Below are 143368 nucleotides of genomic sequence, written 5' to 3'. Positions count from 1 at the left end.
ATGCTTTGCTGCATTGTCATTTTTATTGTTCTTTAGGATCCTGTGTTTGGCCCTCTTTGTTACTTGTAGACAACTCCAAGCCTGTATGCATAGCCGAGGTGGTCACATATGGTATTACCAGTGGTTGTGCATGGCACAGTTCTGGGGGCTATCGTCATAAAGTATCTACACAGCAGCCCTGCTCAACATACACTTGTTTTTGGATCTGTAAATCCAAGCTTCCTCATGTCAGTCACATAGGGCCCAAGTGTACATAACCCACACTGAACTCACCATCCTGTCACACTTTATTCCTCCTGGAGTCTTTGCCTTGTCACTCATCAAAAGTGAAATCAGAAACCTGAGCCTTTTTTTTTTTTTCCAGAGCTGAGGACTGAACTCAGGGCCTTGCATTTGCCAGGCTAGTGCTCTTCCACTAAGCTAAATAACCAACCCAAAGTCTTCATTTTTACAATCCATTTTTGCCCTCATATTCAGAGGCTATGCTGCTTCATTCACTCAAAACATTGTAGTTTGGGTTTTGGTTGAGACAGAGTCTTTCTATGCATCCCAGGTTGTTTTATAACTCACTGTGTAGCTCAAACAGCCTTCAAACTCCCAGCCTCAGCCCCCTCAATCCCCTTCCCAAATATTGGGATTATAGGCATGTACTACCACACTCAGGTCACTCAGAACTTTGTGGGGGGAAAAATACTAGGTACATGGTATAGTTACTTATCTTTAAATATGTTAAAGATTTTAAATTTACAGATAACTGATTTATGTTTTAATGGTATATGCCTGTAATTCCAGAACTGGGAAGCTTGAAGCAGGAGGATCTCAAGTTCAGAGCCAATCTTGGTTACATAGTTGAGACTTGTATCTCAAAATAACAACTGCTAGGCATTGTGGCTCACGCCTATAATCCTAGCTACTCAGGTTGCTGAGATCTGAGGATCATGGTTCAAAGCCAGCCTGGGCAGGAAAGTCTGTGAGACCCTTACCTTCAGTTAACCACTAGCAAATTGGAAGTACAGCTGTAGCTCAAAGTGGTAGAGAACTAGCCTCACTCAAGGACAGTATCCAGGCCTTGAGTTCAAGCCCCACAACCAACCAAAAAAAAAAAAAAGGCATATTTACCTACAGACCTTGTAGAATTGAGTGTGGGAAATGTGTTGGGGTTTTTTTGTTTTTTGTTTTGTTTTGTCAGTCCTAGGGACTTGAACTCTGGGCTTGGACACTGTACCTATGCTCTTCAGCTCAAGGTGAGCCCTCTACCGCTTGAGCTACAGCGCCACTTCCAGTTTTCTAGTGGTTTATTGGAGATAAGAGTCTCATGGACTTTCCTGCCCCAGCTGGCTTTGAGCCGTGATCCTCAGATTTCAGCCTCCTGAGTAGCTAGGATTACAAGTGTGAGCCACCAGTGCCCAGCTATGTGCTCATATTTTAATTGACCATTTTCAGAACATTTTATATCTGCTTCCCATGCAACCTCTCATAGCCCCAGTTGGGGAAAAAAGGAAAATAAAATATCAGTCAGCAGAGCATTTTTATTTATTTTTGTTTTTATCCATGTGTTTTTACCCATAACTTCAAGGAAGACAATTGCAAAGAGCAATATATAAGGCAGGATGGTACAATAGAAAATATCCTGGGCTCAATTCTATCTCTATGGCTTTCATTTACCAGCTGGCAGTTCTACACAAGCCAGACAACCTAGTAGACCCAGTTTTGTAATCCAAAATGCAAATACTTTTGTTTAGATTTGTCTATGCCTGCTATATGTCTGGTGTTTTGCTGCAGACTTTGAACTGAAATAGTTGCTGTGTCTTTTTCAAGGAGTTCCTGGGAAAGCCAGATGAAATACAAGTGAAAATGTACATTTTTGTTGTTGTTTTTTTAATATCAAGGGACACCTAGAATAGTCTCACTGTTCAGTCATCAAATACATTTCTTTTGGCAGAAAAACACACTGATTCATTTGTGGCAAAGTTTGAAACAAACATTTGGCCTAAACCTCAGTCAGCAGAAGAGTTCAAGTAGCCACATTGTCCTTTGCACAGCACTTCAGGTAATACAAGATTTTCTTTGTTGATAGGTGAAGTTATTACTGGTGTTCATTACTGTTGTTGCCTAACAAATCTTATTCCAGAGCTTATGGCCTTACCAACATTTATAATCTCACAACATCTGGATCAGGTTCCCTAGCTTTGCTGCCCACCTCTGGTGGGAGCTGTGATCTCATCTGAAGGATGGACTGGGGATATGACAGGGGGGGGTCTTTTTCCAAGCTCATTCACACAAGTCTCTTTCTGGTTTGACCTCTCCATAGCCCTTCCCCCACCACTACTCCCAGTGCTGGGGACCAAACCTAACGACTGCTTTTACAGACCAAATTGCATGTCCTCAAATTTGTATGTTGAAGCCCTAACTCCCAGTACCTCAGAATGTGACTCCATTTGGGAAGACACAGCTTTAAAAGAGGCAATTAAGTTAAAATGATTCTGTTAGGCTGGGCTCTAATCTAAGCTTTTATAAGCAGAGGAATATTGGACAGGCAGAAACACTGGGAATGTAGCACACAAAGAAAGGACCATGTGAGGTCTTGGTGAGGCACTCCCTGTCAAGAAGCTGGAGAGGTCACCTGCTAGCACCTTGACGTTGGTCTTGAGCCTCCAGAACTGTGAGAAAATATGTTTATCTTCTTCAAGCTCCTCTGGATGTGGTATTTTGTTATGGTGGTAGTCCTAAGCAAACTAATACAGCTGCCTTATGACATGGCAACTGGCCTCCCCTGGACAAGCAACCCATCAAACAGTGAAAAAGTACCCCGGGGAGAAGCCGTGGTCTTTTTATAACTTGGTCCCATAAGCAGTATCCCATAATTCTCTCTATATCTTCATCCTTGGAAGTAAGTCACAAGTTCGGTTCACAAGTTCGGATACCTAAATACAAGCATCACCAGGGGCCTGTCACGCGAGATTTTTTAAAATAAATTAAAATAGAGCATCAACAGGTAAACAGTTCAGAAATGTTTTCATGATGTAGTCAGCCTCACCACATAAACCCTGGTTAACTTAGCACCTTTTACCCTATAGATCATAGCACTGTTCCATGAAGCTAAGGTTGTTATGAGAGATAGGACAAGGTTCTCTGGGAGAAAAGAGCATTTTGTGGATTAAACAGAAGAGAATGAGTCCTTGTTGTAAGACTCATACAGTCAGGCGTCTTCCAGGAGGGTGTGAGGGGGAAAAGAGGAAGGGCAATGTCATAGATTAAAAAGCATATTCAAAAGTCAGGCACATGGCTCTTGCCTGTAATCCTAATTAAGGAGGATTGTGTTTGAGGCCAGTTCAGGCAAAAAGTTCTCAAGACTCCATCTCAACCAATAAAAAAATTAGCATAGAGGTACATATCAGTCATTCCAGCTATGCAAGAGGCATACAGGAGGACTGGTTGACTAGTCAAACTCCAATTATGTATGGAAAGTGAAAAGAAATGCGTAGCTTTCATAGTACAGTAATAAAACTGCAGAGAATCTTCTCAGCTGACAGGGTGCTGTCATTGTTCTTGTTAATGGACATACAGGGGAATAAAAGAATGGGGTAGACATGGACATCCCACATACTATGATATCCAGAGAGATGAGACAATTTAGAAACACCAGTAGATAGTAATTAAAATTATTAAAGAATTATGTAAATTTGTTTAGGTGATAAATATAAAATAGCTTACATACTCAGTAGCCTCTTGGTGAACTTCTGTGAAGAACCGTAGGATTGTGATAGTTGAACCCAAGCTTTAGTTCAAAGGATCCAGAGGACATCTGCTGTGTGTGAGCTGACATCTGACTCCCCAGCATGTCCACCGGGTTCCCCCGTGGCTAAGGCCTCTAAAATTAGTAGCACTGTCAGCTTCATGGTCTCCTGTTTGTCTAACCATCAGAGGCCAGGAGGTGCGCTCTCATCATTCCTAACCGAAGCCAAACTTCTTTCACCACCAACCCCTTTTTTTATTTCTTCGGTGATGCTGCTGTGAGGGAAGCTCTCCCTTTCCCTTTCAGAGCTCTGAGGAATAACATCTCTCAATATTAATTGCAATAATTTAGCTCCTGCCTCATTGGAACTCTGTCCTGGGTGGGCCTTTATTGTACAAGAGGAAGAAGCTGTTTCCTGTTATCCCCTGGTTGCATGATAACAAGATGACAGACTGATTCTAGGGTCCATTTTAGTTTTCCTACACCAAGTACAGTAAGCAGAGAAAGAAGGAAGGTTGGGAGGACTTCAACCTACAGTTTAAAAAAAGTTTGTATATTTCAGCTAGATGTTTTTGTGGATAAGGAATAATTTCTGAGTTACATTGTAAAATAAAAGATGTGAAAAAATGCTAGTGTAGATCATGCTCATATTTGTACAAAAAGGGAAGAGGAGCTTGTCTGAGAATGGCACACACACACACACACACACACACACACAAACACACACACACACACACACACATCAGTACCTGGCAGCTGCCTCGCTCTGAAATAAAGACCTCAGAGAGTAGAAGAGATACTTTATACCCTTTGGTATTTTTTTTTTTTTTTTTTTGGGTCCGGTAGTGGGGCCTGAACTCTGAGCCTGGGCGCTTTCCCTCAGCTCTTCAGCTCAAGGCTAGCGCTCTACCACTTGAGCCACAGCGCCACTTCCGGCTTTTTTCTTTTTGCTTATGTGGTGCTGAGGAATCGAACCCAGGGCCTCATGCTCGCAAGGCAAGCACTCTACCACTGAGCCATCTTCCCAGCCCCTGTTATTGTTTTTAAATTCATGCATTTTTAACAGTTTTTTTTTAATTTGTATTGTTTATAGTTATTATAAAGATGATGTACAGAGGGGTTACAGTTACTTAAGTCAAGTGATAAGTGCATTTCTTTTTGTTCGATGTCACCTGCATGGATCACTTCTAAACAACACAACTTTTATTTTTTGGTGGTACTGGGGACTTGAACTCAAGAGCTCATGCTTGGTAGGCAGAAGCTTGACCACTGAGCCATGCCTCCAGTGCAAATAGACTTTTTAAAGAAAAGGCCCTATAAGAAACAAAATTGAAGTTACGACATGTAACCTTTAAATTCATGCTCTAGCCGGGCACTGGTGGCTCACACCTGTAATCCTAGCCACTCAGGAGGCTGAGATCAGAGGATTGCAGTTCAAAGCTAGCCCAGGCAGGAAAGTCTCCGTGAGACTCTTATCTCTAATAAACCACTCAAAAACTGGAAGTGGCACTGTGGTTCAAGTGGTAGAGTGATAGCCTTGAGCACAGAGAAGCTCAGGGACAGCGCCCAGGCCCAGAGTTCAAGCCCACAACTAAAAATCATGCTCTATTCTCCCACCAAGTAGATCTGAGTTTTGCAGTCCTCTCTACTTTTGATCATTATAGTTTGCAAGAAAATTGGACCATCATGATAGTAATAGCTATTTATGAAACATATGTCCCAAGTGCTATAATTTTTATATAATTTTTACTTATTTCAATTTCTTCTGCCTTGTTTTAAAATAGTGAGTTCCAGTATTAATTTTCTACCACATGCCACCAGCACTTCACTCCAGAAAGGATTATAGAATGGCACTTTTCATGAGAGGTGCTTTGGATCATTTCTACCTTTGGGTTTTCCTCCTCTATTTGTGTGTGTTTTATCTCTGTTATTGTCTGTTATTCATTTTTCAGAACCTCAGCTTTTACCTTCACTGTAATGATCTTGACATCTAGGTTTCCATTGGTAAAATGTACATATTTGGTTTCAAGTAACTGAGCCCAACTCAAACATATAGGGAACGGATTTGAGTCACATTGCTAGAGGGGAGAACAAATCTTAGGATCCAAGAACCAAATCTTGCTCCATCCCCTCTGCCTTGTGTTCTTCCTCCCCATCTCACTTCCTCCCTCTTCATTTCTCAGCTGAGCTACATTGACCTCCCTATTTCCTGCTTTCTGTAGCTTCTTCCATGTGACACGATCATATGCAGGCTGAGTAGCTCCAGCCTTATTTTAATTTTTTGTTTTGTATCAGTCCTGGGGCTTAAGCTTGGGGGTTGTATGTTGTTCCTGAGCTTCTCTTTGCTCAAAGCTGGCACTCTACCACTTGATTAATAGCTTTATTTCCACCTTTTTTTGTTTTTGGTAGTTTATTGAAGATAAGAATCTCACAGATTACAAGTGTGAGCCACCAGCACCACGCTCCTCCCAGCATTTTGACAAAAAAGTAGAGAGCTTTTCTCTTTCTACTGTAGTAGAAAGAGTTCCTAAGAAAGTACCATGATTGGCTTGGCCTGGATAACAAGGTCACCTCTAAAAGCAATTGGTATGGTCAAGGACATACAGACTTTGCCAGGTCTGGATCTCTGGCCCACTTTTAGGATCAAAGAGGTATGGGACTAATATTTGCAGTCTGGCCATAATAACCTGTTTGGAATCCAGGCAAGGGAGGACAAAGTTTCCATAAGGAAGTTGTATGAGTTAACTTTTTGTGCCAGTAACCCAAGTACCTGACATAAACAAAGGAGTCAATATTTATTTCGCTCACAAGTTCAGAGGTATCCAGCCATGATGATGGGGGAGCTTTTGGTGTGGCAGAACAGTTCATGTCATGGCAGCCAGGAAGCAGCAGAAAAGGAAATGTAGGGAGGCCCAGGAATACCTACCCCCTCATTTACTTCCTCCAACTAGAACCCTCCCACCTTTCATCACCTCTCAATAAGGTCATCATAATATGAATCCATCAAATTATTAATCCATTCATTGGGTCCTCAGGATCTAGGAGCTCCTTAAACAATTAGGCACACCCATCTCCTGCCCAGAGGAGTGCTTTACTAATCACCTGGGTGTGGCTCCATCCTGTCAGGTTGACAGTGAAGATTAACCACCACAGAAGTCAAAGGGGCTGAAACCATAAGTAGCTAGAGTGATGAGGGATACAACAAATTCGTCTAGTACCCATTCTTCTTAGTTTATTGTTTACAAATATGGGGCAAGTAAGACAGTGCCCACCCTAAGCACTTCATAGGCTGTCTGGAGCCAGAGTGATAGGGCCCTACTTACCAGGAGTCAATATGTATTTTTTAATTGTAGGAAAATATATGTAGCAAAACTTGGCCATTTTACCTTTTTTTTAATCTTATTTTTTAATCTTATTTTAATTTTAAATTATTATAAAGGTGATATACAAAGGGATTACAGTTACATAAGTAAGGTAAAGGAGTATATTTCATTTTGGACAATGTCACCTCTCTCTCTTTTTTCCCCCCACCAGTTTTACCCTCTTTCCCTACCCACAGGTCGTATAGTTCCTTTTCAACATAGTGTCCAGTGAGTACCGTTGCTGCATTTGTTCACCCTTTGTCCCTCCACTTCTGTGCTCCCCTCACGCTCCCCATCTATGTGCATTAAACACATTCCTACTGTTATGTAGCCATCACTACCGTCCAGCCCCAGAACTCTCCATCTTGCAAAACTGCACCTCTGTACACACTAAATAATAATGTCCCACTCCTGTAATGACAGAATATCTGTTCAAGACCCTGCTTTAATTTTTTTTGGACAGGATATATTCATAGAATTGGAATTACTGGATCATGTAGTAATTCTCATTTTTTTCAGGACTGCTTACCATAGGGCTGCCACATTTTATACCCACCACCAGGGCACAAGGCTTCCATTTCCCCCACTTACAAAACTTGTCACCCTTATTTTTTTTTTTTTATGGTAGCTATCCTAATAGTGTGAGGTAGCTTTAAGTGCTCTTAAGTTGACCTCTGGTAGCTGAGATAAAACTAATGCTGCCAACAGAATCAGCCTTGTGGGTGAACAAGACAGACAGAGAGAGCCACCTTCTCATAAAGATAGCTGTTCGTGCTGTGAGAGGATAGCCCCTGCCAGGAGAGAGTGTGAGGAGGAGCAGGCAATCCCAGGACAAGGAGGAGCCCTGGGGAAGCCCAAGAGTGACCTCTGGATAGGAACCATTGATGAGCTCAAGTGCTGAAAAGGAAGACTTTGTGTGTGCCGGGGTATACCAGTCCTGGGGCTTCAACTCAGGGCCAGGGTTCTGTCCCTGAGCTTTTCCATTCAAGGCTAGCTCTCTACCACTTGAGCTACAGCTCTATTCTGGCTTTTTAGTGGTTGTAGATGAGCGTCTCATGGCCTTTTCTTCTTGGGCTGGCTTTGAACCACAATCCTCAGATCTCAGCCTCCTGAGCAGCTACGATAACAGACATGAGTCACTGGCACCAGGCTGAAAGATGACATTTTTTTACATTTTTTAATTATTATTATCTTTAAGTAGTTGTACAAAGAGGTTCCCATTGTACAAAATAGTATATGAATACAAGGTGTCTGACATTGTCACCCATCACTCCTAACGAAAGATGACTTTTTTTTTTTTTTTGGGTCCGGTCGTGGGGCCTGGACTCTGGGCCTGGGCTCTGTCCCTCAGCTCTTCAGCTCAAGGCTAGCGCTCTACCACTTGAGCCACAGCGCCACTTCCGGCTTTTTTCTTTATGTGGTGCTGAGGAATCGAACCCAGGGCCTCATGTATGCAAGGCAAGCGCTCTACCACTGAGCCACCTTCCCAGCCCTGAAAGATGACTTTTTAACTGTGAATAAAATACTATTTTTTTCATATGACTAATGCTCTGTAGTGCCCTTTATAATGTTCACAGTGCTTTTGTGCGGACCAGTTTACTTAACTCTTCCAGAAATGGAGTGAAATGAGTTACTTCCAAGTTACAAAGAAATGGGCTGGGAAGGTGGCTCAGTGGTAGAGCGCTTCCCTTGTATTCCTGAGGCCCTGGATTCGATTCCTCAGCACCACATAAACAAAAAGAAAAAAGCTGGAAGTGGTGCTGTGGCTCAAGTGGTAGAGCGCTAGCCTTGAGCTGAAGAGCTGAGGGACAGCGCCCAGGCCCAGGGTTCAGGCCCCACGACTAGACCCGCCCCCCCCCCCCCCAAAAAAAAAGCAAAGAGAAACTGCAGCCCTCTGAGGTCATTGTTAGCACCGCGTATGTAGCTTCTCATAGTAGTGAGTTTGGATGCTGATGGCCAAGTAGGTTCAGAGGTAGCCTTACATCTATCCCTTTAATATTTCTGGAACCTGTTAGCCCTGGCACATGCCATCTTACTCAGTAGCCTTTGGCGGTACAATCTACTGGCCCCTCTGAGCTAAGGGGAACTTGATGGCCTGCAAGCTTATGCTGTGATTTTTGAAACTGTAGATCGTGATCTGATCGTGGGTCATGGAGTGACTTTAGTGGGTCACGTGTAGACTCACTCGAGCCAGTGGTGCTTGTCCCCTCCCTGTGGTGTCTTCAGCAGCTTTGAGTTATTTGAACCTGCTTGTGGAAATCAGCCAACAACACAAAGTTGGAACTTTTGTTTGTTTTACCACTGACAGTTAAACATTTACTTAGCACACCTCAGGCCACAAACCATCAACTTCTTGCTCCCTCTCAGTGGAACCAAATAGAATAGAAAAAAAAAGAGTCCATATTTAATAATTAAGTTTGCAAGATTTCTGTTTAAGTAATGATATTTATATGTGGGTTAAATGACTACATAGGATGTCCTCTTTAACTATGCATTAACATACAAAAACAGTTCAAAAGTTAGTGGCCAAGCGGGGTGCTGGTGGCTCACACTTGTAATCCTAGCTACTCAAGAGGCTAAGATCTGGGGATTGTGGTTTAAAAGCCAACCCGGGCAGAAAAGTCCCTGTGAGAAAAGTCCCAATTAACCACCCAGAAAACCAGAAGTGGTGCTGTGGCTCAAAGTGATAAGAGCAAAAATGGCTCAGGGACAGTGCCCAGGCCCTGGGTTCAAGCTGTACAACCAACACACACACAAAAAGTCACTGGCCAAAAGGCCTTTCATTTACTTCTGACATCCTTCAGGCAATTGAAAGGACTTTTCTGATATTCAGGCCTAGAATAGGTGCCCAGCATCCTCCATTCACATCATATCTTGTAAAGGAGAATGGAACCTCCTGTAGTTGAACTACAGGAGTTTCTACCAGACTAACACTTGCTGCTTCAGAATTGATTAAATCTCTACCCACATCTGTCTAATCTTTTAAACTCAAAGCAAAACTCAGAAACCCCACCAAGGATTTTCTACAATAAGCAGAAAACAATTGTTAATATTATTATGGTCTAAAGATAAGTTGCTGGTATATAGCAAAAATTAGCTTAAGGCCATAGTGTACTCTAACACATTATCTGAGCATTCTCATAAACTCATTTGTGTGTGTGTGTTTGTGTGTGTACACATGTACGTGTACATGTACACATGCACTTATGGGTACGTGTTCCATCCCAGAGCTGGAACTCAGAGCCTAGGTGCCATCCCTTAGTGTTTTGCTCTTTGTTTGTTTGTTCACTCAGGGCTACAACTATACCACTTGAGCCATACCTCTACTTCCAAGTTTTTGGTAATTTATTGGAGATGAGTATCACAGACTTTCTTGCCCAGGTTGGCATTGAACTGTGATCCTCAGATCTCAGCCTCCTGAGTACCTAGGATTACAAGCATGAGTCACCAGTAGCTGGCCTAAGAAACTTTTTTTAAAAGAAAGAATTGTTTCATAAAATAAATCACTTACCCTATAATAATTTCTTTTGTAAATCTAGAGTTTATATCATATAGAAATGGAGCTCATATCCTTAGATAGATTGTGCTTCAAAAAGCATGGTGGTTAGACCACAGATTTAGATCCCAAAAACCTTTATTTAGATCAACCTTACAAACTTTAAATTTCCATGAAAATGTAATTATTGAATATTCTCATTGAACAACAAAAATGGTCTCCCCTTAAGAAACTACTTCTTCCAGGTACCTGAAACTCACGCATGTAATCCTAGCCACTAGAGAGACTGAAATCTAAGGATTGAAGTTCAAAGCAAGCCCAGATAGGAAAGTCCATGAGACTCTTATCTCCAGTTAATCACAAATTAAAAAAAAAAAAAAAAGAAGCGGAGCTGTGGTTGAAATGGTAGAGCACTAGCCTTGAGCACCATAGCTCAAGAGCAGCAGCTAGGTTCTGAGTTCAAGCCCCAGGCCTGGCGTGCGCACATGCATGCATGCACGCATACACACACACACACACAGATATTAGCAACTTACATGTAGCTACAAAAAAGAATACCTTTCACTGTGCAACATTTGAAAGTCATTCAATAATTTATCTCTCTCTCTCTGTTCCATGATATAATTTTATTATGTATGTTTACTGGTTTCTTATAACAAGAAAATGGGACACAGTAAGGGAACATGTTGTCCTCCATATCTTCAAAGATAAATTATATTCATTTTTCTTAGGAGAATTGGACTCAGTAAGGCATGATGAGGTACATGCCTATAACCCCAGGTAGAGGCTGGAGGATCTTGAGTTTGAGGCTAGCCTGGGATACATATGAAGACCCTGTCTCAAACAAAGGGAAAAATAACTACTTACAAAGCAGTAGCAATGGAATTCTTTCATTTTTTAATTAACATTATTCAAGACTCATTTGCAGATAGAAGGTAAATCTTCCCCTAGGTAGACACTTGACCTAATGTTGGTTTTTGACATCTGTGACTTGAACCAGGGGTTTGGGTTGTTCGTTAGGAATGACCACGGATGTCTGGGAGCACATGTAAGTTGGAGCTCCGGCTCTGCTGCCATGGCCAGCAGCCTGTGCTCCCGTCAGCTGCATGTCAGCTACCCCAGGGCTGCCTTTGCGCTGAACAAACCTGTTGCAGCTGTGCCTGGCGCCTTTATGTCACCCAGGCAGGGTTTCATGAAATGGATCTGCTGTTCTGGTGCCTGTGTTGTTCATTCCTCTGCTGGAGCAGTGCCCAGGAAGGTAAGGGGGCAGCAGGTTAGCCTTCACTCCCCAGCTGTCCCTTTCTACTAATGTCACCAGAGTATAAATAGATTGATTTGCACAGTATAGTTTCTATTGAACCTTTGCTGCTCATAGGGTAACACTGCTATTGGTCATTTTCCCCCATCTATCAGCAGACTATATACCAAGCAGCTCCCATGTAAATATTTACAAGCAAAAGGCCAGGTGCTTCAGGTCATGTGAATATTTGTAAGATGTAGTCTCTGCACTTAAAAGAGTATGGCAAAAGAAATGTGACAGATGAAAGACAGAATCTCTCCCTTTGTCCCCCCAAAAGTGAATGAAATGATAATTCAGATCATTTTGGAATGTCTGATCAGCATATCTCTCAGACACTCAGGCCTTCAGAGAGAGCATGAAACGTGACTCTGCTCTTCCCTCAGCAGCTCTCTATTGCCAGGAGATCATTGTAGTGCAGTTACCTTAGCAAAGGTTGGTAAGAATGTCTACAAATGCTGTCATCCCCTCCTGTGGCCCTAAACACAATCAGGTGCTTATAGAGCAGCAGATTAGAAGAAAAACTGGGTTTATGGGATTGTTGATGGTTGCCAAACCAGCATGATGTGTTTTATAGGTGCTTTAAGGTTTTAAAAAGTAATTCTGAATATATTTTTTATGTTGCTTATTGTCTTTAAAATTCTGAGTATTAATGATCTGAAATCTCAAAAATACATAGACTGGCAAGCTATAATTTAAAAAAAAAAGAAAGACAACCATCTGATGCCTCCAAGAAACTCACCTCACTGGTAAAGACAAATGCAGGCTTAAAGTAAACGATGGGGGGAAAAGGCAAGTGGTATCTGACAGCAGTTAGGAACAGCCATATCATATCTGACAAAGTCACTTAATATTGATTTAAAAAAAAGGAGGACAATCTACCAAAAGGATATACACAAATGTTAGCACACCCAATTTCATCCAACAGTGTCAGGTGATTTAATATCCCATTCTTGCCAAGAGATAGATGCATCCCCAAATCAGTAAGGAAACTTCATAATTAAACAATATATGGTAACAGACATCTACAGAATACTCTACTGAAAAACTCCAGAACATACATTCTTTCCAGCCTACAGAACTTTCTCCAAAACAGATATTTTAGGACACTAAGTCAGCCTTAACAAATGTCAGAAAAATGAAATGATTTTCTGTACATTATCAGAACACAGGGGAATCAATAGAAAAAAAGGTATACATAAGTGTTAACATATAAATTTTTAGATTGATTTTTATGTTTCCGTGAAAAATGACACCAAAAACCTCTTAGATTTGATGAACACTTTTGGAAAATAGCAAAGCTCAAAAATTAGTAGATTTTCTATATACTCATAATGGGAACAAAGTCAAGAAAACTGTTCTATCCATAGCCTCAAAAAATAATAAATACCTAAGAATAAATCTAAGGAGATGGAAAACCTAAAATTTGTACTTAAAATTATACTACAAGACCATAGTAATAAACAATTTTGGTGCTTACACATATAGATCCAGGTAAAGAATATATACTACCCTGGGGGGAACCCACAAGGCTTCAGCCATCTAATTTTTTTTACTAAGATGCCAAAAGCACAAATGGGGCAGAGACAACTGAAAATCCACATATAGCATATTCCTCTATCTAGTTCTGAACAAAAATCAGTTCAAAGTGGATCAAAAATCTTTTCTGTGTATATTTGTATGTGTTTGTTCATGCACATGTACCATAAACTAGGGTGGATTTAAGATCTTAATGCAAGACCTGATACCTCAGAACTAGTAGAGGAAACAGAGAAAATACTAGAAGATGCAGGCATAAGAAAATAAATACCCCCTAAGATATGTATTCAAATGTTTTTTTTTCTTTCATGCGATTGTTTCTAACACATTTATAAGATTATTTCTTTGTTGCTTTGTATGTCCCTCCCCTACGGTATAACCCCTGCTTTCACTGTATTTGATGTCAGTATAATTTGTGGAGGGGAAGGGAAAAAACAAATTGTTTAAATAGGGATACAGGTGGACCCATTACAACAATGAGATGGACAAGTAGTTATGTCGAAAAACGAACTTTACAACTTTGGTGGGCAGGGGGGAGGAAGAGTGGGGGGGGGGGGGAGATGGGAAGGGGAAACAAAGGAGGAGGCTACAATGCTTGATAAGAAATGTACTCATTAGCTGGGCGCTGGTGGCTCACGCCTGTAATCCTAGCTACTCAGGAGGCTGAGATCTGAGGATCGAGGTTCAAAGCCAGCCCGGGCAGGAGAGACCGTGAGACTCCTATCTCCAATAAACCACCAGAAAACCGGAAGTGGCAGAGCGCTCAAATGGTAGAGCGCTCACCTTGAGCTGAAGAGCTGAGGGACAGTGCCCAGGCCCAGAGTTCCCCACGACCAACAAAAAAAAAGAAAGAAATGTACTCATTATCTTGCCCGTTTTTTTTAATTAAAAAAAAAGAAAAGAAGCACCAAAAATAGCAAATGGGATTGCTCAAATGAAAATTTTCTGCATATCAGCTGGGCACCACTGGCTTACACCTGTAATCCTAGCTACTCAGGAGGCTGAAATCTGGTTTACACCTGTAAGACTAGCTACTCAGGAGGCTGAGATCTGAGGATTGCAGTTCAAAGCCAGACCAGACAGAAAAGTCGGAGAGACTCTTATCTCCAATAAACTATTCAGAAAAAGCCAGAAGTGTCTCTGTGGTTCAAGTGGTAGAGCGCTAGCCTTGAGCATAAAGAGGTTCAGGGATAGTGCCTAGGCCCTGAGTTCAAGCCCCAGGACCTACCAAAAAAAAACAAAAACACAAAACTTTCTGCATATCAAGGAAACAACTATTGGAATGAAGAAACAACTCACAGAATGGGAAAAAAATCTTTGCCAGCTATTCATAAGATAAAGGATTAAGAGCTGGGAAGGTTGCTCAGTGGTAGAGTGTTTGCCTTGCAAATGGGTTCCATTCCGGAGCACCACATGAGCAGAAAAAGCCTGAAGTGGTGCTGTAGCTCAGGTGGTAGAGCGCTAGCCTTGAGCTGAAGAGCTGAGGGACAGTGCCCAGGCCCAGAGTTCAGGCCCCATGACAAAAAAAAAGATAAAGGATTAATATTCAGAGTATATTAAAAATTCCAAAAATTAAAGACCCAAAGAAATAACCGTATTAATAAGTAGACAAACTTAAACAAAGCATTTTGAAAAAAAAAGTTCAAATGGCCCATAAATATATATATGATTCCATTTTTAGCCATAAGAGAAATAAAGTCAAAAATGACATTGGGATTCCATTTTTATCACAGTCAGAATGGGTGCCATCAAAAAGACCAACAATGACAAATGCTGATGAGGATTATACACTGTGTATATATACTTACACACTTAAACACTGTTAGGAGTGCCCATTAGTGTAGCCACTATTGGAATCGGTGTGGAGGTTCCTCGAGAAACTACAGTGAGAACTACCATATGTTCCTGACATGCCACTCCCAAGCATATATCCCAAGTTAGGTAAATTGGCACAAAATAGAGACATCTGCATACCCATATTTACTAGCAGCACTATACACCGTAGCACTGTACACTATGGGATCAATCCACCAACCCAAGTGCCCATCAAGTAATGAATGTTGTTCCTATTTTTTATGTGGTATATAGAGGTCATGATAGGCAGCAAGATAGCATCTGCCAACAGGGTCATTCAAGTAGTCAAGTCCAAATCCTCATTAATTAGGTTCCCTGAGAGAAGGCACAATCCTAAACTGCAGTGCATGAAACACTTTGAGATCACAGGGTCCCCATCTCACTCTTCTCTAGTCTCCATACATTCAAGCGAAGTAAACCAGTAAACCACCCAGATTTACTGCATCACACCCACCAGACCATGCGGAAGTATTAACACCATGACCTCAGACACACAATGAAACTTGTAGCTTGAGAAGAAACGGGATCTGCCCACACTGGACATACAGACCAATCATTATAACTGTTGTTTGCTATCAGACAAAAGAATTAGCTTTACAATAAAGGACTTCCAAAATGACAAGTAACAAATGTATATATAGTAAGCAGCCTTCATAAATATTCTGCAAAAAGAATATTAGCTTCTCCACAAGCTTACCTAACCTTATAGTGTACATTTTTAATGTTAGGCTATTAATTTATTCCTAATTATGAGGCATTACCAGTGATGAACTGTTGAAGCACAGGGTAACTTGTAAATTACTGTAGGTTTTCCATAATTTCACTTTTCTTTCTGTTTCTGTTGGATCTGGAAGGAATCCATAGGCAGAATTATTACTTTATGAAGGTGATTTTCTTGAAATTAGATTAGGACCAGTGAAATAGTATCTCCATTATATGTTCTTGAGCCCAGGAGTTCAGGACCAGCCTGAAGAACTCAATGAGGCCCTGTCTCTTGAAAGTAATAAACTAAAATAAATCCTTTTCTCCCAGAAAAAGAAGAAAATGTCCAAAAAGCAATGGCAGAAAATGAATGTTTCAGGAAGGTTTCCAACAAAATTGGTTTAAATTGAGCGATGTTCTTCAAGGGGAACGTCGCTGACGTCCCTATAAAGGAATAGAAGCCACCCTCTTCTCTCAGTCAGTGGTTGCTGTTCTTTTTTTCAGATCCCACTCACACTGACAGATGAACCACAGACACCGGAAGAACCCATTCGCTGCTCCTGGGTGCGAGATTGCGGGCAAAGCATCCACCAGCATGGCAGGGGTCCATGGTATTATTTTGCGGCCTCAGAGTCCCCAAGGCCCTCAAGCAGAAGTGGCAGTAGATGGTTGCCATCAGCCAAGCCAGACTTGTACTGAAACAACAGGAAAGCACATCCTCTGAGCTTGGATGGAACTTGGCAGTGGGGACGCCGAGCTGCTGCACTCACCCACATCAGCACATACTTATTTTACCTCCCCTCACCCCCCCGCCCCAACCTGCTTAGGTCTTTGTACCTTTCCTGCTGCTGCACAGAGATGATATAAAAGAGGCTCTTTGGCTATTTGCATTTTGCTTCCTCTTCTTTTCCAGATTGCACTATTAAGTTTCATTTTCTATGTACAAGCTTAAAGTCTCCATATCATTATTTATCAGAGCTGTTCTTCCCTTTTCAGAGGGCCGGGGGGAGGGGAGGCACACACCACAAGTTCCCCAGCGCATGGAGACAGGGTGGCATGCTGCTGGTGTGAGCCACGCTACAGGCAACCCTGTGGAATTACTGATTTCTAAGATTAATAAAGTAATTCGATTTTTATTTTCTTTTTTTTCCATTTACTAATTTCCTAACAATCATTCACAAACAAGACTAAAACGGGACCAAATGGCCTTTTTATTTCATTGCCAATTTTTTAAACTTCATTTTAGAAATGTGCACTATCCAGAGATTTTGTTTCAGCAGATGGTCTGTCCTCCCTCCAGAGGGAGGCTCCCGCATCCCGGAAGTGGGAGTGTGCAGCCGAATCTCCCCAGTCTGCCCTCCAGCAGCAGGCACACCAGTGTGGTCCTGCATGGCATGTGACCGTGTCACTGCGGCACACACTGCCTCCCACGCAGTGCATCCAGATAGTGCAGCATGGCCCCAACCCCTGTCCCCTGCCCCTGCTCACTCACTTCCACTCCTTTCCTAGAGAAAGGTTGGAGCCCACTGAACAGGATGTTCTTGAAAACAAGCCATGGTCAGACTGCTACAGCAGGTCCTAAAGACTCAGCACTGGAATCCAAAGAGAGAAATGACACCCGAGAAGACAGAAAGAAAAAGGATTTTATTGCCTTCTTAGTGAATGAAAACAAAGATTTGAGCACATGGAAGCATCTTGTTTGCTTAGGAAGGACAAGGACTCAGAATTACAGGAGAGGGGAAATGTATCGTATCTTCCCAGAGTCTTCTGGGTAATAGTTGGAGGACCACCTTAACTCACTTGTTTTGAGTTGGATAGAATACAAATTGAGATCCTTCCTATTTCCCTATTGCTATGTAGAATTAAGAGATTTGGAGGATCTCACCAGTGAATCTTGGGTAAAGGCATACAAAGGTATGATTTAGAGCAACTACAGTGCATGGAGTTGACCTGCGTGGCCAGTCAGTTAAAGCTGACCCACAGGTGCTAGGAACAGACTCCAGGTCTTCCCTACCAAAGCACTTTCAAGGCATTCTTACTGGTACTAGACTTGAACTGGCAATGAACCAGATGAATCATTGGAGCCTTTTTCCAGCAGTGTCATTCCCAGTGTCACTGCCCTCAAAACAAGTATGTCTTTTTGAAGAGATCAAAATTCAAGTGTCCACAGTGCCCACCAGTGGTACATGGAAAGGGGAGGCTGGGTTCCAGACCTCCTTCCATATTTGGATCTGCTGGTTAACATGAAGGGTAGCGCTTGAACATGAAAGAACATTTGGAATCACGGTCTTTGGGACATTTCAGGAAGTACCTCAGTTGCGTTGGTTCATTAGGGTGAACGACAGACCAACCTTTTAGCCTTGTCCTGTGAGGCTGGATGTAAAAGGAGATTTAGTCTCAGGCCACTTCCTTATTGATGTTCTAAGTAAGCACCAATGTTGAATGCAAGGCACTACTCTCAAGGGAATTTTCAGCTGGCCTGGACCCTACCCCAGCATACAGATGATTCTAACACTGCAGCCAAAACACATAATCCTCTGCTAAAATCTTAGAACTGCCACAAGTGAACAGACTGACACTTGGAAAAACAGCAACCATGGCTGGCATGCTGGCCTGCAGCACATACCCCTTTCTCAACCCACTGGCTCCTGGGATAAGACAGCACATTCCCACAGCCAGAATTTTCAGGCAGGGGCATATAAACCCTTAAAGGACAATAGAAGTAAATGGGTGCCTCAGAGACAAAGTCAGAGAAGCCTTAGAACTGTCTGGACATGGACAAAACAGGGGGAAAAAAGTCTTGGAGACCTCAGAAGGAACAAAGTATGCACACACCTAAACACATACAGGCATGCGCATAAGTACAACCTCCATCCTGTGGAGTATAGCTTCAGATGGACTTTGTACCAGTGTTAATGTGAGCTTGCTGGAGGCAGGTGGTTTGGGAGAGAGGGGGTCCCTTGCTCTGCTCACTCCCTGTGGAAGGCTGCTTCAAATGGCCGATAATTTCCAAGAGCAGATGTACACCAGTGAGCCACAGCACAATTGTGTAGAGGCCTGGGCGCTGTGGTTGGAATTGCGCTTTTCTTGCCCTCTCCCATTTCCAAACCACAAGCGAGAGGCCCAGAGTCTGAAAAGTGTTTCCAGGTTGGCTCCTTTAGGTGTAACTCAATGACAGGATTTGCCTCTGGGTCTATTTGCCTGAGACAGTTTCTCTAATGTTCAAATCATTTGAAAGCTGAGATGAGATTTCCAAAAATGATGATGTGGATTGTTAGAATACACAAGCCACATTTCCATATGTAAAAGTTCACACCTCAGAGTTATCTGGAAGTTAACTTGGTGCAAATCTGAGCCAGTATCTCTGTGTGTCTAAAAATATGTTCCATGAGAGGGAAGGGTGCACAGACAATAGTGCCCTCCTCCCAATGGCAGAGGCAGCTCTGTGCGGCCACCTTCTAGCACGCTCACACCAAGCAGTGAAGTGACCTTTGCAATTATCTGCCTAGGTTCCAGTTATGTCTGAACAGTAGATGCAGGCATGGAGTTAATAAGAGGGTAAGAAGGCTACTTACGGAGTCAGACATTCATCTTAGAAAAGGTTTTTACTGTTCTAGAGACAATCTCCCAGAAGATGAAATCATCCACAATTCCCCCCCAAAATATTTATTTATACAAAAGTTTTTAGAGTAATAATTTGTATTTGTTTTTATATCTCAGGCTATGCGTCTGGGGCCAAGTCACTCACTGTGTGGTTCATGTGGAGCTCCCCAATGCCTGACATAGCACCTGCTTCCAGGAACATCAAAGGAACACAGGGTCGTAGAGGGCAGGAGAAGAGGAATCCCTGATGCCCAGGCTGCATGGACCCAGAATCCAGATTCTTTCACCCTGACCTGGAAGGTGTCTAGCCAAATGTCCCAGGGGAAGTGTGATCAAAGGAGAAGCTGGGAGGAGGGGCCCAGAGGGCAGACAGGAAAGTTAATTCCCACCCTTTCTTCGGAATTGAGCATCTCCATGGATCCAATAGAGTTGCTTGGCCCAGGAACTCACTGTAGTACCTGTAATAAGCCAAGATGCTGACTGATGGAGAGAAGACAGTTTGAAAATTAAAAACAAAAAGAGTTGTCTTTAATCCCAGGTAATGCAAGATACAATTCTGGGACTTTGTCTTGGTAACCTGTCTAAAAAAAAAAAAATCTTGCCTCCTATAACATCATCAGAGTCCCCAAAGCAGATATGGCACACCAGTAACCCAAACTACAGATCCAAAGTGTCTTCCAGTTTGGCCACCTTCTGCCCCACCTCCTCCCCAGGGTAGCCCAAATCCCATTGCCACTTGCCATCCCTCTTCCTCTACCCCAACACCTCTGTGTCCACTTGCCCTCCCTCTTCTCTACCCCAACACCTCTGTCTGCACCACAAAAGTACTGTGTTCTAAAAGAGTTCACTTCCCCTAACCAATCCACACTTTCTTTACCACAGTGATTCTCAGAGCCAACAAGAAAGAGAAATGTTCCAGAAGGAAGCCTCCATTTCAGCTGTTCACCAGGAGCCAAGGGTTGTAGGCTCCAGGCCTCTAGGTGAGGTCTGTTGCTTCGGTTTCCCAAGGAACGGGGCCGTCAGCAGTGGCAGTTCTCCCTTCTCTGTTGCAGGCTGGGCCTCAACTGCACTTACAGGACTTCACCACCATGTTGGAGAGCTGTTCTACCTTGGGGGTCCTCCCCACGTAATACAGAATGGTCAGGGGCTCCAAGTCCTGGGGCACGCAACAGGGTGAGGCAGATGCTTCAGGGTTCAGGGTGTTGTACAGCCCCAGCACCTGGAGGTGGAGACCATAATATTTAGAGGTGAGAGAGAGAGAGAGAGAGAGAGATTGCAAGCCCTCAGTCCAGGAACTCTACTCAGAGGGTGGCTCCGAGATGAGCAACTGGTAGAATGGCCCCTGCTGCTATTGAAGAACAATTATGGGACCACAGTTCAGTGAGAGACAACTTGTGTTCACCCACTGGAGCAAAATGCAGAACACATGCACTTGTCTGAATTACTAGTTTAAACAGGTGGCAGTTATTGGAGGACTTCTGTTTGATAAGGAAGTGCTTTGCGAGTAAGAAAACAACTCCTTTGCCCTTCCTTGCTGTAACTAATCACATTAGTGAAAAGGTTTTCACTAACTAGTGTCGTGGGCCATTTAGTAAGTGCCCAGACAGTATGCAGCCCTGACTGTCTATAAGTAAATGTGACTGACAAACAAACCACTGCCCTTTTCTATTCCCCTTGGGGAAAGGCAAGTTTCAGAGGTTGAGCTCGCTTTCTCTCTCTCTCTCTCTCTCTCTCTCTCTCTCTCTCTCTCTCTCTCTCTCTCTCTCTCTCTCTCTCACTCTCTCTCCCTCCCTCCCACCCCCCTCCTCTCTCTCCTCACTGTCTTTCAGAATACTTTTGTACATGGTACACGAGTGCATGCTGGCACTGAGGCTTGAACTCAGGGCCTGGGCCCTGTCCCTGAGTTTTTTTGCTCAAGGCTAGTGCTCTACCACTTGAATCACAGCTCTACTTCTAGATTTTTGCTGGTTAACTGGAGATAAGACTGATGGCCTTTCCTGCCTAGGCTGGCTCCAAACCTCAATCTTTAGATCTCAGCCTCCTTAGTAGCTAGCATTACAGGCTCAAGGCCTGTAATGGAATGTTTCTGCCACATTACAGGCTCAGGCCTTACATTCCTTGCCAACCAGGTCATATGATGGTCAACTTCCATAGTTCAAAATATTTAGTCAAAGCCAATAAAAAAATTAGTCAAAACTTTTTTAAGGGATTCTGGGGATTGAACGTAGGGCCTCAAACATGCTAAGGATAAGCTCTACCACTGAGCTACACCCTCAGCCTCTATGATAGGAATTTTAAAGGCTTGGTGGGATGTTCGTATTGCGCTGGGATGCCAAGATCAGCACATTTATTAGAGGGATTTTACTCACCCAGCTTATCATTCACTTATTCAACATTCAACCCTTTATTCGTGCTTTTTAACAAATGGCCTAGTTGGCTGACCCTCAGGATTCTGATAGCATGCACCCTGCTCCGTACCGTGCTGTGGGTTGTGTCTGTGCTGCGGAGGTATGGGCAAGGGCCTGAGCAAAAGTTTGCATAGTAGCCCTTAGGTTCGTGGACCCATTTCCAGCCCAGATCCTGTCGGAAGTCAATGTAGAGGGGGCGCACACAGCAGTTCTCCTCCAAGTTGCTACAATGAAAAACATTTACAGGAAATCAGGTTTAAATGCATGGGCTGAAGAGACCCAAAGGCATTTTCCTATGTTGAAAACCAGGATCTCAAAGTTGTAATAGGAGATAGAATACTGCACAAGGGACAGTAAAGAGGTGGAAGTCTTGTCCCCTTATATACCACAAATCAGAATGTATATAACATGCTCCATATACAAGCAAGTCCAAGAGGTTATTAGTCAAATCAACTTTGTTGAGATTGGTTTAGTGATATCTTCTGCATAACTAGAAATAAACTCTAAGCTCATGCAGCTTGCATACTACCATATAGTGTGCGTTTTAGACTACCTTTAGCCAAAACAAGGCCTCTCCTTCTAGCAGAACCACGATCTACAGGTTACCAAGTTGCCAGACCTCGATCCTGTTTGCAAGAGCTCACTTGGCAGTGCTGCTTGCTAAGTGGGCAACTAGCCTCTGCTTTCAGTGCATTTCAGCTGAGACCTGAAATGTGCCACTTGCAAAGACAATGACTGGCCAAAGTCTGACTCGTAGGAACCATAGCAGACTCTAGAGTTGTTCTGAAGTTTCCATTCCTAACCCTTTTCTCTCATGCCACCTCACATGACAGTCTGCAACACTACTCATTTTTCTGGCCATTGCAGGCAGAGGTGGTGATATGACCTAACAATGGCCAATCAGACATAGGAGAAGGAGGCAGGGGATGAAGTCAAGGTTTTGCAAAGTTTGTTTCTTTTTTGTGGCTTGAACTCAGGACCTGAGCATTGCCCTTTGGCTTGTTCACTCAAGTCTGGCACTCTACCATTTGAGCCACAGCTGCATTTCTGGCTTTTTGCTAGTTAATTAGAAATGATCTTATGGACTTTTCTACCTGGGCTGGCTTTGAACTAGGATCCTCAGATCTCAGCCCACTGAGTAACAAGAATTACAGATGTGAACCACTGGTGCCCTACGGGCCAAGAATTTTTTATTTATAAAAACCTGACTGGGGATGTCACTCAGTGATACAGAGTTTGCCTGACATGTGCAAGGCCCTGGGTTTGAGCCCAGCACCATAGGAGTGGGGAGAGAATGGAGATTAGTTATAAAAGCAACAGAGGGAAGAGAATACTGCTAGCTCATTCCCCGCTCTTGTCTCAAACATGGACCAGCTCCTCCCTCACATTACTGTGACACGGATGAGAGGATGCAGAGCCAACATACCAATCACACCAGGCTGGAAAATGGGAAAGCCTGCGTCCTCAATGGCACAGTTATGCAGCCAGAACAAACCCAAAGCTGCTACCACAGACCTCTTGTGAATAGAACTTCTGTGGCTGAATTCATTGTTGCTTGAAGCCAAAAGCAATCATGTCTCACTGATGAAGACACACAGAACACTTCTACATGCCAGCCTGCAGACAGATGGCAGCAACCACAGAGCCTCTTCCAGACCTTTCTGCTCTCCAGGTGTGAGATCCCTCACTGATTCAGTAGATCATCGCAGATACAGTTCCAGATCACAGAGATTTCCCAAGTCATTCCCCTGGCTGCTTCAGGCAGCTTGTGCAGCCAGATCCTGTGCTACCTCTGCCCTTACCCCCAGGGCTTTCTGCCTCCCCCATCCCTACATCCCCAAGCCTCCCCCATCTTCCAAAGCACTAAAACCCCACCCTTGCTGAAGCCTGTCCTGTATCTGTGCTGGAACCCCTGACTCCCTCTGTGCAAAGGACTTCACCCTGACCTTCAGGTACACAGACAAAACATCCCTCCTGTGTATGTGAGCACTTCATCTGCTCCAAGGAAAGGGACGAAGCTGGGTCTTCTCCATCTACATCATTGAGTAACAAAGGTTACTCGAGAATTTCTGAATTCATTTAATTTCTCTAGCTCAGACTTTCCATATAAAAAGAGGCTACCCTACATTTCTCCCCTACCCAGTGGCATCCTTGCTTCCTCTATTAGAGCAAGCGGGGCTGGGAAGTTGGCTCAGTGGTAGAGCGCTTGCCTTGCATGCATGAGGCCCTGGGTTCGATTCCTCAGCACCACATAAACAAAAAGAAAAAAGCCGGAAGTGGCGCTATGGCTCAAGTGGTAAAAGTGCTAGCCTTGAGCTGAAAAGCTGAGGGACAGCGCCCAGGCCCAGAGTTCAGGCCCCATGACCAGACCCCAAAAAAAAAATAGAGCAGAGCAAGCATTTCCTGCAAACTCCTGCAGTGATTTCTTCCCACACAAGCATGCCCCAAAAGGACTGAAAATACAGAAACCACCAGGAGGCTTCAGGCAAGCATCCACCATCCAGACTATTTTCCCAGTACACTCCGCTCACACTTTCCCTCATTGCTCCAGCCAGGCCCTGATGAAGTTGAGGTGCAGGAAAACTGGAAGCTTTGCAAAAGGTTTCCAATCAGTTCTGTGCAGTGCAGTATCTGGCTCCGTGTGGGTTACGTCTGAGGCCTGCACCCCAGGAGACCCAGGGTACGTCGTGGCCCCCATGGGGCCCAGGCTCACCGGAAGCAGTAGTTGGTGTCTAGGGCCCGCTTTTTCCTCTGACCCCCCTGGCCTGGGCTGTCGAGCCGGTGTGGAGGAATCATCATAAGGATCAGATGGGGGTTGTGGTGGTCCTTCTGCTTCTTGAGGCGTCCCAAGTCTCCACGGCCATGGTCGTCCTCATTATCCACCCCTGCAGAAGGGCAGGAAGAAGACAAGCTCCAATCTATGAAAAGCAGAGTTGTTAGAGGCTGTCTCCTCACCCTGGCCCATTGCTGCCAAGGGGAGTCAGTGCATCCATGAGAGGGCAGGGGTGGGTGGGTGAGCTGCACCTCAGGATCTCCTGTAGGAAAGCTGAGCTGAGCAATCATTACCAAAAGAACTCAACAATCACGACAACCGTGCTCAGATCTCCCCACAAATCCTGCACAGAATGTTCCAGAGGACAGAAAGCCCTTCCTGAGATGCTTCCTGGAAATCACTGTGAAGCCATGACGCATCTCTATCATCCAGTGGACAGCTAACACTTGCCTTTGGGTTATTGGTTTCATTCTGGGACAAGAATCCAGCAGGGTGAGTGTAAGGTATCCCAATTTAAGATAGCTTGAATGGGGATGGGGCAAAGAAACAAGACTGAATGACAGCAAATATTTACATTGTACTTATTGTTTCAGACATGTATTCACTATAAAATTCAGGTGAGATAATAGAGTGTATGTTACATGGCTTAGCAAACTTTTTCTGAGAAAGGCCCTGAATCCATCTGAACCTTTTCTAACTGAAGAGGAAAAAACAAACAAGTCTGACTTAGAATCTCAACTAGCTGGAGATCTAGTGTGTGAAGGACAGAAGCCAACTACTCATCAAACTTTACCTGACAGGACATGAGCATTAGAATTTACATATTAACATGAAGGGGAGTTTCACCTTGGCCTGACCTCTAAATGAGGGCTCTGAATTTCTTTTTTTTTTTTTTGTCGGTCGTGGGGCTTGAACTCTGGGCCTGGGCGCTGTCCCTCAGCTCTTCAGCTCAAGGCGAGCGCTCTACCACTTGAGCTACAGCGCCACTTCCGGTTTTCTGGTGGTTTATTGGAGATAGGAGTCTCACGGTCTCTCCTGCCCGGGTTGGCTTTGAACCACCATCCTCAGATCTCAGCCTCCTGAGTAGCTAGGATTACAGGCGTGAGCCACCAGCGCCCGGCAGGGCTCTGAATTTCTGAGCTCTGTGATTAGGATGTGAAATCCTTGGCATTAAAATTGGAAAAAAAATATTCAAGAATTAAGGTTAAAAGAATGACAAGATGCAGGAGGCAAGAGCACATCTTTTTTCAAATGAGCTTCTGACGGCAGGCATTGCTCAGGTGACCAAAATGAGACAAGGAAAGGAAAAGATAGCTTCTCTGAACTCCAGAGACTGTCAAAGCTGAGGCCCTTGGGAAAATATTAGAAACCCATAAAGAACTCCCAGCTACTTCCATCTCTACACAAACACATGTGGTCAAATGCCTGAACCCTGAAATCATCATCAAGTCTCAGACAACCCCTGGGTAAGGACCAGGTAGGCCTGATAATTTTAGGAAAGCTCAGTGATACTCATGTTCAGGACACCATAGTTTACTAACTTTAGGGAGAAAGAAGACAGCTATAACTTGTTGAGTGTCCTTGGTGCTGCTTTACATGTTATATCATTTAACACTGTGAAAGAGATAACTGGTGACCTTGTTTCTTTGGGCTCTGAACAGCTAACCTACTTGATTTCACCTCTAGATCTGCATGTTCATTGTTCTTGGGAGAAAGCAGATTTACTGAAGTATATACTAGTTAGCTATCTCTTCTACGAAGAACATTGGTTTCATGGGGGTCTGGCTGGGTTCTCCTGTTCTGTCGTGTCCCATGAACTGCCCCACCATACTCTCTCACGCATCCATTACTGTTACCTTTGAATTTGATTTCCATCACCTCGTGGACATTTTCCAGGATGTCTCCGTTGGGTTGAAAGGTGTGACATGGACAGTGAATGCTGATTTCCAGACCTAAGTTGGACTCTGCAAAGTAAGATCCAGAGTCAGTGAGAAAAGCACTGTGTGTGATCAGGTGAAGGTGGGCCAGGAACTGAGTGGTACAGAGGGTCACAGGAGACAGAAAGAGCTTCCAAAGCTCAGAATGGGCCTTGGTACAACACAAGTTGCCATATTCCACGTACTTGTATTACATTATGAAAAGAACTGAAAGGGACCATTGTAGCCACCAGGAAAGGGAATGTAAATGGTCATCCATTTTCAAAGGACAGTATTAAGAGAAAATGTCACCACCTACAATGCACAGGGGAGAATATAGGAAGTGAGTACAAAGGAGGAAGGAGCCATGACTTCCCCCTGCAGTAAGGCAGCTAGAAGAAGGAGCTGGGGCAGTTTTAATGAGCCACCGAACACCATGTGTACTTCCTGCTCAAGGTGTCCGAGGAGGCCCAGGAGAGACCTTGAGTGGCCACGTTCTGATTGTTGGGTAAGAAAGCAGACAGATGTTTGTGTGGGGGAGAGTAAGTTCGTGTGGTCAGCATGACAGAGTGGCCTCACTTGGCCAATGGAAGACACAGAAATGACAGCAATAATCACCAACACTGTGGAGCATTGCTGCAGGCCAAACACTGCTCTATGGCTTGTCAGGCATTGAATCTCAGTAATCACCCCACTGGGCAATCACCGCATTATGCATATGAGGACAAATGGCTTACCCAAGATACAGTAGTTGGTAATTTTGGGATTCCTAGCCTATGAACTGTGGTGCCAGAAACCCAGATCCCACTGTTTTAAAAAAAAATAGTGTCTTTCTTGCCATGTAGCCCAAACTGGCCTCAAAATTACAAGCCTTCTGTCTCAGCCTCCCGAATGCTGGGAGTATAGGTCTATACGAGCATGCCTTGCTTAGATCCCACATTCTAAGTTGTTAGGAGACAAGGAAGGGCAAAGAGTAGACAACAGAGAAAGATACCCACATGTTTACTGAGATGCAAAATGGCTATGCTTTCTTAGTATATAGCCTGTCCTGAGCCATGAAGCTGCGGGGAGGCGGGGGAAAAGGGTCCCTGCCCAGCCTGGCTCTACATACTAAGAAGCTGCAGACCCTAAGAGTAATAGCACAAAGATGTGAGGATCCTTGATCCTGGACAGGGCTCCAGCCAGCTCTGGGACCTAGGGCACAGCTTGGGTATCTGGTGCACACAGGCTCTCAGATGCTTGCTAAGTGACTCCAAGACCTCTCAGATAATGCAGAGCCTCATCCATCCAGACCAACCATGGCTTTAATTTGGAGTCCATTTGCAGCCTGGCATGAGGCTGTGAACTTTGATGGGACTCTTGAGCTCTGTATAAGCAAAGGTCTAATGTTCCCGAAGAAAGGAAGGCAGAATTTGCCTAGGCGGGAACTTGACATTTGCAACGAAGAACCAACCTCAGAACTGGCAGCAGTTGGGATGGTGGGTTAGGAAGCAACAGGTTTTATTACAAAATTGTCTTTTCTAATGTCTCAAGGAGGATGGAAATGATTCTCTCTGTAGGCTTCTCATTGAGTTCTACAGCTGTGAAAATAAGAACTCCAAGTGCCCAGGGCTTCAAAGAAATCCAGGTGGAGCTGATCCGAATCAGACAGGGAAGCTAAGAGATTAATTTCCCCAGCCCCTCCTTTCTGTGGCCAGGCAGAGAACGTCTGAGTCAGAATTCCCAAACAGTGCTGCTGTTGGCCGAGCCTCATGGGTTCTCCCAACCTTTGGCTTTGCCCAGGACCAGGAAGGATCTCCAGGCCATCATCTGCCAACTCAGCCACCAAAGAGGCCCCTTAGATGAGGGTTTCCAAACTCAGTTTTCACACTTTGCCAGTACTGGTGTTTGAACTCAGGTCCTTGTTCTTGCTAGGTAAGTACTCTACCACTTGAGCCATGCCCCCATTCCAATAGAGGAAAACTCAGTGAGAGGGGAAAAGAACAGATAGGGCTACCATGCATAACCCTCACCAGTAAGGGACAGACATAACAGAGCACTGTCATGAGACACATGGAGAAGAGACTCAAGTTCTAGTCCAGCTGGATGACCTTGGACTTTAACTACTCTGGGCCTCAGCCCCTCTATCTGGTATGATGAAAGCTTTGTGTGTGTGTGTGCCAGTCCTGGGGGTTGAACTCAGGGCTGTCTGTGAGCTTTTTTTGCTCAAAGCTACCACTTGGGTCACAGCTCCACTTCTAGCTTTTTTTTGGGGGGGTACTTAATCTGGAGATAAGAGTCTCACGGACTTTCCTGCCCAGATGGGCTTCAAATCACAATCCTCAGATCTCAACCTCCTGAGTCGCTAGGATTCCAGATTGGTACCTGGCTGAAAGCTTATTCTTTTAAAAAATATTGTTATTATAAAGGTAATGTACAGAGGGGTTACAGTTACATAAGAAAGAGTACATTTCTTTTTGGGCAGTGTTACTCCTTCCCTCTGAAAGCTTATTCTTATAAAATATGTTGAAAGTTGGGCTGGGAAGGTGGCTTAGTGGTAGATTGCTTGTCTTGCATGCATGAGGCCCTGGGTTTGATTCCTCAGCACCACATAAGCGGGGGGGGGGGGGGGGGGGAGCTAGAAGTGGCGCTGTGGCTCAAGTGGTAGAGCGCTAGCCTTGAGCTGAAGAGCTGAGGGACAGCGCCCAGGTCCAGAGTTCAGACCCCACGACCAGACCCCCCCCCCCAAAAAAAATACGTTAAAAGTCTTGACATTTTCTAAATATCTTTGACCCTTAAAACACCTCTATGAGGCATGCTGCAAGGGTACCATTCTGTCATCTTCCAGGTGAGGGGCCACAGTGAGTGGGTAAGATATTCAGGACATGGAAAGTTTAACATACTTATTGTATAGTTCTATTTGGATGACCATTAGACTTTTTAAACTTAATTGCCAAAACAGAACTTGCCCCTCACCCTCTTTTTCCAGTCTTCTCTATATCCAAGATGCCACTACCTGCCTGCTATTCCAAAAATTTAGAAGTCAACCAAGATTGCTCTTGTGTATTCACAAACTGTTGGCTTTACCTCAAAAATATGGAACAAGCCAAACACTGGTGGCTCATGCCTTTAATCCTGGATATTCAGGAAGCTGAGATCCAGAGGACCATAGATCAAAGCCAGTGTAGGCAGGGAAAGCCACAAGATACCAAATCCAAAATAACCAGGGCTGGAGATGTGACTTGAGGGGTACAGCACCAGCCAAACAAGTAAGCTGAGCAAGTAAGTGCAAGGCCCTGAGTTCAAAGCATAATACAGTGTGTGGGGCGGGGAGTGAAGAATATGGAACAAATTCATAAATTTTTTTGGTCAGTCTTGGGGCCTGAACTCTGGGCCTGGGTGCTGTCCCTGAGCTCTTCAGCTCAAGGCTAGCACTCTTATCACTTGAGCCTGAAAGATACTAGGTCATTTCCTATGGTCCCAGCTCATTTTACCCCACTTGCTATAACAAATCAACTTGCTTTACAGATGAAGACTTGGGCCTTGAGGTTTCCTTTGCTTAAGACAGCCTTTACTTTACCTTCCACCTGACCTTCCAGGGCTGACTCCTGCTTATCAGCTGGATGTCAATGCAGGCTTCCCTTCCTCAGAGCATCTGATCTTGGTTCCACCCACTCATTATCACCTTATGCCTTTTTTATTTTGCATAACTACCCACATTTCTTTTTTTCTTTTTTTTGCCGGTCCTGGGACTTGAACTCGGGGCCCAGGCTCTGTCCCTGAGCCTCTCTGCGCTCAAGGCTAGCACTCTTATCACTTGAGCCACAACGCCACTTCTGGCTTTCTTCTGCTTATGTGGTACTGAGGAATCGAACCCAGAGCTTCATGCATGCTAGGCAAGCAATCTACAACTAAACCATATTCCCAGGCCCTACCCACAGTTCTTACTCATTAGTATGTTCACTTGTTTATTATGTGTATGTATCTGTCCCAACAAAATGAAATCCCATGAGCGCTGGGACCTCACCTGTGTATTCACTGCTAAATCCCCTGACTTCGACTTAGGCCTGACTTAGAACAACATTTCAGAAACACGGATTGAGTAAATGAAGGAAAAACAGAATCAGTGGCAAAGCTAAGCTTTGAACCCAGATCTGAAACACAAGTTTCTCTTCTTCTCTGTCACAATGAACAGCGGGTCCTGAAATGCTTGGCCTGGGGCCACCTACCTCTTCGTAACAGCCACTCACGCACTGTGTCAGTGACATCAAAAGACAGCCACTCGGCAGTGCCTCGAGTGGGCAGGTTCTTGCCACCAATGTAGCGCTGCTTGGCGATGTGCTCATCTGGCCGGAGTATCTACAGAGCAGAGAAAGGAATAACTACCCAAGGCCAGGATACTATACCAAAAAGAAGTAGGTCTCCAGGGAGGACAGGTGGACAAAGCAATGAGAAATCAATGTTTTCCAGATGCTTTTATACACCCCAAGTAACCCATCCCTCTTAATGACAAATCTGGAAACGGAGGCTCAGAGAAGCCAGGATTCAAATCTAGGTCTGCTGTGCCTAGGGAAGGTTGCCCAGGGTGGAGGAACTGGCTTTTGGGCCTAGGGATGGGTACCTGAAAGAGCTCAATCCTCTGCTCTGTGCGCTTGGAGCTGGGGTTGGGCACCCGCAAGACCCGGAACTCAGCCCGGAACAGATTGGTTCCATTTTTCTCCACTGAGGACACGTTGAAGCGAAAAACCTTGGAGGTAATTCCTTTGGGACAGACAGCCAGCTCATCTAGAAGACAAAGGAATGGAACACAATGTGAACCTCTCAGCAATAGCAAGCCACCAACAGACACGTGTTCAAGTGGCCAGAGTCCTGCCTGTCACCTCCCTAAATGCCGGAGACCTCAGACCTGATGGAGATAGGAGGAAGTTTCTTGGTGACCTGAGAGTCACACAGTCTTGAATGAGGAGCAGGGAGACCTCAGAGCCCCAGGACATAATAGTAAGACTGATGAGTGAAGGGTAATTACTCTCTCCTCCCACCACCTTGACATTCCAAACCCACTGAGCTCTCTAGCCTGATTTTCCTACTCTCCTACAAAATCAAAAATTCCCCCAAGTAGTGTAGTTATCTTAGAGATATTTGCTTCATCCAGGTTCATTTGGGCAGTCATTCACTTATTAAACATCTACAGAGTAAATACTATGCACCACTAGCATTAGCCGTGGGCAGGTAAAAGTGAATGGACACAGTCCCTGCCTTCCAGGGGAGAAATGTTAAGAGAAGTCATTAACACATAGACCCAGACTGCAGGGTCAGAGAGAAGAGTCCAGGAGTGGCTGCAGGAAACAAGAAGAGGAAGAGAGCAGGGCCCTTCATGGAAGAGAGGACTGGCTCAGAAGGAGGGGGAAGAAAGAAAGTTTACAGGGAAAGTGATTCAAAGAGGTAAAGGGAGAGGAAGAGGGACTCAAAGCCACAAACCTGCAGCCTGGTAAAGGAAGGTCTGGACAGCAGACTGGGGGCCACCTGCAGGGAGACCCTCATGTCATGCTGAGAAGCTGGATTCATCCTGTCCACCACAGAGAGCTATAGAAAGAATATGAGCAGCCGATGCCAGTGGCTCATGCCTGTAATCCTAGCTACTCAGGAGGCTGAGATCTGAGGATCATGGTTCAAAGCCAGCCTGGGCAGGAAAGCCCATGGACTCTTATCTCCAATGAACCACCAGAAAATTGTAAGTGGCTCTGTGGCTCAAGTGGTAGAGTGCTCACCTTGAGCTGAAGAGCTGAGGGACAGCACCCAGGCCCAGAATTCTAGCACCACGACCGACAAAAAAAAAAAAAGAAGGAAGGAAGGAAAGAAGGAAGGAAGGAAGGATGAATTTGAGCAGCACAGTGACAGACTCAACATCATGAGTCAATCTTGTATGAAGCAGGGTTCATACAGCAAGGAAGCCACATCTTGAACCTAAGAGAAACACAGATGAGTGAGTGACTGAGTGACTAAGTCGCTACCATTGGTCCTTTTAAGTCTGTGTCCTTGAGCTGGGTACTAGTGGCTTTCGCCTGTAATCCCAGGTACTCAGGAAGCTGATATCCCAGACTCTTATCTCTAGACAACCATCAAAAAGCCAGAAGTGGAGATGTAGCTCAAATGGTAGCAAACACATACACATTCTCTCTCTCTCTCTCTCTCTCTCTCTCTCTCACACACACACACACACACACACACACAGAGTCTGTGTCTCTGACAGCCTGTTATGCTGGCCTGTGTCCCCTACTTCCTGCAACTTTTTCCCCTGAGTACTAGACAGAAGGTAGCAGATTCTCCACTCACCCCTCCAAACCAATTAAAGAAGAAAGCAAGCCAGACCCTTCTCGGCTCCTGTGAATGCTACAACCTCAGGATCTGAGGAGTGTGAACACTCACAGAAACATTTCTACCCAAATGGTAACAGTAGCCAGAACTTGAAATTCAAGCTCACGGACCAAGATTCCACACATAATGGACATGGCTGAAATGAGCTCATAATCACCCCTAGGGTGGGTTAGGGAGTCATGGACAAGGCAGGACAGATCAGACACTAAGAAGGAGCAAATGTGCTACTGATCTTTAGGAAAGGATGAGTGTGTCTCTGGAAATTGCCATCTGGTGGGTCTGACATCTTAGGAAATTAATGGAACAGATGTTAGGAAAACAAATGTGTGAATGCAGTTAATGATGCCCTGATTAATAACTGGCCTTGAAAGAACAAATACAGAACAAGAGCAAGAAATCAGAACACAAGGCCTCGAGCATAGCAAGTACTTTAACCCTTGAGCTACACAATGTAATAAATAAGTTGACAAGTTTACAACTCTGGACATGGATAAGCTACTTAGACTCATGACCCTCCCAAGCTGACTTCAATCTGGTTTCAGTCATCCAAGCAGGGACAGTAACCATAAAGAGCAACTCAGGCCAGTACCCATGGCTTACACATGTAGTCTAGTCAGAAGGCTGAGATCCATTGGATCATAGTTAGAAGGCAGCTTCCAAAGTAACCAGTAAAAATCTGGGCTGGAGGCATGGCTCAAGTGGTAGAACACCAGCAGAGCAAGCAAGCTGAGCAAATATGTAAAGCCCAGAGCAAATATATCAAGGCATCAGGGCTTTTTTTTTTTTTTTTTTTTTTTTGCGGTTGTGGGGCCTGAACTCTGGGCCTGGGCGCTGTCCCTCAGCTCTTCAGCTCAAGGCGAGTGCTCTACCACTTGAGCTACAGGGCCACTTCCGGTTTTCTAGTGGTTTATTGGAGATAGGAGTCTCATGGTCTCTCTTGCCTGGGCTGGCTTTGAACCAAGATCCTCAGATCTCAGCCTCCTGAATAGCTAGGATTACAGGCGTGAGCCACCAGCGCCCGGCGGTATCAGGGCTTTTTAAAAAAAAAAAAAAAAGGATAAGTCAGGGTGACATGCACCTCTGCATAAAAAGGAGAAGGAAGAAGAAAAATGACACCTGCCACTGAGGAGAGTCAGACTGGGTTTAAGACATGGGAAGCCAGGGGCTGGGAAGTTGGCTCAGTGGTGGAGCGCTTGCCTTGCATGCCTGAGGCCCTGGGTTCGATTCCTCAGCACCACATAAGCAAAAAGAAAAAAGCCGGAAGTGGTGCTGTGGCTCAAGTGGCACAGCACTAGCCTTGAGCTAAGAGCTGAGGGACAGTGCCCAGGCCCAGAGTTCAGGCCCCACAACCGGACCAAAACAAAAAAAAAAAGACATAGGAAGCCAGGATAGGGAGAAAGCCATGTGCTAAGAGAGGTTAGTCTAGTGACCATCCCTCCTTGGTTTCTTCCAGTCTATCACTCCTACATCTGTGCCCCAAGATGAACTTCTCATAGAACTTTTAAGGCACTTGAAGAAAGAGGTAGGAAAGATCGTTTGCTGTCATGGAGGTCATCCTGAACATGAACTCTTCACACAAACACAGCCAAGACCAACCAGAAGGTTCTGGACAAGGTCACACAGGAATGAGCTGACACAGTAAATTAGCACTAGCAAAGCTCCACATAACCATCGTTATGTGGAAAGAAATATAAATATAATCTCCTGGTCAATGACAGCTGCCAAGTAATAATGATGTTTTAAATAATTGATGGAATGAGAATCAGAGTCAGAGTGTGAATGACAGAATGTAATAATGCTACCTTACATTTTCCACAACACTTATTAATTCATCTGCTTTTCTAACGATTCTTGCAAGTAAAGAGAATAGATAAAATTTGCTATTCTACAAATGAGAAAAATTAGTATCAGAAAAGTGCAATGCTTTTCCCAAGATCATTTAGATAGGAGGTGGGAGATATGGGATTGGAACCCAGGTCTTCTGACCACACTTCATATATTGAAGCAGAGACCCTGGGAAGTCATCCAGCAGAAAGATACTTTTGATTTTGCTCTGGAGAGGAAACAAAAAATAAGTACACAAAAACTAGGCAAATACAGAATTCATGTAAAAATTAGGAAATAGTAAACTGCTTCTAAAATGTTTTCAGACACCTGGCTGCTAGGTCTGCTTTCGGTGTAGACATCCTCTTTTGGCTTGTTCCAATGTAAAACCTGGATCTGTAGCACAACTACCTGGGACTCGTAAGGTCTTACTACAGACCCCAGTAGTGGGGTGGGTGGGTCTATAATTGCCTGCCTGCCTGCTTGCTTGCTTCTCTCTCTCTCTCTCTCTTTTCTTCTTTCTTTCTTTTTCTCTTCCTTCCTTCCTGTTTCTTTCCTTCCTTCATTTCATCCTTCCTTGTTTCCTTCCTTCCTTCCTTCGTTCTCCAGATGACTCTCATATACACACAGAGTTGAGAACCATTGTTTATAATCCACTACGTCAGAGGTTCTAGAAATTGGAGAACCACTGCCTTAAGGACTTTACACTTTACATAGATTAACTTTTAAGTGCATTAGATGTATCATTTGACCAGTGCATCATGTTTTAAATGTCTGGATTTGAAGCCCATAAACATTTTAAGTGTATGTGACAAGTTGGGAGATGTTGACAAAAAGACCCAGAATTTTCTGTTCTTTGGGGGAAATGACAAAATGTTGTCAAGTTGGTCCCACATTCCTGAAGGTAAACATCAGATGGAGCTAAGCAGAGTGACTTCCTCTTCCTACGGGTCTCAGGCCTCCCAGGTCCCCTCCTTCCCCCCTGCCACACACCTATGTTCTCCACGATCCCAAGTGCACAAGTGTCCCTGTGTCTTATCATGGTGCCTGGACCATGGCTTTTCTTCTAGACCTCCCTGCCTGTGTCTTTAGGTCCTTGCATTAGCCAGAGGCTTTCCCTCATTCCCTGCAGCTTACGCTTGCTGAAGACACAGGCTCTCTAGGACGCTACCTCCATCCCCAGAAGTTGTGATGGTGTCAGGAAGAAGCAGGGGCTGGGAATCCACACCCGCCGCCTCTGGGCCACCTTTGGAGAATCACTGCCATACTGTACATACAATATCAACCTCCAGGCTCATGAGTTCTTCCAACATGAGACATTTTAATTTTTAGCATGAACAACATCTATGGTTAGTAGCTAAAGGCTAAAATACCAAGTTTTCTTTTTTCTTTTTCTTTTTTGGTTCCGGTCATGGGGCCTGAACTCTGGGCCTGGGCACTGTCCCTCAGCTCTTCAGCTCAAGGCTAGTGCTCTACCACTTGAGCCACAGCACCACTTCCAGCTTTTTGCTTTTTTCTTATGTGGTGCTGAGGAATCGAACCCAGGGCCTCATGCATGCAAGGCAAGCGCTCTACCACTGAGCCACCTTCCCAGCCCCCAAGTTTTCTTTTTTTGCTCAGGAATTCTGGGTTTGTTGATTGTCTGCCTTTGGCTCAAAACAAGCGTTGCCCAGCAGACACAGGTAATTCTAGGACAGAAGCTAAATTGTCACCTACACTGATGATGCCTTTGGTGACAGAGGCACTGGAAAGGTGGCATCTTTCCCTACCATGTAGCTCATAGAAGGTGCCTACTCACTGCCCATGGCAAAATCCTAGAGAAGTGAAAGGTTGCAGAGTCTTGCCTGTACTCTCCAGCAGAGGTAAGTGAACCATCTGACTTGGTGATAAAATTCTTTCGAGAGAAAGGGAAGTTAGAGGTCCTTTCGGATGTTACAGGAGAGGAGACAGAGAAACAACTTTCACTTGCCTCCGGCAGCTTGACCTACTTGAGGCTTTTCATGAGATAAAGAAAATTCTTTCATTAAATTTGGGAGAACATTTGTAGCAATATTAATTACCTGGACAAACATCAACCAACCAACCAACCAACCACTACCAACAACAACAAAAACACCACCGAGAACTCTGAACAAAACTAGTAGTATCCCCAATCAATTTACCACCTGGGTTATTAAGGCAATTTATTGCATCTGTCCTCTCTTGCCAAGATCTACATGGAATTTAGCTGTGTCCTAAATCAAAGTTCTATGGAGCCTCAAGGTTAAAAAGTGAACTTTTAGAGCTTGCCACAGTAGCTCATGCCTGTAGTCCTAGCTGCTCAAGAGGCAGAGATTAAGGGGATTATAGTTTGACACTAGCCCCCAGATGAGAAAAGTTCAAAAGGCCTTATTTCAACCTAGAAAAGCTAGGTGTGGGGCATATGTCTGTTTGTCCTTGCTATGCAGGAAGTGTAAATAGGAGGATCATGGGCCAGGATGTCTCAGGCAAAATTAGAAAATTAGACTCTATTAGAAAAATAACTAAAAGGCAAAAATGGCTGGAGGAGTGACTCAAGTGGTAGAGCTTCAGCCTAGCAAGTACAAGGCCCTGAATTTAAATCACAGTACTGCAACACACACACACACACACACACACACACACACACACACACACACACAAATAATGCATTTTCCATGTATATTGGTACTTCATAGCACATATTCTGCACCTATCCTGTCTAGGTGAGAACCCTGCTCTTTTTGGACAAATTATTTAATGAAATGAGTTTGATCCCCTCTATACACTGAGTGACAAAAGAATGCACAACAAGGCAGAGCCACCGGATAGCCTGCCTTTCCACTCGCACCACCAGAAATTCTTTCTTTCTTCGTGTTCCTCCCCAAAGACCCTTACTTTCTCACTACAGCTCCTGTTGTCACCTCCTTCTGACTGTCCATCTCAGGTGGCTGAGAGTGCTAAATGTGAGAGAATGGCATCTCGTGACCCCTACTCTGGCACCAACACCCTGCTGGTGCCACATCACGGATCCAGAATCCCCGCACGCCCCCACTCCACCTGGCCTCAGGAATTAAGGACAGGTGTCCCTCTCCCACACCTCTGGGGACTGGCTCTCCACCGCTCAGCACCTGCTGGGCTTTTGTATTTCTTTTCTACTTAAGTGTGCTTTGTGAGTCTAGGGCAAACTCAGCACCTGGCCAGCTGCGGGGGGCGGGCCCAGGTCCACATCTGCTCAAGCTCCACGTCACCTCCTACAGCTGCAGGGACTGGGCCTGCTTCCTGTTGGCAGCTGAAGGTTCCAGTAAGCGTTGCCTGCATCCCACTGAGCACCCACACATCCTCACCACCCACAACAGCATTCTGCTGGCTGTGCAGAGTTGGTCCAGACCACACCACCATTCCACAACCCCATGGCTACCCCTACAGGCAGAAGCAGCTCAACACCCTTCGGGCCCTGCTCTGCCCTTGCCCTAGGCTGCCTCCCTTTGGGCCCAGAGTCTGCCCCACCTGTGTAGCCTTGTCTCCCAATCCCCTCTCCCTTAGGTTCCTCGTCCTCATTCAAGCCATGAAGGTCTGAGTGGTTCCCTGCCCCCCACCCCTCTTTACCCTTGTCTTTCCATAGACTTCTCCTGCTGGCCTCAGATGACTACTCTCCTCTGCTTTCATGAGTGACCACAGAGTTGAGGATTCAGCTATGTAGCTGCTAGGTGTCTGTGGGCACTGCATTGCCAGGCAGACCCAAGCCAGCACCACTCAGAACCCCTGGGCAGGGAGCTCTAACTCTTGCCTCACCTCCTCCAGCCTTAGCCCTGCATGGTAGCCACATCCTAAGGCAGAGCACTCCAGGCAGCCACAGGAAGCCGCAATGGGAACCCCTGGCCAGAAACCACAGGCTCCTCCACCCAGTATAGGCCAGCTCCCAATGGGGCAGTTTTCACCTTTATCTAGAGCTGGTCCACCCATTGGTAGCCACTGTTTCTTCTCTTGAGCCATCTTCCTGGTCAGCCCATGACCACCCTTACCCTACAAGCTCCACTTCAGCCTCCCACCCCTACTCAGGCACAGCTCACCTCCCAAGTGGGCCTGGACTGGGGTAACCAGGGCACGGAGGACACCTGCTGGTAGGAAAGCAAACAGAGCTACTCCCTGCGTCTGGCGCATGAGTGGCTCACATTCCTCTTTCCTGGGCTGTTGGTTTCTCAGCATCTGCCAAATTTCTCTCTTGTATTGAGGTTTTTTAAATCCCCATTCAGTAAACACACATGACTTCCACACGTGTACAAACACACACAGCCGTCTCACCCAGAAGCTTCCTAGCTCCTCAGCAGATGGGAGCCTCCTGGGAAGACACACTCCCACTCTCACACCCCTGCAGCCACCCGGCCCCCCTCCCCCCTGCGCTGCCACCAGGCCCACCACCCACTCTTCAAGACAGGCAGATGCAAAGAGCTCCCAAGCCCTCCTCTACACTCCCAGAGCCACGACCTGCTCTCCCATGCCCACTGCCGGGGGGGGGGGGGGCACATTTGCATATATGAAGCCATATGAGTCCCTATGACCTCCAAGTCTGGGTACATGTGAACGTGTGCATACCCCTCCCCCCCACTGCTCACGTGGGTCACGTGGGTGGGGTAGACCCAGGGACTCAGGCAGCCAGAAGCTGTCTTTTGCCTGGACTTCCAAAAAGCTTGACAGACATTAATTTGGGGGCAAGGTACTATGCTTCCCAAGAGTTGGAAAAACTGAACTGGAGACGTGTCACACGAAGCTGTGGAAACACCGAGAAGAAGAAGAGCAAAGTGTCCAGGCTCCAGGCAGCCCAGCCCTTGATGGTACCCATATGCTTACAGTTACCCATATGGTCACATGGGCAGGAACCCATCTGTTTCCCTGGACGGCACAATGTAATTCCAAATTAAAATCAGTCAGGGATATGATGTGAGTTCAGCATGCCGTTTGGCTCTGAGGCTCCTGGCCTCCCAGAAGTATCTGGCTCTTACCATTACTGCTCTTTCCTTCCCCACCCACCTACCACCCAGCACCAGAGCCTAGGTGCCAGTGAGCCCTGGGGCACTCTGCTGTGTTGCCCCCCCCCCCCACCAGCAGGCTCCTTCCATGCAGTTCCCTACTCCAGTTCATCCCCTTCAGAGCAGACACGCAGTGAGCATTCCGACTTACTGTGCTCCGCCAACCCCTGGATCATGTCGAATTTATGGATCTCTTTGGCATAGTATTCCGACTCGGTGTTTTCCTGAGTGCAGCCTTCTTCCCTCTCTCCCTGCATCTCCTCCAGCAGTTCTCGGGTGCTATTGTAAAGTGCCAGGACCTGATAGGGGACGTGGGTCATCACCGATGGCTCAGGGGGGCTGGTGAGCCTGAGCTTGCTCAAGATCTGTCCCCTAATGGCTTCCACCCTCTTTTTCTTGATGTGGCCGAAGTCCAAAGTGGTGCAAGTGGACAGGGAGAGGCTGACCGTGGCAAAGTCCAGCAGGGCCAGGACCACCAGAGCCCTTTGCAAGTACATCTTCATGTATGAGCCGGGGAGAGGGGCTGGGGGGGCAGTGAAGCCTGGCGAAGAGGAGCCCCCAGCAGACGTGCAGAAAGAGGGAGGAAAACCAGGCAGCCTCCCCAGATCCCAAACACTGAGGCTTGGCAAAAGGGTGCATGAACTCACTGCACTGCGAGAACTTCAAGACTTCCAGGAAGCGCTGGTTACCCTGAGGACGAAGAAACGGACTGTGTGTGCCGCGGAGCTCTGGGATTCTTGTCCATGTGTCTAAACAGGTTTTGCTGGGCTCTGATTCCCAGCAGGCCAGGTGGAGGGCAAGCAGAGGGCTGGGAGGGGTGGCAAGGCAGCTGGGAGTGGGAAGGGAGCTGGAGTTTTTCCTTAGGTAAAAATAAATAGAGCGGATATCTGATATTGCCAAACACCGCTTGGCGATGGGGAGAAAGTGGGTCTTTTAAAGAAGGCACAGAAGGACCAAGGGCTGGGACTCAAAATCAAATGGTTTGCCTTGTGCTGATGGAGAATAAGGGAAGGGGAGGGGGAAAAAGAGGGGGGGGGGATGGTTTAAAAAAAAAAAAACCAAAACGAAAAACAGCAACCACCAAAGAACCAAACAGTCAGATCACCAGTGAGTAGGTGTGGAAAGGCAGGGCCCAGTAGCCGCTGGCCCGGCTAAAGGTGGGGGCAGTGTAGAACACACTTGTCTCTCCATTCATGCTTTCCCTTTTGTTTACACTTCCTCGGGGGCTTTCTAAAATGACTTTGTTCACGCTGCCTCCCGTCTTCATTGGCTGGGATGCATGCGGGGTTATGTGCACTGGCAGGGAGGGAGGGCAGGCCTCTGGAGATCAGCCCCAGGAATCCACTTAGACGCCCGTCACCCGCATCGCAGCGTGTCTTCTCCCTCGGCCATCGCTTCTGTGTCCCTTTTGCTTCTCTTAAAAAAAAAAAATCAAACCAAAAAAGTCAGAAAGGAAAAGAAAACAGAAGGCAGTTCACTGCAGTCCACTCCGGAAAGCGCCTTATTCCTCCGTCCCCGGCTTCTTCCCCTGTCTCTGCCCTCTCTGGCTCATTCCCTTGAACTTGACGCTGAGCTCTCCTCTCTCTCTCTCTCTCTCTCTCTCTCCCTCACACACACGCACACACACTCACACGCGCACGCACACACACACACACACTGCTTTCTCTATTTCTCTCTGCTGTAATTTTATACCTCCCTCCCATGACGTCTGGGGCCTGGGGTGGGGGTGGGGGAGGGAGGGAGGGGGGAGGGAGGGACCGGCGCACGCAGCCCCTTTCGCTGCACGAATGTTAATGTTTTAAACAGGCACCGGAAAAGCCGAGCCCATTTGAAAATACTTTGCGAGTCCTCTCGTTCGACGTGGTAACTGAACTTTTTTCCTCCCCCCCCACCCCTTTTTCCCTCCCCTCTTGGAGTCACTCCTGCTACACGTTGGCTGTTTTTCTGGAAAGTTACTCGGCCGCCGAGCCCCCTCCCTGCGGCTCCCGCAGCCCCTCCGCGCGTCCTGGCCGGCTGTCAGTGCGCGCTCTCCCGCGGGCCCGCGTCCCCGGCCGCCCCCGGGCCAGGCCGGGCCGCCCGGGGCGGGGCGGCGGGCACTCCCGATCGCGGGGATCGCGGGCCGTCCGGCCGCCAGTCTTCGCGGACCAGCCTGGAGGGAGTCGGGCCGGCTGGAGCTGAGAGCGGGACGTGGAAACATGGTGGCGCTTTCCGGAAGATCGAGGGTGCCCTCTGGCGAGGCCCGGCCGCCAGTGAAGACCGGCCCGGGCGGCCGCGAGCCCGGAGGACCCGGGCTGGGCGGGGTGGGAGTGGGGGGCCGGGGGTGGGGGTGCTGCGGGAGAGGAAGACCACACCCGGCGCCCGGCGTGGGGAATCGCCGCGCTCGCCACGTGCGCCCGTCCCGCGCCGCTCCCGGATCCGGGAGGCCCGCAGGGCACGGAGGATCGCCGCGCGCCAAGCCGGCCACCGTCCTCAGCCCATTTCCCAGATGGTTGAGGGGATACTTGCTCTTCCCAGCCTGAGCTGCAGGCCTTCCGTCCTGAGTAGCTGAGTGGGGGCAGGTGTCTTCCCTACACACACACACACACACACACACACACACACACACACACACACACACACACACACACACACACTGGACTTGTGCCTGAGCTGACCAGCAGGTGTCTTCCTACACACACACTGGACTTGTGCCTGAACTGACCAATTTTTCCCTCGCCTCACTCCAGCCTCCATGGACTCTTCCCAAGAAGCCTGTTTCCTCCACAAATTGAACGTTAATGTAGCTCCAGGACAGATGAGGAAACTGAGGCACAGAGAATTTGGGGTTTTGTTTTTCAAGTCACAAACAGTGAGACAGGATGTTGAACACAGGTTCTCTAGTTACTGTAGACATTATTTTCATTTGCATATGAAGAACTAATGAAAAACCCTAGGTGTAGATTTGCTTTGAAAGTTGTCAGCCAGATCCCAGTGGCTCAGGACTGTAATCCTACCTTCTCAGGAGGCTGAGATCTAAGGATCTAGGTTTAAAGCCATTCAAGCCAACAGTCCCTGAAACTCTTATCTCCAATTAACTACCAAAAAGCCTAAAGTAGAAGTGTGGCTGGGCTCAAGTGGTAGAGTGCTAGCCTTGAGCATAAAAAAAGCTCAGGGACAGGGCATAAGCCCTGAGTTCAAGCCCTAGGACTGGCACACACACACACACACACACACACACACACACACACTCACAAGGGATTTGTCTAAGGTCACATAGCTAGTAGGTGGCAACACTGGGGTTTAGGCCAAGGAAATCCATTGCCAGAGTCTGTGCACTTAACCCCTATACTATACTGCCTCTGTCTGAGAAATGGTTTTGATATTTGTTATATGCCAGGCATAGTCTAGGTTCTGTGGATAAATCAAAACACTCCCTTTCAGGGAGCAAAAAATTAGAGGGAGTAGTAAGGCAGCAGAAGAGGCAATAAATGAAATGAATACATAAATTATATATATGATAAAAGGTAAGTGACATAGTGAAAAACAGGGAGGGGGACAGAGACTGCAGGTTGGAGAAGAGGAGTGTTGTGATTTAAAATAGAGTGATCTGAGGAAACTTTATGGAAATCCTCGAACAAACACTTAATGAGTGCAAACATTGCAGAAAATTTCCCCTTCTACAACACAGAAGCTCCACTTCTATTAAATTAGAGTTTCTTGAGATGGGGCCTGACATCTGTACTTACAAATACAACTCTCCTATGATTCAGGTGCTGGGCAAGGTTTGGAAACCCCTGTTACATGCTCTTAGATTTGGGGCAATGACTCTTTCATCAGATTGTTGTCTAATAGAATATTCTTTCTGAGATGCAGAATGAGTGAGCAAGAGACTTTAGAAGCAATTTCGAAAGTTAATTATAGATCCAGAGTGGCTCTGTTCTGCTTACACAGAGACTTGTTAGCAGAGCTAGAATGAGAGGTCAACTCTAGTGATTCTCAGGCCAGTATGCTCCTCATTAGGCACAGAACACAGAATTCTGCCTAGGAAACATGTAGAGGAATGATTGGCCTCAATAACCTAATGGGTGCGTAAGAAATGTTTGGCATTCTGTTTTAGGGGTACCATTACCACTTCCAATCCTTGCTTTTAACCTGTGAACACCTAGGCCTTGCCCTCAGCATGAAATTAGAGATATTGTTCATTTTCAAGGTCAGAGCCCATCTTTGGTGAGTTACAGTGACCAGAGCCTGGATCTAACCCATTTGTGTTGACTTAGGGACCTCACCTGGTAAGAGTCAATGAAATTTGAACTTGACTGCCACAAGGTTGGGAGTTTGTGGCTCCTTCCCCTCTATTAGTATAAGAGAATGGTTGACACCTACTAGTATGAGCTAGAGAAAAATGCTTCATTAATAACTGCTGTTATTAACTGTTACTCTGGCACTTATCACGAAAGTTCTTTTCATAAAGCTATCTCAAGTGCCTCAGTGTCTTGCTTTGCACTTACAGCTGTATTTAAGCAGGGGTACAGATGGTACAAATGCACACAGTCCCTAAGACTTAACTTTTTCCCACCGTCTCACAGGAGCAGCAGTGAGTTTTGATATGTTTTTAAAAAATGTGTGGGAAGTCAAGCAAGGTAGTTTAGGAAAGATGTGTTTTAAAATAACAAAAAGCTGAAACAAGGATACAGGTTGACCCACTGTAACAATGAGATGTACAAGGCACTATGTAGAAAACGAACTTTACAACTTGGTGGGGGGGGGGAGAGGAGAAAGAGGTTGGGGAGGTGGGGAGGAACGGGATGGTGGGGGAAAGACAAAGAGGGGGGTAACACTGCTCGTTACCTTGCTCACGTAACTGTAACCCCGCTGTACAGTATCTTTACAATAAACAATTAAAAGAAAAAAAAAAAAAAACCGGGAGGGTTGGCACGCGGCATCCAGGAGTGGCGCGGCGGGCCCTTTAACTATCGGGATGGAAGGGCGGGTCGTCGTCAGGAACGCGTCGGGTCGCTTGGTTTCCAGGAAGTGACGTCAGAAGGCCGCCGCGATGGAAGACTTGCTGGATTTGGGCGAGGATGTGCGCCGGGACTCGGCGTTCTCCGTGAGGACGGAGGAGGGGAACTGGGGTTCCGGAGTAGGCGGGTGGGGAGAAGCGACCCCGTCGGCCCGGCTCCCCGGAGGCGCCTCGGTCGCGGGCCGGCGGCCCCGCAGCGCTCGGCGGCGGCCCGGCCCCGCGGCCTCTCGCCCCGCCCTCGAGGCCCCCGAGGCTCCGGCTGGCTTTCCTGAAAACCTTCCACACGTAGGGAAACACGGGGACCACGGGGGATTTCTGAGCCGGGGGCCCCCAGGGCGAGCCTGGCGTGTAACCGCCGGCTCCCGGGGTGACGGGCGGGAGCGGCCTGGACCCGACCCTCGCGCCTGCCCCCCATCCCGGGTTTCCCTTGGGGCTGCTCTGGTCAAAGCTGCCAGGCTCCGGGGCGCGGCGGGGAGGCCTGGGGGAAGGTCTTTTCCTCCCTGTCAGACCCGCACCCCTAGCGAGATGGGGGTAGCCTCATTTTCATGGTTGGAAGTCATCAAGATTTTTGAACGATTTATAATGTAGCGGAGAGATTAGGCCCCGAAGTCATACGGAGTATAGAACTGTTACAAAACTTCAAAACAAAACAACGCGTAATTCTCCCGAGCCTCAGTTTCCTTGGGCCCGAAATGGACATTCTGCTGTGAAGACGCATACATGGAAAGCACTTAATACAGTGCTAGATGTGTGTGAATTTACCTGAAGAGCTTAGCTGTGGTTGCCTCCGAGAGCTGTGATTGACCCTAGGATAGCTAGTAAATGATGGAACTTAATTCCAGACCTGAATTCACAACTCCTTTCAGGCCTCTATAACTTGAGTGTGTGTGTGTGTGTGTGTGTGTTGCCTTTTGGGTTTTGTTTTTTTGTTTTTGCCAGTAACTGGTTAGGGCTTAAACTCTGGGCCTGGGCTCTGTCCCTTAACTCTTTTGCCCATTACTATCACTCTATGACTTGAGCCACATCTCCACTTCAAGCTTTTTGGTGTTTAATTGGAGATAAGAGTCTCAAGGACTTTCCTGCCTCTGCTAACTTCAAACCACAATCCTCGGATCTCAGCCTTCTAAGTAGCTAGTCTTACAGGCATAAGTCACCAACGCCAAGGTATAACCCTTAAAATTAGTCAAGATTGTAGTCACTAAAAGATTGGGCCACAGGTTAGGCCTTAGTATCTGCTGTGAAACTTTGGAAGTGTTTTAAAGTTGTGGAATAGCATTGGGTGTCTTCTCTCCAAGATACAGAGAGGAACACCTCTCCCAGGGATGGGCAAATTAGAGAATGAAGCAGGCTATTTGACTAAGGAGAATATGGAGCTTATCTGGCCTTTCTGATACACGAATTTTTCTACTATCTATCTGAGGATATGGCTATACTTGCTCATTCTTTTCCATAAATGTATATTGAGCCCTACTCTGTCATTCATTGACCTAACTGATAGACAGCAGGGACCAAAACATGGGTCTTCTGTCCTATTAGAAGAAATAGGCAATAAACAGACAGTTTTCAAATTATATAAATTAGGTTTAAGGTGTTTTGTGTTTTTTTTTTAATTTTTAATTTTTAACCTTATTTTTTAACCTTTTTAAAGACAAGAGTTTCAAAATGTTTAAAACCTTAAAACACATGTCAGTTGTTAGAGCTTTAATAAACAGCAATTAGAGGCATCTTTGAGATTTTAACACACTATATGTCATATATCATATTTAGATACTACAACAAATGGAAAAGGGGAGCCTTGGGTGAAGAAATAGAAGTGTCTGCCTTGAGAAGAAAAGGAGTTGCCTATTATCAATAATATTTATTTACTTGCAGAAATGATTCATCTGCTCAATAAGCTGCTTTTTTTTCTCCCCCACCCCCTTTTTTTTGCCAGTTGGTCCTGGGCCTTGAGCTCAGGGCCTGGGCTCTGTCCCTGAGCTCCTCTGTGTTCAAGGCTAGTGTGCTACCAATTGAACCACAGCCCCACTTCTGCCTTCTTCTGAGTAGTTTACTGGAGATAAGGGGCTCATGGACTTTCCTGCCTGGGCTGGCTTTGAGCTGTGATTCTCAGATCTCAACCTCCAGAGTAGCTAGTGTGACAAGCATGAGCTACCAGCACCCAGCTTAACTGCAGTCTTAAGTAGAAAAGTAACTTTGTTTTTGCCATCCCTATAGGTATTAAAAAGTAAACTTCATTGTCACAAGCCCATTTCTAGTTAATAGAACTAACCTCAGGTACCTGGTTTTAAGGAGTTAGAACACTTTGTATGAATTTATCCAAGTTATTCAAATACCATTCTCCATCATGTCATCCTAAATATGGTCCTTGCTTACCTTCCCAGAATTGCCATCCTCATAATGGCTTAAATAACGTTTGATCACCATCAGCATTACCCTCTATCTGTCTTTCCAGGGCGCCAAGATGGGTCGCCGAGCTCAACAAGAACCAGCCCAAGCTGAGGACTATTTCAGTAGCAAGAATTCTTCATTGCCTCTGACTGGAGAGGTGAGTGCTAAAAAAATAAACGAGGTGTATGGCTCAAGAGGAGAACACTTGCAGCTGGGAGCTCTGAGTTTAATCCCCAGTATACGAACAGAAAACCACTGCAGAAATGTTCTTTATGAATGAGTGATTTGTCAATGAACAAAGATTTGGTATTCTATACTTCTCTGGCATGCCAGCCCTTCCTCTTATCTTGGTTTTGGAATTCTCTTCCAATTAGCAGGAAATGAGAGAGGAGCAACTTTTTTTTTTTTTTGAGGACAGACTAGTTTCTATACCAAACTTTTTAATTTTAGCTGCAGCAAGGGTCTGGGCAGTTTCAAAATTCAGTCTTTATCTTTCAGTCAAAATTTAGGCTTTAATTCCTGTTGAATAAATGCCAATGGTAGATGCAGATGATCAGGTTGGATTATATATTTGCTCTCAGCAGGGACCTGTATTTTCTGCAGTTTGCAGAAAGGGCTTATTTACTCGCCTTGCTTCCCTGGAAACTTCCTAGTGGCCAGGAGCTCTGGGAAGAATCACCTTGCTTCTTTGAGAAGGGTGGGTGAGAGAGATGAGCAATATTATTATCAAAACGTTTGTTTTTCCAGTCCTGGGGCTTGAACTCAGGGCCTGGGCAATGTCCCTGAGTTTCTTTTGCACAAGGCTAGCACTCTACCACTTGAGCCACAGCACCACTTCCAGCTTTTTCTATTTATGTGGTACTGAGGAATGAGCCCAGGGCTTCATGCATGCTAGGCAAGCACTCTATCTCTAAGCCATATTCCCAGCCCTGACCAGGGCTCTCTTTTACTCACATCTTCTTTTTACTTTCCTCTTACTATTTGAAAAATCTGCCTTTCAAGGGTCAACTTGAAGACCATCCCTTTTGTTAGTTTTCCCTGACTTCTGCTGGCTGACTTAGAGCTCCCTCCTGTCACTTCCTTAGGACTGGTCCCATTTTACACTCATTGTCTTCTTCCAGGTCTGTCTGTTCTGCAAGATAATGAGTCCTTGCCAGTTTGTCTTCTTTCCTTTTTTCACTTAGATGTAAGTATTGGGTATAGCAAATAATCAGTAATAACTATGGCAGCCTGATAAAATTGGTGACCAGCCCTTGGCCTTGTGACCCTAGGGGGCACATTGTGGTGGAGGTACTAGAAACTGTGGGGCAGGTGCCTTTTCCACAGGGACAACTGCTACTTAGTGAAGCTGGTTGAAGCTGTAGGCAAACAGATTACTGTGATGGATCAGATTTTTCAAGAGAAGCTAGCTTGAAGGTTTGTTATTGTCATTGTTGCTATTTGTTTTGTTTCTTCTTCTTACTTTTTTTATTTTTGGCTGGTCCTGGGGCTTGAATTCGGGGCCGGGGCCCAGTCCCTGAGCCTTTTTGTGCTCAAGGCTGGTGCTCTACCACTTGAGCCACAATGCCACTTCCAGCTTTTCCTCAGTAGTTTATTGGAGATAAGAGTCTCATGGACTTTCCTGCCCCAGCTGGCTTCAAACCGTGATCTTCAGATCTCAGCCTCTGGAGTAGCTAGGATGACAGGCATGAGCCACCGATGCCCAGCTTGTTGCTTTTTGTGTGTGTATATATGTGTACGTGCTGGGGATAGAACCCTAGGTCTTGCACATAATAGACAAGCACTCTACCCCCAAGCTCTACTCTTAGCTTAGCAGTCTAAAGTATCAGATGAGAGCAACACTTTTTTGTAAGTTATCACTGATATGCAAATTATGTTATCAGATGATCTAGTTTTGGCCAGAGGCTTGTTGGTTTGTGACTTTGGCCTTCCCATTATTGTACTTACTACATTATATTGTTTTTCAGTTGTTTTTTCTTGCCTGCTTCTCTTATGTGAATTTCTGAAATGCAGAAGGTGTATCTTACTGCTTTATCCTCTCATTTATCATAGTACCTGGCACAATACCTGGCATAGATGTGCACTTGCAACTGCCAAGGGGATGTGCAGAGTTTCCAGTGTATATTTTATATGTTAGAAGCTGAGTAGGGGTTGGGCAGATAGTGAGTCATGAGAGGACCATTCCAGATCTTAGGGGAGCTTTAGCTTCAGTAGTCTATGTCTTTCAAGAGAAATGACTCAAGCCTGTAATCCTGGCTACTCAGGAGACTCAGATCCAGAGGATGGCAGTTCAAGGCCAACCTGGGTAGAAAAGTCTGCTAGATTCTATCTCCAAAATAATGAGCAAAAAGCTGACAGATACTTGGGGGAGACTGAGGCAGAAGGATTGAGTTGGAGCCCAGTTTGACCTACACAGTGAAGCAACATCTTCAAATGCAAGAGAGAGGGAGGAAAAGTAAATGACTGGGTTGCTGGAAACCTTGTCACAGTTTCTGGTCATTTCACCCTGTTTCATAGGAATCTAGAAGAATCTATTGTGGTACTGATCCATTCATCCTATCCTTCATTCATTCATTTATTCACAAATATTATTGTGAGCCAGATATCATTGAGTAGAATTCAATGATCAAAAGAGACAAGATCTTTTGCCATATGGAATTTATATTCCTGTGCCCATTGGCAGGCAGGAGACTAATTAAAGTTCCACTTAATTGTGAAATTGGTTAGTGGATAGATGAGTCACCCTAGGATGAGCCAGGATGTCCAGGAATGACTTTAATAGCTCTTGAAGCCTTAGGTGACCCTCATACCAAGGTAGCTCCAAAGCTGAGGTCAGCAGGCCTTACTCACCTACCATCCCCTTCCCTGGTTTCTTAGGTGAGATTCAGGGCAGTGAGAATTCAATTCTACCTACAGACTGGGATAGACCTTTCAAGTTTTCAGGAAGACTAGCTTGTTTTTCTTTTTGAGACTCTGAGCCATAATACTTTTCTAGGAGAACATGATGAAAAGTCATCCTGTACCTTATCCAGCTGATGCTCCTTTTGGGATTCCAGGATGCCAGCCTTTCCTTCCTGGGTTAATTGAGGTTTCAAGCAACGTGGGCAGCCTCCCACAGGGCCAGATGCTTACTTGGCTGTGTGCGACTTTGACTGTTTCTTTCTAAAATTAGATTCCAAGACTTGTGTGTGTGCCCATTTACATTCCGACTCTGAGTATATTACTTAATATATTTATTTTTTCCCTCTTGCTGACTTTATTCTCTGTGAAGATATACATGAACATGTAAATGTGGTACCTGGAAGCTGTCAAACAACTGTGGTTACTTTAGTATGTTAGAGTGAAGTAGAAATTGTTCTCAAACAGTTAGGTTGAGATAGTGGAGTTGGGAGCTATTGTGAAGAAGCAGAGAGAACACAGGGCTTGGCATCAAAAGATCAGGGCTCTGCTAATAGTCTGGATTTTAAGCCCACTAATCTCAGGAATCCTCTATTTTCATTACTGTCAAATAATGAAAATAGTACCCACTAGATTGATGTGTAGATTGAATGAAATGTGCATTTAACTTTAATAAACTGAGGAGCCATGACAAGCATCCATCCATTCAATAAATTAGTGCATGGATTAGTCTTTGGAGAGTGCTTTGCTGTTTTATTGAGGGCTGCAACTCATTTATCCCATAGGTTGGCAAGCCTTGAGGAGCAGAGTTTCAAGCTTTCTGGCTGCAGTGGGCATTCTTTATGAAGAGTGTACCAGGCAGGCCTCAGGGTCCGGCAGGCCTGGGCTGACAGCCAGGCTGCAACCCATTATACCAATGATTGAGCAAGTTAATCAGTCTCTATGCCTCTGTGTCCTCACTGGTAAAATAAGGATAACAGTATCACATATCTCATAGGGTGGCTAGCAAAAACAATAGCTGATACATGGAAAGCCCTGAATACTGTGATACATGAGTGCTCTGCATGTTGCTAATCATTATTACTTCACTATACCTTGTAGTTTTGTTTGTTTTTAAAGTTACTAGTTTTTTTTTCTCTTAACTATTAAACTTGAAAGCTTTTAGGCTGAAGTTAGCCTTCAGTCATACATGTTTGATTTGTGCCAAGTTTAAAATTTAGTTATCATTTAATAAATTGGAAAATTCACAAAATCATTTAGATTTGGTTGTTCTCATGAAAATTGGAAGTTCTCACCCATCAGGAATGATGGGCTGGCATTCCTTTGTGGTGACACTTGGCTGGAATTTGCTGGTGGTATTGCGTAGGTGCTAGGCAAGTGCTTGAAAACTGAACTACACTACTGGCCCCTCCCCCCTCCTTTTTTTTTTTTTTTGCCAGTCCTAGGATTTGAACTCAAGACCTAGGAGCTGTCCCTATGCTTTTTTACTCAAGGCCACAGTTCTACTTCTGGCTTTTAGGCAGTTAAGGGGAGATGAAAATCTCACAGACTTTTCTGCCCTAGACTAGCTTTGAGCAGCAAGCCTCAAATCTCAGCTTTCTGAATAGCTAGGAAATTCAGGCATGAGCCACCAGCACCAAATTTACTTCCAGCCCTTTTAGAAAAACAGACTATTTTGAGCAAGATCTTACCCTTGAACTTTTGATCCTCATGCCTCAGCACCATGTCCTTCTTGATATATACCAGGTCACACTGATTTATTTGATCTACCTAGATCCTATTTCCCCTTAAGTTGAAAACTTCTGCTCTCTTAGAATGGGTTTATTTTCCAGTATTCTTCTGCATCTACTAGAGCTGAGTCTGGCTCCATACATCAGAAATTCGTGTCCAGTACTTTACTGAAAGAAGTAACTTTTTTCCTAACATAGCAAGGAATGTGTACAGCAGAATATGTAGACACTGCAGGATGACCTGTCATCTTAGTCCCTTCTTGCTTCCAGCTCTGTCATTTGGAGCTTATGACTTTTTTATTCATAGTTGCAAGATGATTGGTAATTGTCCAGGGTTTAGGAAAGAAGACAGTTGAAAAGCTCAGGGTACATGCCAATTAAGTGTGCCCCTTGTCAGGAATACAGTAGCCAGAGACCTCACTAAGTGGATATATGTTTATAGCTGCTTTGACTTTCAAGGGACCTTTTAGCCAGGACAGAATTGGGTCTCATAGCCAATACTCCAAGTGTAGTTTTTACCTGTACATTCCTCTATGATAACTACACTTTCTTGGTAAGGGGGAGTAGCTGTTGGATAGGCACTTCAAAACTGACATGATTTTTTTTTATAACTGGATTTATACAAAGCTTTTCTTTTCCCCCATACAGTTGAGTAAGGAAATGAAGAAATATTTCTAGTGGCTTATTTAAAAAATTTGTCTCCAGCGTTTTAAATTTCAAGTTGGATTTCAAGTCAGCGAAGACCCTGTATCCTAGCATACAGGAGGGAGTTGTCCTGTGACCTGTTTCACAAGTCATCTTCTTTTGGTTATTTTTGTAACATGTTAGGGCTTTGTGGTGTACCTGTGGCAGTCCAGGTACTTAAAGTTTTCCACCTGCTATGAGAGAAGAGGAAGATCTCTTCATTTGCTTAGACATTCTTTAAATTTCCGAGAACCTGACTGCCTAATTTTACTGAATTGCTCTACCAAGAAGATGAGCTCTTTGTGTCATTTACTGACTTGACTAGATCAGTTGTGCCAAATTCTTGGGGGAGGTTGTGAAGATCAATTTGGGCAATGCATGTAGAGAATTCCAGCACAGTAACTATTACATGATTCTCCCCAACGAATAGTATGAGCTAAGAAAACTATGACTAGCTGGGCACTAGTGGCTCACGCCTGTGATCCTAGCTACTCAGGCAGCTGAGCTCTGAAGATCGCAGTTTAAAGCCGGCCTGGGCAGGAAAGTCTGTGAGACTCATCTCCAGTAAACCACTCAGAAAACTGGAAGTGGTGCTGTGGCTCAAGTGGTAGAGCACTAGCCTTGAGCTGAAGAGCTCAAGGACAGCACTCAGGCCCAGAGTTCAAGCCCCATGACCAACCAAAAAAAAAAAAAAGAAAAAAAAAGAGAAGAAAACTATGACTACCCATGTCTATGTGTATGTGTATGTGTGTGTGTGGGGGGGGTGTCAAATGGGTTACATAGTTAAGGTAGCAATTTAAATAGATGGTACTTGAAGTTTCTGGAATTTTACTAGAAGGTAGTTCTATGATATGTCTACATGTCTGCAATATGTAACTTTCTCTGCTAGCTATACAGGATTTCTCTACCTAAGCAGAGATTCCATTGATAAAAATGATTCTGCTCTTACATAAATAGTTCCTTTAAGAAAGAACCCAAATACTTTTAATCCATAATGATATATTACACTAAGTTTAGGTAAAAGTAATTTTTGGCCTGATCTTTTGGATGAGCATTCTCATTGGTTATAAACCATTTATTTATTTGTTTGTTTCTTTGTTTGTTTATGTACCAGTTCTGTTTTTTGAACTTGACCTTGCATTTGGCTTTTTCATCCAAGGTTGGTGCTCTACCACATAGGCCACACTTCCACTTTTAATGTTAGTTTTTATTTTGTAGATTTTTTTCATAACAATAATAATCCTGTCCTACACTGTAGCAGTTGACACCTATCAATCTGATACAGCATTGTAGTTAAGCCTTGGTTCTTGAAGTGGGTATATTATCATCTCATTTACTTGTGAGGTTTTTGGGACTTTAAGGCCTTGGATAAGTTGTTTAGTTACTCAACTGATCTCTGACTATAGCAGGTGCTTAACCACTTCCTGACCTCACCTACTTGACAAGTAAATGCCCAGACCTCTATGGAGAAAAGGCCTTTGGAGGGAGCAGAGAGATTCTGGGTTTTTCTCTTGGACTCTTTGGCTATGGGATTGAGTTCTCACTTGGTCACCCTTATTCGTCCAATTGTCAAGAGCAGTGTTTGAGTCACAGCTGTTCCTTTTCTCCCCCCATGCCCTCGGTGTTCCTCCGAGGACGCAGAGCTGAAAGTTCTCCAGAATCTTTTGCAGGAATCTGAGAAATGCTGCTGGACTCATGTTCCCAAATTAGGCCAATTTCCTCATCCCCGGCAGCCTCCCTGAGCTGGAGCTCCCTCAGTGCCTTGCATTACGTCCTTCACCCTCTGCCTTTCCCTCACTGGTCTGCCAGCCGGACAGTTATTTTCAGCCCAATAGGGTTATCTGCTGACCCTTTTTGGTGACATTTTCTTCTTTCTCACAAAAATAACTCTCTTGATTGGTCACATTTTTCAGCCTTTTTCGTAGTCCCTCTCCACCCAGCTAGAGTGAATGATGCTTTGATAACATTGCTGAAGAGGGATGTGGGGAATTTGATTTGGAGCTGTTCATAAGGAATGCGTTTTCCACACTTCATATTTATGTCATGCTTTACATGTTTTAGTTTTGAACTGTCCCTTGGGGTGGCCAATGCATATCACTGACCCATCCTTGGGGCTGGCCACTGTTTGGGAGGGAAATGTTGTGTCAGGGCAGAGCATCTCAAGAAGCTCCTCCAACACAAGCTGTGGTCTAGGATCTTTGAATGCCCCAGGACAATGTATACCATCTTGCTGGCTTCTTCCAAGTCCTGGGGTAGATATTTTTGTTTACAGAGCACTTTGAGATTCCCTTCATCCTTTCTGAGAGTTTTACATGAGAAATACCTATTGAGAGCTTAGTTCAGTGGCACAGTGAATTAGCTATTGTAATTTGAGGACTTCTCAGATTACATTTTTATTATCATTTTTTCCCTCTAATCTCAGCTCTGCCAGTTTATATAAATAAACTGGGCATATTTCTGGCAAGTAACTAAACCACCCTAAGTCTGTGTCCTTATCTGCTAAACCAAAATAATAGTAGTTCTCATTTCATAGGGTTGTTGCAGAATTAAATAAGAGAGTATAGAAAGCTCTTAATAGGATTGTGCCTGGTACATGCTAGTTCTTACTGTTACTTCTCTGTATCACATGAGAATTAAAGCATGATATCAATTGAATCTTTTTTCTTTTTTTTTTTTTGGTTGTGGGGCCTGAACTTTGGGCCTGGGCACTGCCCCTCAGCTCTTCAGCTCAAGACTAGTGCTCTACCACTTGAGCCACAGTGCCACTTGTGACTTTTTCTGCTTTTGTGGTGCTGAGGAATCGAACCCAGGGCCTCATGCATGCAAGGCAAGTGCTCTACCACTGAGCCACCTTCCCAGCCCCAATTGAATCTTAAATTTGCAATATTGTTCAAGATACAGAAATACTCATATTTCATAAAACAAACTGATCTTTAGGGCAAAGAAGCATTTAGATGAGGAATCTTTTTTTTTTTTTAATTTAATTTAATTTTATTTGTGAACATACTGTACAGAGGGGTTACAATTACATGGGCAGGATAATGCGTACATTTCTTACCAAGCATTGCAGCCTCCTCCTTTGTTTACCCTTCACCTCCCTTCCCAGTCTCCCCCCTCCCCCCCAATCCCAATCCTTCTCCTTCCCCCTCCTTCCCCCCCCCCCCCCCCCCGCATCGACGTTATAAAGCTCGTTTTGGACATGACAACTTGTACTTTAGATGAGGAATCTTTGATGAGAGTTCCTTGTACCACTTGAGACCTGTTTTGTCTCCTATTCCTATGCCATTTGCCAATACATTTCTATTGTTATTGACTAGAAGTTGGCAGATGATGTGGCTTGCATTGAGGCATAGGAACAGGAGACAAATTCCAGACTTTCCCACACCATTTTTTAGTGTTGAATATTTACATACACTTCACTTTATTATAAACTTAAAAACTCACCTTGTTAGTTAGGTACTGGTGGCTTATGCTTGTAATCCTAGCTACTCAGGAAGCTGAGATCTGAAGATTGTGGTTTGAAGCCAGCACTGTAGAAAAGTCTGTGAGATTCTTACCTCCAATAAACTACTCAGAAAAAACTGGTAGTGGAGCTATGGCACAAGTAGTAAGAGTGCTAGCCTTGAGCAAAAGAAACTTAGGAATAGCTCAGGACTGTCACACATAAAAAAAAAAGAAACAAATTCACATTATTATTAACTTAAAATTTTCTCCTTTTATGCTTAAATAACATTTGTTTTTTAAATTTAACAATGATATCACAGCTTATGATAAGTATTTCAATGATGGAGCAGTTCCAGATTATAACTGGCATTTGAAAAAATAGTAAAGCCATTGGCATTTCAAGAATCAGGAAACCATGAAGGTAAACGTGAACTGAATTGTTCCTGTGAACAATTTACTTTACTCAGAATTATGAGACTAGTGGTAGAAAGAGAGCCAAATGCCCAATTTTCATCAGTGTATGTTTGGCCAATTGTTTGTGACAGGGATGAAGAAGATAGTGCTTCACAAGAAATAGTGTGTGACCATTTGGAAGAGTCATAGTCTAGAGGAACTTGAGGGAATGAGGCAGGAGCATTCTTTTGTGTGCTTGGATTTGTGAGGTTTTATAGAATGATCAGGCTGTACTTGATAGAGCTGCTGGAGAAATGAGGTTCCTGAGAGAAAGCCAGGATTTAGGAGAAGGGAGGAGCTGGAGAGAATAGGCTATCAATGGAAAATGTCCAGTCTGCTTAGGATCATGAGATTGTGAATTTATAAACCCTCATTGAAATCATTAGCTAGGCTACGTCATTTCTCATTATTTGACTATCATTCTGCTACTTCTCAGTAATTATTGTGAATGTCAATAATTACTGAGAATTAGCAGAATGATAGTCAAATACTCTTTTAGTAATGATACTCTACAGAGGAAGGTACTCACTAAGGTTGAATGTCATTGAAACATTTTGGGTCAGTCATTTACTTTCACCCAATAATAATAGATAATATGTCACTGCATTTAGACATTTTCTTTTATGTCCCAGTCTTCCAATGGCTTTTTGGGTGTAGCTTTTTATATGATTTTTGTAGTGGATACTCTGGGGATTAAAATATGATTTCTAGCTGGGTGCCTATGGCTTACTCCTGTAATCCTAGCTTTCAAAAGGGTAAGATCTGGGGATTAAGAAAGTCTGCCAGATTCTTATCTCCACTTAACTATCAAAAGGCCAGAAATGGAGCTGTGACTCAAAGTTATAGAGCACTAGCCTTGAGCACAAAAGCTCAGGGACAGTGCCCAAGCCATGAATTGAAGCCCCAGGTCTGGCAAAAAAAAAAAAAAAAGTATAAATCCTTATTACCAGTTACTTCATATTGTAGGACTTTATGTAAAAACTTTTGTATTATTGATGTCATATTTAAAAAGTACTTATAAACCCCACAGTACAAGTGGGTATTGGTGGTTTATGTCTGTAATCCTAGCTACTTAGGAGACTGAGATGTGAGCACTGCAGTTCAAAGCCAGCCCAGGTGGGAAACATTTATCTCCAGGTAACTATTAAAAAGCCAGAAATGGCATTGTGGCTCAAAGTGGTAGATCACTAGCCTTGAGGAAAAAAAAGCTCAGGTACAGTGCCAAGGCCTTGAGTTCAAACCCCAGGACTGGTATACACATGCACAAATTCTCAGTTTTATTGGCTGGTATCTCTTTAGATTGTTTTTCTGTCCCATTTTCACTCTCCAGTTGGAGGTTCTAGGACTTCAGTTTTGTGAATGTTAGACTTCTCATTATCTTATAGATTTGTCCATTGTTTTCCAATTTTGTCTTTTTTTTGGGGGAGGGGGTCTGGTCGTGGGGCCTGAACTCTGGGCCTGGGCGCTGTCTCTCAGCTCTTCAGCTCAAGGCTAGCACTCTACCACTTGAGCCACAGCACCACTTCCGGCTTTTTTCTTTTTGCTTATGTGGTGCTGAGGAATCAAACCTAGGGCCTCATGCATGCAAGGCAAGCGCTCTACCACTGAGCCACCTTCCCAGCCCCTCCAATTTTGTCTTTTTTAAAAACTGTATGTATGTGTTTATGTGTGTGCATGTGTGTGTGTGTGTGTATTTGTGTATTTGTCTTTTCTTTTTGGTACTGGGGATCGAACCCAGGATAAGCACTTTGCCACTGGGCTATATCCCAGCCGCCCCCCTCCCCCTTTTTTTTTTTCTGGGAATCAAAATTAGAGTATTGTACTTGGTAGGCAAACACTCTACCATCTAAACCATACCACCAGTCCAGTCCTTTTTTGCTGATCTGTCTTTAAGTTCACTGATTATTTCTTCTGTCTCCATGCTATTATTAAAATTATTAGTTGAAATTTTCATTTCAAATATTATATGTTTAAATTCTAATTTTTTTCTCATTTTTCATATATAGCTTCTATTCTCATCATGATTCCTCATTTGTTTATTCACTATCATTATCTCTGCCTTTAAGTCCTTTGCTTATATGAATAGTAACTTCTTTAAAGTCTTTGTTAATTGCAGTATTTGGGTTATCTTAAAGTTAGTTTTTAAATCTGCTGTTCTTTTGACTATGAGTCACATTTTACTTTGCTTCACATGTCTAATAATTTTCATTTGTACATCATGGTTGATACCTTGTAGAAACTTGGATTTGGTTATCTTCTTCCAAAAAGCATTGAGTTTTGCTTTAACAAGCAAATTGTTGGTAGTAGACCACTTCAGTTACTGCAGGCTCAGTTTGAGGCTTTGTTAGGTCAGGTCTATTTTTGTTTTGCCTTAGTCCTAGAACAAATCTCATTGTCTTGGGAACTGGTCTTCTAAGGCATGGTTCTGCTGAGCTTTTGATCACTATGTATATATTGGAGTCTCCTTATCCTCGCATGCAATGCAGTTGTTAAAGAAGGATTTTAGGGGATGTTTCATTGCAGAAAAAGACACTAGTGTGTTTTAGCACTGGTAGCTAAGAATGTGTTTTTTCTTTGTTAACAAATGAGAAAAGATTGAATGTAAGTTTTTTATAGATTAAGTTTATTAAATTTAAAGGTCCATTCCTTATCTTGGCTTATATCCTTTATAATTTGAAGAGATTGGGCAGGTCCATTCTTTAATGATACGATTTTGAGAAGGAATGGTAGTTCAAAAAAGATTAACAGGGCTGGGAAGGTGGCTCAGTGGTAGAGAGCTTGCCTTGCATGCATGAGGCCCTGGGTTCGATTCCTCAGCACCACATAAAGCAAAAAGAAAAAAGCTGGAAATGGCACTGTGGCTCAAGTGGTAGAGCGCTAGTCTTGAGCTGAAGAGCTGAGGGACAGTGCCCAGGCCCAGAGTTCAGGCCCCACAGCCGGACCCAAAAAAAAAAAAAAAAAGATTAACAAAATTAAGTTACTAACCTGGTACTGTCAACCACATCCCAACTCCTAAACAAAATATTGTTGTTTGAAATACTAATTATTCATGAAAATCAGAAGATTGAGAAACAGTTCTGCAAGTTAAAATTTTTTTTTAAGCTCACTGGAGACATTTTGAAATTATACGCAATGGGACAGCAATATATACAAGACAATATGTTGGAAATGATCTGTATAACTTGGGGTGTGGGAGTGGGGGGAGGGAAAGTAGGAGAAAAATGAGGGAAGAGGTAACAAGTTTGACTAGACATGTACTTATTACCTTACTTATGTAATGGTAACCCCTCTGTACATCACCTTTACCATAAGAAAATGTGAATCTTAAAAAAGAAATTATATGCAACGAGGCTAATTTGCCAGCCATGACTTACATCTGTGCTTACAGTGTTTTCTCCTTGAGCTGTCACAACTGAAGCAGAATGAAAAACTGCACTGTGTGACCTGTGATGTCCCTGATCTCACCACAGTGTGACACAACATGAGGAAAGGAGCTAGCTGGGCTTCCTTTCAGATGGGGCTGACAACCTAACGATTAATAGCTCTCTTGCAAGCTCCCCCCACTTTTCCATCATCACCCCTGAGGAGTCTCATGAGAGATCAGGTTTCTTAAAGGTTGCAGCTTGCTTCTCCCACCCTCCCCTCACTCCAAGTTATTCCACTCTGGATTTGGTTGAGGTAGCAAGTCTAGACTGTGCTTACACAAAGCTATGAAGTCATAGGTGCCAAGTGGGGCTGCTTCTTAGAGTGTTGGGAATTTGCACCCTCAACATCTTGTGCATTTCTGGCTACACATGTTGGATTGATTTTAACAAATGGAAGGGAGTGAAGAGAATGACAGAAATGTATAGGTTTTCATTTATGATGAAAGTTGAAAAGAATGTTTATGTTGGCTGAGTAGCAAAAAGTATAGGGGAACGGAGCATGTCTTTGTAAGTGTCTAGAAGGTATGTAGACCCAAGAAGGGCGAGGAGAAGGAGAAAGAGAAGGAAGAGGAGGAATTGATTTAGAGTTGATTTAAATGTATTCCAAGGGATACAATTAAACTTAAAAGGATGCCATCCAAGGTGGGAAAATCCAGGGTGAGTTCTAAGCATAATTTTCAGGACTCAAATCTGTTCTCTCTAGTTCAGCCTCTTCAGAAACTACTGGCAGCTCTATCTTATGAGTGACTTTGAGGGCACAGTGTAATGACTGTTGAGCTATGGGATATGGGTCTTTTTATTATAAAGTACAACACTGCTGAGAGCATTTGCTGCATACTGGCTGTCCTGTCATTTATGCATGTGTCAGCGAGCAGCAGAGCTGTAGTTTCCTCCTCTTCATTTGAGTACCTTTAAAGACTTCCTGGTAGAGAAGACAGAGTAGACAAAAACTAGATCTCTGGAATGAAACACGTGCAAGGCAGCCCCAAAGCAAAGGCCCTGCTATGCATGACTATCAAAACCATGCCATTGATCAACCCCAGGCACGAAAGACTTGTCCTTCAGACTCTGCAATTTATTATTGATTTCTGATAAATAATAATGACCATCACCAACAGGAAGTGCCTGCTCTATGGCAAGGGATTGTTACTTGGGCCTACAGTACATCTGCAAGGGACTCATGACTATTACTCTTATTTTACAAAGGAAAGGAGGCTTTGTGAAGATGTAACTAGCTCAAGGCTACATAGCTATAAAATGGCAGCTCTAGAATTTGAACCCAAATTGTTATTTCTTCACTCCTCTTCCTTCTCACCCCCACTCCTACATCCTTGTATTATTAGTAAGAGGCCAAGATAGGAAAGATCACAGTTTCTGACAGAAAAGGCTATGAGACCATCTGGATCAATTAAGGTGGGCATGAGGGTGTGAACCTGTCATCCCAGCTGTAGCAGGAAGTGAAAAAAATAGGAGGATCATGGGCGAGGTATTTACCTGATCAGGAAGTGAGATCTTATTTCAGAAATAACTCTCCCCATATCCTAATTTCATATATGCAAAAAAGAGTTGAATATGGCTCAGTGGTAGAGTACCTGCCTAGCAAGCATAAGGCCCTTAGTTCAAACCTGAGTACCACCAAAAACAAAGGCTGTTCTTATTGCCTCCTGGTAAACCCACTTCTTCCTCTCTATTTATTCCATCATTCTTCAAAATGACTCCTTGGTATGAGGAGACTCTCTTGTGGCATGCAGTAAAGACCCAGCTACTTTCCAAGTGCAAAAGATTTATATTGCATTTAGCCTGTCACAGTTTGGCACAGTATTCAAGTTGTTTCAGTTTATTTTTGGCCTCACTTTCTAATCTTGCCTGTATCCTTACCCTTTCTCTCAGCAGAGGCCTCACCAATGGGGTGGGGCTAACCCATGTTACTTTCTGGTTCTCCTATCTTATTTAAATGTATTTGTATTGTTAGTAGGTACATTTGACTTTGTCCCAAATATAAATGAAGCAGATGGTCTTTTCAGTTCGATCTTCCCAGTTTTCTTTGTAATGTCAAGCTAATGGCACAAGATTCTTATTCTCTGGCATTTGGTTCCAGCTCAATTCTCTCTCTTTGCTGGCTGCTGTGTCCTTCCAAGTTCATCCTGGCTGGCATGCATGTGGCTACCAGGAAGTCTTGTATCGGCTGGCTTTCTGAAAACTCTACTGACATGCTGACCTGGATTTGAATCCTTGCTTCATGACTTATCAAATGAAATGATTTGGGGATCTCAGTTTCCTTATCTGTAAACTTGTTACATAGTAGAGCATGCTTCACTGAGTCATGAGATCCAGCAAAGCAACTCTCCTGAAGCTTTGGAGGGTTGTATAGTAATCCCTCAGAAGATGTTAACTATTATTACTATTATTATTATTTTGCCAATCCCGGAGCTTGAACTCAGGCCATGGCCACTGTCCCTGAGCTTCTTTTGCTCAAGGCTAGCTCTCTACCACTTGAACCACAGCGCCACTTCTGGTTTTTTTCTGTTTATGTGGTACTGAAGAATTGAACCCAGGGCTTCATGTATGCTAGGCAAGCACTCTACCACTAAGCCACATTCCTGGCCCTATTAATTAATTAATTAGTTGATGCCTTCTTTTACTATGCCTAGGTTAGTACTACTGATCCTGTCTATGTTTTCTCATTTTTTACTTTTTTCTCATTTCTTGATGTAGCTTCCAACTACTTTGTACCTACTCAAATTGATAATTGTCCCATGTTATTATTTCTACCATTTTCCCCTCTTGCTGCCTCTTGCAGAATTCAATATGCTACAATTCATAAAATCACAAACTTGTAGAACTGGGAGCAATCACTCTTATCATGAAGCAAAGCTCAAGATCTTGGTACTAGAGTGGTAAAGCCAGGAGCAGAAGCAGATTACATCATGCTATTTTAGTCACACTCTCCCCGTATCCTAATTTCATATATGCATATAAACACAAAATACCAGTCACAGTAAGGTGGGGGTCGGGAGAGTTACATATATCTGAAAGTGAGGGTCTAGAGGCGTAGTTCAAGTTATAGCACTTGCCTAGATATGTATGAGGCCAGCAATCCACAGCACCACAAAAACAATAAAAGCACATTTTTTCCATCACTTCTAGTGATGGATTTTTGCTGTAGTTACTCTCTGGTCTTGGTGGTAGGAATTCCTTGCCATTAAATAGAAAATATTTCATCCTATTCAACATAGTACTTCCTTGAACATGAAAATCCATTCCTCATAAAAAGAACTCTCCCCTACACCAACCCTTCCATTTTTCTCTTTGGTTAACCTGAACTTCATACTCTTAACTTCATTAGTATTTGGGTCAACTTTTCATTAAAATTAGAAACATTTTGAAAAGTAGAAGTTATACAATGAATAGCATACACCTATCACTGAGATTCATCTGTTACTAACATTTTCCCATGCTTTGTTATAATTTATAAAATATTCAAAATTATAAGGCTGTATTGCATAGAATGCATATATATAATATTTTTGATGCATTATTTCTGTAAAAATAACAAATATTATAACCTGTTATTTAAATGCTTTACCGTATTTGTGAAGAATGCTCTTTTCCTAGGAAACCATAGAGCTATACCTTGACAGTGTTAATAATTCTCTAACACTTATTACCCAATTCATATTCATTTTCTCATTTTCTCCAAAATTGCTTTGTGTGTGTGTGTATGTGTGTGTGTATGAGTGAGCGCACGTGCACGCGCACATGTGCATGCCTTGTACTAGAGTTTGGATTCTAGAACCTAAGCTTTTGTTCAGCTCCCCCCAACCCTTGTTCATGGCTTGATGAGCTCTACCACTTGCAGCGTGCTTCCAATCTGGCATATTGTAGGTTAACCGGAGATAAGAGTCTTAGACATTTCTGCCCAAGCTGGCTTTGAATCTCAATCCTCAGGTCTCATCCTTCTGAATAGGATTTTAGGAATTAGCTACTGGTGCCTGGCTAAAAAATTGCTTTAATTTAAAAAAAAATTTAGGTAGCTGTACAAAGGGGTTTCAATTCAACAAATCAGTTTATAAGTACAGTGCATCTTGATCAGTATCACTCCTTCCATCATTTTCCCCCATCTCAATATTGCTTTTATAATACATTGTATACAGTTTAGGTTCCAAGCAGCAGCCACATTATTACATTTCTCTCTATGAAAGTCTTTTAATTTAGAATGATCCTTCACTTTGCTTTCATTCTCCTTTAATAGCATTGACTTTTTAAAGAGATTGGGTCAACTGTTCTATAAAGATTCTCACTTTCTGTATTTGTCTGATTCTCTCTTCCTGGTGACAGTTAACTTTTTCCTCACCTAATTTCCAGTAAGCTGGAAATTATATTGAAGGTTTGATTAGGTTCTAGTGAAACATTTTTGGCAGGAATTTTTCCTGGATGGCTCTGTGGCAGCACATCATGTCCATTATTAATGTTGCTGTTTGATCACTGAACTAAGTTAACAAGAAATAGTTTCATTGTGAAGGAACATTCTCTCCCTTCAGTAGTGTGGAATGTATGGTCAGTTCTTTGGAACCATAAGAATATCCAGATCTTTCCTTCAGTCTCTTACCTCCTCGCTTTACCATCCATTGATGGTCAAGATTCTTTCTTAGGTTTAAAATAGAATTTGTTTTATATGTGCGCTTCAGCTTGTTCTTTCGTAGAATGGTGTTTACTGAGTTAAACACAAGTCGTAAGTTCTATTATCTTCCTTGATCTTAAATCCACTAGGGGAAAACTTGGGTGTATGATGGGACCTGGGGTTTAGGAGATAGATGGAAGCATGGAAGACAGAATGGAGGGATGGATCCCTGCAGGGGTGCACATATTTCTAAGTGTCTGTCTTGCCTTTCATCAAGCATATAAAGAACAGCTCTCTTCAGTCTTCTTTTAAATTGCTAGGGAAAGGACAGGAAGTTGGCTTTTAGTAATTTTAGTTTAGGTGTGGGAACTGTATGGTCCCTAGGACCTGAAAAGTGGATAAGGTGTGAAATTTGCACTGGATCTTACTTAAGTAAATGCCTTTTGGCTGGGAATTTGTGCATATATCTGTGCGTGCATGCGTGTGTGTGTGTGTGTGTGTGTGTGTGTGTGTGTGTGTGTGTGTGTGTGTGTGTGCTTACTTAAGTAAATGCCTTTTGGCTGGGAATTTGTGCATATATCTGTGCGTGCATGCGTGTGTGTGTGTGTGTGTGTGTGTGTGTGTTGCAACAGGATGCTACTTGGATTAAGAACAGCCTGATTCATTTCTTTGGTGGTGGGGATGGGAATGGGAGTAGGATTTCTCCAGGACTTCTGAGAGTATATGAGAAGTCCCTGAACTCAGAAGGCTCCTTTTTTGGCACTGCAACATTTTTCTGTGCCGGCATCTTAAGAATCTGGGGGAACCATATAAAGATCAGAAACAAGTTTGGCCTGTGAGTCTCCCTCTGACATGGTAATTCCAGTTCTTTGAATCCTGGCCCATTCGGATGAGACCAAATAAAGAGACTATTTCCTGAATTTCCCGCTCTTTGCCTCTCACAGGCTCCTTTTTGTAGCAAGCTGGTATTTCAGGACTGTAGCCTGCAGTCACGTGCTCCTAACCCTTACAGTCATTCCTGCCCCCCGTTTATTTTTGGAGAGAGTGTATTTTTACTTCTCTTCAGGAGCTATGTAGGGTCCTGCCCCCTCTGCCCATCGGTGGCAGCCCCAGCAGACTGTGTTCATTTCCCACACTCAAGATGAAACTCCACATTCAAGAAAGGACAGAGGGAAGCACAGAGGACTACCATCACTGCTTCTATCCCTGTCCCTCTTGGTGTTGCATATTTTAAGACTTTTCTTTCTTTAAAATGATTTGGATAATGTTACCTGGCAGAAAGTCAGCCAGAATTGGAAATCGTTTTTCCAGTTGATGTCCTTGTGGCCATGCTTCTGCATTTCAGAAGCTAAGTAATTTGAAGAATAAACCAAGGCTTGTAAATTGTAGGACCAGGCCTGTCTTCTAGGATTCAAGATCAGTCAAGCTCTAGTCTGTCTCCAATCCAGTCATTACATGCAAAGTATACACATTGGGAGTAGATACATAATGTCTTTCCAAGAGCTTGATAAAGGAGGTTCTAGAGTTGGTGGGTTCCAAGCAAACTGTCTCGTTTGTCACAGTCTGCCAATAGTTTAAATGTCCAGTTTTGAAAATGAATCAAGAACATACTTCTTCATCTTTAAATATATACTCAGTATGTGATGTGAGTCATTTTACAGAGAACTTGGACACATAAAATTCAGGGGGGAAAAAAATCATGTATTTGTGTCTTCTCTGGACTTACTTAGATATGGTGGGCATGAAAAGGAAGCATCTCTTTTCCAAATGGAAAAATCCCTGGCTAAAAGGTTTCAACTCTTCATTGCCTAGCTAGGAACCAGAGTTCTGACAGTTCAGCTGGTAAGGGCTTTCCTAGCCTCTGATCTGTAGGCTGGGAAAGGAAAGCACACAAATGCTAGCAGCTAGGTTAGAATGAACAACAATTGTGGCCTGGCCAGAATGCCTTTTCTTGTTTCAGACTGCCCTTGGGGGAGACCCATGAGACTCTCTTGGGAATGGAGCTGGCTAGGTATCTAGATGTCATCAGAGTTCCTAAAAACAGCATTCAGACATTCTGGAGCTTGACTATCCAGGCAAAAGGATATGCAGGACTTTCTGCATTATATTACTAAAAAGCAGTCCTCTGCTTCCATTTCAAACAGTTTGTTTCTACTTAATTTTAGAATACTGAGTTGTGATGAGGGAGCATCAGCTTCCACTTATAGCCTGTGGTGTATCCACAGTGACAGATGTGGAAAGGCTCAGACACTGACCATTATAGAAATAGAGTGGCAACTTATGCTCCAGGAATAGTGTTGTGTTTTCCTGGCATCACTATACCATCATATCTGGTTGTTTCTGGAGTGTTCTTCTTTGATATATCTAATGCAGTACAAGCCTTGCTTTCCCCATAAATAGAGTTTCCTGGACCTCTCCTTTTCCTCAGCATATCCCAGTTTAGTATAGTTTAGCCCTTTGCTGTGCTATGCAAGTGTTATGCAGGAATACCACTATTAAACCCACCAGAGAACTACAGAAATGTGTGGAGCTGTCCTGTGGCTAAGGGATTCTACCACAGCTCCACCTCTGGACCCTGGATGGACCTTTCTGGAATACCATGCCTCTGTTCCTCATGGTAGGGGTGTTGGCAGAAGCATTTCCAATTCTTGGAATTGGGACTGTAAAGAGCCTTCCTCCCTCCACAACAAATCTGAAGACACTTCCCTCTAAATGCACCCTCCAAACCTCTCTGTGTACACAACTAAGTTTTACTTGTTTGTCCTAGCCTCCCATCTGCCTCTGGCACCTCTAAGACCTAGTGAGTGAGAAGCAGGAGGACTCCTGTAGTTCCTGCCTCAATTTGCTCTGAGGATTGTACCAGGAGCATGTCAGTTCTTGAAGACCTCAGTCATTATTGAAGAAGACACTTGTTTTTAGAATTTGTTGTTAAACTGGACTGCATATTAGAGGAGTGACTTGTACGCAGTGAGATTTGTTTTGTAGTTGCTGCTAGCATTTTATAATAGGGGGAGAATAAGCAGAAATGTGGCTTGCTTCTACCTGTAGTTGGAAAGGATCTTCATATTTTCATTCACTCCTTAACAGCTTAACTTCCTTAACTCCTTAACTTCCTGGAGTTGGTGGTAACAGAAAAGAAAGCTCATCATTTTGGTGTTTAGCATAAAACTCCTATTAACTATGCCCTCTGGTAGTCAGAGTGGCAGGAGAAGAGGTTAGGCCAGCATCATTGTTTTTCTCCCCAAATGCTTAATGTATTTTATTGGACATGTTGACATGAGTAATGATGATTATGGTATAAGGGTAGAAACAGGTAGAGTATTATGTGCTGGGCACTTCTTTGAGCACTTATCCATTGGGTATTGATTTAATCTTGCCCTAGTTTTAGGGATTACTCAAAATACTGCCTTATGAAAGAAGTTTATGTCACTTAAGATCCTCTTCCATGCTGGATAATAATCTTTCACTGTCCCTTCCCAATACAGTTTTTGCTCTTCCTGTCTCCACTGTAACCTATATCACAAAATAGAAAACAGTGGCTTTAGGCAACACAGGTTTCTTCCTATCTCATTGTGGATTCTTGGCATTATACAGGATTGGCCAAGCTCCCAAAGAGACTAGGACACTCCCTCTGTTATGGCATCATGATTTTACTTGGGTCTTTCTGTTCTCTCAACTTGTGAAACAAAGAGAAAAAAGCAATTGCTCTAGCTCTACACATCTAGTTCAGGGTCTGTACACCTCCTGTCATCAAGGCTAGCTTTGATGAGTGAAGTAGAATTGAGCTAAGACAGATAGGCTTTCTGTTTCACACTGTATATGTATATAAGAAATCAGGACAGGGAAGGTGGCTCAGTGGTAGAGTGCTTGCCTTGCATGCATGAGGCCCTGGGTTCGATTCCTCAACACCACATAAGCAAAAAGAAAAAAGCCGGAAGTGGCACTGTGGCTGTAGCCTTGAGCTGAAGAGATGAGGGACAGCGTCCAGGCCCAGAGTTCAGGCCTCATGACCGAACCCCCCACCCCCAAAAAAAGAAACCATATAAAATGATGCTAATCAAAATGAACTCCAAGATATGCGAACAAGAGTTTTTTTTAAATGTACTGTGTGAAGTTCTTTCTTTTTTCTTTCTTTTTTCCCTTTTGGTTTATCCCCTTGTCACTATTTTTGATTTTGGTACCGCGTGTCTTGTATCTATGTTTATCTCATTTGGGGAAGGGAAGAGCAATAGCAAAATGTTGAGACAGGACTGGGAATGTGGCGTAGTGGTAGACTGCTTGCCTAGCATGCATGAAGCCCTGGGTTCTATTCCTCAGTACCACATAAGCAGAAAAAAAAACAGAAGCAGAGCTATGGCTCAAGTGGTAGAGTACTAGTCATGATCCAAAGAAGCTCAGGGACAGTGCTCAGGTCCTGAGGTCAAGCCCTAGGACTGCCAAAAAAAAAAAAAAAAATGTTGAGACAAAGGACAAAGTTTGAACTAATGCAGCATTAATACTCACAAGATACAATGCTGGAAATGAACTTTACAACTTGGGGAAGGGGAGAAAGTAGGGTAGAAGGAAAGTAGGAGAAAATGAGGGAGGGGGTAACAATGTTCGACAAGAAATGTACTCATTACCTTACTTATATAACTAATCCCTCTGTACATCACCTTTACAATGAAATAAACTGGAAAAAATAAAGAGAAGTATGCTCTCCCATTTTTCTCAAAACACTTGGCATAGCTTTCATTTTCACTTCAGACAGACATGGGGACAGAGAACTCCCCACCACAGGAGAAAGAGCCACACCGTGCAGTAATAGTAGATGGCAACTGACACTTGACTTCAGCAGACACTTTAGCAGGAAGAAGACAGAAAGGAAGGGTGGGGACTGTGGCAAGCTGCATTATACATGTTCACTCTACAGGGGGTGGACAGCTCCTGTGGATAGTTCCATTTTCAAGAAAAGTTAGAAACTGAATTTTTAATGTGGAAATCTTTTGATAAACTTGCAGCAAAAACAAGAGAAACCATGTTGCTGAACAAAACATATGGTTACCAGGCTATGACTTTATTATATTATCACTATACAGTATGTCCTTGGGTAAAGAAATATACACAGCCTAGGGAAAACAGCAGTAGGCCAAACTGCTGTAAAACATCCTTAAGGAAGCTCAGTATGGTTCAGTTCTCCTCATAATTTTGTCTCCCCTTTACAATGCTTTGTGCATCTTAAGAGCTCAGGACAAGGTCCTTGGATCTGCCTATACACTGCTTTGGCTTGTGAGAGTCTTGGGTTAATTTGACTCTAGCTGGTCTTTACAGTTCCAGTGCTTTGTATTGCCTAACAAATCTGCCTCTGTGCTTCAGGTCTAGATGCCTGAGACAGGGAATTCAATTGGTTCTGACCAGGTCTGGTACACCCCCAGTATCTAAGAAGTTCACAGAATGTGAACTTCAGCCTGTGGGTAGACTGGGAAGCAATGTGTGGCCAGTTTCTCAGTACATCTTTGGACTTCCCTCTGTAGAGACAAACAATAACTGAATTTGGGAGGTTTCTATCTGAAATATTAGGAACCTTTCTATAGCTGTGTTACCTGCTTCTTGCATAGAAAACTTGAGTTTGTTTTCTGTAAGTGCTGCTTCCATTTCCCAGATGCTAAATGGGTACCGGTATTCCCAGAGTTGGCTCCTTCTCAGTCATTTCCAGCAGGCTCTGGCTCACACTGCAGAAAGGCCCCAATTGTACATGGAGCATGTCCTTGGCAGGCGAGGGCACCACTAGGGAAGCAGGAAAGAAAAGGTGTCAGGGTGTGAAATAAAGGTATCAAAAATATAAAGCTATTTGAGCATATCGAAGGGGCTGTTATTTTAAAAAGTGAATGCCTATGTTAGGCATTAGGCTAAAGGAAAAAGAGACCACAATGTCACATTTTAGTCCAAGGGTCAGCAAGCTACACTCTTTCTGCCAAATTTGGCTTGCTGCCTGTTTTTGTTTCTGTTTTTGAAATTCAGCTCAACTTGTTTTTCCACTTATATAAACCGTCTCTTTCTCTGTTGATTTAGAGCTGCATAGTTGCATTGGAGTTTATGGCTCACAAAATAAATGTATACCACCTGGATAGTATACATCCTGGGTAGAAAAAGGATCTCCAACCCCTGTTATCAAAGTAGCTTTTCAGGTTGAGAGTGACAGAATTCTGTGAAGTGCTTTGGGAAAAATATTGGTTGGGTAACCCAAAACAAGAAGTGTCCTGGTCTATCTAACTTACATGATTTGGTGGATTCATTGATCTTCTCTTGGTGTTTTTAGTTAGGATATACTGGGTCAGAATCTATGCACTTGGGTTTCTTCATGAACCCATTTCTGGGCTCAAATAATTTAAGTAGACTTTTAGCCCATCAATTTTGTTTATGTCTTCTAAGAAAGCCTTAATCTTATTTCTCTTACTACTTTTTCCTTTGATTCAGATAATAAACGTTAAAAAGTTAGACAATTGCTGGGTGCTGGTTGTTCACACCTATAATCCTAGCTACTTAAGAGGCTGAGATCTGAGGATTGGAGTTTGAAGCCAGCTTAGGCAGGAAAGTTTGTGAGAGTCTTAAAATTCTCCGAATAACCACCAAAAAGCTGGAAGTGGAGCTGTGGCTCAAATGGTAGGGCACTAACACACACACACACACACACACACACACACACACACACACACACACACACACACACACACACACACACACACACACACACACACACACACACACACACACACACACACACACACACACACACACACACACACACACACACACACACACCCTCAAAAAAAAAAGAAAATATACAAAACAGAGAGGAAAAATTAAATTGGAGCCTCCAGTTAGGCACATGTATTTAATTAACCCTAGATACTATATATTCATAATCTCATTACAAAATTAGAAGCTGTTTGAAATGTTTTTTTAAAGAAAATGAATATGTACATTAAACTTTCTCATATCGTTAAGTATTTTTGTAAAATAGTTTTGCATTATTTGCATAATATATTCATGTGTATTCTGCCATATACTCAGTTCTTCATTGCTGATTATTTTGATAGCTTCCAGCTACTTAGTGTGCAGAAGTAACAGTGTGTTCTGCTGTGTTTATTTTTTAGGGATAAATTCCTAGGATTAGAATTACTGGCTCAAAAGCCTAAAAAGGCTGGGGTATAATTATATACCCACTAGGAGGATATGAAAGCACCCAGCTTTTCATACTAAATTAGAAAGCCTACTGTATTTTTCTTCATTTGTATTTTAGTCTTACATTTTTATTGAGGTTGACTGTTGGTTTAGATGACCCGCTCATAGCCACTGTAATGTTTGAATGCACATGTTGAATGATGGTGGCTTCTCTTTCTTTGCAGGCCCCTCCTCCAAAACCACCTCGAAGGCAGGGAGGCTGGGCAGTTGATTCTGGAAAGGTGTCAAAGTGAGTACCAGCAGCCTATGTGGATGGGGGTAGGTGGTGGGGGGTACACCAGTCCTTTGTCATTTTATTGAGATAAAATTCACATACCAGTTAAAGGATACAATGGAATAATTCATAGGATAGTCACAGAGCTGTGCCACCATCACCACAATCAGTCTTAGAACTTTATTTTTATCACACCCTACCCAAGAAACTTTGTATCTAACAGTGACTTCCCACAGCCTCCTAATCTCCCCAACTCTAGGGAGCAATCAATCTTCTGTCCCTGGGATTTGCTTATTCTGGATGTTTTATGTAAATATCATCATATATCATGTAATTCTCTATGACTTGCCTTTATTGCTTGCAAAGGATTTGTAAAGTTTACCTACATGTAGCATTCTGTGTTTTTATTTTATTTTTTTTTTGTCGGTCGTGGGGCTTGAACTCTGGGCCTGGGCGCTGTCCCTCAGCTCTTCAGCTCAAGGCGAGCGCTCTACCACTTGAGCTACAGCGCCACTTCCGGTTTTCTGGTGGTTTATTGGAGATAGGAGTCTCACGGTCTCTCCTGCCCGGGCTGGCTTTGAACCGCGATCCTCAGATCTCAGCCTCCTGAGTAGCTAGTATTACAGGCGTGAGCCACCAGCGCCCGGCTCTGTGTTTTTAAAGTACACGAAAGAAATTGTGCCTGGCTACTGGGATGAACTTTGCATCATGGCCACTCTGGACATAGATGGTTCACAAAGAGCAGGCCAGATATCCTATCCCATCACTCTGTCTAGTTGGCATCTCATGTTTACTGAAAGGCAGTGCTGTCATTTGGCAGGCATATTGGGACTGTGACCCTCCAGTATTAACTCATCAGCTTATCCTCTTCTGCGAGGAATAATGTAACATCACAGAGCATTCATCAGCCCTTTGTAAGCCAAGTGGGTATGGATGCAGCTTCTGTTTTCACCAGGCTGGATGACGTTGGACAAGGTGTTTATACTGCCCAAGCTGCTCAGTGGAGGCATTGGTGCTCCCTTCAGTGTAGTGCAGGAATATGGCGGCTGTTTGTAGCCCTCTTGGCTTCTCTGCAGCTTAGGCTAGAGGCTGATCCCTTGTGATTCCATGTGGAGAGATGTCAGAGTACAGTGGTATACTTAGTAGCCACAGCTTACCCTGCTTTTAAAGCCTCACTTGTGCCACTTGTGTCTCAGGGACTTTAAGCAAGTGGCAAGTGATTTACCTATCTAGTCTCAGTTTCCTCATCTCTAGAGGGGGTTAAAATAGCTCTTACTTGAAAGGACTCTTGTGAGAATTGAATTGATTCATATGTGTAAAAGTGCTCAGAAGAGAAAGCATTTAGGAAGCATTCTAGATGCTGACTTCTGTTGCTATAATGATGATTGTGTGGCTTTGAATATATTATTTATCCTTTGCCAGTCCTGGGGCTTGAACTCACGGCCTAGGTTCTATCCTTGAGTTTCCTTTGCTCAAGGTCAGTGCTCTACCATTTGAACCTCAGTTCCACTTCCAGCTCTTTTGCTAGTTTATTGGAGATGAGTCTCATGGACTTTTCTGCCAGGGCTGGCTTTGAACCATGATCCTCAGATCTCAGCCTCCTTAGTAGCTAAGACTATAGGCATGAGCCTGTAACATCCTCTTGTTGCATATCTTTATACACTCATGAAGTTCTGGAGCTTTTAGATGTTTATGTGGGAAATAATGTGGGGAAATAATTCCAGGTTAGGAAAAGCAAGGGCTGTTTTGATGATCAGGAATTGTCTTTAATCATGAGTTTACCAGCCTTAAATATAAGAATGTCAGACTTTCTAAGCTTTTTTAGTCTCAGAAGCACTTTTAAAGTACATGGTGTTAAGAATTGGACATAATGGCCTGGTGCTAGTGGCTCATGCCTGTAATCCTAGCTACTCAGGAGGCTGAGATCTGAGGATCACGGTTCAAAGCCAGCACTAGCAAGAAAGTCTGTGAGACTCTTATCTCTAATAAATCACTCAGAAAACCAGAAGTGGCACTGAAGAGCTCAAGGATAGCACTCAGGCCCAGATTTCAAGCCCCACGACCAACCAAAAAGAAAAAAAAAATTGGACATAGTGAATGAGTGATGTCTTCTCATCTCTGCTAGCATCAGGGAATGCATATGACCAAGAGCAAACTAGGACTCTGGACACCCGGACTAAGATCTTTGTCTCTGGGATGGTTTTATAATGACATTGTCTTTAGTAAGGAGAGAGCAGTCCTAAAACTTCTTGCTGCTCTTCTTCTTTTTTTTTTTTTTGGTCTGGTTGTGGGGCCTGAACACTGGGCCTGGGCGCTGTCCTTCAGCTCTTCAGGTCAAGGCTAGCGCTCTACCACTTGAGCCACAGTGCCACTTCCAGCTTTTTTTCTTTTTGCTTATGTGGTGCTGAGGAATCGAACCCAGGGCCTCAGGCATGCAAGGCAAGAGCTCTACCACTGAGCCACCTTCCCAGCCCTTGCTGCTCTTTAAAGGACAACATTTGTCTGAAACCCCAGTACTTGGGAGGTGGAACCAGAAGGATTTTAAGTTTGAGGCAAGGATGAACTGCATAGTGAGACCCTGTCTCAATTTTTAAAAAGGGCTGGGCACTCATTGCTCACATATGTAATCCTAGCTACTCAGGAGGCTGAGATCTGAAGATTGCAGTTTGAAGCCAGCCAGGGCAGGAAAGTCCATGAGATTCTATCTCCAATTAACATCTAAAAACCAGAATTGGAACTGTGGCTCAAAGTGGTAGAGCACTAGACTTGAGCACAAAAGCTCAGGGACAGGACCCAGGCGCTAATTCAAGCCTCATGACTGACAAAAAAAGAAAAGTCAAAAGGGAGAATTTCTATGCTAATTCAGGAGTGGCAATGAAGTCTCTTCTTGTTTGTTGGATAGGAAGTGACAGCAGAACAAATTTTAAAACACAGCATCTGATTCAGATATACCTGGGTTGGAATTCAAGTTTCAGTACTTCACTGGTTGTGTAAACTTGAAATATTGCTTGCTCCTATAAAATAGTCACAGTGCATATTACAAAGATTCATTCTGAGGATTGAATGTATAATATAGGGAAAAGCACCCAGCTTAATGGTAGTAGCTAGTGCTGCTATATTTGTTAATAATTGACAATTACTTTCTGGCATGCACAGGGTCCCAGGTCTCTGAGCTCTGTAACTGTAAAACGTTGCAGTGTTGCATATGACAGTGCTGGCTGCTGCCTCAGGACTTGTTATTCTCTCCCAGTGGTCTTTTGTCACTCAGATGCTGTTAAGCCTCTTTTCTTGATAGGATTCAGCACTGGTTTTTAGTGAGTTTGAAATACAAGTCTCATGTGCTAGAGAGAATCTTGGATAGGAGCCTCATTTTTCTAAGATACTAGGAGATTTCATTATAATATCTAGAAATGTGGAAATAAGACAAACCCTCTGTCTTCCTCTTAGAGAACAAAATATTATGACAAGTATTTATTCTTCCAGCAAAAATATTTGAGATTTTTCCAGATCAAGTGAGTTTTCTCTTGGAGAGAGATACTTTTCCCTTCTTATATTCTCTTTTCACAAGTTTTACCTTGGCTGACTCCTCACTCAGTTTGTGGTTGTTTGTCACTAATAATGTTGGAGGGTCAGGCAGATCCTGAAACTTACTTTGTGCTGTGTCCACATTCATTCTTTGTGATCCTTTAGCCTCAGATTTCATCTGTACACCAATGATGTCCAGTCCTCCCCCCGGACATCCACTTGATGTTTCTACTTAGTTATACAACTTCTTAATTTCCATGCCTTGTTCCCCTCTTCCCTAATCCATATCTCTATATTTCCTCAGATCTTAGTAAGGGGCAACCCCATTTTCCTAGATCCTCCTACAGTTACATTGGAGTCACCCTGACAAGGGGTCCAAGAGGCCAGTGCTGAGCTACGTTAAGGACCTCCCCCATTAAGGTTGGAAACTTAGCTCCTATTTGCAGAAGGCTCTCGGGAATACCAGAGTATAAGAGCAGAATTCTAATTGAGGCATTTCTGTTCAAAAAATCAGAAGCAGCAGTAGGCACACATTGTGAACAAAATGAATGGCTAGTACTAGCCATGTGATGTCAGAGAACAGAGTGTCATCTCTAAAATCAGGGTACACCTTTCAGAAGATCTGAATTCTGATGAGCATAGAGGCTTATAAGAGCATTCAGGCTGAAAACTTGGTGTTAAGTGGTTAATAACCTTAGTATAGCAGAAAATTCACACTGGGAATAGTATACTTTTTGGATAATAATAGCAGTGTTCTAGGCACCTGCCACAGTTCAGCTGCCATAACAAACTACCTTATATTGGGAACCTGAACAATGAATGTTTATGTCTCCAGTTTTTGGAAGCTGGAACTCTGCATTCAGTCCTAACTAGCATGATTGGGTCCTTGGTGAGAGACTCTTCCTGGCTACATCCTCACATGCTTCTTCTTTTGTTATCTGCACAGAGAGAAAGGGGTGGGGATCGGGGGAGAGCGAGATCAAAAGTGCTGCACCTTCATAATGACTTGTAGACCCAATCACTTCCCCAAAGTCCCACTTCTAAACATCATCACACTGGAGTTTCAAGTTCAGCATTTGGGAAAGGGGAGGGAAGGATGGACACACATTTGGTTCACAGGTGCATCTTTGAAGTGTGTTATATCAACTCTTGGGTAGCTTCTTGATCTACTTTTCCCTTGTATGCGTCTCTAATTGAGGAGCTCAGCACCAAACAATATGAGTTCTTAGGGTAGCCTTACTTTATATAATGCTACCCAAGACAGAGAACAGAGCGTTTGTCAGCCATCTCCCAGGGTGCCAGAACTCATGCTCACCCCCAAGGCATGAAATAGAGTAGAGTTCAGGAATTGCCTGGGACCTGGAATTACAACCTGTCCCTTCTCTTGGCATAAAAGGCATAGCTGTGAACAAGATGCCATCTTGGAGCCAGTTTCCCTTGGCTCTAAAGTTGTCTAAGTTGGGGCACTTTGAGTTGATAGGTCACTTGCTTGGCTGTGGAGAATAGAATGAGAAGGACCAGACTTAGCCAAGAGAAGAAGGAAAGGTAGTCTGATTAACTTTTGTCTCAAAGTGTCTGTTTTTGGGTTTGTCCCTGCGTTGATCTGCAAGGGAATGAGGCAAGTAATGGCCCCTCAGGGACTTTCAGGACTTTGCTCTCAATGTCAGCCGTCATTTTCAATCACCCTCTCCCTCCCAGCCATTAATTTTGGCCCAGGATCATGGGGACTTGTCCATCTATCACTCCTAATTGACACTAAATGATCTGTCAGTTTATTGATGAACGGCAGGAGTGGAATTGTCACAATATATTTTACTTTCTAACAACTCCTCCTGACAATTTTACCTTGTCCATCTCACTCTCCGCACATAAATCTCCATTGGCCGCTCATTCCTCCTCTCGGGCTGTTCTGGTGCCAGCCACTTCCACACCATCTGCACGTGTCAAGGACATCAAGATGGCGGGAGAATGCCGTGTGCTGGTCCCGAGGTTACCCCCCTTCCCTCCTCCTCCACTCTTTTCCCTTCTCTCTCTCTCTCTCTCTCTCTCTTTAATGGCATAGATGTTCCAAGAATACTAAAGGGCTTCTGTGCTCTTCCTCTGTCATTGCCATATCAGAGTCTCTTTACCTTCTTGTTAGCAGCAAGTAGTTAATGCTTATTAGGCTTCAAAAGGCAAAAACTCATAGGGCTGGAGGCGACTCTAAACACAGCCAGCTCGGTTATAAGCCTTGCATCCCCAGTGAAGCCTGTTCCTCAGAAAGGTGTCAGAGTAGTATAGCTGGAGCTTCCTAGTTGCTGTGTTGTGTGCTGTTCTGTATGCAGGTGTGCCATAATCTAGCATTCGCTGCCGTTGGGCCTGCTGGGTCTTCCTAGTCCTGCTGAGACTCCTAGGCTGCTTATCTGTGCCTGTGAGAAGTCTCATTCGTCTAATCGGTTTGCCATCCAAGTGTTATTTTTAAATGCTCCATATCTTGAAAGATGGGGAGTTACTGAGTTAGGCACATCTAAGGCTATACAGTTATTTAGGTTTAAGAAGATATATGGATGGATAGGAAGAATCCATTATCCTCTGGGAGATCTGAGGAGCCTCACAATGGATGAGGAATGTCACTGATTCCCTTCCTCCTTCCTTTCCTGCTGGAGGTAATTTTTGTTAATTGGCAAAGACTGTTTTTGTTTGTTAACCCTCATGCCTATCAGAATTAATAATAATTCTTAATATCATCTGCTATCGAGATCATATTCAGTTATTCTCATTGTCACATAGATGTCTTTGTAGAGTTGGGATTGTAAAAAAGGACAAATCAAGGTCTCCCATTGTATTTAGTTATGTTTTTAGTTTTTTTTATTCTGTAGCGCTGCAAACACTTTTTCTTTCATGCCATTATTTTCTTGTTTTGTTTTGTTTTTTGGTAAGAAACTTGTCCTGTAGAGAGCATCCCATATTCAGGATTTGGCCCTTTTCTTCTAAGTCATGATGTTTAACTTATTTCTTCATCCTCCAGGTTCCCTGTTATGTCTTTTTTTTTTGGCCAGTTGTGGGGCCTGAACTCTGGGCCTGGGTGCTGTCCCTCAGCTCTTCAGCTCAAGGCTAGTGCTCTACCACTTCAGCCACAGCACCACTTTTGGCTTTTTGTGCTTATGTGGTGCTGAGGAATTGAACCCAGGGCCTCATGTATGCAAAGCAGGCACTCTACCACTGAGCCACCTTCCCAGCCCCCAGGTTCCCTGTTAAAGGGACAGTTCCATTTAATTGTTAGCTCAATTGAGGCTCAGAAGTATTTTGCAGGTTGGGCCATCTGCATCTCCTGTCCACATCTGAAGGGTCAGGTGTGGGAAGGTTCAGGCGTCCTTCACTTTACCTCACTTCCCATCAATTTCCCTGCTACTGGCTGTAGCCTACTGATGATAGTTGTCTAGAGAAATGGTTTCATTAATGGTTGTCAAATAGCAATTTTCTAATTTTCAGTTGTTAATGGAAATTGCTCTGTAAAGAATATCTCCAGGAAGTGGCGCTGTAGCTCAAGTGGTAGAGCGCTCGCCTTGAGTTGAAGAGCTGAGGGACAACGCCCAGGCCCAGAGTTCAAGCCCCATGACCGACAAAAAAAAAAAAAAAAAGAATATCTCCATATCAACCATTTGGTTGTCCTCTCAGATCTGTGTGCGTGTGTGTGAGTGCCGTGCGCACATGTGCGTGCACCAATCCTACAACTCAGGGCCTATGCACTGTCCTTGAGCTTTTTTGCTCAAAGCTAGCACTCTACCACTTGAGTCACAGCTCCACTTCTAGCTTTTTTGATAGTTAATTAGAGATAGAGTTTCATGACTTTCCTGCTTGTGCTGGCTTCAAATCATGATCCTCATATCTCAGCATTATTGAGTAGGTAGAATTACTGATGTGAGCCACTGGTACCCTGCTTCTGATCTTTTATATTCAGAAAAATTTAAAACCTATGAAAAATGTTGGAAGAATAATAGAGCAAGCATCCTTATACCTCATATAGCCAGTTGTAAATGTTCACCTACTTTCCTGATTGTCTAGTTTAATTTTTGTCTTTATTTTTTGCTGTAGCTGACTTTGTCTTTGTATTACTGGTAACTAGAAAGTGATTACTGTGTAAGAGATTTTTGTCTATATCTTTTGCTTCTGGATCTATAGTACTTGGTACATATATGTTCATGGTGTATCAGTGGGTGAATTTTGGACATTTCTTACAGAAGTACATTACTTAAGAAGGGATCAAGTAGCTGGCAAAGGTACCATTGGTTCATACCAGTGATCCTTACTACTTGGGAAGCTGAGATGGAAAGATTGTGGTTCAATTAGCCTGGACAGAAAAGTCCATGAGATTCCATTTTAGTGGAAGATGCTTGATATGATGATGCATGCCTGTCATTTCACCTACATTGTAAAACCTAAAATATGAAGACTGTGGTCCAGAAATGCACCAGAAGAAGGAAGCAAGAGCAAGACACTGAGTCAAAAATAAATAGTGCAAGCCAGGTCCCACTGGCTCATACAGGTAATCTGAGCTAAGGTCTAGAGGATCACCATTTAAGACCAGCCTGGGCATAAAAGTTGGTAAGACTCCGTGTGCAAAATAACCAGCAAAAACCAAGGCTAGCAGCATGTCTTAAGTAGTTGAGTACCAGCCTAGCCATTGTGAAGCCATGAATTCAGACCTCAATATCCCCCCCCCCCCCCCCCCCCCCCGCCAAAAAAGGATTATGTATCCCTGAGTCCTAGCAAAGTAAAATAACTTAAGTCTTGATCAGTAAACACATTTTCACTTATTTTATTTTCAAGGAAAACAAAGCAGAATTAGAAGCATTGAGAATTTGTTTTCTCCATGTTAGTAGCCAAAAATAATAGATATTATATGACCATGGATCAACTGTTGATTCTCAACAAGGTTCGTTATCTAGATAGGATGAGGCCATCTGTGCAGTTGCACTTGAGGTGGGTTGAGAAGGGAAGATCTCGGATCGCTAATTGCACACTATCTCCCATTGCTGTACCCAAGTATCGGGTCTTGTCCCTGTTTCTGTGGCTTTTGGAGAGATGCTTATATGAGTGTCCTGCTTAGATGTTGCCTCAACTTAATCGTATACTTTGTGTGCATCTGTGCTTTTCCTCCAGGTGCTTCTCAGACACTTGTAAGCTTACCTCACTTGCAAAGTAGCTTTAGGGCTAAACAACATCGTATCTTTTAAATGTACTTTAAGTGTACAGTTTATTGCTGAAGATCTTACACATGCTGTAAGATCTGAAGCTGAGGTAAACAACAACCAGTCTGTGAGCACTGATAGAATGAGAGAGAAGTAGGAATTCTCCAGGAAGTGTAGTAAAGTGGGGATATGTCAAACACAAACCTTCCCTACCTTCAAGCACTCATATTCATAGTTTGATTTCAGTGTTTAGTAGCTGGTGGAGTGAAATGAGGCCCATGGAGGGATAGTGAACTGGAGGAATAATGGCTGACCCGTTTATGGGTGAAGCACATAGCTGTGTCTTTCCATCCCAGCCCTTGAAGCTGCACAGTGGTGTGTGAAGTACTCAACCAAAGGCCCCATGCAAGGGTGTTAGGAACAGCAAGCACTTGTTCATTGCCTGGATGTTGTCTTGGCCAGCGCAGACACCAAGGCTGGCTTTCTGTGACAATATGCTTATTTAAAGTGGAGGACAGTATATTTAACCTTCAAACTGAAATGTAGTCAGATCAAGAGAGGATGATCATTTCCAGAGGACTAGGGCAAAAAGAGCAGGATGTGGACACTGGAGATGTGGATGTGAAACACTTAGGTTTCACTCATTATGTGTAACTTTTTACCATCTTTTGAGACATGAGGGCTCTTGATGAGTTTTAATTGTATTTATTTTCAAACAAAGACTAAATATACATAGTTTTAATTTCAAGAGATATGAAGGATGTAGTACATAATGTGTCTCCCTTCCCTGCGGCAAGATTTTGTTTCCTTCCACTTTGCATTACCCCCAAAAAACACAGGTTAATATATTCTTCTCTCCAACTATGGCACAAACAGAACATATCTATTCTGCACTTTTCTTTTATCTTAGAACAGTATTTCTTCCTGATCTTTCTGAATTTCCATACAGGCAGAACTGCCTTTTGTTGTTGTTTGGTTTTGTTTTTGAGACATGGTTTCACTCTGTACTCCAGGCTGGCCTCCAATTCATAGTCCTTCTGCTTCAGACTCCTGAATGCTGGGATTACAGTTGTGTACTACCACCATGCCTGGCAACTGCCTCATTTTTAAGGGCTGCATAGTAATACAAAATTTCCTATCTCTATGAAGGTAATTGATCATGTATAAACAACAGACATGGTATTTTCCCATGTTAAAAAAGCAGGCTTGCAGTGTTTACTCATGGAACAGCTGTAAGTGGACCCTGGGAGGTTTTATAAAGGTGCTAAATATGGCACATAGGGTCTTACAGGCTACAGAAGAGGTATAAAGTATTCTTCATGATTTCTCCCAGTAAGATTTGGTGGGAAGATTCTTTCATGCACTTCTGCTTGGGTGGATGTTTGACACTGAGCAGGTGGTGATGTTCAAGGATATAATCAGGGCTGGGAAGTTGGCTCAGTGGTAGAGTGCTTGCCTTGCATGCATGAGGCCCTGGGTTCGATTCCTCAGCACCACATAAGCAGAAAAAAAAAGCCAGAAGTGGCGCTGTGGCTCATAGTGGTAGAGCGCTAGCCTTGAGCTGAAGAGCTGAGGGACAGGCCCAGAGTTCAGGCCCCACAACCGGACCAAAAAAAAAAAAAAAGGATATAATCATTGCAATTCAGGGCCTTGGATTGCTTGTCTAGCGTCACATTTACTTATGCAAATGACTAAGTGATTCCCAGTTCTTAGTAGTTTGTGGACACTTCACTTGCCACTGTGAAAAGCAGGGCAGTCTTCATGCCAAGTGGCCCTCGTCACATCTGACACTAGGACAGAGTGAGTCCTAATGCCCTAGAAGAATGGCAAAGTGAAAAAAGAACCATGAGTGCCTGAGGTGAACATGCTGTCTGTGCCCATGCACTGGGGAGAGTGCATCTGGGCATCCACAGGGATAGTGCTTCTAATGGCCTCCACACCCAAACGATGCCAGGTACACACACCAGTCTGGCCTCCCCAGAGCCTTCCTCCAGCTTCCTCTTCTTTCAGCTTTTCTTTCTTTCTTTTTTTTTTAAAGGAAATATATCCCCCAGCTCTTCAGCTCAAGGCTAGTGCTCTACCACTTGAGCCACAGCACCACTTCCGGCTTTTTTTTTCTGCTTATGTGGTGCTGAGGAATCGAACCCAGGGCCTCATGCATGCAAGACAAACGCTCTACCACTGAGCCATCTTCCCAGCCCCCTTTCAGCTTTTCTTAACTAAGCTGCCCTTGACCTTTACTGTCATTACAAACTAGGTGTGCTTCTGGAAGGGGTTTTCTGCCTGTCTTGTGATTGCTTTGACTTTTGTCCCTTCTCCAGTTCTAGTTTTGCATAACTGAAAACTCAGTGACTAGAGCTGATCATTAGTGGAACCATGTGTCTTGTAGAGTCGGAACATCTCTAAGGTCAGGAAAGGAAGAAACCCACAGCAGTATCTCTTAAAGACCACAGGCAGAAAGTACTGGCTCCTAGAGAATGTGCCTTTGTGTGGGGACCCTCAGGAAAGCTGGAGCCAGTGCTCCTAATTCCAGTGTGTGAAGCACTGCTTGGGGTCTGTGGGTACCTATCCCTTCCATTGCTGGGGAACTCACTGATTCTGTTTTTTAAATTAGGTCCTTTTTCAGTTGTACAGGCAAACAGAACATTTGCTAATATAAAATTTAAGCAAAAGAAAAAGCTAAACTTACTTGTAACTGCCATCCCTGTCAATCCCAGCCACTGCTCCAGGAGTAGCTACTGTGGCCATTTGGTTGTATCATTTATGTGCTGCAATGGATACTCAGATGCCCTGACTTAGGAGAGTGCAACTTAAGAATCTGGGTTTGCAGTATGTGAAAGTAGTATATGAGAGCAGAGACTATACTTTGAATTTGGGTGTTTTCTTATTTCAGTACCACAGCTTCCTGTCAGCTACACGGTCACAAGGGGAGATGTTGACCCTGTTGCTAAACTGTGGCAGAGTCCATTAAATGCATTTCCAACCTACAATTGGTTTATTTTCACCTAACCCTATTGTAAGTTGAGGAACATCTTACAGAAAAAAACTTTTGTGTGTGTGCTGGTATTGGGGCTTAAACTTAGGGCCTACAAATGCTCCTTTAAGCTTTTCACTCAAAGCTGAGTCTCAGACTTTTCTGTCTAAGTTGAATTCAAACCTTGATCCATAGATCTCAGCCTCCTGAGTAGCCACTATTATGGACTTGAGCACCCAGCATCAAGTGTGTGTGTGTGTGTGTGTGTGTGTGTGTGTGTGTATTCAGGATAATATTAAGTGTGTTTAGCATCAATTTTTTTGTCTTCATATGTAGTCTAGGCTGTTCTTAGTGCTAGGATCACAGGTATGAATCACTATGCCTAGCCTTGCTTTTATTTATTTTTATTTTTAAGTTTTCCTTTAGCAGTAATTATATCATGGAGCTCTTTTAATCCATGTAGATTTACCTCATTTAAAAAATGCTTATATATACAATGGAATTCTATGCCTCCATCAGAAAGAATGACACCGCCCTATTTGTTAGGAAATGGAAAGACTTGGAAAAAATTATATTAAGTGAAGTAAGCCAGACCCAAAGAAACATAGGTCCCATGGTTTTCCTATTTGTAATAACTAGTATACGTGTAGGACAATCTTACCAGACAAGCAGTAAAGGTCAAAAGCTATGTACATATGACCATATAAGATGATGCTAAGCGAAATGAACCCCAAAATAGGGACACAAGAGTTGTTGTTGTTGTTTGTCGCTGTTGTTTTTAATGTACCATGTGATTTTTTTTGTTTCTTTTGTTTGTTCTCCCCCCATGGTATAACCCCTGTTGTAACTGTATTGGATTCCAGTGCCCTCCATCTTGTACATACATTTTTCTAATTTGGGGAGGGGAAGGAAAATACTGAAACAAGGATACAGGTTGACCCGTTGTAACAATGAGACATACAAGACACTATGTTGAAAATGAACTTTATAAGTTCAGCCGATGGAGCAGAGCGGGGAGGAGTTGGGGGAGGGAAGGGATACTAGGGGGAAACAAAGGATGGGGTAACAATGCTTTATAGGAAATGTACTCATTACCTTACCCATGTAACTGTAATCCCTCTGTACAGTATCTTTACAATAAAAAAGAGAGAGAGAGAAAATGCTCTAGCCTGGCACTGGTAGTTCACACCTGTAATCCGAGATCTGAAAATTGCAATTCAAAACTGGCCTGGGCAGGAAAGTCTATGAGACTTTTATCTCTAATTAACCACCAAAAGCTAGAAGTAGAGCTGTGACTCAAGTAGTATAGCACTAGTCTTAAGCAAGAGCTCAGGGACAGTGCCCAGGCCCTGAGTTCAAGCCCCACAGCTGACAAAGAAAAAGAGAAAAATCTAGAGAGAATGAGTGAAAGGATGACATTGTCCAAAAAGAAATGTATTTTTTACCTGACTTACGTAACTTTACCCCTTTTCCCATCACCTTTATAATAACAATAAAAAATTTAAAAAAGAAACAATGCTCTGTAATTCTGTAATATGTGTGCAGTTTGCCTGTTGGTGGACATTTAAGCTCCTCTTTCCACCATTACTAACCCTTTGATTTAAAAAAAAAAAAAACTCGATTCTATAGGGAGTTTGCATCTTCATTCTCAGAAGCAGACTGACGGCTCTGGGCCACACAACAGAGCCCGTTTGTGAGCATCCTGCTGTCCTGAATAGCCTCAGCTGTGTGGATGATGACACACTTGTATTGTCATAGGCACCTGCTTGATGGTATGGGTACATACACGTAACAATTATTGTGACTGGCACCTTGCTAAACTCAGTCCTTGTGACAGAGCCCTAGGAAGTTGGTACCATCTTCATGCTTGCTTGCAGATGAAGAAGCTGGTGTTCAGAAAGCTTAGGTAGCACACTCAGGTCACTCAACTGGGCAGTAGCTAGCCAAGATTTGAACCCAGATAAGTGAGTGTCAAAGTCACACTGATCTTCTCAGTACTTTGCTGCCTTTTGGCCTTTGGCTCTTGGCACGTAGCTTAGTGTCCTTGCCATGGTGGAGCCTCAGTGGACATTTCCCGGAGGCTGGGTGATTGGCTTCACCATGTCTACCCTGAGGAAAGCAGCAGGGAAATGGGGAAATGGGGGGGGGGGCCTGATCATCCCTGACCCTTCATGGGCCTAGCTGCCCTAGGAACTGTGTGCCCGCCAGCCACCTGGCCCTTCAGAGAAGGTGAGGGCGAAGGATGCAGCCTGCTCTTAGGGCACAAGCCAAGGCCACTCCAGCCCTGCCATTAAAAGGCTTAATTAGGCTAGTCATTAAGTTCAATTAGGCATTGGAAACGATTGTCCCCTCCAACCCTGCAGTGCCCTCCAAGAACTGGATCCATTCCCAGGCAACCAGCACTAGTTACTGGTGCCCGGGCAGCCCCTGCCTCTGCTCTGGGGACCGTGACTTCAGTGTGCAGAGGGAGGGGCTTATAGTGCAGCTTTTGACTGAACCCCTTCCTCCCCTGAGCCTGTAGTAGAGTAGATGTCCCTGTGCTTTCATCCTCTGCCTCTCACTGCCCCATTGTGTGCATGCTTTGGACCAAGGTTCTTTGAGGGGTTTGGACTCAATCATTTCAGGATTCTTTTCACCTGTGGCATAGTTTGATGGTGTAAACAACTTGTACATGTCTATGCCTTGGTTAGGAAGTTAAGGCAAGGGACAAGGAAAAGCAACACATACAATGCCAAGCCCTGCATGGGAATCTTTGGAGAAGCATAGGGTGGCATCCAGCAGCCAACTCAGTACCTGTGGGTTCTATTTCTTCACCTTAGTGAAAATTGAGTAGGGCCAGGTGCCAGTGGATCACTTTTATAACCCTGGCTTCTTGGGAAGTAGAGATTGGCTGTTCGAAGCCACCCCAGGCAAAAAGTTAGCAAGACCCCATCCCAACCAATAGTTGTGCAAGCTTATTATACCAGCTATATGGGAGGCAGGAGGATCTCAATTCCAGACTAGCCTGGGCTAGTTCACAAGACTAACTCAGCAGAAAAAGCTGGATATAATGTTGTGCAACTGTCATACCAGCTATGGGAAGAAGTATAATAGGAGGATCTCAGTCCAGGCCTGTGTGGGCAAAAGTGGAACTGTCTTGAAAACATCCAGCACAAATAAGGGCTACAGGTATGGTTTATTGGTAAGGTACCTAACAAGCATGAAGCCCTGAGTTCAAGCCCCCATACTGCAAAGAACAACAAAAACCCCAAGATGTCTTAGGCTGAAATAGAGTAGTTACTTGCCATGCCTGCAACCCTGGTTTTATCCCTACTGTCCCCAAACGAGTAAGAGCACTAAGTAGTCTGAAAGGTTTTCACCAACCCAGAAGGCCTGTGTGAGCATCTGACACACTTTCTAGGTGGCTGCCAGAAATAGGATGTTTTAGACCTTGAATTACTGCTTCCAAGTAGAACAGTTAGCCTACAGTGAGGCAGAACAGACTGTCCAGGCTGAGGCTCAGAGGAGGCATGGGTGTAGTGTGTTCAGAATGCGCAAAAAACAGGGCTAGAGTTCAGGTTTGCCAAGGGAAGTAGAAGGAGTAGACTGGTAATGGAGGAAGGCCCAAGGGCAGGCTCCTGAGCTGCAGGCCCAACTTCAGTTTTCAGCAAATAAGTGTCACTGAGGTGCTGACAGGTGAGCGTAGCACAAGGGTTGCCTTGTCATACACTTAGGAGCAAGATGTATGTGGGTGGAAAATTCCATTTTCCCCAGAGCAGAATCGTCTTTGTGGGATAACTGCCCAACCTCTCTCCTGCTGTCTTAATACTCAGCACTTCACCGCAGACACCAGACTCCTGCCCAGCAGACCCCACCTGGTGCTCAGCTCAGGTCTTCACTCAGGTCTCACGCTACATAAATGAGGTTAATGTCAAATCCCACAGGGTAAGAACTCAGCCCCACAAGACTGCAGACACCCTCGACTTCAAATGCCAGCTGCCAGCCTCTAGTGCCTCCTTGACCACTGAATGATAATTCCTCTTAGGGTCCCATTAATTTGCTGGCGCAGCTCACAGAACTCAGGGAAACCCTTTGCTTTCCACTGCTGATTTATTGAAATGCATAGTTGAATAGATATAAATGAGCCCTTAGGTGGAGAGATAGAGATAGTATGAAGGTAGGCAGGGTTTCAAGCCCCATGGAATTGGGCTGCGCTGTTCTCCTGTTATGAGATACATGTTGTTCTGGAAGGTCTCTCCTGTCATAGGATACATATTGTTCTGGAAACTGTCAGAACCTACTCCTTAGAGTGTTTATAGAGGCTTCATACCTGGGCATGAGAATCACTGGGCCTTGGTGTACACTGTCTCACCTCCTCAGAGGTTGGGGTCAGGGATGAGGGGTTGAGAACTGGGACTGGAAGTTCCAACCTTTCAACCCCACAGACACTTCCTTTGCTTTGGTCACCAGCCCTTCTTCCCTGCCTCTTCCCCCCCCACCCCCCCAATCCTGAGGCTCTCCTAGAACCCTTAGCTGGCAGTCTCATGGTATACAGAAAGATCCTCACAACTTGGAAACTCCAAGAATTTAGTAACTGTGGGCTAGGGAACCCGGCATACACTTTCTTACTGTAAATCACAGAAAACCACTTGGAAGGGCTCTCCTATTCTGTTCTGCGTAGCTGGAGTCCTCTCTGTATGCTGTAGATGAAGATGTGGACAGCCTCTGCTCATTTTCTGTCTCAAGTTTGAGACTTTTTCTCTGACAGGTGTTAACTATGTCTCTCATTTGTATCCTGAGAACTGTAATCCTCTGGTGTTTCCACTTCAAATCATAGCTTTCTGTCTGGAATCATGTACAAAAATTAACTGTGATTAAGGCTGGGGTTTCCATAGGTTTCTCTTCCCTTCTGGATGAGACAGGGATTGCATTTGCCCCTAGAACCCACTAGACCAGCTGTGGAGTTGGGCTTTATCTACCCACAAGTAACAAAACTTCATTAACAAAAGCTTACACAGCAAGGTATTGGTCTCAGGAAAGAGAGGACCAGAGCTCAGCAACTCACAGTGCAGGCAGGGACAGAGATCATCCATCTCCCACCCTACCATTCTTAGTGTGTTGCTGTTGTCACCACAATTATACCTCATAGTTGTGAAATAGTGGTTGCACCTCCAGGTCTCACTTTTGTTTTCCAGGCAGGAAGAATTGGGAATGACTGACAGTAAAAGTGAAGGTCTTGTTTGCAAGTTTGTTGTTTGGAGACAAGGTAGAGAAAGAAGCTCTTTCGGAGCTGCTCCATTTTGTCATTAGTCAGCCTCTCTCCAAGCAAGAGAGGCTGGAATATTTTTTATTGAGCTCAGTTTCATCCTCCTTCTCTCCCCGCCCCCCCCCCACCCCCATAGAGTTTAAATGAAGAGTTGACCAGGAGATGGCTTCGGGGAGGTAGCAAGCCATTTCTGTGGTCTGACCCCATGAAAATTCAGAATCACTGGGTAAGAATGTCCTATTTAAAGATGATGTCAGGTGACACAGGTGAGCTAAGTAGCGCAGATACAACTTTACTTAATTCCAGAAGCTTCATAGGAGAATCCTTCAGAAAGATTTAAAACTAGAGTAGTTGCTTTTCAGATGGTGATAAACAAAAGCACCCGAAATGAAGGCAAGGAACCAAGCTATAGAGAAAGTGAAGTAGGAGGTGGGACAAAATGAGAGGCACAAGCTGTGAATGCTGGAGGCTACACTTTGCAGAGAGAGCAGCGGGCAGCTGGGCACAGTGTGTGTGGGAATGGGACCAGTGAGGAAGACAGCATCTCCAGCAGTCTGGAATAGGAATATTTATAACAGTGGAGGAAGCCATTGTTGCTACTTCCTGTGTGCTGTGTTCAGTTACACGCTGTGTAACGATGTGTGAGTAAGGACAGATCTCATAGCACAGTGCTTCCACACTGCGTGGAAGATTGTTTGTGTAAGCGTGCTCTATGATGTTTGCAGAAAGATGAAATCACCTAATGATGCATTGCTCAGTATATATCCTCATCATTAGGCTAGTGCATGAGGGGTCTATGCTGAATGCTTTGCCATAATGAACATACAAATATAAGTAGAGTGTGGTATTCTCATCAGGTTTGCAGTTTCTTTTTTGAGTGGCTTGCTGAAGAGTACACATTTAGAGAATGATAAAACTGATTTGAACGCAACCAGGCCATCTCTCTTAGTTTGTTCGTGCTGCTGTAACAAACACCAGCCAACTTGGGACCATTCAAGAGGTGGGATCAGAAGGATCACAGTTTGAAGCCAGCTTTGGCAAAAGATTAGCAAGATCCTCACCTTAGCAAAAGCAACTAGGTGTGGTGGTACATGTCTCATCCCAGCTGTTGTGTGGGGGGGGCATAGTAGGATCACAGTTTGAGGTCAGCCCAGGCAGAAGCACAAGATCCTATGTGAAAACTAACTAAAGCTAAACAGAATTGGAGGTGGAGCTCAAGTGGTAGAGCACCTGCCTAGCAAATGTGGGGTCCCTAATTCAAACCCGGATTCAAGCTACTGCAAAAGAGAGGAGAGGAGGAAGAAGCTTGGGCAGAACTGGGGAAGAGCCGTGAGCAGGGGAGTCTGGCCCCTCAGCTTGGAGATGGAGAAAATGATGCCTAGGGACATTAAGTGACTCCGAATTATGGAATCTTGGAGTTAGAAAGGCCCTTAAATGTCACCTTGCCCTACAGCCCAAGGTCATGCAGCTAATTAGTGTAATGGAATGTGCCTCACATTCTTGCCTATTCTCAAACCTTGAGAGCTGCACACATTCATCTCAAGTTCATGAAAAGGCCACGCACTGTCCTATTTGTGCAAGAGCGAGTCTGTTAGAATAAAACCATCTTTACTGCTATCCTCGGGGACCCTCACAGCAATGAGATGTTGATCACATGAAGCAATCTTATTGAACAAAAAAAAAAACTTTTAAGGAAAAAAGTTGCACTCCCCTGAGCCAGCCAGTCTCTGCTGAGGGGGATGGGCTGCCTTGTGGTGTGAGCAGCTGGGGGCCAGGAGGGATGAGGAGAGATGCAGCCATGGGTGGAAATTCTCCCTACAGAAGTCATCTCCTTGTTCTCCCTTTGATGGATTCGAGCTCTCTCAAAAAATAAAATGCATCTGTGAACATCACACCTCCCTTTCCTTTTCTTTTTAGTCCTTTACTGAGAAGGAACTGAAAGCAGTCTGAATAGAAGCAGCTTGGGCATGTGTGAGCATAGATATTTGCAGGAAATGGAGACCTCCCCTCCCATCGCCTGATGTCTTTAAGACTGAGTGGGTTTGACTCACACTGCCCCCACCAGGGTTGGTTTCTGGAGCCTCAGCCAGTGTCTTCCATTTTCCTGGGGTCATTATGCAAGACCCTGGTTTGAAGTGCCAGATGCCCTTGGATGGCATTTGCCAGGGATTCACCAGGTCACAGGCGCTGAGTTTTCCAGGGGCCATCACACACAGCTCTGTTCATGGCCTGTGGCAGATGGGATCCTGTGAGGGCAGCAGACCTTTTCTCTGCACACCTCACACTTGGGTGAGGCTGTTTGCATGAGTGTATTTCTGGATACAAAAGAGAAAACAATAGGTTCATTACTAAGGAAATCTTTACAGGTTTTTCCATTACCAAGCAGGAAAGTCTCCACGAGAAGTAAAACATCCATTCCATACAGTAATTGAAAAGGCATTTCCAGTACCTCATATCTATAATCCTAGCTACTCAGGTGGCTGAGATCTGAGGATCACGGTTGAAAGCCTAAGCAGGAAAGTCCATGACATTCTTATCTTCAATTAAGCACCAAATAGCAGGGAGTGGGGCTGTGGCTTGAGTGGTAGAGCACTAGCCTTGAGAAAAAACAAAGCTCAGAGACAGCACCTAAGGCTCTGAGTTTAAGTCCTAGGACTGATACCAAGAAGAAGAAAAAAAAAGCCCACCAAAAATAAACAAAGGAATTGCAATCAAAATTTTAAGAAGCACTGAGAAGTTTGTCCTGACTTGCTGTGGTTGCCAGCCTTTCACCCACACAGTGGTGAATCCATGCTCTTCCTTGCACACCAGTCCCTCTGACATGTAAATGTGAAAAGTCAGCGGATGGCTAGTGTGCCACTTATTTCCCTCACCCTTTTAACAAAGAAGCTATAGGCTCAGACTATAATAAAATGAAATGTGTAGCTTTTATAACAGACTGGTTATGTTTGTTTTCCATTTCTTTTAAGTACATTTGCTAAAGCAAAAGTAAGAATGTATTTAAAATTTACATGAAGTCTGTGCAGAAAGTTCAGAGCAGGAACAGATATCCTGGCCATGGTGGGCAGAAAGGAAACGATGTCCTAGTGCAGTTCCCAGCTGCTCTTTCCTCGCTGTTCTTTCTCTAGCAGAGGAATAAACAGTTCCACTTAGCTGCTTTGTGATGGCATTCCACAAGTCTCTGACTCCTGAGTAGCTAGGAATACAAATATGCGTCACTAGTGGCCCACTCTTTACACGTAGACTTCAGTGCAGGGCGAGTTTCCTATTAGTCATAGAAATGTCTCTTTATTTGGTAGCTAAAAAGAAAAAAGAAAGAACTCAGTGAAAATTAATTTCCAGCCCATAGATCCCTCCTGATCCCTGACCAGTGTCACTGTGTATTTATAGAGCTGATTCCCTGCGCAGCACCATGTGTGAGTCTGCCCACCGGCCCAGCCAGCTCTGATGCCATCCTTACTTTCAGCCACTACGTTGCCTGCATTTCAGCCTCACCAGGTCCCCTGTTGTTTTCTGCACACACTTGGCCCACTCCAGTGACCCCTGTTTAACAAGCATATCTCTCCCTTGGCAAGTCTTCCAGAAAACCTCCCCAGATTCCTCTACCAAGAGCCACTAGTTTGCTCTTTGGTGACAGTTTGCTTACATCAGCCTTATTTGTCGTGGGAAGTTAATCACAGTGGAACCAGCAGCACAAACCAGGCAACTGAATGTGAACATAGGGAGATTGCTTTAGGTTTCCATACCCACCTAACAGCTACAGTGTGGTATGGGGTCTCTCAGATCCTGAAGTATGAGTTTAAGGAAGTATTATTGTTATTTCTGTTATGTTCTTCCAGGAAATTATAAAATACTGAGCAAACAATCCTCAATTCCTAGCACCTTGAAGTAAAACTTTCTGGAGTAAAACTGTATTCAGTTGAGATACTTAAAGACTAGATGCTGAACTCTTCTGTCACCTTTTCTTGATATTAAACATATACACACATAATGTGGTTCCATAACTGTTGATAGTTATTAAAACTTTTTGTTTTTATTTTATTCTATTTAAGTGGTTATACAAAGGAGTTGGCGTTTAGCAGATCAGTTTATGAATATAATGCGTCTTGATCACTGTCACCCTTTTCAACATTCTCACCCATCTAAAACTTTTTTTTAGTGTTTGAATTTATTTTTATCTTGTGGTGAACTTCCTTAGGAGTTTTTAATTTTGCCAGCAGGGGGCAGACTACACTCAGGAATTGCCTTGTAGTTTACCACCTTCAAAAGGACAAGGCTTGCTAGGACACACTACGATCTATGCTGGCTAAATGCTATCGAATATGGCAGAACCTCAAAGTGCTTAGACTTGGATGTTACCACTACCACCCCTTCTTTCTGTTCTGTCACTTAACTCAGCCTGAGATTTTTTGTTCAAGGCTATTGCTGTACCACTTAAGCCACAACTCCTCTTCTAGCTTTTTGGTAGTTTTATTGGAGATAAAAAGTCTTACAGATTGTCCTGCCTGGGCTGAATGGCGATCCTCAGGTCTCCGCCTCCTGAATAGCTACGAATACAAGTATGAGTCACCAGTGCCTGCCTCTTGCCTGTCTTTCTAAGGAGGAAGGATACATAATAGCAAACTAATCTGTACTGGATGCCCAACACCTGAATGGCAAGACGTAGGAACTGAGGAGAGAGAGGATGGGCAGTCTAGCTCTCAGAAAAGATTAAGGAGAAATCAGAAATCTCAAGGCAAACCTTGAAGTAGTTTGGTGCTGGCTTAGGGTTATCATGGTCCTCCTGTTCCCCTAGCCAATTTTCCTTTAGGAGCTTGGCTTTTGGCTGCAGAATTTCATGTTTTTACAACAGAGCTAGATGAATGTCCTCCTGTAGTTTGTTTGTGTCATTGCAACAAGTTGTAGCTAGTGTTTGTCCAGACCCTTCTCCTTCCTCCTTGGTCAGAAGCCATGCTGTATGAGGGGTGAGCTGCTGGGCCAGCTATGTTCTCGTGCTTGTGCTCAGTAGTGCTTGGTTCTTCATGGAGCCTATTCAGTCTTGGAGCAGCGAGGTGAATCTAGGGTCTGGTGTGGGCTATGGATATTAATTGGCTTCAAGGACACTTCTCCCCATTTATCCCAGTTATGTCCCCTGCTAAAATAGGTTAACGGTGTCTAATTAACCACTGAACATTGTCATGCTGCATAAAGATAGCATCCCGGCTCTCCTCTGAGCCACGGTACTTTATCTCCATTTAGATCAGCGCAGTGTTCCATTAGGCACGAGAGGAACATTTCAGCTGAGGTGATGTCTGAGTCAGGGCTGCTTTCAGCCTCTTCTCAGAACCCGGAAGCAGCACTTGAGGCTTGGGTCTGGTGGCAGAGGGACTGAAGTTTTTTTCTGAGCCTCTCTCCTAGGAGCACCCAGTCAGAGTCCCTGAAGTTGGAGTCATAGCCACTCACTGATCCTGCCTTTTGTGTGTGTCTTGATCATGATGGCCAGACCAGGTCCCTGATGCAGTCAGAGGACAGCAAGGACAGATTCTGCAGGCAGGTAGGCAGGGTTTTCTACCTCACAGCCTCCTGGGCCTCATGTCGACCAGTCACAGGACAAACTATGGGATCAGACTTGTCCTCAGCCGACCAGAAGAATGTCTTCATGGTCTCTGAATGCCAAAGAAAGAGGTTGCATGCAAGCAAAAGAAATGTCAAAGGGGGGCTGGGAAGGTGGCTCAGTGGTAGAGCGCTTGCCTTGCATGCATGAGGCCCTGGGTTCGATTCCCCAGCACCACGTAAGCAAAAAGAAAAAAAGCCGGAAGTGGCGCTGTGGCTCAAGTGGTAGAGTGGTAGCCTTGAGCTGAAAAGCTGAGGGACAGTGCCCATGCCCAGAGTTCAGGCCCCACAACCGGACCCAAAAAAAAAAAAAAAGAAATGTCAAAGGGAGGGAGTTTGGAGGGGAAGAGTCTTTTTTTTTTCTTCTTCAGTAATATAAGCTGTTGGGTTATAAATGAACTTATATAATAACACACTAAACAATTAAAGCAGTGCTAACTAGCCATCAGTCCTGACAAGCTGTAGCCCTGCAATAAGCTGAAATTTCCATTGAATATCCCCATCCATGGAAAGGATTATTTGGATTTGAAGCAGAGACTATGGGAGGACATTTCTGTCTGTGTAGGGCTGCCACGGCTCTGTCAGAAAGAGTTATAAACGGAGCTTTGCAGCCCCACAGCCCCGGCTTACATCCCAGCACTACTGCTTTCCTGGTGGTGTGGCCTTTAGCAAGTTACCGTACCTGTCTTGAGCTCCAGTCTCCTTACCTGTAAAACAGTGAATTAAATGAGATCACATGATCATATATATTTGTTATATGTTATTATAATAAAAGCAACATATAAATAATATACTGTGAGTTCTCAGTGCCTAGTGAACTCAGTAAATGCTGACAGAGGCTATCCTCAGCCCTCACCCTTTCTACGTTGCTTTTTTGGTGTTTTTTTTTTTAAATTACAAACTACATTAATTGAAATGTTGCCTTATTTATTATGAATTGGGTGAGAGTGTTTTATATAGCTCTGTATTTCTTTTTTTTTTCTTTCTGTTTATGTGGTGCTGAGGAATTGAACCCAGGGCCTCATGCATGCAAGACAAGCGCTCTACCACTGAGCCACCTTCCCAGCCCCACGTTGCTTTTTTGGAAGAGCTGTTGAGACCCTGGGAATGGGATATTTCCCTTGAGGTCAAAGGCTTGGGCATGGTGGCTCAAGCCTGTAATCTCAACTACTCTAGAGGTGTAAATGGAAGATTGAGGTCCCAGGCCAACTTGAGAAAAATGAGCAAGACTCTATCTCAACAACAACCTAGGCATAGTGGCACATATTTGTGATCCTAACTATTAAAGAAGGGATATTATAGTCCAGAACCACCAGAGTAAAATTGTGTTTGAAAGACAAACTAAAAGCAAAAGGGCTAGGATATGACTCAAGTGGTAGCGCTCCTGAGTTCAATCTCTAGTACCAGGGGTTGTTGGAGGGATGTGGCTGTGATCAAATCCAGGAGGAAAAAATGAAAACTTAAGTTCAGGTCAGAGAAAAGCCAAGATGAAAACCAGGAAGGAACTGGGCTCCAGTGGTTCACACCTTATTCCTAGCTACTCAGGAGGCTGAGATCTGAGGATTACAGTTAGAAGCCAGCCTGGGCAGGAAAGTCCATGAGACTCTTATCTCCAGTTAACCAGCAAAAAGCCAGAATTGTAGCTGTGGCTCAAGTGGTAGACTGCTAGCCTTGAGCAAAAAAGTTTAAGGACAGTACCAAGTCCCTGAGTTCAAGCCCTAGTATTCTGTTCCAAAGAAAGGGGAAGGAAGGGAAGGGGAGGAGAGGGAAAGGAAAGGAGAGAGAGAACAAACAAGAGGGAACTGCTGAGCTGAGGGACTGGGCTTTAAATGAAGGTGGGAATAGAAAGACAACTTTAAAGACATACCCAAAGCTAAGCATAGTGGTGTATGCCTGTAATCCCAGGTACTTTGGAGATAGAGGTCAGAGGATCTCAAGTTTGAAGCTAGCCCTGCACAATTGGTGAGACTCTATCTCAACGACAAAGTATGTAAAACTGCAAAGACTGGGGTCTGGCTTAAGTAATAGAGCTTTGCATGAGAAGTATGTGTTTAAAGAGTGCCAGTGGCTTTTGACAATTGTTTCTATTTACAAAGTACCACGAAGAGATGGTGTGATTTCCCTTTGCCAAGCCACAGTCTAGATAGAGACCTTCACCAGCAGGGAGGGAAGAAACCTATGCGTCCTTACTCCTGTTACCTGCGAGTCCACAAGGCAGGAGGTGAGGAAGGATGTTTACTCTTGTCCAAAGGCAGAGGTTCAGCGCATGATGGAGGGCCTCTTAAAAAGGAACCTGGCATTTCATTTACTTTTCAAGGTGCTGGTTCAGCAACCTCGGAGCTTTCCATTTTGCGTAGTGAACACGTGGCCCTAATACAATCTGAATTTCTCTGGCCTGCTGTGGTGGCAAGTTTCTGGGCTCCCGCTTGATTTGTACTCTGGCGTGAGTCTCAGGAACTCAGCTCAGGCATCCGGGCTTCCCCCTGTGGGCCTTTCAGGCCCCCTAGCCATTGCCTCCTCATCTCACCCTCCAGGTCAAGTTGACGTTCATTAACACTGCCAGCAGAAGCAAGGAGGCACCTCGGGAGAAGACAGGCAGGTTTCTGTTTTGCTGCTTAGCAACTAGAGTGTCCAGCTTCAGATCTGGAATAAGGTTGGGGCACTGATTCTCATAGCTGTGACTAGGGCCCATTTCTAGAAATTACTACCTCAGGGGGCCTATCACATGGCCATTGATGAAGCCTTGCAAGTGTGATTCTGTCATGTGCCACTGGTTTAAGAATTACCTGTTTAAAAGATTCTCTCCAGCTTTCAATTCTCCAAACTGTCTTCTACAAGTAGGGAGAGTCAAGAAGGGACTGTGTGCAGGGGAAATTCAAACAGAGGTCTGGGTGCTTTAGGGATGGCTTGAGAGCAGTGTGTTTGGGCCGAGGGTGCCGAGGGTGGGAGTCAGAGAAGAGGACCTGGTTTCAGCTGTACCACTAACTAGCTGTGTGATCTACCTCTCATTGCATAGTAAATGGTACTCCTAAATACACATGTCTCTTCCCAGAGCTCAACGAGAGAGTAGTGTTGATAGGTGTGGAAGTCGTTAGAGAGTTGACAAGTACTGTCGGTGTGAGGTGGCCTCACAAGTATTATTATGTCCATCACCAGGTTCCCAGCTCTCTGTTAGCCCTTTCTGGAAACAAAGCTCAAGGCCCCTGGGCAGTGGTGGATGGGGAAGCCTGGGGCCATGCCGAGCACATCTCTGCAGATTGCATGCCTCAGTGCTGGGACCAACCCACAGGCCCCAGCAACCACAGCCTCTTCTCCTCAGTTAGGAAAGATGTGTCTGTGTGGGGAATATTAATCAGAATATTATCTCGGCCTCTGCCCCAACAATCTGTGAGAGATAGGACCTCAGCCCTAAATCCTCTGTTTACATACTCTGATGGGCTGTTGTAGACCACTGTGTTTTATCTTTCTGTTTGTTTTCTTGTTTGTAACCTGTCATTAGCAATTTAAAATACATATTATTATGATAGGTTTTATATGTGTGTAAGTATGTATGCAAAAGCAAGGAGTTTCCATAATACTTAGACCATTTGAAATATACTTCTTTTCTATGCTTTAAAAAATAAAGACCAAGAAAGAAAAATGAAATAAAGAAGAAAGGATAATAGCAGTGTGCTCAACTGATCTCATAGCTCCCTAGTGGGTCATGACCTGTAATCTAAGAAACATTGTGCTAGATTTAGGCTCTTCTGGGCTCTGTGTCATTGTGCTTCCTGAAATGCCTTTGGGGACCAGCTAGATAAAGAGAACTGTGCAGAGGATTTTCTTTTAGAGTATCTTCTTGGGATACATACGTGAATTATTGCATATTCATATTGCTTTGGAGACAGACCCCTCTACCAGTTCTCTTCCCCTTTAGTCTTGGCTTTCTCACATTCATTCTCACTGTGCAGTGTAGGAATTAACCTGCTTGTCTTCTGTCACCTTTCAGAAAACTTACAGTGTAGATAGACTCAGTGACTTAAAACTAGACTTGGGCCTCAATGGAAGGGAGTTCCCGGACCACCTGAACTCAGGCTTCTCTTTGCAGTTCCACTGTGCCAGACTTTTTGCTGAAAGAATCCAGATATCTGGACTTTGGTACAAAAACTCCCAGTTGTGGCAGTGAATTCATGTTCAAAAGAATATACAGCAATGTGGTCCAGGTCAAACTCCACAAGGCTCCAAAGTGGCCAGTTTTCTATCCGTGACTCAGAGCAGGAATAGGGGCTTTATCCCGCTAAGTTTTGCTTCTCACAAGCAAAAGGTACCCACAAACCTGTCATTTCTGAGAGAGTAGAGGGTGGGAATGCAAGAATGAACTCAAGAAAGAGCGCCCGCACAAGCACGCCACCTGAGGGCATCCTGCTGCCTTGCTTAGGGCTGCCATTTTGTTCTCTCTCTTTCCTCTAGTGGATGGTAACTAAAGTTCTTGAGTTCTCACTAAGAGGAGAGAAAAGGATAAGGGCTGTGCAGCAATTAATCAGAATATTAAACTTGCCCCATTTGGGTATCAAGTTGATAAATAACAATTTGCTCTCCTCTCCAAATAACACTATCATTCTTTCCTTCAGACAGAACCACATTGCTCAGGAAAGGAGCGACTACATGCTAGCAGGGATATATTTTGGTATACAATGAGGGCATTGGTCTGGTCTGGTCTGCCCAGACTCTTTGGTCTTGTTCTTCTCTTGCTCATTTTTATCCAGGCACTGCTGCCCATAGTGACATATTGGTTGAGTCATTTGAACAGTGGGTTTGTAGAATTACATACTGACAAGGGCAGTTAGATACAATGATCCCTGGGCATGAGAGGAAATAAGACAAAGGGCCTTCCATCATCCTCCTACCCAGACACGGCCTCAGTAGTCAATCTGCATTCATAGTCCTTGGACGTAGAACAGGCATCAGAATGGGACATCACTAAATTACATGAAAAGTATTCCATTTATAATTTCAAATGTTTAAAATTATTTTAACTGATGGACAATTAATGTATGGTTAGACTCTTGTAGGGCATAACTTACATCTTGCAGAAATCCGTGGCTGGCTCCACTGCAGCTCTTATTGGTAAAGCCATTGTCAAGGGCCTTTGAGAGCATCCTACTGCTAGGCCATATGACATTGACACCACCCTTTACCTCTGCTCATCATGGTGTTAGATTTCTGATCCAAAATCAACAACAACTGTAATAATAACTCCCTTATTGTGGGAATTTTCAGACATAAAGAAATGTAATCACTGGGCTGGGAAGGTAGCTCAGTGGTAGAGTGCTTTCCTTGCATGCATGTGGCCCTGGGTTCAATTCCTCAGCACCACATAAGCAGAAAAAGCTGGAAGTGGTGCTATGACTCAAGTGGTAGAACACTAGCCTTGAGGTGAAGAGTTGAGGGACAGTACCCAGGCCCAGAGTTCAGGCACCACAACAGATACACACACACACACACACAAAAAAAAAAGAAAAAGAAATATAAACACCATGTACCCCCAAACCCAACTTTAACCACAATCAGCAATTGCCAGTCTTATTTAGACTTTCCATCAGTATTTTTCAGAACGTCAGTAGTGACCTTAATAGATTAGAATTGCCTGGGAATTTGTTTAAAATGTATCATTCTGTACTGAGGGTGTGGTTCAGTGGTAGAGTACCCTGCCTAGCATGGGTGAGGGCCTGGGTTTAATCCTCAACATCTCAAATAGTGGTGATGATGATGGTGATGATAATGATCATGAGGATGCTGACAGTAACGGTGACATAAAAGTACATAGTCATTGTCTGCCTCTTCTTCATATCAGCTGATTCAGAAATCAATTACTGCAAGCCCAGCATCCTGGTTCTCATAGAATGTCTTAGGCTCACCCTTTACCCAGTGCTGGCCATGTGGTCTGTGGTCCTTCATGCAGATGAGACAGAAGAGCACTGGCTGAGACTGCAGCCTAACCCACATGGCCAGCGCCTCCTCTTTTGCTCCTGGGAAGCTATATGTGCTGATAACTAACAGCACAAAATAAGACCCAGAGCCTCTGCTGTAAGAAAATATTCTGCTAATGGTCCCATTCATGATATCTTCTTGAATTTCAAGTTTCGTGCTAAATCTGCACTGAAACTCAACGATTTAATTTGGGGTTACACTGATATAAGGTTGTAAGCAGGCTCTACTGTGTCTCTAGTTCAATGCATTCGTGCTGGTTATGGGGCTTGGTCCATATGGAGGGATTCAGGCAAATCAAGCCCTTGGTATGTTATAGTTTACCCCCACAGTTCTCATTCCTCAAGATCCTACCGTGATACATGACACTCATAAGTTCTCATAAACTTCACCTTCTTTTCTTTTTTTTCAGATTGGTCAAGAAAGCTCCTGAAGAGATAGAAGAGTATGTTTCCACTGATCTTAAATATCCTTTGGTGACCTTGGTCAGCTATTTCAGTCTTGGTGGTCATTCTCTTCAGCCTAGTTGAACACAGTATTAAAGAATAAGTATAAATTGGTGCTAGAATTATGCATAGTGAAGCCAGAGCTTGGGTAATGCTCCTAAACTGAAGGTCTGGACTCTAGCATTAATGTCTGTGTCATATTCTCACCATGTAGGGTTTTTTTTTGTTGTTGTTGTCATTTGACATGGGGCCTGAACTCTGGGCCTGGGCACTGTCCCTCAGCTCTTCAGCTCAAGGCTAGTGCCCTACTTCTTGAGCCACAGCATCACTTTTAGCTTTTTTCTGCTTATGTGGTGCTGAGGAATTGAACCCAGGACCTCATGCATGCTAGGCAAAGCACTCTACCACTGAGCCATCTTCCCAGCCCCACCATGTAGCTTTTAAAATGGTACATCCAGGTATTGGGGTAATGATTTGTTCTTTCTACTATAATAATACAGATTTCCAGAGCATGCCAGCTTTCTTTTTTTTTTTTTTTGGTCTGGTCGTGGGGCCTGAACTCTGGGCCTGGGCACTGTCCCTCAGCTCTTCAGCTCGAGGCTAGTGCTCTACCACTTGAGCCACAGCGCCACTTCCGGCTTTTTTCTTTTTTTTTTTTTTTTGCTTATGTGGTGCTGAGGAATCGAACCCAGGGCCTTGAGCATGCAAGGCAAGCGCTCTACCACTGAGCCACCTTCCCAGCCCCCATGCCAACTTTCTAAATCAGGCCTTTACCTAAGATTTATATCCCCCCAAAAAAGGGAAAGAAGGCTTGTAGGTACAGGTGGTAGTAAAGGCAGGGCCACCCAGTCTTCTACCTCCAGGAGCAGGAGGAGCATTTTTGTCATAGTCTGTGTGATGATTCCCCGTAGAATGGTTTGTTGAATGACAGGGCAGGTACCATGGTAAACTCATTTATCAAATTAGATTTGACCAAGAGCATAGAGGAAGAGAGGTCAAGAAACATTTTTATCTTGGGAAAAGAATGGGTACGGTAAAAACTGAGGCTCTTCTTTCTGGGTTTGAAACTCATTTTTTTCCCTCCTTTTTTCTTTTTTGGGGTCAGTCGTCGCCTCAGACAGAAGAGCCTGTACGGATCAGATGATGGAGGAGGTAAGATGCCCTAGAGTTAGTCCAGAGGTCTTCCAGAGGCCTCTGAGCCTCCTGAAGATTCCTTGAGCTACAGCTAAGGTATCATTTTCTGTAGCCCAACTCAACATTTGCAGTGGTCTCGCCATATGTCACCCTTCACACATGACTTACCCCATTTTCACTGTATATGAATGTTTAGAATCCATTATGCAGTATGAATCATATGTTATATATTGTAGAACTCATTTCTAGAATTAACTTTGCTCAGAGAATTACTTGGTTGGCTAGTGAAGGCTGCTTCTTTGAACTCAGAATGTCCAGTGGGCAGGGGCCTCCCAGAATGACTCCCTCATACTCAGCTTTGAAAATGCCTGTAAGGAAACCTGCTTGTTCCCTTAGTAGAGTCACAGGTTTGTGTTGTTTTTCAAACAAAATAAAAATGCATTGACTCATGAACCTGGGAAGACCAAGAATAGGAGAGAATGATGAAAGGGTTGACCTTGATCAAGATGCGTTGTGCTCATAACCTTACCTATGAAATTATAATCTATTTATACAACTTAATAATAAAATTTAAGGGGTGGAGAATGTGGCTTAGTGGTAGAGTGCTTGCCTAGCATGCATGAAGCCCTGGGTTTGATTCCTTAGTACCACATACGTAGAAAAGGCTAGAAGTGGTGCTGTGGCTCAAGTGATAGAGTGCTAGCCTTGAGCAAAAGCGGATCAGGGACAGTGCCCAGGCCCTGATTGAAAGCCCCAGGACTGGTAAAAAAAATAATAATAATAAAATTTAAAAAGTAAATAGAGACTCTAGGGCTTAGACACAGTGGCTTATATCTTAATTCCAGCTATTTGGGAGGTAGAGATTGGACAGATCATGGTTTGGTGATCCATGTCCAGGCAGAAAATTAGTGAAAACACCCCTACCCATCTCAACAAATAAGCCAGGTGTAGTGACACCCACCTGTGACCCATCTGTATTAGAAGCCTTAGGTAGGAGAATCCAGGTCCAAGCAGGACTTGGGCAAAAATGCAATTCTGCCTAAAAAGTAAGCTAAAAAGCAAGAAAGGCTAGAGATGGCTCAAATGATAAGGCCTTGAATTCTCATCCAGGCACCAGTGGCTCACTCCTGTAATCCTAGCTACCCAGAAAGGCCTTGAATTCTCATCCTCAATGCTACTTTAAAATAGTAGTCTCAGCCAGGCACAGTGGCTGACTCCTGTAATCCTCGCTACTCAGAATGATGAGATCTGAGGATCATAGTTAAAAGCCAGCCTAAACAGGAAAGTCCATGAAACCCTTTACCTCTAATTAGCCACCAAAAACCACAAGTAGAGATGTGACTCAAATGATAGAGCACTAACCTTGAGCACAAAAGCTCAGTGACAGCGCTCATAGTTCAAGCCCCAGTACTGGAACAAAACAATGTAGTCTGTGGAAGCAGGAGATTGAAAACAGAAACAATTTCCTGTTTCTGTTTGACCATTGCCTTTTGGTGCAGTGCAGGACTGGATGGCATAGTGACTTCCTCTTTCAGCTCTGAGCAATTGGGCTCACTTCCACCTTTTACAAGGGCTATGGCCCTTTACATCCTGGGGTCCAGTTTTGACAGAACTGAATAACTCAAAACCAGAGGAATAATAAATCCTTCTGGCCAACCAGAAAGTGTTTTTATTCCTAAAGGACAAGCTGAGTTGAGCCACTTCTAGCCAGGGGCGATCAGAGACTTAATTCTGCAAGTGTAGCAATCTGGATGATCTGAGAGCTCCGAGTTTAAGGGTAATTGCTCAATTTTCTATCCATGTCAACAGGGAAAATAGGTGAAAGTGGCTGAACACAGCCAAGCAATGAGGCTGGAAGACACGTGGGCTGTTGATGGAATTAGAAATATGCTATCTCTAGAGAGCTATCTCTCCATCACCCCTGTGTCTCTCCCATTCTCTGTTCATGTCTGTCTCCAGGTTTTCTCTCTTTCAGGCTGTTTCTCATACTTTGTTTAACCCTTCTATCCTCCATACTTATAACTGGCCAGCTCAGGTCCACTGAGCCTTTTCAGCTTTAATGAGGAGAAAGAAAAAGTGAAAGGAATTCTTTCAAAAAAAGATAAAAGAGAGCTGGGTTCTGGAGGCTCACTCTTGTAATCCTAGCTACACAGGAGGCTGAGACGTTAGAATTGCAATTTGAAGCTAGCCTGGACAGGAAAGTCTGTGAGATTCTTATCTCCAATTAAACACTAAAAAAAGCTAGAAATGGAACTGTGGCTTACTTGGTAGAGCACTAGCCTTGAGCCTTGAGCAAAAAAGCTCAGGGACAACATTCAGACCCTAAGTTCAAGATATAGGACTGGAACAAAAAAGGAAAGACAAGAAAAGATTAAAGGAGACTTAAAAAATTACTTTATTGTTGTTTTAAAGGTGGTATACAGCAGTTACCTTATATATGTCAGGTATAAGTACATTACTTCTCTTTTGCTTAGTATCATCTGTTCCTCATGCTCTCATTCCCTCCCTCCCATCTCCACCCATGAGTTGCATGGTTCACATTCATCAATGTCCAGTGCAATCATTGTGCTCTGCTGCTGCACATTTTCACTCATTTTCCACTGATTCTATGCCCTTCCCCCATGTGTATACACTGCATATGAGGTAAAGAATACATTGTCATCCAAAAAAATGATAAGACAGATTTGTTTCCTTAGCTTTAGAGTTTGTTTCAATATGTATATTATTATATGTACATAGGAAGAGGTGCTTGGGTATTGCAACTTCTTTTCCCCTAAGACTATCCTCTTTTGGTCTCACTGTGCATGGGTGTCTAGAATCCTGTATACTTGGTGATATCCCATTGTGTTTTCAATCTAACTTCCTCATATCAGGGAGAACATGCACTATTTGTCTCTCTGATCTTGGCTTACCTTGCTCAACATGATTTGTTCTAGTTTTTTCCATTTCCCTGTGAATGTCATTTTATCCTTTCTAATGACTGTGCAAATTTCCACGGTATATAAGTACCACATTTTTTGGATCCATTCATCTATTGTGAGGTATCTAGGTTGTTTCCGAATCTTGGCTACTGTGAACAGTGCAGCAATGACCATGGATGTGCAGGTGTCCTTGACGTGTCTTGGTTAAGATGCTCAGGATAGATGCCTAGGAGTGGTATGGCTGGGTGGTAGGGAAGGTCTGTGTTTAGTTATCTCCAGCCTGCTTTCCAGAGTGGTTATATTAGTTTACATTCTCACCAGCAGTGCAGTAGGGTTCCTTTGTTTCTACATCCCCACCAGCATCTGTTGTTGTTTGAATTCAGAATGTTGGCCAGTCTAACTGGGTAAGATGGTATCTCAGGGTTGTTTTGATTTGCATTTCCTTTACAACCAAGGATAATGGGGACTTGGCTGCCTTACCCCGTTTGTGCTTAGTAAGTACCTTCCATTGTCCTTGATCAAGCTTCATTCAGGAAGTGTATAAGACTTCCTGAGTAGTTCCTAAGCCTCATTCTTTGGCCTCCCTAATTTTACTTATACCTACCCTTTGTGGGTTATGAAATAATGCTCCTTAATTTGTGTAACTAAGTTCAGAGTTGTTAGGACACTAAGGCCTTCCTGCCCTTCTCTGACTCATGCACAGCAGCTTCATAGTTCATGCCCAGGGTTGTGTCAGGGCTTGGAGGATGCATACTCACTGGTCCAAGAATCAAACTGCCTTCCCCTTTGTCTGTGTCTTGTCCTATTTACAGGATTTTGGGTAGGCACTTGGAAAAAGAAGTCATTCCCGTAGGAAATGGTATTGATCATTAATGTTGGTAAGTGTTTGCTGTGAGCTAGGCACTGTGCTAACTGCTTTACCTGCAGTACTTTAGCTAATCCACACAATAATTCTGAGGAGACAGTGATTATCAACGCCTTACAGAGGTGGAAATGAAAGCTTTGTGAAGTTAAATAACTCACTGAGGTCATATGGCTAATAAGCAGTGATGTGCTGGTAAATTAACCGCTGGCTCTCCAGGGGAAAAAACAGACATGATAGGTAGTGTTTGCCAATTACTGTGGTGCAAATACTCCCACTGTGGCTGGTTTCAGGCTACCAACATGATATCACTGACCACACAGATATGGGATGTAATGGGTAGTATCGCATTGCTATATTGTATTTCCACTGTGAATTACATTAGGTGTAAATTATTGTGAGAGCATTGGTACAGTCAAATGTAGTAACATACAGGAGGTAGTGAGTTTTGAGGTAGGGTGTGTGCGTGTGTGTGTGTGTGTGTGTGTGTGTGTGTGTGTGTGTGTGTGTGTGTGTGTGTGTGTGTGTTTGCGTGCGCCAGCCCTGGGGCTTGAACTTAGGGCCTGGGCACTGTTCCTGAGGTTTTTCTGCTCAAGACTAGTACTCTACCACTTGACCCATAGCTTCACTTCTGACTTCTTGGTGGTAAACTTCTGACTTCTTGGTGGTAAATTAGAGATAAATGTCTCATGGACTTCTTGTCCCGGTTAGCTTTGAACTTTGACCCTCAGATCTCAGCCTCCTGACTAGCTAGGATTACAGGTATGAACCACTGGCCACTTGGCCAGGTTTGAGTGTTTTTTAGCTGTGTGTGTAAGTTTACATTGCTTGATGTGTATGTTTGACAGTCTGGTTTTAGTCAGTTTTTTTCCCTGACTATTACAAATCACCTGATAATGAACGGAGTTCTATAAAAACAGAGTTCTATTTTGGTTGTTAGTTGGTTGTAGCCGATTGGTATGTATTTCTAGAGGGGTGGTAAATGGCAACAGCAAAAAAGCACAAGGCAGAGCAAACTGTACCTCATGAAACAGGAAGCAAGAGGGAAAAGAAGAGACCAGTTTACACTTCCTCTTTAAAAGAATAGCCCATAATTATCTAAAGTCCTACTAGGCTCCATCTCCTAACGTTCTACCATCTCCTAGTCACACCATCCAGGGATCCAAGCCTTTAACACTTTGGCATTTCAACCTCCAAACTACAGCAAACCTGCATGCAGAATTCCCAAAAATTTAGCAGGTGTTTTTTTGAGCAGGTATGAACTGCTTTTCTGCATACTTGCACTAGTAAGTGGTAGAGCTAGGTTCAGATGTGGTCTCTGTGATTCAATCCTCTATTCTCAAAGGCCTGTCTCATTTGCTCCTAGCTGTAGTTTTGTTCCTGTACATTTTCCCTTCAGATTTGTTCTCCTCTGTTGGTTCTTAGAGTCACCCATGGCCCATTTTCTCAGCTCTGCTAAGCCTCTCACTGTGAGGTCTTGTCCACAGCAATATCTGAGCTGGACAGAGATTCCAAGAGGCCCACGTGTTAAAGCTCTCATGAAATGAAGCATATTTTTCAGGTTTGACTCGTCCTCTCTTCCTGTTATCTGTTCATCTCGATCAAGCCCACTGAGATTGCTTTTACATAGTGAATTCTTGTGCTATGCTGAATCCTTCATAGGGGAAAACCAACTTTAGGAGTCTCACCACATGTTACAGGTAGTGGTGCGAATACTGGGAAGTTAAGGAGGCTTGTAAGTCCTTGGAGTTCCATGTCCGTAGCTCTCCCAGCCTGGATCTTTGAGACTCAGCAGAGGAAAAAAATGAAGTGATAGTACAGAGACGCAGGAAATTCTCCTGCAATGTAAAAGGCCTCAGTGAGTAGTGCCATAGTATACACTCTGTGCTTAGGCTGCAGTGGGCCAAAAGTGGAGTCTGTGTAAATCAGTTGCATTGCAGGAAATTAATTTTGTGAGGGTACTGATGATATACAAATGAGTGATCCTTTATTTGCAGACCATGACTGTGGCTATGGGACATTTGGAAAGACTATTATAAGCAGTCTGTTAGAAAGAGTTGTATGTTGGGGCTGGGAAGGTGGCTCAGTGGTAGAGTGCTTGCCTTGCATGCATGAGGCCCTGGGTTCAATTCCTCAGCACCACATAAGCAGAAAAAGCTGGAAGTGGCACTGTGGTTCAAGTGGTAGGGCACTAGCCTTGAGCTGAAGAGCTGAGGGACAGAACCCAGGCCCAGAGTTTCAGGGTCCACAACTGACAAAAAGAAAGAAAGAAAGAAAATAGAAAAGAGGTGTATGTTGTTTAACCTTGTTAGATGTATTTTTCTGGACAGCTAGAGTGAAGATGTCATAGAGACCTTATTCATGTATGTATATATGAGTGTGTGTGTATACATGTGTGTAAGTATGTGTGTGTATGTGTTCCCCCCTCCCACGCCCCCCGGGCTTGAACTCAGGGCCTGGGTACTGTCCATTAGCTTTTTCACTCAAGATCAAAGCTGTACCAACTTGAGCCACAGCTTCACTTCCACTTTTGAGTGGCTAATTAGAGATAAGAGACTCATAGATGTTCTTACCCAGGTTGACTTTGAACCTCATTCCTCAGATCTCAGCCTTCTTAGTAGTTAGGGTTACAGGCATGAGCCACTAGTGCCCAGAAAGACATCACTTCCCTCATCTTGATGATAAGGAAACTTAGGAGCAGAATTAGCAAGTCTTTATTTATTTATAGTGTTGGCAATGGGGCTTGAACTCAGTACTTTACACTCTTGCTTGGCTTTTTTTCATGGCTGTCACTGTACTACTTGAGCCATACCTCTACTTCTGGCTTTTTGGTAGTTATTTGCAGATAAGAGTCTCATAGGCTTTGAACCACAATCTTCAGATCTCAACTTCCTGAGTAGCTAGGATTATAGTCATATGCCACTAGCATCAGCTAGCAAGTCATTGTATAAGATCAGCAAGTTAGAGCAGATCCAAGACAGTTTCCTGACTCTTTTTTGTTTTTTTTGTTTTTTTGTTTTTTTTTTTATGGCGGGAGAGGGTAAAAGGGAAGAGGACAAATGCATGGAGAGAAAGGATGGGCGAATACAGCCCATGTACATAGGTGTAAATGGAATCACATAACTTGAGGGTATGGATGAAATTGGGAAGATGGCAGAAAATGATGAAAGGATGACACTGATCAAGATGCATTGTTCTCTATTTAATCATTTAATCTGACTTACTGAGTTGAGTTTCCTGACTCTTAATGGGGTGTACCTTCTGCACTAAAAAACTCTCTAGACCAGGGATCTGAATTTAGATCTTCTTGGTAGGCAGTTACATCTATATTCCTGGAAGCTAAGAAAAAAAAAGAGCTCTATGATTGGCCACAGCTGATGTCCAGAGTGAATATGATACCAGAATAATGCCATGGACTTCTCAGGACTTACTTTACTTGTTTTTACATAGCTCAGATTTTTGCTGGAGGTGATTCAAAGTCCCAAGGTGCCAGCCTACACCATCACAGAGAGGATTTCCAGGAGCAAGTTGAAGAGATGTTTGGAGTTAACAGCAGTACACAGCAGAGACTGGTTTGGCTGTATTCTAACCCCAAAAAGCATAGTGCCAGGGGAAGTTTTGATAAACAATGTTACACTTGGAACAGATTTAGTTAACTCAGTCATAACCCTCCTATTCAGATCCAGCTAAAAAGAAGCCCAGAGTCCTGATCAGTCCTGGCAGAACAAGGAGAGAGTGCTTTATGCCTAGTTCAGTGTCCCAAAGTCTCTAGACTTCCCAGAATTCCCATCACAACATCTCAGTCCAAATGGTTGGCACTAGCCTCTTTTCCAGGGAGTCTGTTTACTTTGTTCATGTGAGTAGCTTACTTGCATGCCCTTATCTGAAGGGGCAGAGTAGAAGAATGCAAACGAAAATCGGTGTCATGCCTGCATTTTAACTGAAGCAGGTTTAGAAATACAAGGAGAACATGCCATCAGCGTCCTGTTATGCTGTGGTCTTCCTGGAGAAATGTGACTGGCGGCTAATCAGCCAACCTTGAGAGCCCTAGCAGAGGTGAAAAAGAACTATATCTCCCCCAAATTAGGCTAGAGATCAGGGTTTCTGTCTGGTCTCATTGAGAAGATGAAGTTCGTCCCATTTAGACTTGTGTGGCTGTCCAGAAATGGCTGTGAGCAGGTTCTAGCCTTCAGGGAGGACAGGCAATTGAGGATGAGAACAACTGAGACTACCATGTGTGGGCAGGCCCACACCAAGGTGAACCACAGGCAGGGAGCTCTAAGGCTCCTTAGGTTATATGACTGGAAGGAGCAGCTCAGTGTGCTGAAATGTCTCTTGCAAATGATAGGTGCTGCAGAAAGAAAAGGCCCAATGCTCTGTACAATGAAAAAAGACAGGTAGAGTAAGAGAGCTGCTTTGAATAGGCTGTGTGCCTGAGATGTCTGGGGACTGAGCACAGAGCTGGCTCAGTTCTCAGTTGTAAGGGTGGTGGCCAGGTATTGTTCACTTGAGATGAGAAGGGACAGGTGTGTTGATGCATCTGAGACTGGAAGTAGGACATCATCTAGCCCTCACTTGGAGAGAAGTCTTTTCCTTCTGACACTTGCACGTGGACCTGAACCAGCAGCACCAGGGATGGCAGCAATCTGGAAAGAGGTACCGGGAAATTCTCTCACTCTTGCAAGAAGTGAACTGATGGTCAAGTGGTTCTTCCTTCTCAACTTTCTAGAACTTCACAGATGTTCACTATGTGTGGAGTGTGTGTGGCCTCGCCCATATACACACAGGAGGACACATTGGGAATGTGCTTCCTGAGTCCATAAGTGTGCTTGACGGACTGGGTTTACCTAAAAGACCCTTTAAGAGAAAGCTCTTGAAAGATGATTACAGAATTGAGACACCATCATTTAAAAGTGCCCGAGGCAAACTCCTTTGAAAATTGCAGCAGCGGAGGGACAGAGAAAGAACCACGCAGCCCTTGATTGTTGCGCTGCTCCCTCAGGACCCGTCCTCCCCCTCCCCCTTCGTTTCTCATCTGATAAGAGAGCGAGCAGCAGTAAGACTCCTCATCTATCTTATGAAAATCCGATTCCGAATGGCTGTGATCAAAACCAGCTGGCTGTCACCAGCAGTGGCCTTGCGCGGAGGGAGCCTCTCAGAAGCATCCCGTATGTGGGGGTGTCACGGGTGCCACTGATCAAAGGAGCAGTTTTTTAATAAATATATATAAGGAAAAGATACAAAACCTAAGGATTTAGAATAAAAGCAGAGTGGTTTGTCTTGTTTTTCTCTGCGTTACACGAAGAGGATGAAATAGAATCACATTTGCCTGGTTTCTGTCACACTTTGACCGTGCCTCTGTGAAATCACTCTCTGTCACATTAATACTGTCGCACTCATCCTCTCTTGGATTGAAGAGAGTGGACTCTTCTTCAGGCTTCATTCCTTCCAGCCACTCAGTGTGTGTGCATGTGTGTGTATGTGCTGGTCATGGGACTTGAACTCAGGGCTGGGTTGCTGTTCCTGAGCGCATGCTCGCTCTCTTCTCTCTCTCTCTCTCTCTCTCTCTCTCTCTCTCTCTCTCTCTCTCTCTCTCTCTCCTCTCTCTCCTCTCTTGCTCTTTCTTTCTCTTGCTCTCTCTCTCTCCCTCGCTCACTCACTCTCTCTCTCCCGCTCTCTTGGCTAATGCTCTACCAGTTGAGCTACAGCTCTACGTCTGGACTTTTGGTGGTTAATTGGAGATAAGAGTCTCACAGACTTTCCTGCCCAGGCTGGTTTTGAACCATGAGTCCTCAGATTTCAGCCTCCTGAGTAGCTAGGATTGCAGGTGTGCCTCAGTGCCTGGCTCCACTCATTGTTCATCTCATGTAGTCCTTAATATATCTTTACAGACAAAAGTTGCAGAAATCCACCAGGAAGCAGTGAAAGGAGGAGGGAGGAAGCATGTCTTCATTTCCTTTGTCACCAGTCTGATAATGGTCTTTAGAGGCCACTCTGCCAGGTGACAAGTCTTGTCATAATTGTGTACTTTAAGGCTCTGGGCCAACTGAGGTTTTTTCCCCTCCCCTTGGACAACCCTGTTGGTCCCTGCTTGTCTCTCATGAGCGCTGCCTGTGAATCTTTTACAAGGTTCACCCATCCGTTTTGTCAATACTGACACCTTTAGCCTGATCAGTGGTTAGTGGCTGGCATGGCTCAGGGGGGAAGTTTCCCTCTGGGGTGTTACATTCATGGCTGACATCTCTGTGGGTAACAGCATAAGGATAGATATTCACAGAGCAAACTTCCAGGGGCCAAGTGCTTCCTTAGCACACTTCCTTCCCTGTTGATGATTCAGCCGGAAACCACCCATGGGGAGGCCTGGTCTGTGTCAGGCGTCAGTCAGGCCAAGCTTTTGTCTCCACCCAGGATTGGCCAAAAGAGTTGTCTGAGCACTAGCAGCTCTGAGGAACAGTGTTTACCTTCCTCCTCTCAAGGTCTGTTCTGTTCCCCAGCAGCATCAGCAGAGAATCAGTGTAGCAGGAACACAGGGCACTTCAACATCTGGAACCCAGATAAAAAGAGCCACCTCACACTGACATCCCAGGGCAGGTGCCTCCTCTGTCTCCCTACAGCACGCACTGGCTGCACATCTGGGCTGTGGTCCTTCTTGCTCCTGTGTTTTTGAATCCTGGTGCTCTGGTCACCAGCACGGTTCCCTAGCTCTTCTCGCCTGCCAGTAGCGAGGACAGCATGGACCCGCATTGCTCAGCCAAAATCACAAGGGACAAGTCTTAATAAAGCAAGCCTGCCAAGGACCTGGAGACATGTTTGTGCCCCTTGTCCCCTGATTTGGGGAGTGCAGGGGAACGCTCTGGAGCTCCTCCGAGACCTCTTTCTCTTGTTCCTTCAGTGTTTGAAGCCTGTTGCCTACTGCTTTCCCCCTTTTCCCTTTAAAAAAAAACTCCATTTTTTCCACTTAGAAAAAAATTATTTATACGATTGAGATCCACTAATTAAAGCCATTTTCTGGTATTTGGTTACTGGAGCGTTTGATGTCTCTCTGACAAGACCATGAAATGCACGGGGTGTCCACAGGGACAGAATTTGCTGAACACGGCTCTTTGTAAATGAGGGGACATAGTGTCGCAGCAGCTCATGAATATGAAACGCCCATGATGCCACCTCAGTGGACTTGGGAACACAGATGAATCCTGTCATGTGCTAAATGAGACCAATTTCTTTCACTTAACTTCATCTTCAATCAGACCTTCTTCCATTTGCCTGTTTAAAATTCCCCCTACGTGAGGCAGAAGGTAACAGCATTCAGTAAAACAAAGTTTTGCAGCTGCAGAGGAAAATCATAATGATCTCTGGCTTAAAGTTGCCATCTCCTAAAAATGTGGATGTTGTTTTCTTTTGCTTGCAAACTCTACTAATATGTGTTGACTTTGGGCACAGAATTAGGATTGGTCTGGGCTGCTTTTACTGGGGGTGTCCTGAAGCAGCATGCCCAGATTGTTTTCATGTGGACTGGCAGTTGAACTTGGCTCTGAATGGTGGGTGTGAGCCTTACCTGCCTGTAAATCCCCTTCATCGGCCAAGCAGGGTGGGAAGAAGCTTGAGAAACAGGCATATGGGCTTGAGAGCAGTAGTACACGAGGTGAGGGGCCAGATGTCAGTAAACATCCCGAGGGGCCTGGTAGGGTAGAGGTAAGCCAACTACTTGTATCATTTTAGTAAGATGTCAAGGTAAGAATGTGCTAGAATACAGAAGAGACTTTATAGCTTTATAAAAAGCCTTTCTGGATGCATACAGAAATCTCTGACCAAGAAAACCAGCAAAGAGCTGAGGACCTTGCTCCATGTAAAACACTTACCTAGCATGTTCAGGGGCCAGGGTCTATCCCCAGCTTTGCAGGTGATAATGGGAGTGGAGGAGAGGGAAAGGGGGGGAAAAGAGGGAAGGAAGAGAGAGAGGGAGGGAGGGATCGAGGGAGGAAAGGAGAGAATAAAGGTAGGCAGGCAGTAAAAAGAATATGAACTAATGGGACATACAGTGGAGGGGCTCCCTTCCTGAAATGTCACTGCCCAGGTAGGACCAAAGGTCAGCTAGGTAGCGTCCTTTGGGTCTTCCTTCTCACAAGACTTCAGTGTTCGTTCCAAGTAAAAAGCCTGCATAGTGTTGGAGGTATACTCATGTCCACCTAGTAAACTCACTTCTGTTCCGGAGATGCAGACAGCTGGATGGAAATGCAGACTAGTGCAGGATGTGTCAAGAGATGTGAGGCCACCTCACCAGAAGAGGCAGCTTGGTTCTTGATGTCAGGCCTTGGGAGTGGAACAGAACCCTTCTGGGATTTTGTTTGGTAGTTAGTGGTTTTGTCCCCTGTGCTAATGTTACCCATGATGGATGTATCTCAGGGTAAACAGCCACTTCTCACTTCTTTGAAGCCAGTTCTGACTAATCTAGTGCTATTCTGTACATTTATAATATTTCTTTAGGCACCACTTTCTTCTCCCTCCCTTCATCCTTCCATCCTTCCTTCCCATCCTTTCTTTCTTTATTCTACCAGCAAAACTACATCCAGCCCCATGCTTATTTATTTCTGTGGTTTTTATCTGGTATTTGCTTTGTCTGATGAGTCTTTTAGGTGCAGACACTAGTGTTCTAATATCAAGATGAGTTTTCCTCCCCTCTCCCTCCCCCTTCCCCTTGCCCTCCCCCTCTTCCTCTCCCTTCCGGCACCCTCTCTTCCCCACACCCCCTTCTCTTACTAGTACTAGGGCTTGAATTCAGGGCTTCTCCCTTTCACCCAGATTTCCTACTCATGCTACCACGTGAACCACACCTTCAGTCTGGCATTTTGTTGTCTTGAAAACTTTTCTGATTGAGCTAGTTTTGATCTTTGAGTATCTCCAGGATTGCAAGTTACTTTTGCACTTTTGCCCATGCTACCCTTTGCTTCAACTCGCAGCTGTTCTGTCCTTCGTTCAGGAAGACCTTCCCTAACCCCTCACCCATGTCCCAAATTCTAAATTAGATTGTCTCCAGACTTCATTAAATGCATTGTGGAGCATTTATTCAATAGAATACTATTTAGACAATTATGTTAAAAAATAAGAAATACCTACATCTGTAGAGGGTGCAAGGATAGGAGTGCCAGAACAGTGCGTATGTAATGTGATTTGCAGGCATTCTAAAAGGACTGATGTGCTATGATATTTGTAAACTCTCTTCAGTAAATTCTACACAAGAAATTAACTGATTGCTTCTAGGGAGATGACTGGGTCTCATGGCAGGAGGTGAAATTTTATGTTAAACTTTACCCAGCCTTTGACTTTATTAACTATGCTACTTTCACACATTCTCTTCTGAAAAACAGTCATCACTGGGCAGGCTCAAGATTCTTGGTTCTTCTTCTTCTTCTTCTTCTTCTTCTTCTGATGATGATGATAGATAGATAGATAGATAGATAGATAGATAGATAGATAGATAGGTAGATAGATAGATAGTTTTAGTTGCTCACTAGTACCAAAAGAAGACTGTGTGTGTTAGCACTCTTAAGCTTTGCATGTTAAACTTTAAAACCTGAATGAGACTAGGCCACCAGCCCACATACTCAAGTCTGTCTCTGACTCAAGCAAAGTAGAGCTGGACCATTCCTTTTAAGTAATTTAGTGAAGAAGCAGATTTCTGAAGTCTGCTTTATTTCTTAGTTTGTTCATGGTTTCTGTGACAGAGGTGTGGTTGGGAAAAGAGATGGAGAGAAAAAGAAAAACAGCTCCCCACAACATATTATGTCCACATAAGCAAGCACTTGTCTGTGATTATAAATCAGAAACTAGAAAATGGTGAAGTTCTTTGAAGTTTGCCCAAAACCTGCTTTGTGGCCACCTGTTCTGCTGGGGGCCGGGAATTGGATGGCCTGCCTCTGCTGCGACGGCACAAGCTGTCACTGCACCGGAATGTTCCAGCTTGCCTTGGCCTGGCTGTCATTGCTGGCTTTGTCCCATGCAGGCATTTCACTGAGTTCTACTGGGCACCAGGCTTCCAATTAGAGAGAAATCCCACTGTGTGGCCAGCCCCACCAGTGCCACTCTGAGTGGCCCCCTTGCTAAGGCCTGCGCCGACCTCTGATCCATCACAGATGGGCCGGCCCCACACTCTTTGTGCACATTTGGAGGAGGAGGTAGGGACCAAGAGGGAAGCCCATGGGAAGCACGAGTGGACATTGGGCAGAAGTGCAATTCCTCTGAGCTTGGAGACGCTGGGCAGAGTTGACAGGACCCAAATGCTAAAGTTGTAGAGGGAATGGGGAGTTTGGGAAGACCCCGTCCTGAGCCCCAAACTCAGCGTGGGGCATTTTCTTATCAACTTCTGAATATTCATCTCAGGCTGGACTCCATAGCTGAGGAATGCCAACAGTGAGCAGCTAACTGGCTCACTCCAAAACTGTCACACTGCTGATGGCACATGGCACAGTCAGGTCCCTGTGCAGGGGCTGTACTGACTCCCAGCCTGGAGCCCCACTTGGCCAGGGCTCAGGAGCAAGCAGCACTGTCAGCTTGCACAGTGCTAATCACTGAGCCAGTGGTGTTAGCATAAGAAGTGGGATCTTAGTGGGTTCCACATCTAGTTTTTAGGAGTCAGGGAGTGGAAGCTACTCTTTGAACAGCTTCTTTCTAGATACAGGACTTGCTGAATGGTGCTCATTATTTTGGGGGTGTTGTGTGTGTCTTTATTTCCTGTTAACACTTTATTTTCATCCCTTGTCGCTGTCTTTCTCTGCCTGTCTCTTTCTGTTTCATTTCTTGTGTCTCTGCCTCTCCGTTGCCTGCTCTGTCTCTTTCCAGGTACATCATTTGTGAGTAATAATAAAGACAGCAGGCTTAGAACTGACGTTTATGTACTCTGGCTTAGCAATGGCAGAGTCTAAATAATGAATCGGCTGAAAGTGGCAGGAGCCTCCCCAGCTGTTCTTGGAGTGATTCCAGGTCTCTTTTAGAAATGAAGCTTTCTTCACTCTCTCCTCTCTGGGCCTTTTCCTTCTTTTGGTTTTTGCAGTTAGTTTGGAAATCCTAGAACTGTCTGGTCCCACTTGGATTTTTTTTCTTGCCCCTGATTGATTTTTTTTCCTGCTCTTAATTGATTAAAACAAAACTGCTCAACCCCTCAGTGATACTGACTTAGAAGAGGAAACATTTCAGGAACTTGGTTTGTCCCAATGAGAAGATGGCCAATTTTTGGCAACTTGAGGAAGTTACCATAATGAAGTGCTATGCTGTCCCATTTCCTAATGTAGTTAGACTGATAGAAGAACTCGCCTCATGTTCTGCATGCATCTATAATTGTGTCTGGACAGTTCAGAAAAGGAAAACCTCCATGAGACAGCAAGAAAAATATGATGGTTAGAATCAGTACTGTGTTCTAGTAAGCCTGGCAGATGGAAACTCTGCCCTCTGAAACAGCAATGGGGAGCCAGCTGGTGTATCACTGGTATATCATCTGGTATTCACTAGACACTGTGGGGGAAAGGGGAGTGGAGGGGGCAAACAGGAGAAAATGAGGAAGCGGGTAACATGGTTCAAAAAGAAATGTACTCATTATCTTCCTCTTGTAATTGTAATCCCTCTTTACAATCAAATGTACAATCAAATTTAAATAAATTAAATGCCCTTCAGCTGCAGGTGAAATGTGGTGGCCAGGACTGGGACTATTGCTTTCTAGAGCTGATGCATGGGTAGATCTTGGTCGTGAGTAGGTAGTTGCTCACAATGATTTTACATCATCAGTTGTGTGTCTAACCATGCCAGGCACATTCATTAGTTCCTCCCAGATTTTCCTCTGTCCTGTAACTGTCTGTGAATGCTGGGACTCTCTTTACCTTCTCTACATGTCTCTAGGGAGGTCCACTTCAGGGCCCCTAACCTGGCATAAGCCTCAGAATCACTGGAGAAATCACAGGAAGGATGTCTGAACCCTGCTAGGAGGTTCTCTCGCAGCTGGTTCTGGGATAAGGCCTGAAGCAAAGAAATTGCTGAAGCTCCACCTTTTTTTTTTTTTTTGAATTTTAAGTTTTTTTTTAAATAAGTATTTTTTTATTGTGGAAATACTGTACAGAGGGGTTACAATTACATGGGCAAGGTAATGAGTACATTTCTTTTTTTGGGGGGGGCGGTCCGGTCGTGGGGCCTGAACTCTGAGCCTGGGTGCTGTCCCTCAGCTCTTCAGCTCAAGGCTAGCTCTCTACCACTTGAGCCATAGTGCCACTTCCAGCGTTTTTTTCTTTTTGCTTATGTGGTGCTGAGGAATCGAACCCAGGGCCTCATGCATGCAAGGCAAGTACTCTACCACTGAGCCACCTTCCCAGCCCCATGAGTATACATTTCTTATCAAGCATTGTAGCCTCCTCCTTTGTTTCCCCTTCCCATCCCTTTGCATCCTCCCTGCCCCCGTACTCCCCCCCCCCCCAGCCAAAGTTGTAAAGTTAGTTTTTCGACATAACGACTTGTCCATCTCATTGTTACAATAGGTCCTCCTGTATCCCTGTTTTAACGATTTGTTTTTTCCCTTCCCCTCCACATATACCAACATCAAATACAGTGAAAGCAGGGGTTCTACTATGGGGGAGGGACATACAAAGCAACAAAGACATAATCTTATAAATATGTTAGAAACAATCACATGAAAGATCACCCTATTTTTTTTTTTTTTTTGGTCAGTCATGGGGCTTGAGCTCTAGGCCTGGGAGCTGTCCCTGAGCAATTCAGCTCAAGGCTCATGCTCTACCACTTGAGCCACTTCTAGTTTTCTGGTGGGTTTTGTGTGTGTGTGTGTGTGTGTGTGTGTGTGTGTGTGAGATTAAGTGATTACATAATTTCCCAAATTTCACAGTATTGTGGGATAGTGATGCTCATTTAAAGTCACAAATACATTCTAACTTTCCTGGAGCAAATTGTCTATCATGGTCTATAACATAAAACGGCGTACACACATACACCATACATGCGATCAGCAGCATAGGGTTATTTAGTAGTGGTTTGAGCAGATGAGTGGAAGTTCTTTGTTTCTTAAGTTCTGTTAATTTTGTCGTATCACCTAACATTTATTTAACATCCACTTATCAGGGAGAGCATGTACTGTTTGTCTCTTTGCTCTTGGCTTACCTCGCTTAACATGATTTCTTCTAGCTCCATCCATTTCCTTGCAAATGCCATTATTTTGAAGCTCCACCTTTAACCCTAAAGTATACCCATCATTTGGTACCTGAAGGCAGGATACTGCGTCTAAGTGTCCCTTGGGTCCTGCCCAGCTACACCGCTGGTATAGACTGAAGGCACACTGGAAGTGGAGAAGCAGGCAAGATCCCCATCCATGCTCTGCATAGCTGTGTTTCTGCCTCTCGTTGCAGATATTCCCATCATCCCAGATCTGGAAGAAGTGCAAGAGGAAGACTTTGTTTTGCAGGTGGCATCCCCTCCAAGGTACGTTAAGTTAGGTGTGAAGTTGGCAAGGCAGCAGAGAACAAATGAATGGATATATCCACGTACCATCTATTGTGGACCTTGCAGAACCAGGTGTGGATCCCAGGCTTTGTGGTGATGGCTCCATCCACCTTTCTCACTTTGTTAGGACATTTTGTTTGCATTCAGTGTCTGGGGATGGTGCTTCCTGGAAGCTCTTGTGATTGTTTCTCAAACTCTCTCTTACCTTCAGCATCCAAGTGAACCGGGTGATGACCTACCGTGACCTGGACAATGATCTCATGAAGTACTCAGCCTTTCAGACGTTGGTGAGTGGAATAGCACATGGAGGAGTGGCTCTAGGTCCCCTCTGTGGAGAGCTTCAGTTCCTCAACAGCTGTACACACCTCTACGTTCCCACAGCTGACCGGCAACCTCACCTCTGTTGGCAGCATCCTTGGGCATCATGCTGGGTGACATGACCTACAATATTCCCAGGCATTCCAAGTGCTGGGAACCTGCTCCCTGGATGAACACTGGGCATCTGATGGTGCCTGGTGGCCACCCTGTTGTCCTCTGCCTCTGTGGATATGGTGTCACCATTTCCTCTGGTGCATGCCCAGCCTGGAGAACTATGTAGCCTTCCCTTCTTCCTCAGTGGCTGTGTGGTTCCCCTCATGGTTGTATTCTTCAATTAACACACCTCTGTGGGTCTCAGTTTGGGGATTTCTAATGCACACAAATGTCTCTCCTTTGTGAAAGATACTTGTGACACCCTCAAGGCCCCTCTGCCTGACATTTGTACATTTACAGGATGGTGAGATCGATCTGAAGCTCCTCACCAAAGTACTTGCACCAGAGCAAGAATTGCGAGAGGTACGGTAACAGCTCCCCACTCCCAACCTTGTTGCTCCTAGAGTCAGCAGGCTCCCAAGCTGGCCTGCACCTCCGTGAGGCCTAGGTGAGATGGGAAGTTGGCTACAACTGAGGGAGAAGAACTTCCTTTGTCTTATTTAGAGCTGTCGCTCTTGGCAGGATGACGTTGGCTGGGACTGGGACCATCTGTACACGGAGGTGTCCTCTGAGCTTCTCAGTGAGTGGGAGCTGCTACCTGAGACGGAAGACGACCCCGAGGTAACCCCTCAGAACACCTGAGCTCGGAACCTCTGACTGGACTTGAGCAAATGCAAAGAGCCTAAAACCAAAGGAGCTCGCAGCAGCATCGAATTTTTATATGAAATATTTTGTAATAAAAGTATTTTCAGTAGACCACATTGGATCATACAAATGCAATAAATGGCTTTATTCTGTGGTCACTTCCTTCATTTGTTTCCAGCACTCTCTTTATGAGTGAAGGAGGACAGCATTTTTTTATTTTTATTTTTTTGTAGTGGGAGATTGAAACAGGGTTTTGGTGTGTAGCCCAGGCTGGCTTTGAACTCTTCTGAGTACTGAGATGACAAGCATGCATTACCATGCTTGGCAAGAAGGTAACATTTAAATAATCTGATGGGAGCTCTGAACTCTCACATCGTTGAAGAGCATGAGGATGGGTGCTCCAATTGGTAGTTGTCACTTCTCAGGACGCCTCAGTAGCTCCCTAGAGGAGGAGACCTGGAGGCGGAGTGGCAAGAGGTTGTTGATAGTTGCCTGCTGGTGTCCTGGGAAGGCTAGCAGGATGCTTTTCTGCCTGTGACCCTCCGTGCCAGCAGGTGTGTCAGTGGAACTGCCCTGTCACCTTCCTCATGTGCTGGGTAGCCAGCTGTGGGTGTTCTCAGCAGGGCTGGCAGCTGTTGGGACAGCAGTCTCCTTGTTGCCTCTACTTGCCCCCCTCTTTGTCCCCGCCCATGCCAGTTCTCACTGGGAGGGCCTAGTCTACCTGACCCCACATAAGGGTTCACGGTTCCTCCTCACCCTGCTTTCAGTGACTCCTGACCCTTCCTTAAGCAATGGCTGGTCTGTACTGCTCCCTGCCTTTACCACCACCTCTTCCAACATGACTGATGTCCCTGCAGCCCCACTAACCCAAACAAGATGCCTCTTGTTGTTGTTCTTGCTTTCTCCAAGACTTCTCTAAAGACAGGGACCTCTCCTGCAGGCCTCTTCTTGCCACTGCTTTGACTCAGCCCATGCAGGCTGCCAGAGCTAAAAGTCCACTCGTGGGCCACAGGGAGCACTGAATGCTTCTCTTATCCTGCCTGGAGAGCGCTTCATTAAAATTCAGAAAAACAAAGAGGCTCAACACATCAAAAACCCACTGGGGGGTTATTTTTGTGTGACTACAGTGCCCTTCCTGGTGAGCCCAGGGCTCCAGAACCCGAAAGAACCTATGCTAGTTGGTTAATTATAAACTCAGGGACTTAGTGGCTTTGGGGTCCCATTTTCTTTTTCCAGAGTCACATTTTCAGTCCACACACATGTTCTTTGGAATAATTCCTGTGACCACTGAGAAGTTTCTATCCAGGCTGGTTTTGCTTGAGTCTCTATCATTCTGAAACCCAAAGGAGAAAAGCCTTATTTCTAGTCCCTTAATTACCAGCAAACTCCACTGCCTGAGGGCTCCGACAGCCTTGGAGGTCTTCAGTCAGCAGAGCCAGTGACTGGAGGTTCTCTCCTTCCCCCACTTTTCTAACGGCAGAAACAGGATCTAACTTGCATTGAGCTTTCTCTGTGCTCAGTCCTCACAACCCTGTGAGCACACATCCTGTGATTATCCCATTTGATAGATGAGGTAAGTGAGGCTCGGGGAGATGAAATTAGTCAAGATTGAGCACCAGGGCTGGAATTCAAAACTAAGTTGCCAGACTCCACTGTGCTTTGATGCCTGTCTTCATGTGCCACATTGGCACCTTCATGTGCCAAGTGATCTTGCTTAGAATGGACATAATTAGGTGGGGAGCTGGCGGCTCACACCTGTCATCCTAGCTACTCAGGAAGCTGAAATCTAAGGATTACCGGTTCTGGTTTTGCTGCCAGCCCAGGCAGAAAAAGCCATGAGAGGGGCTGGGAAGATGGCTCAGTGGTAGAGTGCTTGCCTTGCATGCCTGAGGCCCTGGGTTCAATTCCTCAGCACCATATAAGCAAAAAAAGAAAAAAGCCGGAAGTGGCACTGTGGCTCAAGTGGTAGAGCGCTAGCCTTGAGCTGAAGAGCTGAGGGACAGCGCCCAGGCCCAGAGTTCAGGCCCCACGACCAGACCAAAAAAGGAAAAGCCATGAGACTCTTAATCTCCAATAAACAACTCAGAAAAAGCTGGAAGTAGTGCTGTGGCTCAAGTAGTAGAACACTAACCTTGAGCAAAAGAAGCTCAGGGACAATGCTCAGGCCTTGGGTTCCAGCCCAGGACTAGCACAGAAAAAAAAAAAAAAGAGAAGTTCTGTAGGAGAAATTGCCTTTCTCCCCATCCCCAAAGCAGGTATCTGTTCTCATCTCTAAGGTACCCACAGGCCTACAATATGGCTATACTCAAGAGGCCAGGCCCCGAGCTTGAAACCAGCAGACCCTGCCAAACGACAGCTCTAAACTGAGAGATTTAAGCCCAGACACAGGTGAAAGCCATGTGCCACCACATCTCCTGTGATATGTCCTTTCCCTGGCCTTGTCCCTTGTGGTCTTCACCCAGCCCTTGAGCATCATCTTCAGAGATGTTCCAGAATCAACATCTGCCCAGTTCCTTCCAAGAAGCCTTCCTTATGTGACAACACAGCCCAGATTCTAGGAACCTCGCCTGAAGATGACCAAAAGGGTAAGACTATAACCAAGCACAAAATGGTGCTGCTTCCTCCATGTGGCCCCTGTCTGGCTATTTCCCATCTGTTTCTACTCCACTGGCTCCTGTCACATGGAAGCAGGCTCATATAGTCCCTGCTGAGCTCTTACAACCCACCCCTTCTCTTTGACATTGGGTAGTTACTGCAGAGATGCTGTTTGTAGTTCATTCATTCGTTTGTGAAAGATTATTGCCACCTGCCAGGCTCTGTTGTTAGCTCTACAGATAGAGAAGCAGACCGAACTCCATGCCTAGAGCGGGTGCTGGGTATCAGATAACATGGAGGTATGGATAGCAGGAGTAGGAAAGACAATTGAAAATGGGTGTTCAGAAGAGGCCTTGCAGAAAGACCTGAAGAAACAGAAAATGAAGCTGATCTCCAGGCAAATGCTCCAAAAGCTCAGGGTTTTCAAGAGCCAAAAGGCTGCCATGGTCTCAGCCTGTTTAAGGGGTAGGAGAAGGTCAAGCTGCCTCTGGGGTAAAGCAACAGGACAGAGGAGAAACCCAGCCTTCCCTGTGTTCAAGGCCGGCCTATCACTGGAGAGGCCTGTGGGAGTGGGGTCTGCTCCTGCAAGGAAGCTTTAGTGAAACTTCCCTCGGTCTGTTCTTCCCTCGGTCTGTTGTGTGCTTCTTCCTTCCTTAGCCCGGAGAAGCAAACCTGCTAATGCTGCCCTGAGAGGGCAGGGACAATGAGCAGTAGAGGTCAGGAGGTGGCTACTGGCTGCCAGAAGGTCAGGTGGCATTAAGAGATCCCCACCCGGATTGTTCCATGGAAACTTTAAGCTCCAGACCTAGGGCCTGGAAATTCATCAGGCCAGGCAGTCAGTTGAACTTGAGGGCATCGCTAGCTAGTCCTGGCTCTTGGCTTGGACTTTACTGAGACTTGGGACCCTGAAGATGAGTTTTTACAACTATGTGCTCCAGAAGCAAACAAATACCTCTAACCTGTTCATTCAGTGTTGCCTGACCAAAGTATGGTACTTACATGAATGTGCATACCATAACCCACAGGAGCTGCTGCCAAGTGCAGGTGGGAGGGGAGCAAGGGGAGCTGCTGTGTGCACTGAGAACAGAGGCAGTGTTGGCTTGCTGAGAGTTAGGGCCACTAACTTCCAGCCCACAGGCCAAATCCAGCCCACCCTAGTCTGTGACACTTGCCTGGAGTACAGCTGTGCACAGCCATGCTGTGTCTTTACTTGTAGTCTAGTCTGTTACTGCTTTTGTTGTAAAACTTTGTTGCATCCAGGCTCTAGTAGCTCACATCTGTAATCCTACCTTTTCAGGAGGCTGAGATCTGAGGATCACAGCTTGAAGCCAGCCTGGGCAAGAAAGTCTGTTAAGAGTCTTATCTCCAATTCACTGCCAAAAAGCTAGAAGTGGAGCTGTGGCTAAAGTAGTAGAGCACCAACCTTGAGCATAAAAGCTAGAGACAGCTCCCAGTCCCTGAGTTCAAGCCCCAGGAACCACATACAAAAAAAGAAAGAGAAAGAAAAAACAGGAAGAAAGGAAGGAAGGGACAGAGGGAGGGAGGGAAGGAAGGAAGGAAAAAAACCCAAAGGAACTTAGTTGCACATAGACCATTTGGCCTACAAAGCCTGAAACATACTGTCTAGCCCTTTCCAGAAAAAAAGTTCACCAAACCTCCCCACTTAGAGGAAAGGATGAAGATGAGAAATAACTATAATCGTGTTCCCAAAGTTCAACTTATTTTTATCCAGAAAATTTATTGCAGCAGGAGTGATTTGAATTAGATGTAAGGAAAGACTGGAATGGTGGGAAGATTCTTAACCCTCAGAAAGACAAACTTCTCTTACGGACTTTCCTTTCCTAGGAAAATTGGGACATCATCTATCTGGAGGCAGAAGAGGGAGGGATTTCTGGGCTCCTCAGCCCTTTGATGCATTCTGGGAGGTAGAGGTAAGAGCAGGAGTTACTAAGAGGCAATTGCCTGTGGCAGTGGGATTAGGAGAAAGAAGAAAAAGCCCAAGGGAGGGGGCCACTAGGAGCAAGGGAAGGGCAACAATCCAAAAGATACTCCTTTTGGCAAGGCAGAAGTCAGCAAGCAAGACTGGTAGAGCAGACAGAGGAAGAGGCTGCTCCTCTGTGGCTCTGCTGGAGCGAATTAATTCATGGCATATGTTCCCAGCATCTGTCATGGTGACCTGGGCTGGAGGGGTCAGAGAGAGAGAGGGGACCTAGCCAGGGCCAAGCATTAGCCCACAATTCCCGGGCTGTAGGGGCTCTTGGCTGCTGCGGAATGAGGACTGGCCAGCGGGCCTAGTAACATCTGCTGCCCGTGCAACGCTCAGCCCTGCTTTGGGGAGGAGTCACAAAGGACCCTTGTGTGCTTGCTACAAAAAGAACCACATGTTATGGGCGAGGCTGGGAGAAGAATCCTGTAAACTCTCTCTGCCAGAGCTCTAGCTGCAGCCACCTTCCCCAGCACACTGGGGTGCAAGGGAAGCTCACCCTGGGTGGAGAGGCTCAATCATCTGGGGACCCAAGTATGCTCTCAGGACCCTCATTAGGCCATCTGGGCCGCCTAAGGAGTTTCTTGTGGGATGCTGGGGAAAGAGAGGCAGGAGGATGCACAGCTAAGCATTTGGAGGATGGTAGAGCCACCCTCTGCTCTTCCAAGTGCTGATTAACTGAGCCAGTGCCTGTATGGCACAACGTCAGTACTCAGTGAACACTGGTTCTGGCCACACTGAATGGACAGGAGATGGTCACATGTCCCCAACCCTAAGTCATGGAGCATTTAGTCCTGACTGGGCTTGAGTATGCATCAAGCCCATGGATGCAGCTGGCAGGCGGATTTGGCCACAGGACATGGTCCACACAACTTACTACTTTCAAAAAGGGCTTGGGCACTCTTCCTGGGCTCTTTTGCTCAAGGCTGGTGCTCTACCACTTTGAGCCACAGCCCCACTTCCAGTTTTCTGGTGGTTAATTGGTCTTAGGACCTTTCCTGCCCAGGCTGGCTTTGAACCTCAATCCTCAGATTCTCAGTCTCCTGAGAAGCTAAGATTACAAGTGTGAGGCACCGGCACCCTGCTGTTTATTTTCTTATTCACATTCCTATTGAAGCCTGGATTTCCAGCTGTTTCTGGTCCAGCGATCTGGGGCTACCTCGCTTGTGGAGGCCATGAGTCCACTGTGAAGCGATTCCCTTTAATGTGACAGCAGAGTGGCAGCCCCCCAACTTGTGTGTTCCCTGGGTGCCCCTATCTACATGCTGCCTGGCTCCTACAAGCATTTGACGCTGAGAACCCTGCCCAACTTCCTCCTTTTGCCAATGAGGATTCTGTTCCCCGAGGACACCACCCCATGGTCACACTCCTGACATGAACTTGTTCCTTTGTGGCAGGCAAGATCCCTGCCTGATGTAGGCTCACCTGCTATGATCTAACCAGGAGCCTAACCTTGTGTCCAATATGGCTCTGACAGGTGTTTACCAGAATCCTGGGGACATTTCCAAGACTGATCACTCTGCTACTATCTGTCCTGGAGTGGACAGTGTGTTCTCAGGAAGGCACAGAGTGATAGGAAGGTGTCCTTGTAAAGCTGGTCTCAGGGGTTGGAGACCACACCTACCCACAGCTAGCAGCATCTACCCTGGGGGTGAGTCCCTTGCTATGGTGGGAAGGGAGTGTGGTCAGCTGATGGCCTCTGGGGACTCTGTCTTCAGGGTCTGAGACACTCATAGGCCGCTAGATAAGGGACATGGTGTAGTAGAGGACTCAGCCCTTGGGGCCAGTGCAGGAGTCTTCCGTGGCAGGCTCTGTGCAGGAGCTCCTGCTGGCTTGGCCAACCCATTCTCAAGGCTGTGCTGGGTCTGAGGCTTGCCAGCCCTGCTCTGCCCAGGTGTCAGACCTCTGTGACCACCTGAGGCCTTTTCCTGCTGCTCATGTTTCTTCTCCGAGTGTCTTTTCCTTCACAGGTGTGACCCACATCGAATCTGTACTTCCAGCCCTCCTTGGAGTCTGCTGCCCAGAGGAGCCAAAAAGTAGGCTGCAGGTGGTCCTGCTTGAGGGGGCAGAGACTTCTGGGTAGGGAGGGTTGAGCTGCAGCCTCTTAAGGGTATGGCAGTAACCCCTTTTTCAAAACTACATACTTCATGCACCCAATGGCTTGCCTGGTGTCTGTAGAATTCAGGATTCTGAGAAAAAGAGAAAGAGAACATCCTTCAGTCAGGTAAGCAGCATCCCTTCCTGCTTTATGTATCTGTCTGTGTTCGTGTGGTTCCTCCTCCTGCTACGGTGTGCACCCATGTCTGTCTGTCCACCAGGTTTTTCCTCACTGAGTGATGGTCCATGCCCATGGCCAGGGAGAGGTGGCTCTGCCCCTTGGAGCCTCTGCCCATCAGCTCAGCATAACAGGAACACTTAGTATAGGAGTCCTGTCTTTGAACCCAAGGCACTGAGACTGCCTTCAGACCACCTGCTTTAAATGGAGATTTTAAGGGGTTTTCCTAGCGGGCACAGGAAAAATGTCAACATCTATAAGGCAGGGTTTTCAGAGGCGGTCACCTGGCTATGGGCCTCCTATGTCAGAATCTGTCCTATAGAGTTTATTAAACATACAGGTTTCTGGGCCCCCAAGCTAGTAGATCAAAGCCTATGGGTACAGAAGGCTTAAGAATATGTACCCATCAAGGACCTTCCCAAAGCCCCTTCCCCATTTGAGAAGCTTTGTCTAAAGCAGAGGTTGCAAACTGCTGGCTGAGGCACAGAAGCAGAGTTCCACTTCCCTGTGGGACCGATCCTGCACATGCCCCCTCTCCCCATAGCAGTAACTTCAAGGGCTAGCACAGTGGTGGGGCTCACTAGCCATGCCAAGCCAAGCCCTGTCTTGCCTTTTCCTTCAGGTTTGAGTCCCTGATCACCAGCAATGTGAATGCTTGACAAGCATGGACAATCGTGGAACATGCTTCTTTCCTGTGGCACCTTTACCTGGCTTTGTTGAGCTTGTCTGGAAAGCTCAGGTTCCACTTTCCTCACCCAGTCATTATCTGTTCTTTGGTAGTTGCTATCACAAGTATTTTTTGAGTGATCTAGACACACAGTGTGTCCTACATAAATTCACATATTTCACAGAATGGTTCTTAATCCACCTGCCCCAGACCTCCCAGGGGAGGTTTACGAAATGCAGGTACATGGCCCAGATGAAAAGACTCAAAATCTCTGGGGGTGGTGCCCGGGAATGTGCATTTTAAACATAGTGTGTTCAGATAAGCTCTGTGTCTATGAGCCCTGTGGTCTTCTGAAGGAAGAGGGGAGTGTAGGGTAACTAAACACCCCTGGCTAAACCAGTCTCTTGAAAGCAGAGGGTACAGGGAGCCTCCACTATAATCAGAGCCTCTTCCTCTGGCCTCCCCCATCCCCTGCCCTCTGGGCAGCAGCACGTAGGGCTCAGCCTTCTATCAGAATCCATCAACTGTCACTTTCAGAACTAGTTCATTAGTTCTTTTATTATTACCATTTTTCCTGCTTATCATTATTAATGATCACTCTAGATGGGCCAGGGTGCTGACAGCTCCCCTCTGTCCATTCTTTCTGTCTGTTCTAATCCTGCCTACTTATCTGGCATCAACCTGATCTTTCCCCCTATTTAATTAAGCAGTGCTGGTCAGCACTCTACTGCCCAGGTGGAGATGGGAACAATTACTCTCCTGATAGGCAGAGGAGTGATGGCTTGGCAGCCTGGTCATTCTACTCATGAGGACAGAGGATGAGTCCTAGAAGGGCCACACTGGTTCTGGAGGGCTGGGGAACTGAGTGACTGAAGACCAGTACCCACTGAAAAACAATGCAACTCAAACCTCAGCAGGCCTCTGAATTATGGCGGACTAATTACACAGCCCAGACTCTTGATGCTGCGGGTCTGGCTTTGGGGAGACCATGAATCTAAATCCCTAATGAGCTTTCCAATGGTGCTTCTCCACTGGCATAGACACCCCACTTGGGCTATTACTGCATCAGTGAGCTAACCTTGGCTTAGTGATGGACCCTGGCCAGACCTCAGTCCGCCTTGCTGAGAACGGATTAAAGAGGAAATGACTTCAACAGGGGAAGTGTTTGCAATGCAGATTTGAGGTGAGGATGGCCTGAGTGAGGTAGTGTTTAGGACTGAAAAGGGGAGGATGGATTGGACGTGGCCTCTGGCTTGGAGACTGCATTGATATTCAGCACCTGGAAACAGTGGGGATTGATGTGTCAAGGGAACAGGTAGGGTGGGGTAGGATGTCCCAAGAGCCACAAAGACTTCCTAATTCGTAGTGGCAAGTAAGTATCCAAGGCCCTTTGCTCGAAAAACGATTAAGAATTTCAAGACGGAGACTATGGAACAGGAAGCCAATGGTAGGGCCCCTCTGTGTGGAGCCCTGTACAGTCCACATGTCACCAAGTTGATCCTGGTTGAGATTTAAGCAATAGCAAGAGAGCTGGCCAAAAGGCACCATCACCATGGCGGCCTGTCCCTAACTCTGCAGTCCTTGAGGTGATTGGCATGTCTCATTTCTAATGCCATATGAGACAAAATTGGAGGTCATATGGGCCAAGATTCATAACTCACACACTTACAGGGGAAGTATCACAAATAAGAAAATATGATTGATAAGATCAAAGCACAAGAATGGTCCCCGGCTTTTCAAAAAGTCCCCTACCTCTGGGAGAATAAAATCCAATGCTGTCAGTGAGTGGATATTCCCACTTGTGCTGCATTTATTCTGGCCACAGTGTCACACTACTTATTTGTTTGTTTGTCTATGCCAGTACTAGGGCTTGAACTCAGGGCCTGAGTTCTGTCCCTGAGATTTTTTTTTGCTCAAGACTAGTGCTCTACCACTTGAGCCACAGCTCTACTTCTGGCTCTTTGCTGGTTAATTGGAGATAAGAGTCTCATGGACTTTCTTGCTCAGGCTGGCTTCAAGTCAGGATCCTCAGATGTCCACCTTCTGAGTAGCTAGGATTGCAAATGTGAGCCACCAGCAGCAGGAATCACCAAGATGTTTTGTACTTCCTCCTTGCAACAACTCTAGGAGCAGTTTGCTATTGTTCTCTTTTTGCCAATAAGGAAACTGAGGTAGACAGAGGCATACTGTTGCCTGGCTCATAAGGCTTGAGTGAATGTCTGCGGTGGAAGACATTGTCTTCCTAGAGCTCTGGGTGCAAAGAACTCGAGATGGAGGTTGCTGACGCACGTGGGGTGCTGTGAGTCAGAATGGTGTTCACGTGTGCCCGGGTGTTGCAAAATGCATAGAAACCCAAGTGCCAGGCAAGAGATGGAAGGATTTATAGCAATTAAAATGTTTTGCCTGGGAGCTGTTTGGAGCCTTTTTTTTTTTTTTTTTGAAGCAGGAGTTTTCTGACTTCAAGGTGTTAACCGGCCCTCTAAATGGTTTTGTTTTTTAATTGCAGCAAATGACTGTGGAGCCATTAGATTTTTGCCTCTCTGCAGTTATTTCCGAGCCCTTCAGTCCTCCTCCTTCTATTTATTCTGTTTAATTCAGTCAGGTAGCTCCGGGGCAATGGAGATCAATACTTTCCTTTGATAGAAAAGAGTCAGGTTTGAAACCTAGAGATAAAACTGACACATTTTGTATAAATTTAATTAAAAATGCACCTTTAGTGGCTTGTTGCAGGCACAAAGCCCAGTGTCTATCTTTCTATCTGCCTCTCTTCTCTTCCCCAGCCTCTCTCTCCCTCTCTTTCTTTTCCTTGTTCCTAACAGGGTGATCTCTATATCTACCTCACTGCAGAAGCTCATTCTATGATTTTGGACTTGAAACTTCTGTGCTGAGGGACACTAAAAGAAGGGTATGAAATTCTAAGTAGAACAGTCTGGGCCTTCATTTCCCAGGGTGGGCCGGGGGCTGGGGAGAGAGGCTGAGGGTTCTTCTTTGGATCCTGCAACCTGTGTGGTCAGGGGCTCTTGTGGGCTCTCAGCTGGGCCTGGTGTCTTTTCTCCAGGCCTGTGGTGGAATCTGGGAGCTGCAGTAGCCATGTGTGCCTTTCTCTCATAACCCCAGGGCTCCGGCACACATTTGTCTTGTGTTTTACAATCCACCCCTTCACCTCCTTCCCTGCTGCCTCTCCCTCTCTCTCCCTCTCCTCAATTTCATTTGGCTTTCCTCATTTTTCACTTGAGTGGCTTTCCTATCCCTGATTCCGCTCTGGCCTCTCTCTGCTCAACACCAATAAAACACACTCAACACAGGTAGAACAAGGTGCCCGGGCATGGTGTGACAAATGACTCACCCAGGCCTGGCTCAGCGTGGCTGTAAATTGCCCCTCCCATCAGCCAGCCTAGGCCTGGGTCTGTTCGCAGGAGCCCTCCAGTAGGGGCAAGGCCACCGGCAGCAAGCTGCCAACCTATCAACTTCGCATCCCTTTGGTCTCTAGGCCTTCCCCCAGGATAGAGGGTGCTCAGGAAGAAGCAGGGTGACAAGGTAAGATGGGTGGGAGGTAGATGGGGGCGGGGGGGAATGGAGAGACTACTGAGATGTTACACCTGTGGCTTTGGCTGGAGCCGCTAGGAAAAATGCAATTTATTGAATGTCTGAATTATTTGTGGGTAACTCTAACAGCTCCTATGGTGGGACACATACTCTGTGCCAGGCATGGTGCTGAGGTTTTATATCCCATTGTACTGAGTCCTCCCAATAGTTCTTTGGCATGGAGGTTCCATGACTGACTGGACCTGTTTTGCAGATGTTGCCTGATGGAGGCTCAGCAAGGTCATACACTTGCCCAAGGTCATTTGTTCCAACATGGCAGATCTCTCTGGCTCTGAAGTTTTGGCACATTTGGAAGCTAGATGTCCTGTCCATTGCCTGGATGAGGAAGGGACCAGTGGGTGCCTGGGAAGAGCTCGCAGGACTATTCACACTGTTGCCTTCCATGCTTCCATGCCTTCCATGCTCTTGCTGGCCCATACAGCCTGTGGACAGGCAGTCTAGAGGATGATCATTGCCCCATCTGAAGTGTAGACACAGCTGGTCTGGTATAGCCCCTTGCAGAGGTGATTGGAACAGGAAGTGGTATAGGTCTTTCTGTGGCCCTCAGAGGCTCTTGAGATCGTTTTGGTGAACGTGGACCCCCAGCCTGTGACTCTGCAACCTCCTCGTAGGCACCTGTCATGTGGTAATGCGTTCTGCAAGGCAAGTTCAGACTGGAGAGGCCCATGCCTGGTAGAGCCCGTAGACTTCTTCTCTCTGCCGCCTTCCTCACTGGTAATTACAAACACCAGCCGTTTTGTGTCTAAAATGGCCAAGATAATTGAAACGGAATTCAGAATCAGGGCCCTGCAGGCAACACTTGTTGAAAGAAGAAATAAAGATCGTTTGGGTCACGTCTTTTGTAATTTGCGTTTAATAATCGTACTGGGAGGTACGCACAAAGGGACAGGCAGCCTGTGAGCCAGCTCCCAGCCTGCCAGCCACCCTCCCCTGACTGCTGGGGAGGGAGGAAGATCTAAGGAGGGGGGCAACCGTGAAGGAGTGCTGGAGTGGGGCGCCTCTCCCTCCAGCATGGAGAAAGTTCTCTCCTGCATTGCAGGGACCTGAGCAAGGGCCCGCAAGGGGCTCAGGGCAGGTGGGATGGAAATCCTTCCTGCTAAATGCCCTGGCCTCCTGTGCTCTGCAACTCCCACTCACTGCCCCTAGACCCGTGTGAGCTGAGCCTGAATGAGCAGCTGGAGCTTAGGTAGGTGCAATGGCTTCCACAGTAGGTGGAGGTGAGGAGCTCTCTTTAGGTCCAAAGCTTGGCTCACTGCACCGCTCAGTCATGCCAGCCATGGAGTGGCAGATACATACACAAGGTGAAGTATAGATAGAGCTTCCAGGTGCTGGGTGTGAGGGTCTTCGAAGGCCTGTGCTAATCGCAGTTCAAAGCCAGCCCCGGCAAGAAAGTCCATGAGACTCTTATCTCCAATTAACTACCAAAGAGCTGGAAGTGGAGCTACAGCTCAAGTGGTAGAGTGGTAGCCTGGAGCACAAAAGCTCAGGGACAGTGCCCAGGCCCTGGAGTTCAAGATCCAGGCATGAAAGCAAGCAAGCAAGCAAGAAGGGAGGAAGGAAGGAAGGAAGGAAGGAAGGAAGGAAGGAAGGAAGGAAGGAAGGAAGGAAGGAAGGAAGGAAGGAAGAAGAAAGAAAGGAAGAAAAGAAGGAAGGAAAAAGAAAAACAAAAGGCCTCCCTTAGTTGTCCTGCAATCATAGGTCCCTAGAACTGCCGGTGGGCACATTGTGTGTGTGTGTGTGTGTGTGTGTGTGCCAGTTTCATACTGAGGAGAATGCCCACCACTAACCCCAGGCCCTGCTCACTCACACAGGCATATTCTCCATTGATCCCCCCCACCATCTCTATAATGATGTCCTGCCTGTCTGTAAGACTCTGGGGAATTAGGGTGTCAAAAGCTGCTCAGCATTGGCTTGACATAGATGGAGAGGAGATGGCATCTATGAGCTCAGGCTTGGAGATGAAATGCTGTATGTTGAAGCCTGTATCCCTTGTACCCCAAGAATGTGGCTTGGAGGCAGGATCTTAAGATAGGTCATTAGATTAAAATGAACTTCTAAGGGCAGGTCCTACTTCAATATGACTGATGTCCATATAACAAGAGGAAATTTAAAGACAAAAAGAAATACCAGAGGAATATGTACAAGTGGAAAAGCCAGATGGGTATAGTGGCACACATCTGCAATTCTTAGCTACTTGGGCAGTAGAAATCAGGAGGGTCATAGTTTGAGGCCCATCAGGGCAAAAAGTTCAGATAAGACACTCCTCTGAACCAACAAGCTGGGCATGGTGATGCACTCTTGTCATCCAAGTTACATGGGAAGGGTAGGTCAGAAGATCATAGTCTGAGGCTGGCATAGGCAAAACACTTTAAGATCCTATCTGGGAAAATAACTAAAGGAAGAAAAAAAGGAGTAGAGGCATGGCTCAGGAAGTAGAGTAATTTGCCTAGTAAACTCAAGGACCAACATTCAAATCTTAGTACTGCAAAAAAAAAGAAAGAAAGAAAGAAAGAAAGGCCATGTGAGGACACAGAGAGAAGGCGGTCATCTGCGTGCGAGCTGAGACAGAGCCCGCAGGAGAGACCAAAGCTGTCAGCACCTTGATCTTGAACTTCTAACCTACAGAAGGGCAGGAAAGGCAATTTCTGCAGCATAAGGCATTGCATCTGTGGTATTTTGTTCTGGCTGCTCTAAGCAGATGAACAAACAAGTGCATTGCGGGAAGGCCTTGCGGGGAGACATTGCAGGGTGTTCCTGCCTGCAGGCCCTTTCTTCTCCTGCCTAAATTTGCTTGAAAAGCAATGGAGAGGGGCTCCATCTGTGTCCCTATCCCATTGGGTTGGAATTTAGAAGGCAAGTGGCTGGAGGGAGGGGGTGGAGCGGGCGGGGCCGAGCTTGCGCTTGGTCTTTGCCTATGGTTCTTTCTGTAAAGCTCAGTCAGGGCTGCCCACCACCGGGCTCTGGGCCTAGGACACTCACAGTCTGGCAATGCCTAACCTCCATCTCTTTTCCCTACTCCTAAGATGCTTCCCCTAGCCAGGCACTGATGGTTCATGCCAATAATCCTAGCTACTTAGGCTGATATCTGAGGATCGCTGTTTGAAGCCAGTCTGGGGAGGGAAGGCCATGGGACTCTTACCTCCAATTAACCACCCAAAATTTGGAAGTAGAACTGTGGTTTCAAGTGATAGAGCGCTAGCCTTGAGAAAGGAAAAATACCAAAAACCAGTGCCTTGGCCCTGAGTTCAAGGCCCCACAACCTGACAAAGAAAAAAAGAGAAAGGATCCTGTGTTACTGACACAAGGGCCCTGACACAAACTAGCCATGTGGCTTTTGGGAGCCACCAATTAGCAACATTTCTACACAAAGTACCAGAGGCTGCAGTATAGATGGAGAGCTTGCCAAGCTCTGTATGTCCAGGGAGAAGTGTCAGCTCTGTCTGGTCCACAGGTTCTGGTACATCCAAGTGCATCCTTCTCAGGGCAAGGCCTCTGGGCACAGGGTTCCAGGAGAGCAGGTGGAACACACTGATCTTGGCTCCTCCTTCTGGATAGGTTGGGCCTTTTGAGGAGCAGGTGCTGGGGACCAAGAGGGTGCATAGCAGCAGGAGTTAGAGAGGGGACAAAGAGTAACCTGAATTTTCCAACTTGTAAGACCTTTTGGGGAGAGGGATGCTAACGATGGGCTTATTAGCATTACTACCCCAGTCCCTATAACTGATAGATAGACTTAATTTTTTTTAATCTTTAAGTAGTTGTACAAAAGAGTTGCCATTTAATAAAGCATTATATGAATATAACACTGCCTCTTGATCTGTATCACCTCTTCCAACATTCTCATTCATCCCTCCCCACCCGCCTGTGCTCTCACTTTTCTTAATTTTGTAGGCTATGCATTGAATTCTCGACTGCATTCTCACCATCTTCTCCTCTTCATTCGTCTACCCCTCTCCTCTTTAGCCCACCTCACCCCTTTCAAGTTATCTGCTTCCTGGTGTTTGTTTTGTTGAATTCTGACTTTGCTTTTCTAAGGAATTACACGATTTGAGTTCTCCCTTGAATCTACCCTCTCTTCTCATTTTAGTCTCTTCCTGCTGGGGGAAGCTTGGGGTAAGTGGCAATGTCTCCACTGTAGAAAAAAAAAAAATGTAATGGGTTCAGAGAGGTTAAATACTTACTCATGGTTGCTTGGCTCAAAAGTAGAAGAGTTGTAATTGAAATCACAGCATCTTCATGCAGGCCTTTCTTTCTAGAACAGGAATTGACAAAAAGGACATAGACCAGATCGAACCTACTGCTCATTTTAATGTCACCTGTGAACTGAGAACGCTGGGTTTTTTTGTTTTGTTTTTTTTTTTTTTTACATTGTTAAATGACGAAGGGAAAAAAATCAAAAGACAAATAGCATTTCATGACAAGTGAACCACTCTATGAAATTCAAATTTCATCATCCGCAAAGAGTTTTGTTGGCCCAGAGCCATGTTCTTCCATTTACCTATGGTCCATCTGCTTCCGAGCGGCAGCGACACTGGGAAGTCATGACAGAGGCTGTGGGAGCCTCTGTGTTTGCAGCACGCACTTGCTGGCCCTGGCAGAATGTGTCTGCCAACCTTGTGTGGCTCTCACAATTTGGAGAGGCAAGAAACTTTAGATACCATCTAGTCTGAAAGTCTCCACCTATTCTCACACTATCCCCCATTTTTCAAACAAATAGACGGAGGCTCACGGAATCCCAACACTGCCCTGGGGTCCTGGCCTTCTGCCTAACTTCCATCCTCCTCTATATGGCTAAAGAAGCCTAGGCTGGGCTGGAATGAAGCAAAACTTGGCATCCCTGGGCCTGAGTCTCCTAGGGGTTCCTACGGCAGCAAATGAGGCCTGTCCTCAGGCTTGGGAACTTACAGCCTGTGAACAACAGGGCCCCAACATGACTGCCCACTCATGGGGCATAGGTTGTGACTGAAGCAGAGTCAAATCCTGGCTTGAATTTTGGATAGGTCCCTTCAATGATCCATGCCTCAATTTTCTCCCTTGGAAATGGGGACCATCCTAGCTTCTCCCCTGTGAAGGAACACTGAATGAGTCGATGTCTGAGAAGTGCTGGAATGGTACCTGGCACAGTGTAATGGATGATGATGGTTGCTGTTATAGAAGTCCCATTCTAGCCAGCTCACTACTCTAGTCCTGCTGGACAGAAGCAGAGATTTCTAGAGGGTCTCTCCTCCCAGAGCTCCTCTTCAGGACTTTCACAGGACCATCAGGTGCCAAGAGAATATACCCTGGGTCTTAGGTAAGATTAAATATCAAAATCCCCCTGGAGTCAGTGTCTAGAATGAGGGGGAGGAGGGAGACCAAAGGGTTAAGATCACAGGCTAGGTGCTCTGTGCCAGGAGATTAGGGTGCTATGAAAATTAAGAACAACATTTCAGTGAAAGTGAGCAAACTGAATATATCTGAATCCCACAAATATAACAGCATAGGCAAAAAAGCCAGCTGTGAAAGACATTAAACTATGTAGTATCCATTTATTTAGACATTAAAATATGCAGAATAACACTGCATATTGTTTAAGAAACATGCAGAGCTGATCAACACTGAATTCAGGGCAGTGAGTCCCCTGGAGGGAGGAGAGATCATGGAAGAGGTACAAAAAGGTCTTTGCCTAAATTTGGGGCAAAAAAGGTAAGATTTGCTGGGTGGTGGTGGCTCGTGTCTTTAATCCTAGCTACTCACGAGGCTGAGATCTGAAGATTACAGCTCAAAGTCCATGAGACTCTCATCTCCAATTAATCACCAGAAAACCAGAAGTGGCGCTGTGGCTCAAGTGGTAGATCACTCGCCTTGAGCTGAAGAGCTGAGAGACATCTCCCAGGCCCAGAGTTCAAGCCCCACGACCAACAAAAATAAAAACAAAACAAAACAAAAAATAAATAATAAAAATAAAACAAAAATAAAAAGGGTAAGATTTCTTCAAGTTAGGATGGATGTATAAGAAAAGAACACACACACACACAAACACACACACACACATTTCTTGGAAGTGAGTCTTGGGTAACATCATAGGTATGTAGGTATGTATTTTGTGTAGACAAAGTTCATTTTGCAAACCCAATAGACTTGGTAGGGTAGGACAGGCCCAAGTTTTTACCCTGAAGTCCCAAAGATGGATCAGTAAAGATAAATGATCCTGGTGGGCAGTGTGGCCTCTTGTGGCATGTGAGCACACACGCTCCTGACACACTGGCTCCTTCATCCATCCCCACCCTGTCCTCTTGCCCGCACACATCACCAGCTCCTCTCCTGCCCTCTTCCTCATCCCCAGCAGCTCTTCCCCATCTGCTCGCTGGGCTGTTCCTTGCTCTGTAATACGTCCACTCTGGGCCTTGGAGTGGCAGAGGCTCTGGTTGCTCCATCCCTGGTGAGGCAGAAGGCTGAGGAACATGTGTTTCTGGGAGGCAGACACCAGCTGGTAGGGGAGAGATTTGCATATTCAACTGAGCCCCCTCAGAGCCAAGACAGGGTTGTGAGGGGGAGGCTGTAGCAGGACAGAGGGAGAGGGAGGGCTCTGGTCAGCTAGGGGTCAGGCAGAACAGATTTCAGAGTGGAGAGACAGATGGTTAAAGCAGAGAAGAGAGAGGAGAGAAATTCTGCCTTCTACAGAGAGGAAATCATTGAAGAGCTGGAAAATGCCTACTGTCTTCTCTGCGCATGATAGTTTTCAAAGCGTTTTCATTCCTCTCATTTCCTTTCCAGGAAGCAAGCTTTATCATCATCATTTCCATTTTACAGATGGGAGAAGTGAGGTGAAGACCGTGAGGTTCCTAGTTCAAGATCACATGGTGCTAGTGCAGGCTTTTGCATTCTGATTCCAGCATTCTTCCCCATACACAGAGCCAGCAAAATTTATGGGCTGCATTTGTTCCTTCCTCCCCAATCTCTCTCTCTTCTTTATGTGTGAGTACTGGGGCTTGAACTCAAGGCCTGGGCACTTAGCTTTTTTGCTCAAGGCTGAAGCTTCATCTAGCCTCATCTCTACTTCTGGCTATTTGATAGTTACTTGGGATAAAAATCTCATAAACTTCCTTGCTTAGGCTAGCCTTGAACCATGATCCTCAGATCTCAACTTCCTAACTAAGATTACAGGTGTGAGCCACCAGTGCCTGGTTTCAGCCTTTTCTTAATCTTCCCCAATGGGACAGCTGATCCCTTCATTCCACTGAAACTGCTCTCTGCTAGGTCATCAGTGGATGGCCCATGCCACACCCCCATGCCACGCCCAACGGTTGCTTTCCTGCTCTCCTCTTCTTTGCCCTCTTGGCAGCATCCCACACAGTAATCACTGAGCCACTCCTTCCTGGAGCACTTCTCTTTGGTCTCCATGGCAACCCCTCTGTGATTTCCCTCTTTGACTGCCCCTCCTCTGTTCTCTGCTCACCTCTGAATACTGAGGAGTCCTAGGCTTAGACCTTTGCCTGACCCTTCTCTCCTCTCTTTACTCCTTAGTTTCAGCCACCTTGTCCAGTCCTGGCACTTCAAACACCAGGCATCCTGAAGGCCCTCACATCTGCTTTCTGCAGCAAGGCCCTGGCCACATGATGGGGCCTGAATCTCAACTTTAGGATCTAAATCTTAATTTGACTGCTTAGTAGTTATGTGACCTTGAATAACCTTCCTATATCTCCTCATTATCCCTGAAACAGTGTGATAAAGCCCACTCCACAGTTATTGTGAGAATTAACTGTGGTCAGAGGAGGGGGAACTAGATGGCCTGCGGGAGGGTTTTGCATCGGTGGTTACAAAGGGATTGTGAGGAAAGCTGTGTGGCTTCATCTTGTGTGACTTCAGGAAGGAAGTTAGAATCAGTGGTCCAAAGGTCAATGAGGCAGATGGTAGCTTAGCATAAAGAACTTTCTATGAACTAGGTGTGGTGGCACATGCCTCTCATCCTAGCACTCAGGAGGCTGAGGCAAGAGGATCATAAGTTCAAACCCAGACTTAGCTATACAGCAAGACCATGTCTCCAACCAAACCAACTCAACTCAATCCAAAAAAAGAACTTTCTATGACTAATGGATGCACCAATTGTCACGAATGTGGTTTGTACTGAGTTCCCCGAATGTCAGGGGTCCACACCCTGATAGAACCACTAAGATTCTTTCCAACTCTATAGTTCTCCAGCTGTGGAGGCAGAAATGCAAATGAGAGCAAGGGCCAACCAAGCTTTATCGAAGCATCTCAAAACCCATCTCTGTTCTCAAGTCCCAGAGAGTGGCTCCCATAAGCTCCTCTGCAGGAACAAAAGGCAAGAGGTCAGCACATGATGGCCAGACAGCTCTGGCACGCACAGGCTTTTGGCTCCTGCACACATCACAGCCCGCCTCCTAGATAGGAGCTCCAAACTGGATCACTGAGGCTGATTATGCCCTGAGGTTCCCTGGTTTCTGAGAAGTGTGTCCCATGAGGAAGTTCAGACAGAGAAGGGGTAAGGCATAAACAAGGAGTTGACATTTGATATGGTTCCTGGCTCCAGCCCTTTCTAGCCCCACGAGTGCCTCATCTTCTTAATCTCTAACTTGAAGAAGGTTCTTTTCCAAGGAGATTTTGGAGGCCTGGAAGAGGACAATGAGGCTTCAAAAGTTCAGGTCCTGGGACTGGGAAGGTGGCTCAGTGGTAGAGCGCTTGCCTTGCATGCTTGAGGGCCTGGGTTGTATTCCTCAGCACCACATAAACAAAAAGAAAAAAGCCGGAAGTGGTGCTGTGGCTCAAGGGGTAGAGCGCTAGCCTTGAGCTGAAGAGCTGAGGACAGTGCCCAGACCCAGAGTTCAAGCCCCACGACTGGACCCCCCCCCCCAAAAAAAAGTGCAGGTCCCTGGTCAGTCATGCCAGAGGTTCAAGGCAAAGCCTGGCCTCCTGGCTGCGGTAGACTTCCAGCCCACAAGCTGTTTCTCAGCCTTGTTCCAGGCCATCCTCAGTTCCTCCATTCCCATATGTCCTTGCCCCATTTTGCTTTCTTTAGCTTTGCCACTTTGGGGTTTCTGAAAGAGGCTGATGATTGCTCTTTGCAGGGTGTCTGTCACTAGAGGGCGCTTTTCCTCTGTGTGTGGCTGGGAGGGCAGAAATGAAGCTGAACAGATGCATGCTGGGACATCAGGTACTTTCTCCTGTGAGGTCAGGGGAAATCTCCTGTGAGGTTAGGGGAACATATCACCCTTTCCCAATGTCTTTGGGCCAGACTGAGCATCTGAGTCTCCTTGGTCCTGGTCTTCCCTGGGATTCTGCTTCATGCTTCCTGTTTCTCCTTGAGCTGGTTCTGGGGAGGGGCACTTGAGATGGGGGGTGGGGATGGGAGGTGCACATGACCACAGGCAGGAGCTGACTTTCCTCCTGGTAGCAGCCTCATTCAGCCCTCTTCCTTCTCCAGTCACACTGGCTGCCCCCCTATTGGCCAGGCCCTTTCCTGCCACAGGGATCTTCTCTGACTCCTATTCTAAATTGTCTACATTCCAGCTCCAACCTGGCCATCCCCTCAAGACCCTTATCATAACAGCAGTTACCTCTTAGTTCATTTGGTTATTGTCTATTCTTTGCCCACAGTCTTGACAAAAGCCCAGCAGGTGCAGGATTCTGTCTGTTTTGGTCCTTGGGCTCCTAGTTTCTAGAATCTTAGCTGAACATATAGTAGGTACTCAGGACATATTTTCCCAGAGGAAAAAAAAAGTGAAAGATCTTAGAAAATAGGCTGTTAGTGTTGTACTACGTTATAAGCAAGGAAGTTAGAGAGGATGAGATTTATAGGAATCTTACAGGAAGGAGGTAGCTAAGCCACGATTCTGGCCCTAAGTGTGCCTTAGGGCAGGACTGCAGGCTTTCCTCTTTTACCCTTTACTATGGTGTGAGATGGTGTGCACAGTAAGACCGAAAGGGGGAGATTGGGTTTGGGGTTGAAGAACAGCTGAGTGGATGCTGAGACCTCTCTCTGTACTATGGAGACTCGCAGACACTTGTACCACTGGAGGAAAAAAAAACAAGCCACCGATAGGAAGGGTGCAAGTAGCTCCATTTGACATCTATGCTCCCAGCAGACAGCTTTCTGCCACACTGGGTGAGTGGTGTGCACCAGTCCCTGTGGAAGGCAGCTCTGCCCAGACCTGGCACAGCCAGCTTCTCTCAGCCTAGCACAAGGATTGTCACCAGCAGGCTCTGGGACCCTAGGGTCGCTGGAGAATGTACACTATTCATCCTGGTCATATATCATGAGGTAAAATTCAGAGTTAAGCCTAGCCTAATTTTCTGTCTCCCTTAATTTCACAAATATTAGGCAAGTTCTGCCTATTGTTCCCTAACCTCCCCAGCCTTCCACAGTGTCCTGCAGCAATCCCACTTCACCCCAAACAATCTTCATTGCTTTGTTTACTCCCCACTGCCCTTAGAATGGATCCCAGCCTTTACTCTTTCTGCCGGACTTGGAGAGATGGCTGACTGCAGCAGGAGAGACCCCTGGTGATCGCAGCTCATGAAGCCTGTCTGCTTCTTGTAGTTGGAGCAGAAAGAAAGGCAGTTATTTCCTGGGGGCCCTCCAGCATGCTAGGATTTGGAATGTGGGGTTAGAACTAAGTACACCAAACATGACTTCCAAAGTGGGCATGAGGATCCGGTTCAATGGGGGACCCTGCTCATTGACAAGCACAGAGCATACCTGGCATAAACCTGTCCTGCCCCTGCCTTGATCTGAGACTAAGCATCTGAGCACTAGGTACTAAACTAAGCTTTCCCTGTAACAGTGTGACTTTGGGGCTAGTCTCTCATCTGCTATGAAAACTGAACAGGTATAATATGAATAGTGAGCATAAGATAAGGCTTCTGCTACAGTGAGAATCAATAATTAGTTAATGCACACGAATAAACCTAGGAGACTGTGAAGTTGCTGTGGAGGGCAGGGCAGGCTTTTCCTTGTGTTTTCTGATTCCATCAGGCCCACTGCTGCCATCAGGTTAGATTTCACCAGGCAAGTGGTGGCTTTTGGCCTTAGTGTTATGGCAAGCATTGGGCTATATTCACTGTGTTCCATTCCTCCCTCTTTGTTGGTGTATTGGTCAGCTTTCTGTTACTGTAATAAACCCCCGAAATAGTCAACTTATAAAGAGGAAAGGTTTTGGCTCACAGATTCAGAGGTTCCAGTCTATAGTTGGTTGGCCCATTGCTTTTAGGCCTCTGGTGAGGCAGCCCATCATGACAGAACATGTGGCAAAGCAAAACTACACACCTCATGGAAAGGCATGAAAGAAGGAAGGAACAGGGGTGCTGCAGTCTCTTTCAAGGAGCACCCCCAACGATCTGAGGACCTCCCACTAAGCCTGACCTCTTGAAGTCCCACCCCCTCTCAATGACAGCACCATGCTGGGGACCAGACATGCAAACCTGTGGAACACAGTCCAAGGGGAATGTCTGGCATGTGGCGGATGAACTTTCTCTGCCCACCTGACATTAGGCAGGGTCCTGTCACTAGTATTGGCCAGTAGGGTAAGGGCGGAAGTGGCATGTCATACTTCCGGGCTGGAATCTATCATCACTGATGTGATGCGAGACCTCACTGTGTTCCTCACTGGCCTGGCTATCACAGTAACATGGTAGAGACGGAGCTCTGCCTGCCTGGGTCTGAGTGACCCCTCAGTGAGTTGAGGCCCTCTACCAACTTGCCCTGGGGATATATCATGGGCAAGAAATGACGAGTCATTATTTTAAGCCATGAGAGTTGGACTCCTGACTTATACAGTATTCTATGGGCCAAGTTTCTCAGTTCTGAGATTTTTCAGGGACCACCTGAATCCC

General features: G+C 44.9%; 3 protein-coding genes across 6 annotated transcripts in view; 2 read left to right on the top strand and 1 right to left on the bottom strand.

Moving 5' to 3' along the window:
• The window catches only part of Ttll5 (tubulin tyrosine ligase like 5), a 246977-nt gene extending 229855 nt beyond the window's left edge, over window positions 1-17122 (top strand). For both annotated transcript variants that reach the window (XM_042692822.1, XM_042692821.1), the window contains one exon: window positions 16491-17122. Coding sequence is in view for 1 of the 2 variants with exons in the window: in XM_042692821.1 (XP_042548755.1) it covers window positions 16491-16513 (23 nt within the window). In the remaining variant the exon portion in view is untranslated. The remainder of the gene's footprint in view (window positions 1-16490) is intronic.
• A 484-nt stretch (window positions 17123-17606) lies between these two features.
• Tgfb3 (transforming growth factor beta 3) lies at window positions 17607-41494 on the bottom strand. 3 transcript variants are annotated; one of them, XM_042692848.1, is made up of 8 exons: window positions 40539-41494; window positions 40043-40190; window positions 31287-31450; window positions 30895-31024; window positions 26627-26734; window positions 24711-24882; window positions 22068-22221; window positions 17607-20808 (listed from the first exon to the last, which is right to left on the bottom strand). In XM_042692848.1, the coding sequence occupies exons 2-8, from the start codon at window positions 40146-40148 to the stop codon at window positions 20650-20652; spliced, it is 993 nt and encodes a 330-aa protein (XP_042548782.1). In that variant the 5' UTR covers window positions 40149-40190; window positions 40539-41494; the 3' UTR covers window positions 17607-20649. The 3 variants fall into 3 exon arrangements, with proteins under 3 accessions (XP_042548782.1, XP_042548783.1, XP_042548781.1); XM_042692849.1 differs by having other exon boundaries at window positions 40581-41494; XM_042692847.1 differs by having other exon boundaries at window positions 40043-41494.
• Window positions 41495-44909: 3415 nt separating this feature from the next.
• Window positions 44910-120570, top strand: Ift43 (intraflagellar transport 43). Its single transcript, XM_042692646.1, has 9 exons — window positions 44910-44977; window positions 47343-47435; window positions 71922-71986; window positions 100858-100890; window positions 101997-102043; window positions 119203-119275; window positions 119508-119583; window positions 120068-120130; window positions 120290-120570. Exons 1-9 carry the CDS (start codon window positions 44924-44926, stop codon window positions 120407-120409), a joined length of 624 nt encoding a protein of 207 aa, XP_042548580.1. The 5' UTR covers window positions 44910-44923; the 3' UTR covers window positions 120410-120570.
• Window positions 120571-143368: the final 22798 nt, after the last annotated feature.

This window comes from Dipodomys spectabilis, unplaced genomic scaffold (assembly GCF_019054845.1).
Source record: "Dipodomys spectabilis isolate Male_0828 unplaced genomic scaffold, ASM1905484v1 ptg000157l, whole genome shotgun sequence".
Classification (NCBI taxonomy): domain Eukaryota; kingdom Metazoa; phylum Chordata; class Mammalia; order Rodentia; family Heteromyidae; genus Dipodomys; species Dipodomys spectabilis.
Note: the sequence above shows the minus strand (reverse complement) of the source record. Positions and strands in the feature narration are given on the sequence as shown.

Bases quoted from the DNA above. Each gene is read 5' to 3' on its own strand.
- Tgfb3 (XM_042692847.1), bottom strand. From the start codon at position 40,394: ATGAAGATGTACTTGCAAAGGGCTCTGGTGGTCCTGGCCCTGCTGGAC. The intron at 26,735-30,894 runs GTAGGTGGCCCC...CTTACTTTGCAG, and splicing joins TGAGTGGCTGTTACGAAGAG to AGTCCAACTTAGGTCTGGAA. The intron at 24,883-26,626 runs GTAACAGTAATG...GCCCTTCTGCAG, and splicing joins GATGGAAATCAAATTCAAAG to GGGTGGATAATGAGGACGAC.
- Ift43 (XM_042692646.1), top strand. From the start codon at position 44,924: ATGGAAGACTTGCTGGATTTGGGCGAGGATGTGCGCCGGGACTCGGCG. The intron at 100,891-101,996 runs GTATGTTTCCAC...TTTTGGGGTCAG, and splicing joins GCTCCTGAAGAGATAGAAGA to TCGTCGCCTCAGACAGAAGA. The intron at 119,276-119,507 runs GTACGTTAAGTT...TCTTACCTTCAG, and splicing joins CAGGTGGCATCCCCTCCAAG to CATCCAAGTGAACCGGGTGA.